This window comes from Myotis daubentonii, chromosome 12 (genome assembly GCF_963259705.1).
Source record: "Myotis daubentonii chromosome 12, mMyoDau2.1, whole genome shotgun sequence".
Lineage (NCBI taxonomy): Eukaryota > Metazoa > Chordata > Mammalia > Chiroptera > Vespertilionidae > Myotis > Myotis daubentonii.
In genome coordinates this window covers 79,423,641-79,545,861 of record NC_081851.1, presented here as the reverse complement: position 1 = coordinate 79,545,861, position 122,221 = coordinate 79,423,641, and the positions used below count along the sequence as shown (strand labels likewise).

At 60.9% G+C, this 122,221-nt stretch overlaps 7 protein-coding genes across 15 annotated transcripts; 4 read left to right on the top strand and 3 right to left on the bottom strand.

Annotated features, from left to right (window-relative positions):
- Positions 1-555: 555 nt before the first annotated feature.
- EIPR1 (EARP complex and GARP complex interacting protein 1) lies at positions 556-54,678 on the bottom strand. 3 transcript variants are annotated; one of them, XM_059660616.1, is made up of 9 exons: positions 54,504-54,677; positions 50,358-50,441; positions 42,518-42,650; positions 13,127-13,286; positions 7,761-7,860; positions 4,865-5,001; positions 2,749-2,916; positions 1,538-1,705; positions 556-1,004 (listed from the first exon to the last, which is right to left on the bottom strand). In XM_059660616.1, exons 1-9 carry the CDS (start codon positions 54,543-54,545, stop codon positions 830-832), a joined length of 1,167 nt encoding a protein of 388 aa, XP_059516599.1. In that variant the 5' UTR covers positions 54,546-54,677; the 3' UTR covers positions 556-829. The 3 variants fall into 3 exon arrangements, with proteins under 3 accessions (XP_059516599.1, XP_059516600.1, XP_059516601.1); XM_059660617.1 differs by lacking the exon at positions 50,358-50,441 and having other exon boundaries at positions 54,504-54,678; XM_059660618.1 differs by lacking the exon at positions 42,518-42,650 and having other exon boundaries at positions 54,504-54,530.
- A 2,663-nt stretch (positions 54,679-57,341) lies between these two features.
- TRAPPC12 (trafficking protein particle complex subunit 12) lies at positions 57,342-72,665 on the top strand. Its single transcript, XM_059660613.1, has 12 exons — positions 57,342-57,467; positions 59,182-60,347; positions 62,050-62,166; positions 63,033-63,146; positions 63,680-63,818; positions 65,895-66,007; positions 67,092-67,164; positions 67,771-67,844; positions 70,322-70,420; positions 70,942-71,042; positions 71,643-71,730; positions 72,052-72,665. Exons 2-12 carry the CDS (start codon positions 59,187-59,189, stop codon positions 72,292-72,294), a joined length of 2,322 nt encoding a protein of 773 aa, XP_059516596.1. The 5' UTR covers positions 57,342-57,467; positions 59,182-59,186; the 3' UTR covers positions 72,295-72,665.
- Positions 72,633-76,544, bottom strand: ADI1 (acireductone dioxygenase 1). The gene is made up of 4 exons (XM_059660614.1): positions 76,343-76,544; positions 74,261-74,380; positions 73,408-73,587; positions 72,633-73,300 (listed from the first exon to the last, which is right to left on the bottom strand). The coding sequence occupies exons 1-4, from the start codon at positions 76,460-76,462 to the stop codon at positions 73,181-73,183; spliced, it is 540 nt and encodes a 179-aa protein (XP_059516597.1). The 5' UTR covers positions 76,463-76,544; the 3' UTR covers positions 72,633-73,180.
- A 4,954-nt stretch (positions 76,545-81,498) lies between these two features.
- Positions 81,499-86,092, bottom strand: RNASEH1 (ribonuclease H1). Of its 6 annotated transcripts, none has more exons than XR_009448047.1 (8): positions 85,869-86,091; positions 85,543-85,655; positions 84,655-84,816; positions 84,124-84,223; positions 83,899-83,953; positions 83,490-83,574; positions 82,871-83,015; positions 81,499-81,842 (listed from the first exon to the last, which is right to left on the bottom strand). XR_009448047.1 is itself a non-coding variant. In XM_059660620.1 (8 exons), the coding sequence occupies exons 1-8, from the start codon at positions 85,988-85,990 to the stop codon at positions 81,772-81,774; spliced, it is 849 nt and encodes a 282-aa protein (XP_059516603.1). In that variant the 5' UTR covers positions 85,991-86,092; the 3' UTR covers positions 81,499-81,771. The 6 variants fall into 6 exon arrangements, 4 of the variants coding, with proteins under 4 accessions (XP_059516603.1, XP_059516602.1, XP_059516604.1 ...); XR_009448048.1 differs by having other exon boundaries at positions 82,871-82,995; positions 83,490-83,570; positions 85,869-86,090; XM_059660620.1 differs by having other exon boundaries at positions 83,490-83,570; positions 85,869-86,092.
- A 1,358-nt stretch (positions 86,093-87,450) lies between these two features.
- On the top strand, positions 87,451-93,165 carry RPS7 (ribosomal protein S7). 2 transcript variants are annotated; one of them, XM_059660626.1, is made up of 7 exons: positions 87,451-87,513; positions 87,707-87,786; positions 87,879-87,950; positions 88,995-89,138; positions 89,636-89,700; positions 92,631-92,781; positions 93,049-93,165. In XM_059660626.1, exons 2-7 carry the CDS (start codon positions 87,712-87,714, stop codon positions 93,124-93,126), a joined length of 585 nt encoding a protein of 194 aa, XP_059516609.1. In that variant the 5' UTR covers positions 87,451-87,513; positions 87,707-87,711; the 3' UTR covers positions 93,127-93,165. The 2 variants fall into 2 exon arrangements, with proteins under 2 accessions (XP_059516609.1, XP_059516608.1); XM_059660625.1 differs by having other exon boundaries at positions 87,453-87,519; positions 87,710-87,786.
- A 2,276-nt stretch (positions 93,166-95,441) lies between these two features.
- On the top strand, positions 95,442-103,598 carry COLEC11 (collectin subfamily member 11). Its single transcript, XM_059660623.1, has 7 exons — positions 95,442-95,576; positions 97,694-97,835; positions 100,044-100,115; positions 101,525-101,596; positions 101,865-101,918; positions 102,755-102,850; positions 103,161-103,598. Exons 2-7 carry the CDS (start codon positions 97,718-97,720, stop codon positions 103,550-103,552), a joined length of 804 nt encoding a protein of 267 aa, XP_059516606.1. The 5' UTR covers positions 95,442-95,576; positions 97,694-97,717; the 3' UTR covers positions 103,553-103,598.
- Positions 103,599-106,705: 3,107 nt separating this feature from the next.
- ALLC (allantoicase) lies at positions 106,706-119,892 on the top strand. Its single transcript, XM_059660754.1, has 11 exons — positions 106,706-106,795; positions 107,759-107,809; positions 108,185-108,272; positions 108,907-109,032; positions 110,154-110,233; positions 111,563-111,695; positions 114,072-114,227; positions 114,551-114,624; positions 115,088-115,196; positions 118,212-118,336; positions 119,613-119,892. Exons 1-11 carry the CDS (start codon positions 106,706-106,708, stop codon positions 119,817-119,819), a joined length of 1,239 nt encoding a protein of 412 aa, XP_059516737.1. The 3' UTR covers positions 119,820-119,892.
- The last annotated feature ends 2,329 nt before the right edge of the window (positions 119,893-122,221 follow it).

Genomic DNA, 122,221 nt, shown 5'->3' with positions numbered 1-122,221 from the left:
GTGCCATTATTCCCACAGGCGTTGAGGGAGTGTCTTCCTGGGTTGCTGAGATGGGTCTCGTCTCTGAAGTCCCTCTCCATCTCCCACACCCCCTTCCTCTCCGATTTCCTGAAATCCTGCAGAATCCACACGGCCTGGACCCTCCCGGGAGGAGCCCAGAGACTGCAGGCTGTCGCCTTTCTCCCAGCAACCTGGACGGGTCGCATTGTCCCTCTCACCTGTGCTCCTGCACTGGGCGCACAGACCCCTCGCGCCTCCCTGGGGGTCAGGGACACACCCCAGCTTGCAGCTCACCCGCCCAACACCCCTCGCTGTGCGCCTCCACTTTCACGGTGCCTCACTGGCCTCCCTGCCACCCCCATCTGGTCTCAGGCCGCTGAGTGTCAGCAGGAGCTGGAGTAACGGCTGTGAATGGAGCCCGTGGACACCGGGGCCACGTCCGCAGTGGCTCGGGGCCCCCGCGGCACAGCCGGCACACTCGGAGGCAGCAGGCGCCAGGCGCCAGGCCCACGGGCAGCGATCCGAGAGAGCCAGCCAGGAGCCTGTCCGCCCGCGTGCGGCCTCGTGGGTTTACTTCATTTTTAATCTCAAGAGAAAGACGAGTTAACATCATGGAAATGAAGGTTATTTTTGAAGTGAAACAAGCCCCACCGTCCCTGAAGGAGAGAAGGGGCAGAGAGACGGGGGGCAGGCAGGCCCGGGGTGGAGGCCGAGGTCTCCGCTCGGCGAGGGGACTGGGTGCCCGGAGGGCCGTGCGTGGCGCCCTCGCTGTTTACAAACGCTGCGTCGCGGGCGGGTCCCCAGGGGGGGCTGCGGCCTGCCCCGGACGTCAGAGCAGAATGTGGTACTTTAGCGCCCGGGGGACCCTGTTGATCACGAGCCTCCCGTCGTAACTCAGGGACGCAAAGAGCCAGGGGTCAGCTGAAGACCAGTCCACGGCGTACACGCTGTCCTCGTGCTCCTCGTACGTGGCGATGACGCCGTCCTGCGGGGGCTCCTGGCTCCTGGGGGGACCAGAGACACGTGTGAGCGAGCCACGGCCCCAGCTTCTCATCTGCGCGACGGGAGGGAGGAGCGCGGGGACTGCGGGAGCATGTGGAGCCCTCTCAGCCCGACAGCGCCTTGTCCCTGCGGCCTGGACGGTAGGTGCTGGCGTGATCAGCGAGGGGCCCCTGGTTCGGGGGTAACAGGGAACCGTCCCCGGGGGATGGAAACGACACCATCAAAATGAGGAGGAGATGCTGCCTGTGACGCTGAGCAGAGGGACCTGGGCTGGGCCAGCGCAGCGCGGTCCTGGCCGGGCAGGGCGGTGCCCGTTCGGGGTCTCCTCCCTTTACGCTCTCCTTCCCAGGAAGCCTGCCCGGATGGCGCAGGGCGCCATGAGTGTGAGCCCGCCTGCCCGGATGGCGCAGGGCGCCATGAGTGTGAGCCCGCGTCCCGGGGCTGACCACCCCGGCCGCAGCGGGGCTCCCCAGCACGTGCCGGAGGCCGCAGCCTGGCCCAGCCCAGCGGTGCCGGTCGGAAAGGCAGCTCCTACTTGTCCTCCGGGCGGCGCTCCTCCTGGTCGCTCAGGTCGTCGTCGTCCACCAGGTGGCCGAAGGGCTCGGAGGAGATGGACACCATGTTGGAGAGGATGACCCGGCTGTCGCTGCTGCCCGTGAGGACCAGCTGGTCATGCGAGTGGTTATAGCGGACGTTCCACACCCTGGGGGCAGGGAGACGGCGCTCACAGGGCTGGGACCCCTGGACAGGGAGCAGGGGTCGCCCGGCACCCACCCCGAGCTGGCCGGGCTGACGCTGGGCAGCGTCCCCCAGTGGGCAGGCTTAGCGTGTTTCTCTGAAACCGCCTCGTCTCGACTCCCAGCAACAGAGACGGGGGCAGTGGCGGCACGAGCCTCCGTGGGCGAGGCTGGCTGCCGGAGCTGCAGACAGAAGCCGCGCCCGGGCGCCCCGAGCAGCAGCCTAGAGGGGGAGCGCGGGGCCTGGGGCACACACCCAGGGAGCACAGAGGCCTGAGCGCCCGCCGGCAGAGTGGCAGTGGAGAGGGCCCGCCCGCACACATGCCCGCATGCCCGCCGCAGGGCCAGCGCTCCTGCCCGCACAGCGGTGATTACTGAACCTGTTAAAACTGTGCAGAGCATCTGGGCTTTTAAGTTCTGGCTGCAGGACAATAGCTTCTGGTAAGTAATTCCAAGAACTCGGGGAGACCACAGCGAGCCCCCTCGGCGACACGGGCCAGCCTGGGTGAGGCCCCCGACAGCACTGGGCTCTCACTATCCCACACACTCCCACCGTGCACACATATGCATGCATGCACACACGTGCACAAGCGTGCACACACACGCTTTAATAAAAACCGCTCCTCCTATGCACTGTGCTGCAGCTGATTTCACCTACTCAGCCGAAGCATCATGGCCCACATTCCCACCGCGTTTCCGAGGCAGGACGCTGGGCACGGTGTGCCGTGCCCACAGCCGTGCCCTGTCCAGGGGCACTGACCAGCCTGGCCCGCTGCCAGCACTGAGCACCTGAGCACACTCCTCTCTGACGTCTGAGCCAGCGCCTCCCTCCTTCCCAGCGTTCCCACCTCACAGACACTCCGGCCGGAGTGAGTGTTATTCAGGAAAAATAAGCCGGCCTGACTGGCTGACACAGCAGCACACGCTGAGCTGTGAGCCTCTCCGAGCGGCGAGGCCGTCGGCACAACAAACTACACCCACCACCCCACCACCCTGCCCGCGGCCCTACCAGTGCGAGTGCTCCTCCAGGGTCCGCACGGGCTCCGCGACGTTGCGCGTGTCCCAGAACTTGACCTTGCAGTCGTCCCCGCAGGTCGCCAGGTAGTACTGCTTGTTGGGGTTGAAGTCCAGGTCCCGCACCAGCTGCCCATGGGCGTTCTCCATGCAGTAGATCTGCCTGGGGGGGGGGGGGGGGGCCGCTCGAGCGTGAGGCGGGGCGGCCTGGCGCCAGACCCGCGGCACCCAGCGCCCAGGCCCCGGGCACCCAGCGGGGCTCCGCTCCAGGAGGCCAGGGAGCCGGCGCCCACCTCAGCGCCCCCACCGCGGCGACGCGGCTGCGGCCTCTCCAGCAGCCCCCGGGGAAGGGATGCTGGTCTGGCTGTCAGATGTGACAGGTCCCTGGGGAACTAGAGGGGCAGAGGGCCTGCGTCTGCCATGGAGGACACGGGGACGTGTCGGGGAAGCATGAGGCGAGAAGGACACAAGGGCAGGACGGGGGGACGCAGAGCACTGCTGGCTCCGGGAGAGTCGGGGAAGGGGAGCGAGAGGGAAGAGCTGCCGCAGACGGGAGCAGCGCTGGCTGTGGCCGGGATGCTGCCACCAGGGCTGGGGTCAGACTCACACCACGCGGGCCGACACCACAGGCACCTTCGCCGGGTCCCTGCAGCCCCTCCCCACCCCCCCATCCCCGCCCCCCCACCCCGGCCCTGCACCCGGCAGCCAAGAGCGGAGACGTGCAAATGTGCACACGCCTGGCGCCGCCCTCAGCTGCTCTTCACAGGGTCTGAAACCACCGTCCCATCCAGCCCCGCCTGTGCGTCCTTCCTGCCCACACTGCCCGCTCCGCTCTCGGCCGCAGCTGTGACCTGTCCCACCATCAGGCCTATCACCCGTGGCCTCCGGGGGGCGGCGAACACCACGCAGAAGCCAACCACCAGGGCGCCACGTGTCTGTGCTCCAGGGCAGCCCTCGGTCCCTGTCACCTCGTCCTGTCCTCCGTCCGGGTGGATCCCCGGCCCTGAGCCACGTTTAAGTCTGGAGCCGTGTTTATATCCTGCGCCCTCCCCGGCTGCCAGTATGTTTTCCTAAAATACCACGTCCTACGCCCGAGGCTCTTCCCGTGAGAGAGGGGACGTGGGAAACAGGAACGGGGACTGGGGGCCGTCGCGCGTGCGCGGGCACGGCCTGGCTTCCGCACGCTGCGGGGAACCGGCTCAGGACAAAGCACAGCACAGCGGACAGCAAGCACCGAAGGCGCCAGCGCGACAGAAGCTGGAGCATCTGCAGAGAGCGACGCGAGCGGAGCCCTCAGCCACTCAGGGGCCCGCAGAGCCGACCTGCGGAGGCGGGAGCTGCAGGGTGGCACCCCCAAACCACAGCCGCCAGGTCTGCGTGGGGTCTGCCGTCACTCCGCGGGCCTCCTGCCTCCAGACACTGCAGCCCTGCACCCCTTTCCAGAACGGTGACCGAGGAGGAGGCAGTGTGGGGCCTGGGGTGGGGTCAGGGCACCGGCCCTGTGGACAGAGGGCACAGGCCGCAGCGGCAGCCGCCTCCTTGCCGGGTCTGCAGGGGCCTCGGGACTCAGCTTGAAGCCGTGCCCCGGAAGGCAAGCCCAGGCACTTGGTGACACCGTCCTCACAGCTCAGTGATAAACGACGTGTGCTGAGGGGACAGGCTGCATCTCACAGAGGCTGGCAGGGCTCCGTTGCCATGACAACAGACAAGGCTCCATCGCTCGCTGGCCTATCGGACCCCACCTGGAACAGAAACCGTTCCTCCCTGTCCCCCCAGCACCGCAGGCTGCTGCACCTCACGAGGGAGACGACAATCTGTCACCGACAGCACAGAGACGGTGGCAACTAACCCGCCACCAGGGGCCACGCCTGTCCCTCGTGGTCCCCACCCCGGGGGACAGGAGCCCATCTCCATCTCATCAACAGCCAGGCTGAGGGGCCCACGCGGAGCCCTGAACAGCCACGGAGCCCCCGCGGCCACGACACACCAGCTCACGATGGGAGGAGACAAAACGCCACGCAGACAGACTAGCCACGTGCCCCACACCCATCTGCTGCGGGCGGCCTCGTGGGGGAAGGGGCGGCGGGCCGAGGCACCCGCGTGTCACTGACCTCATGCTGCGCGTGTCCCAGCCTCGGACGGCAGTGTCGTTGGCCGTGGCCACCTGGGTGCAGTTGTGATGCGGGCTCCAGCGCCCCGAGGTGAACCTCAGCTGCCCCTTGCCTTCCAGCGACGCCGAGCTGGCCAGCTGCGAGGGAGGGAGAGAAGGAAGTGCACCCGCAGGACAGGGCGGGCGTCACTGAGACCGTAGGGAGGGCGGCTGGGTTTCCGCCCTGAGAATGTGTGAGCCTTCACTGAGGAAAACTGCAAGCCCAGCACAGCAAAGACAGGCAGCGCATTAGTAACCGCCAGGAACAGGCTGCAAGGGTGTGGTGAGAGGTCATCTGCTCCCACGTGAGAGAACCACAGGAAATAAACACCTGGCTGCCCCCAAAGAGCAAGTGGGTCCACAGGGTCCCCTCCAGGCAGAGGACACAGCTGGGCCTCACCACGTGTCTGAGCCCCCCGCCCCCCAAGTCTGTCACACGGAGGTGAATACACCTCAGCAGGTAATGAGCTGCTCCTCAGACACCCACCTCCCGGGAGGGAGGGGCAGGCTGGAGTCTGGGGAACGGCTCCTCCTCATCTCACTTCCGCCCGCCCGCCCGCCCGCCCGCCAAGGATTCTGTGCCCAAACCCATCACACTGGCCACATCCTCTTCCCATCGGGGGTGAGGGCCTGTCCACTCAGCGACGGCTGCAGGCGGGGAGAGCGTGTGGCCAGCGTCTCTGCCCGGTCCCCCCGCACACAGCCCTGTCGCTGCATCCTTGGGCACAGGCCTCGCAGAGGAGCACGCTGAGGGGGCGCCCAGGGCCGGCCGCAGACCCGACAGAGGCCGAAGGAGGCTGACGCTGTCGCCAGGGCCGTGTGTGTCCTGTGACTCCCGGGTCACAGCCCCTCCTAGTGGTCATCGGGGGCTCATAGCTCAGTGCAGGGCAAGCGTCCAGACGGGAGACAGACAGGCCTGCGACGCCCCAAGGAGCTAGGGGCAGTGCAGGGGACTGGACTAGAAACAGGGAGACCCCGTCTCCTCCCTAGGGCAGTGGCGACACATTCGGACAGGACGTCAGGACGACTCCCTCACTCTGTGACCGCTTGGTGGCCGCCTGCCCATACCCACTGCCCGCCCAGCAGAGCCTGGCCTCTCCTGTGGGCCTGTCCAAGCTCCCCTCCCAGCTGGCACTCAGCACCCCAGGCAGACGCCCTGGGCTCCTGCTGAGGGCGGCCCAGCCTCCAGCCACACGCCCAGCACAGCGCCTGGCCAGGCCGGGCCGGCGTCAGCTGCAGGTGACGGGCTCCTGAACCCCAGCCCCCCACCCCCCGGGGTATGGTTTCAACTGGGAAACGTCTAAAAGCACTCGTGCCCTTGGCACCCACTCTCCTCCCCCAAAGAGGCGTTCCTGCAGGTGCTGTGGCTCAGTGGTCAGCTTTGACCTATGAACCAGGAGGTCACAGTTCGATTCCCGGTCAGGGCACATGCCCTTCCTCTCTGAAATCAATGAAAATCCTTTTCTAAAAAGCGTTCCTGCCTCAGGTCCTAGCACCGAGCGGGGTTCCTCTGCGGGAGCTCCAGGTGGCTGTGCGGCTGGAGGGCGCCGAGGCTCACGGCACCTTGTGCCCTGGGCTCTGCCGTTCGCTGCACCCTGCAAGCAGCTATTTATCTCTAGAGCCAGTGGCTGCTGAGCCCAGAGATGAACGAGCACAGATCACAATGGGGGGCACCCCTCTGCCTTCGCCGGCCAGGACCCCGCGGCCCCGCCCCCAGGCCTCCCCTGGGCTCTCGCTAATGATTATACATGGCAGGGACCTCCCGTCTAATTGCAAAGGGTGATGATGCAGCCAGCCTGAGAGGAGACTCACCACGCAGGGCAAGATCCTCCAACAGTAAAAAGCGGAGGAGCTGGCGGGGAGACGCGGATCGATCGGGGCTCAGTATTAAATGCCACGGCCCAGGTTCACAAAGAGGGACTGACAGAGTGCTGACGCCGACAAAGAGGGGCCGGAGGGCTAACTCGGTCTCTGCAGGAAGTAAGCGACAGGCTAATCGCCCACCGCAGAGCGCGCTGCGAGGACGGGCCGGAGCTGTGTGCAGGGGGCCACGGCCGCGGCAGGACTGGGGGCCTGAGCCCTAGAGCGTGCAACTCCGCCACTGGCCCCTGGGCTCCTCCTGCCGGGGGGCTCCTCTCAGGGGCTGCACCCACACCTGCCAGACCAGCAGCGAGCTTGGCACCCACCGCCCCACGCCTCCCACCAGGAGACCCCCCCTGCCCGTCCCCCAGCCTACAGGCCCCGACCTCCCGTCCCCCAGTCTACAGGCCCCGGACCTCCCTTCTCGAGTCTGCAGGTCCGGAGACACGGCGAGGCCTGGGGGCCCCACACCCACGTGCACGGGAACAGCCCACGTGTCTGATGACCCAGCCCTGAGCTCTGTGCATGACGGAGCGAGAGGAGGTGAGCTGAAGGGTCCAGGTCTCGTCCAGCGTCATTTCCACACTCGGGGGACTTGGGAAGGGATGCGTGCACCATATCGTCAGCACCTGAGAGGTGACCTAGCCCAGCCTAGGGACAGGCTCCTGAAACAGAGGGGACGCGGGTGGGCATCTCCCCGCCTCGCGCGCACAGATGTGACGAAGGGGCAGTTTGTCCATTCTCGGGGTCCATGTCCATCTGTGCTCGGCCCGAGGCCCAACACCGAGCTGCTTTCACCTGACAGAGGCAATCGCTCAATACTCTGATCGATAACTCAATTCGTTCACTAACCACTTCATCATTAATGTAAAATCCTCAAGACATGAATCGAGAAGTATATCTAAGTTTAGTCAAATCTCTCTCTCTCTCTAAATATCAATAACCTTTAAAAAATCCCGTTAAGAGATTAAAAGCGGGAAACGGCGCTTGTTACCTACCAGGGCCCGGCTGGAGCTCGCCTGCAGGTCCCACAGCAGAAGGTGGTTGTCCGCCAGGGAGATGACTCGCGTCCCGTCGCCCGTGGGCTCCCACACGACGCTGACGGGGAGGAGCACGCGTGAGCACAGAGGACCCCGAACCCAGCCCGCCTCCTGCCTGCGCCAGACAGGCCGCGGCCCGGCCCTTGTGGACGGGCGGATCGGGAACACGGGCGGCTCAGGGCGGCACCCCCACCTCCGCGCTGGGGGCGGACATGTGTCCTCCCCATCCACCTGCTGTGAGGACGCGGGGCTCTGGGGGATGAGGTGAGAGGAGGTGGTGAGGTGGGGCCCTCGATGGGATGGGTGTCCGAGTAAGGACTGACCCCGAGCAGACAGTCCTGGCCCCACCCTGCCACGGCAGATCCTCCCACAGAGGCCAGCACCCCATACGCAGCCTGCCACCCAGCCCTCAGGGGCCTCACAGGCCCCAGGCCCCGCCCAGGAGAGCAGGCCCCGCCCAGAGCTGGCCCCAGCAGAGGCGAGACACCCCTCTACCCCTGGTGGGGCGGTTATGTCCGCCCCTGAGCAACACCTGACACTCTAGGGCAGTGGTCGGCAAACTGTGGCTTGCGAGCCACACGTGGCTCTTTGGCCCCTTGAGTGTGGCTCTTCCACAAAATACCACGTGCGGGCGCGCACGTACAGTGCGATTGAAACTTCGTGGCCCATGGGCAGAAGTCGGTATTTTGTGGAAGAGCCACATTCACGGGGCCACAGAGCCGCGTGTGGCTCGCGAGCCGCGGTTTGCCGACCACGGCCCTAGGGCACTAGGAGCACACGCCGGCCGGTCTGTTCCAGGTCCCCAGAGCCAGGTGCACACGCACACGCGGCCCCGGCACCTCTCGGACTGGCCTGGGAGCTGCAGTCAATGCCAGGTGCCGTGACAACTCGACCCCCCTCCCTCACTGCCCTTGGCCGGGAAGAGGCCGGCAGGCACACGTGCATAAGCATCGACTCCACGCCCAGCCACGCTCCTCCAGAAACCAAAGCCCACAGCTACGGGAGCCACCGGAAGCAGCGAGCCGCCCAGCGAGCTTCCCCAGACGCCGGCCAGCGCACCCTCTCCTGGCTCAACCAAGCGGCCACCTCGGCCTCGTCCGGGCCCAGGAGTGGAGGGGTGGCGGGTTCCTTCAGGAAAGTGCTCACTGTGCCTCGCTCCCTCCTCATTCAGCCCTTCTCCTGCCTCCGCGGGCCAGGGAGGCATTTCTCTCAGAGAAGCTTACGTTTCCCAGTGAAACTACCAGAGGAAACAAGCACATGCATTTCAAGTGGCCGCAGAAGTAACACTTTACATCTAAAAAGGGGAATTATGTAATAATTTAAAAGAAGCAGAAGCCCGAGGACACAGGCGAGAACCTGCGCTGCTTCAGACACCACGTGGCGCCGAGCTCCTGGAGGGAACGCCGCCCACTGTCCCCTGGGGCGTCCGTGCCTCTGTCACCTACGCGTCCGCGGCGACGACTGCGAGACGCCCTGGAGAACGGGGAGGCGCGGGTCCCGCAGCGGCGCAGACGCAGAGGCCCCGGTCACTCGGACTGGACCCTGCGTGTTGTGGGTCAGCCTCACTGTGGTCTGAGACCAGCTGCCCAGGACGAGGCTGAGTGCGGGAGAGGCCACAGTCCCCTCTCCTGCTGGCGTCCCTGTGCTGAGTCTCACACACGCACACACACACACACACACACACACGCACACGCCTGCGCACGGATACCGGGTAAGGGAGCTGACGCCTTCATGGGGAACTTGCTGTGAGGACCGCGGCGCCAGCTGCACCAAAGCTCCCCACGCTCACTTCCTGCCTGAAGGGGGGCCTCGAGGAGCCGCCCGATGAAGCCAGTGACCGTCCCGCGGTGCACAGCCACGAAGAAGGTGATAGGGGTCCCGCCCATCCAGCCCTCTGAACTCGGGCGGCAACCTGCAGACCCCCGTTCCCACGGCGCCGGGCGGGCGTGGTCGCACCGGGAAGCTCCCGGCGGCCGGGGCACAGGCACTTGTAGGGACAGAACCGGGGCTCGCCCTGCTGCGCGGCTGACAGGCAGGCCTGAGATCGGCCACTGGTGACTTCGCTGCTAAAGTCCGACGCCTCCACCTGCTCGAGCTGACAGCCCCCTCCCCGATGACCCATCCCCGTCCGATGAAGGCACCAGGGTTTCCAGTCAGCCGCACAGGAGGGCGGGAGACGGAGAGAGGCAGAGGCATCAGCGATGAGAGAGGACTGGACCGGCTGCCTCCTGCACGCCCCACGCTGGGGATCGAGCCCGCACCCTGTCCTGTGCCCTGACCGGGAATCGGCCCGTGACCTCCTGGTTCCTAGGTCGACCCCCACCCCGAGCCAGGCCGGCCGGGCTTCAGGTTTCTTTTCGGAGGGGGCTCCGCCCAGGCAACGGCGGTGCCTGCGGGTCAGCAGGAGTAAGCACTGACCCTGACCACGGGACAGGAAGGGGCCGTGGGCTGGGTGAGGGGTAGACCTGCAGGACCTGCGTCCCCAAGCCTCCCTCTGGTGGCCGTGGTCCAGGGCCCGCACGCAGCACCGGGAGGGGCAGATGTGGGTGAGGACGGACACAGCGGCGCTGGCCCCTCCGGGAGCGCGGCTCCTGGCCGAGTCCCGCCATCCTGTCCTCTCCCAGAGCGAGCCCGGCAGCGCCGGGGCTGGCACGTCCTCTGAGGGATGCATCCGGCCGGCCCTCAAGTCCACAGTCCGCAGGCCTCTCCAGTCAAGGCCGATCCTCAGGCCCAGGGGGCCCGCTGCCTCGCCAGGTCCCTCCTGGGTGGGAGGACGCAGCCCAGCGATGCCAGGAATGCGGCACCCACAGGGCGGCTCGCTCAGCCAGCCCAGCCTCTCCCTGGTGCTCCTGCAAGCCCAGAGTCAGCTGAAACCACACTTTAAAGCAGATTCTTGATCTAAATGCCAAACAGCAGTCTGGCTTCTCCTCACCTTTCCTCCTTCTCTCTCCGCCGCCATGTTTTAAAAGCAGGCGGGGAAACACCAAGCAGAGCTGAAAACTCTCACACCCAGAGCCAGCACACCTCCAGGCTTCCCCACGGCCCCTCTGCCGGTGTAGCTGGGCCTGCCGGAGGCGGGTGGGGAGCCAGCCCCCCGGCCCTTTGGCTCCCGGTGCCCGGAGCAAGCGCCCTCCCCTGAACCCACCCCCCTGCACTGGCCAAGGGCCCGGAGGCATCTGTACACAGCGACCGCCCCAAGTGGCTGCAGCCTGCAGCCTGTCTCACGGCACTGCCCCCCAGTGCTGGTACCTCCCAGAACACGCACACGTGCACACACACACACACACACACACACGCACGCACGCACGCACACGCAGAGAGGCGCACACGTACTGACACAAAGGCCTGCAGGGAGCAAGGTGCTGTTTGAAATGTGAACTAACAGCCTGTCATTCACACAGATGCGCTCTGCCCTCGACCATCCAGGCGATTCCTCCAGCGCCAGGGGCCTCCCCCGCCCCCCACCCGCCACGGCGTCCCCTCGCTCTGTAGGCCCGCCCTGCCCTCAGTCAGGACCCTGCTCAGGCGCACCTGCGAGAACCACCGGACCTGCCACTCTGCTCCCTTCCCAGCTTCCAGACCCGCCACTGGCGGGACCGACTGGGCCCAGCTCCAAGTGTCCCTCCTCAGCACTCCCTCTGCAACCATCCTCCGGGGGCCCACGGCACACAGGCCCTCCCACTGCCCCCGGGGCCATGGCCCACAGGCCCTCCCACTGCCCCCGGGGCCACGGCCCACAGGCCCTCCCACTCCTCCCGGGGCCACGGACCACAGGCCCTTCCACTGCCCCCGGGGCCACGGCCCACAGGCCCTCCCACTGCCCCCGGGGCCATGGCCCACAGGCCCTCCCACTGCCCCCGGGGCCACGGCACACAGGCCCTCCCACTGCCCCCGGGGCCACGACCCACAGGCCCTCCCACTCCTCCCGGGGCCACGGCCCACAGGCCCTCCCACTGCCCCCGGGCCCACGGCCCACAGGCCCTCCCACTGCCCCCGGGCCCACAGCCCACAGGCCCTCCCACTGCCCCCGGGGCCACGGCCCACAGGCCCTCCCACTCCTCCCGGGCCACGGCCCACAGGCCCTCCCACTGCCCCCGGGCCCACGGCCCACAGGCCCTCCCACTCCTCCCGGGCCCACGGCACACAGGCCCTCCCACTGCCCCCGGGGCCACGACCCACAGGCCCTCCCACTCCTCCCGGGCCCACGGCCCACAGGCCCTCCCACTCCTCCCGGGGCCACGGCACACAGGCCCTCCCACTGCCCCCGGGGCCACGGCCCACAGGCCCTTCCACTCCTCCCGGGCCCACGGCACACAGGCCCTCCCACTGCCCCCGGGGCCACGGCCCACAGGCCCTCCCACTGCCCCCAGGGCCACGGCCCACAGGCCCTCCCACTGCCCCCGGGGCCACGGCACACAGGCCCACCCACTCCTCCCGGGCCCACGGCACACAGGCCCTAGTCACCTCAACGGAGGCCACAGCCGGCCTGCGTCCCAGTTACATGTTCACAGCGTGTCCTCCAGGGGGGCTGTGGCTCCTGGAGGCTCCCCCAGCCCATCGCCACCGTGGCCTCCGGAGCTGGCAGCACGTGCAGCCGGTGCCTCCCAGGCGTCTGCTGGGTGGAGCCTCTAGTTGGCAGCGTCGGCTAAGACAGAGCTGACCACACAGAGGAGGCGGCGCGCGCTCTCTCTCTCACACACACACACGCGCGCGCGCGCGCGCGCGCGCGCGCACGCACGGGAGTGGTGCTGTATAAGGAAGACAACAATTACCGTGTAATGTGGACGCCCATGACCACATGCACCCACAGTCCCCTCTAGAAAGCCCAGCTCCTTGAGCCTGCCCCGGCTTCACGAGCTGGTTCTGAGGAGCCCGAGACCACGCGGGGGCCCGAGGGCAGGGAGCCCCAGGAACGGCTCCTGGTCCTGCAGCTGACACGAGGGACACACACAGGAGGGCGCCCACGGGAGGGCGCGGGGCTCCGACGGCGCGCACAGTGCACCCAGGTCCGGTCCCAGAATCACAGGCTCCACCTGAAGCGACAGCCGCTCCAGAGGCTGCAGATCGGTCGGAGTGCACGTGCGGCGACGGAGCCCTCGGCCCAGGGCCGCGCACAGCCCGGCGGCACCCCTGGCAGCCCCCGCGGGGCAGCCCATCACGTGTGGGCGGCAGGGTTTCTGTAACGTGTCCAACCTGGAAAACAACTGGCACGAAAACAAAAAGAGAGCGAGCAGCGTGCAGCCAGGCTTCAGGGGGGAGGCCAGCGCCTGCCGCTCACCCCGCAGGTGGACCCCGGGCTGCACGGGGATGGGCCCCGGACCTACCAGGCCACGCTGCCGTGCGCCGCCGCGCCGTCCAGGTCACACAGCAGCTCCAGGGCGTGCGCCATGCTCGACGACTCGTCGGGGGACTCGTGGCTGCCCGGCTCCGACTCCTCCGGCATCCTCCACACCGCGGCGCACGTCAGCACTCTGCTGTCTGCGACTGGGGACAGGGGTGTCAGAGGCGTGGGCGGCCCGTCCGCAGACCCCCGGGTGGCCCAGCGCCCGCAGGCCAGGCGGCACAGCCGAGCAGCAAGCAGAAGGCCCTGCTCCCGCTTAACCGCCTCTTCCCGGCTTGAAAAGCACGTTCTGTTTCAGAACAAATTTAATTTCCTCAAAATCGATGTCCTCTGTTCTTCCTCAACAGTTCTCCAAACAATAGAGCCAACGGGGCCGGGGGCGGGCATGTAACTGGGGGGCATGAAACTGCTGGGAACCACCCGCACCGGGTGCTGAGGCTCCTGGCCCTGAAGATGCTCCCGGGATCTGCGTGTCCTCAGGCACCTGGGCGGCCGCTCGGTGGTGAGAGACTCAACTTGGGTCAGAAAGACGGCCGCTTGGTTTCTGCCAGAAAGTGTCTCAGTGAGACAAAGGGATGGGACTTAACATTATGTGATAAAAGTTAGTCGTGAACTCCTGAACACGAGTCCTTTCACACCCGCTTCCCTTTTAGCGCTAACGTACACGCGCACACACACCTCCCCGTTCAGAGGAGAGAGCTGTGGGGTGAGGAAGAACGCTCCTCGGGCGTATTTCCTGTGCAAACATACGAAGGAAACAAAGGCCTGGCATCGCCTTCGAAACGCTCACTTCCTAGCGGCCACAACGGCCCTTCGACCCAAATGCCAACGAATCGGCCAAGAAATAGGGCCGGGAACAGGCGAGCAAGCTGCCTGCCGTCCAGGAAGGACCAGCGTCGCCGTGATCGTCAGTCAGCAGGTGGATCCGATTCCAACAGGCCTTCTGACCCCCATCCCAGCGCGCTCGTCACAGACCTCGCTGGGTCTGACCGCGATGGAGCCGAGGCTGAGAGAGGAGGAGTCCGGGTGTCACACAGACACTTAACGCCCACACGTCCATTTCAACCACGAAACGCACAATGGCTCCGTCCACAGAAGAAATTAATTGTTGCTGAAACTTTCCATTAGTCTTTCTATAGAGCCTAGGAGACCGGCAATGGCGCTCCTGAGTACGAGCATCGCCGCAGAGAGAGCTGGCAACTGCGAGCTGGAGAGACCTGAACCTGAAGCCTTCACCGACAGCGGCCCCGACGGTACTCGTCCTCCTCAGCGACAGGAAAACGTCTCGTCTGACGTGAGGGGACAAACAGCGTGAGAACCAGATCGTGGCACCGCACAAAACGAATGGAGTGCACAGGACGACAAAAGGTGCGGGGCAGTAAAAACAGCTCTTACTGGGAGGTGGCTGGGCCAGGGTCTCACTGCACAGACTCCTTCCGGAGCATTCTGCTCAGGCGTCAGGACATCGTCCTTTCCTATACCTCCTGCTCACCAGGCCCACGTCATAGTGGGGGTGAAACATTAAACACCTTCCCCTCGAGGAGTCAGGCTGCATAATCCCACCCCCCACTTAGCACTACCCGAGAGCTACATATGAACACGCCCCATTAGCACTACCCTAGAGCTACATATGAACACGTCCCCGTTAGCACTACCCTAGAGCTACATATGAACACGCCCCGTTAGCACTACCCGAGAGCTACATATGAACACGCCCAGTTGGCACTACCCTAGAGCTACATATGAACACGCCCCACTTAGCACTACCCGAGAGCTACATATGAACACGCCCAGTTAGCACTACCCGAGAGCTACATATGAACACGCCCCGTTAGCACTACCCTAGAGCTACATATAACACGCCCCGTTGGCACTACCCGAGAGCTACATATAACACGCCCCGTTGGCACTACCCTAGAGCTACATATAACACGCCCAGTTAGCACTACCCTAGAGCTACATATGAACACGCCCAGTTAGCACTACCCGAGAGCTACATATGAACACGCCCAGTTAGCACTACCCGAGAGCTACATATGAACACGCCCCGTTAGCACTACCCTAGAGCTGCATATAACACGCCCCGTTAGCACTACCCTAGAGCTACATATAACACGTCCCGTTAGCACTACCCTAGAGCTACATATAACACGCCCAGTTAGCACTACCCTAGAGCTACATATGAACACGCCCAGTTGGCACTACCCTAGAGCTACATATGAACACGCCCAGTTAGCACTACCCTAGAGCTGCATATGAACACGCCCAGTTAGCACTACCCTAGGGCTGCATATGAACACGCCCAGTTGGCACTGCCCTAGAGCTACATATGAACACGCCCAGTTGGCACTACCCTAGAGCTACATATGAACACGCCCAGTTAGCACTACCCTAGAGCTGCATATGAACACGCCCAGTTGGCACTACCCTAGAGCTACATATGAACACGCCCCGTTAGCACTACCCTAGAGCTGCATATGAACACGCCCTGTTAGCACTACCCTAGAGCTGCATATGAACACGCCCCGTTAGCACTACCCTAGAGCTGCATATGAACACGCCTAGTTGGCACTACCCTAGAGCTGCATATGAACACGCCCCGTTAGCACTACCCTAGAGCTGCATATGAACACACCCAGTTGGCACTACCCTAGAGCTACATATGAACACGCCCAGTTGGCACTACCCTAGAGCTGCATATGAACACGCCCCGTTAGCACTACCCTAGAGCTGCATATGAACACGCCCAGTTGGCACTACCCTAGAGCTGCATATGAACACGCCCAGTTAGCACTACCCTAGAGCTACATATGAACACGCCCAGTTCAGTTAGCACTACCCTAGAGCTACATATGAACACGCCCAGTTGGCACTACCCTAGAGCTACATATGAACACGTCCAGTTAGCAGTAGCCTAGAGCCATCTACAGATTAGCAAAAATTTGCAACCCAAAATTTGAATAAGTACTAACAATCACATTAAAAATCAAACATCCAATAATGTCTGAAGCCAGAGGCGTGAGGCCCGCGCGTGGCCAGGGAGGAACGTGTGGTGAGAAAGCGGCCTGCAGAGGCGGGCGGACAGCTCGGCCGGAAGCTGCTCCCAGGCAGAGTCCCGGCCGCCCTCGAGCTCCAGCATCTTCCGAGAATCCAGCGACCTGCTTCCGGAATTCTAGTTTCCATGGGGACGTGACCGCCAGACGGGCAAGACCGTCACGAAGGGGGCCCAAGTGGGTGGCTCCCACTCTAGCACCAGTCGGCATGACAGGAGGGCGAGAGCCACAGGCCTCAGGGCGACGGCCACCTGGCGGCCAGAGGGCTGCACGTCCGCGGGAAATGAGCTCGCCCCTGCCTCACAGCACACTCCCAGGCCAGCTCCAGGCACACTGAAGACCAGACAGGAAAGAAAATAGGCCAGGCTTTTCGAGAACGCATGGCGGACGGTCCTCTCAGCCTTGGCATCAGCACAGACTTCGCCACCAGGAAGGAAAAGCACCAATCAGAGGGGGAGACTGACAACGCGGCCACGTTAATGCAGAACCTCGGTCACCAGGACTCTGGACCTCATCAAAACTAAAAGCTGCTTCTCTCAGAAACACTGTTAAAAATGAAGCAAAGCTGGGAGAACATACGCATGATACGTATGCCTGACAAAGGGCTTGCATCCAGAATATATATTTTTTAAAAAACCTCTTATAATTTAAGACAAATGAGCCAATTTTTAAAAATGGGCCGAAGACTACCTGGCCGGCGTTGTTCGATGGTTGAGCATCGACCTATGAACCAGGAGGTCATGGCTCGATTCCTGGTCAGGACCCGTGCCTGGGCTGTGGGCTCGATCCCCAGCAGGGGACGTTCAGGAGGCAGCCGACCCATCATTCTCATCACTGATGTTTCTCTCTCTCCCTTCCTCTCTGAAGTCACTAAAGAGATTCTAATGGGCAGGAGTCTGAATCCGGCGGTCCTCAAAGGAAAACACAGGAATGGCCAGCGAGCAGCGGGAAAGATGCTCCACAGCCACAGTGACTGGAGAAACGCCAGGTAACACAGCGAGCCACCCCCTGCGGGGCTGGGTCTCCTCGAAAAAGACCGGCCATGCCGAGTTCTGGCAGCCACGCAGAGCAGCGGCCCTCCCGGCTCCGGGCGCGTGTACCCGCACAGGCGCGGCGGCACCCACTGACCCGACGCCCATCGCTCTCAGGAGAGCAGGCGTGGACTGGCGACGGTAAGCAGCTGCCAGAGTCGGGGCGGCAAGGATCACAGTGACCAACCAGGACAGGCGCCAGCCAGGGAGGCCAACTGGCCGAGGGCTGCGGAGCCGGTACCCCGGGTGCAGGCAGAGGGCCCGGCACGGAGCGCTGCTGCTGGCCTAACATGCATGACAAACACACAGACAATCGCAGAGGGAAACTAGCGTGAGGGCGCAGGAGGCTGAGGGGAGCCGCCCTGGGAGGTGGGGTGCTTCCTGTCGGAGCCAGCCAATGGGGACACGGCAGACCCGCCCCAAGCCAGGAGGCCCTCCGCGGGCCGAGGCTTGGCCCTGCTGCACTGGGTCGGAGGCTCTCCCTGCCCCCTGCCCCCTGCCTCCATCCTTCCACCCATTACAGGCCCCACCTGCCAGCCAGCCCGCCGCACCCCCTGCTCAGCGCGGCTCCCAGGAGGCGACCTGGCAAGTGTGCCACCTGCACTGTGCCTGGCACCTCACATTTTACTTACATTCTCCCCAAAAATCTCTTTTACTTTCAATAAATCCCCTCAGTCTCAAAACTCAGAAACCAGGCACTTGGAAAGCGGCGCTCGTGTCCTGCCGGCTGCCGCCTGCCTGGGTCTGTGCCCTTGACGGCGCGGCAGCCCATCCCACCGGAGGCGGATGCCTGCTCCTGCTCTTGGCTCTGCCTTGGGCCATGGCACTTGCTTTGCCAACGGGGTGTTAGCAGCTGTGAAACAGGCAGAGACTTGAATCGCCCTTGCCCAGTCGAGCAGACTAGTGCCGTTGCCATGGGAGCAGGGATGGAGAGCCACTGTTCCTGGGAGGATGGACCCAGCTGGCGGCTGGCACTGAGCCAGACACGCCCACAGCCGGCCAGCCAACCCCCAGCCAACAGGAGACAGAGCGGACAGAAGGCTCTAGGACAGCGGTTCTCAACCTGTGGGTCACGACCCCTTTGGCGGTCACACGGCCCTTTCACAGGGGTCGCCTAAGACCATCCTGCAGATCAGATATTTACATGACGATTCATCACAGTAGCAACATGACAGTTAGGAAGTAGCAACGAAAATAATGTTGTGGTTGGGTCACCACATGAGGAGCTGTAAAGGGCCAGAAGGTTGAGAACCACTGCTCTAGGAGCTCCGAGCGTTTGTTAGGCAGCAGTACGCTGACTTATAGCATCATGTGGCCACTAACGAAAGTCATACGTGTGTGCAGGCTACTAACTATCGTGTAGCCACTAGTTAGAGTCATACATGTGTGCTACTAACTATCATATGGCCACTAACTAAAGCCATACATGTGTGCTACTATCATGTAGCCACTAGCTAGTCATACATGTGTGCTACTGACTATCATGCAGCCACTAGCTAAAGTCATACATGTGTGCTACTATCATGTAGCCACTACCTATAACATGTGTGCTGCTATCATGTAGTCACTGCCTGCAATCACACGTGTGTGCTGCCATCGTGTAGTCACTGCCTGTAATCACACGTGTGCTGCCATCATGTAGTCACTGCCTGCAATCACACATGCGTACTGTCATCATGTAGTCACTGCCTATAATCACACGTGTGCTGCCATCATGTAGTCACTGCCTGTAATCACACGTGTGTGCTAGCCTCCGTCTGGTATGACAGCACACAGATGAGTGGGTCCCTCCCCACAGGCTGTAACCATAACCACGTGGTGACACAGCACACGGCCGAGGGGCAGATGCCTCCGGGCCCCCAGGGCCCCACGGAGAGCGCCTTCCCGGGAGAACATGAGGGCGCGGGTCGGGAATGTCAGGGTTAAGGGGTCCTTTCCATCAAAGTTACAGTCCCCGCGGCACCTGGCAGGTCTGAACAATCGAGGAAGCAGCCGGGCCTGCCAGCGTTCCTGAAGAAGAGGAGCCAGGCCCTAACGGAAGCCATACATGCAGGCTGCTGACAAGGCCTGGCCGGCCATCTCCTTCCTCACTGCAGACATTCGCGCCCACCTGAGGCCGCGCCCGGCCAGTCCGCGTGGGCAGGACGTCCGGGAGCAGGCGGAGGGGAGCGAACCCTCGCTGTGCGTGCTCCCCCCACGGTGCTGGGCGCTGCGCCCTCCTGCGCAGAAGGAGACCTGCCTTGCCGGCCACCTTCCAGTGTCTGTCATTCCCGACACCGCTGAGGAGCTTTCTGACAAGACCGGGCCATGCCCCGCGCAGAGGCACCCCAGAGGCTGGGTCAGCCCCACGGGAGGAGGAGAGAGTGGCCAGTGGTTCACCCTGGGGTGCGACAAGGGCATTAAAGCCCTAAGAACGGAGGTGTGCGCCTCCGAGGCCAGGCCGGCAGGGTCTTGTGTGTGGAGGTCTGCTCTGCACACGGCGTGGAGGCTGGCAATTTCCAACGAGGACCAAGTGCCTACAGAGAATCCGGATTCAATCAACACAGAGATGATGAAAGGCGGGTGCTGGGCTTTAGGACGGACGGCCTGGAATCACCCGTAAGGTGGCTGAGCAGGGCAAGAGGCTACAGCAGGGACGCGTCAGGGTCACGCGACACTTATCGTCAGAGCGCGCCTAGCACAGGGAAGAAATGGCAGTGCCTGGGAACCGCAGGCAGACTGAGCAGACCCCTCCCTCCTCATTCCGAGCCCAGCGCACGCACCTGCTGTGCGGTCCCCGGGACACGTCCGTCCCTGCTTGCTCTGCAGGGCCACCCGCAGGGAAAAGGGCCGCCCAGGGGCCTGCAGGACTGAGTGACGACCGCCCAGGGCCAGCACACAAGGAGCTCCCGGGCCCGACAGGCCTCCACGAGGACGAGAGGCCACAGGGGCTCCATGAGCAGGTGGGATCCGGACAAAACCACCGCCACAGCACCCGAAACATCTGCTCCGTGAGCAAGAGAGGAGCTCGCGTCACATAAGAGGAAACGAGGTTCCTTCCGAGAATGTGGGGAACCAAAGCAGTTTTTAAATATATATTTTTATTGATTTCAGAGAGGAAGGGGGAGGGAAAGAGAGAGAAAAACATCAATGATGAGAGAGAATCATTGATTCACTGCCTCCTGCACGCCCCCCACTGGGGATCGAGCCCACAACCCAGGCTATGCCCTGACTGGGAATCGAACTGCAACCTCCTGATTCATAAGTTGACGCTCAACCCCTTAGCCACACTGGCTGACCAAACCAAATATTTTTTCTAAAAATTGGAAATAAAAGGAAAAAGTTCAAGGAAATGTCTAGCGTATGGAAAGCTGAACTGGATTTTCTAAAAGATGCTAACATTCCTTCCCAGACCCGAACCTGAACATGTGGTGCAGAAGCTGAGTCCAAGTCCCTTCCTGAGAACCTCGCGAGGAGCAGACACCCGAGGGAGACAGTGACGGGCACGCAGGAGCGCCGCCCCGCCCACCATGTGCACCTGCAGAGCTGGCGGAGGACCGTGCGGGGCAGGCCCGCCATGGGCACCTGCAGAGCTGGCGGAGGACCGTGCGGGGCAGGTCCGCCATGGGCACCTGCAGAGCTGGCGGAGGACCGTGCGGGGCAGGTCCGGGGAACACGGCAGGCGCTGCCAAGGCTCCGGCCTCAGAGCAGAGGAGGCTGAGGAGAGCAGCCTGGGTCAGAGGCCGCCCGCACACCCACCCGACGTGCAAATCGGGCTCCACTCCCCGGACCCCGTGTCCGTGGGTCTCGGCAGGGCCTCCACGCCCACAGCAAGCACAGGGACCAAGGTGCTTTCAAGGAGGGAACGTTCTCTTTAGCAGGAACCCGCTCAACAACCAGAGAGGCTTCTCCTTCCACGCCTCCTTCACAGCTCCCTGGGGCCGGGTCCTGAATTCCCGCTGAAATGACAGGAGCCAGAGGGCAGGGCCCTGCTCCCTGCGCCCCAGCCACGGCCACGGCCGAACCGCGACGTCGCCCCGCACGCCACCCCAAGGCCACGGAGCCCCGGGGCAGGGCTGGCTCGCACGGTCGGAGGGAACGCACTCTCCTGCTAAGGAGCAGCACGGCTGACAGAAAGAGGCGCCGCTCCACTGAGTCTTTACGGCCGGGCGACTGGAAGCCACTGTCTGTTTCCCACACAGCACGTGAGCTACAGGCACTTAATGAGACCAGGAGATGGGGCGCAGGGGGGCCTCGGGGCTGAGGCCCGCAGTGGGATCACCCCTCGAGGCTTACAGGCCTGCGAAGGGGATTAGCGCCTCGGTGAGCCTGCACAGCCACTCCAATCCCAGCTAAAGGGCTAGCAGTGCCGGCACGGGCAGGGGCAGAGACAGGAACAGGGGCAGGGACTGGGGCAGGGGCAGAGACAGGAACAGGGGCAGGGACTGGGGCAGGGGCAGGGGCAGGGACAGGAACAGGGGCAGGGACTGGGGCAGGGGCAGGGACAGGGGCAGGGATGAGGCAGGTTAGGCCGAGGGGAGGGGCGGCTGCAGGCCTGAGGCAGGCGGCTGAATCCAGGATCTGAGGGCTATTTTTAGAGACCTCTGCCGTCTGCGTCTGCTGCAAGCTCAGCGGGAAGACGGGCAGAATCCAGCTCAGAAGCCGCCCCCGTCCAGCTGAGCATGGCAGCCCACGGGAAGCAGAGCGCTGGGCCTGCGCTGGGTTTAAGAGGCGTTAGTGTCTGACAGGAAGTCCGAGTTCAAATACCAGAATGCTTTAAAAGATGAACTGCTCGAAAATTCAAATTTTATATCTACATTGAAAAAAAAAATAACCAGCACACGCCAGTCAGTACAACTGCGTGGGAACGGGAACCCCGGCCAAATCAGCTCAGTTCCCGGAACTGCAGGGCAGCCCCCAACACTGTGGTCCTGGCCCTGCTGGACCACGGGCATATCCTCCCCCCGCCCCCCCCCCCCGCCCGCTCGGCCCACTGGCCCCGCCCCTCACCCTCCTCCGCGTGGCCCTGGGGGGTGGCCCGGTGCCTGCCCTGCTGCTCACAGCGCTGGACCTGCTAAGGCAGCGGTTCTCAACCTGTGGGTCGCCACCCCTTTGGCGGTCGAACAGCCCTTTCACAGGGGTCGCCTAAGACCATCCTGCAGATCAGATATTTACATGACGATTCATCACAGTAGCAACATGACAGTGAGGAAGTAGCAACGAAAATCATGTTGTGGTTGGGTCACCACATGAGGAACTGCATTGAAAGGGCCAGAAGGTTGAGAACCGCTGCGCTAAGGGCTGCTCTGGACCAAGGGGTCAGGAAGGTCGACCTTTTGTCTGGAGCCAACACGAAGCCCCACAGGCTCCCACTGGCTATGCGTTTCCAATCCTCCTCCCGGCACCTGGCCCGGGGCTACACCCGATGGTGGTCCCTGTCTGCCGGCCGTCTCGCTCAGTCCCCCGGTTTCACCTGGAAACGCCGCGACTGCGAGTGCTCCCACAGCCGAGCCACAGGGGCCGTGGGCCCAGGACGCGGCAGCAGCGCCTAGCGGGCGTGCGCCTTGATGGGCTGGGGGCAGAGCCAGCTGGCTGCGTGGTGCCGTTGCCTAGGGAAAGGGCGCTGAAGTGTGTGCGGAGCCCACAGGAGGCGCCCTGCCGCCCGCCAGGCCAGAGTGCGCAGGGAGGCCCAGCTGGTGCCCATTAATGCTCTGGGGTGGGGGGGGGGGGGCAAGGAGCCACTTCCAGGAGCCTCCCTCTTCCCACTGACAAGCAGGCTCACCTCGCCGCCTCCTAATGAGCCCCGCATCCTCACCCACCCAGCAGCACCGCCTGCGAGAGGCGTCTCAGGACGCTCTCATTAAGCAGCGCGGCGGCCGGGCCTGTGGAATAGCCCTCCGCGTGCTCTGAGCTCTTCTCCATCCTCTGCTTCTCTTAAAATGGCTGAAAATGCAGGAAGTGGGGTGAGGGTCAAGGTGGGTTCTGAATACGCAAAAGGCAAAAGACTCATGTGAAAGACACCTATTTGCTCATCAACGCTTTTTACTATTTTTTACCGTTTTTAATATGTTTTTGTTGATTTCGAGAGCAGACGGAGCCAGACCGGGCTCCTCACCAAACTGGGGCCAGGCCTCCTCGCTGGGCGCTGCAGTGCGGGTTGGGGGAGCGGAGAGCAGCTGCGGGAAGACACCCTGAGCTGCTCCCACTGAACTAGGCTCCGTGCGGGCAGGGGTCTCGGTCAGTCCTGGGCTCCAGCCTCCAGACCCACCAGACATGTGGCATGTGCCCAGTGGTAGCTGCCGGCGGTGGAGGGACAATGGGCACAGGCTCTCCTTTCCTAAGCCTGCAGCTCGGGGAGCGGGAGGCGGCCTCCCCTCGGGACTCTGCTCACTGTGTGCCCTTCCCCAGGCGCCGGCACCTCTGCGCGGTCACGGCCACGCCTCGCCCCCTCTCCTTCTCTCCAGGAACCGCACTGTGGCCGCCCTGGACGGCGTCTGCGTGGCTAAGGACAGGGGGACCCAGGGCGGTCCCCTGCCGCCCTCCTGCCGTGTGCGTGGCTAAGGACAGGGGGACCCAGGGCGGTCCCCTGCCGCCCTCCTGCCGTGTGCATGGCTAAGGGCAGGGGGACCCGAGGCGGTCCCCTGCCGCCCTCCTGCTGTGTGATGCTCCCCCAGCCTGTCTCAGGTTTAACGGGATGAGGGAACCTGGGGCGGGGGGGGGAGGGAGGCAGGGAGGCGGCCGGGACCGTGAGGCGCTGCTTCCTCTCTGTCCTCCAGGCTCCTCTGGAGCACGAGGTGCTTTCTCCCCACTCCCCTCTAACCGACGGCTGGTCCTCTCCCACACAGACCCCGTCTCAGCGCAAAGCAAGCACATGCCAACTCTGCATCGGAAAGGCATCTGGGAGCCATTGGCCAGTTTCAGAAATTTTGATTAAAATTATCTAAGTCCGGCCCCAGCCGGTTTGGCTCAGTGGAGAGAGCGTTGGCCTGTGGACTGAAGGGTCCCGGGTTTGATTCAGGTCAGGGCACAGGCCCGGGTTGTGGGCTCCATCCCCAGTGTGGGGCGTGGAGGCAGCCGATCCATGATTCTGTCATCATTGATGTTTCTCTCTCTCTTTCCCTCTCCCTTCCTCTCTGCAATCAGCAAAAGTCTATTTAAAATAAATGAATGAAATGACCCAAGCCCTCTGACAGCCAGCCCGGGGCAGACCGACGCTGTGGCCGCCAGTGTCCCCGCGGGGAGTGCCCTCGGCCCTGCCTGCAGGTGCGGAAGCCCCTCCTGCTCTCTGGCCGGATCCAGGCAGTGACCGTCCTCAGTGACGGAGGAACACATCGTGACCACAAACGCCGCCATCCTGAGGTCCTGGGAAGAATGGATGCAGGCTGCAACTGGTTGCTTAGCAACAGGGCCAGCCGCCCTTCCCGCTCCAAGGGTCCCTCCTGCAGATGCCGCTGGGGGGCCTGTCAGCCAGTGGGAGGCGGCAGCCACTGGACCGGAGTCCAGCTGCGCAGATCCCCGGGGACAGGACCAACCCTTCATGCCTCAGAGTGGCGTCGGCCCCAAAGCCCGGCCAGACCCGCGGCTCCGAGAGGCACACCTCCACCCGGCAGGACACGCGCGCGCGGCCTCTGAGACAGACGGGTCCTATTCGAAGCACGCCGGCAGGGACGTGAGCTTCCCAAGGTCCCCAGGGAGGGGCCTGAAGGCGCGAGTCCACTCTGCCAGTCACTGTTGCCAGACAGGGTGTCCACAACACCCCCACCCTCAACTGAGCCCCACCCCCGCCTGAGCGCCCCTCCGAGCCGCGTGCCGTCCGTGCACCGGTCCCAGGGCCTCCACTCCCTTACCCCCTTGACTGGCAGGCAGCCTTTCGGAGCCAGCACGCCCGGCACCACGCAGCTCTGGGGTTTAGCTGCCCACTCTGCTTCCTGCCCAGGCAACAGCGCTGCCTGTTCATGTCTCCACTGGTCTCGGCGAGGGGACGGGCCTCCATCGCCGTGCTAACCGGCAGGCCCCTGGCCACCGCTGGGCCTGGCCGCCTCTGTCCGCCCTGCCACTCTCTTCCTCCACCCACGCTGCCCCCTGAACTCCAGTGGGAAACAAAGACCTCAGCCCAGAATGCTCTCTGTTTGTGCAGACCGGGGGGGGGGGGGGGGGGGTTGATGTGCCCCAGACGCCAGAAAGGGGGTCGAGGGACCACAGGTCCGCCCCTCCCTCAGCCACCACCCCGAAGGGTGAGATGCAAAAACCACTATATTTCTTGCTGTTACTCCTCATCCGAGGGTATTTTTCCGTTGATGTTTAGGGCGAGTGGAAGGGAGAAGAAAAGACAGAGAGAAACAGCGATGGGATGGGTTGCCTCCTGCACACCCTGACCAGGACCAGGGCCTGGGCCGGGGAGGAGCCTACTGCCAAGGTAGGTGCCCTTGACCGGGATCGACCCCGGGAGGGACCCTTTGGTCCGCAGGCCAACACTCTCTTCTGAGCCAAAACGGCTGGGGCCAAAACCCTTTTTAAATGACCCTCATGCAACTGTCTGCCCACCAACGTGTGGGGTGGGCAGAGAAGGGTGTCGTGTCCCCAGGACCCAAAGCCACAGTCAGGAGGAAATCCTTCCCCGAGACACGGCGCAGCCATCAGCCACGGTCCACGCTGCCCCGGGAACTGCTCCTCAAGGTCACGTATCCAACTCCGTCTTCTCGGCGGCTTCCCATCTGGGCCTCCGCACTGAACGCCCGACACCCCCGGCTCCCCGGAGGAGGCCCAGGGACGGGGGTGGAACGGGCAGACGACGGGGAAGGTGGGCGTGGAACGAGACAAATGTCCTCAACGTGCGGGGCAGGTGTGCTTGGGCTCAGAGCAGACGCCCCCGAGGGGCAGGGACAGACCAGGTAATCGTGGGCCACGGGGTCCTCTCCACCGACCAGGCTCACTGCCGTCCAGGCCACAGGTGTGCCAAGCACAGGCGGGCTCGCCCCCCTCTGCACCCGAGGACACGGGGCACCGCCCTACCTCCTCCTGCTCCAGCGGGCGAGCCCCGCCCCAGCTGGGAGCCACCGCAGGCTCTGCTCAGGGGGCAGAGCAGCCGAGTCCCTGCGGCCTCCGCCGCGTCACTGACGGGGACACCGGGCGGCCGGGAGCCCGGTCTCAGAGGAGGAGCTCCTCTTCCACCAGGTCTGAGCGCCAGCGCCCACGGGAGGGGTGGGGAGAGCAGGGGGGCAGCTCAGAGCCGAGTGACAGTCACACCCTGCGTTGCCACACAGATATTTGGAGGTCAAGAATTCAATTTATTTGTAATTAGGATGCACAGGGATGCAGAATGGGGCGCCGTCTTACATGAATAGTACACAGTTCATTACACACCCGAGTGCCTTCTCCGCATCAGATTCTGCTAGGCACAGAGTGTTTATAATTTATAACCTACCTACTTCCAAAGGATCTAGGAGACAGGGCTATGCTAATGCACTACGCTGTAGGTCAAAGTTATATGATAGAAAATAAGATATGTCATACCTTTAAAAGCCCTTTTACCTAAATGCTCCCCTGCTAAGACGCTTGCTTTCCGAGTGACCAGCAGGCAAGCCCGTTAGCCGGTGGCATGTACAACGTGTGGGGTGACCCCAGAGGAGAGGGGAGAGGCGCTGCACCTGGTACCTCCTCGCACCCTCTCCTCCCATCCTTTACATCCTGGTACCTTCTACATCCTTCTTAAACAGCAAAACCAAAGTTCTTACATACTAACCACCCTGCCAGCTCCAGACTGTCTTGGGGAGCGAGCGTGCGATCGGATGTTACGCAGGCCCGCAGCCAGCATCCCAACTGGTGGGTGACCCAGTCAGGATGCGGCTCTCAGCCCGGCTCCTGAGCCTGTCTGCGCGCTGGGACTGCGGCCACCCCAGGGCACCATCCCAGGCATCACTAACGGACAAAGGTCTTACGTCAAGTTCAATCCTGGCAACCTGCTCCGCCCACTCGGGGAAGGCTGGAAACTCCTAATGCCAAGGCCCTTTTGCAAATGCTCTGTTTCTAGGGGCGGCCCAGGGACGGGGCCTCTACGAGGAGCTCAGGGTCGCTACCGTGCTGCCCGGTTGAGAGTTGTCGTTTATCTCACATGAAGGGTGTGCCATGCCCAAGCATTCGCCATCCACTACGCATCCAGGGAAGGCCACGTGCCTAGCGATGGGGATGATGGTCTACAGCCGGCCGGCCACGGGAACCTCTGACGAACCTGTCCCCATGACAACCTTCCCAGTAGGTGCTGTTATCCCTGAGGCTCAGAGCCTGGGAACCCTCGCGGGAGCTGGGACCTATGCCAGGTGTGTCTGGCTCTCAGTCGGTGCCTCCTGGGACCCACCCGCCTCCTTGGAGAACAGACAAGCCCCCCACAGCCGCAGCTGCGTCGCGGCAGCTCTCGCCAAGGTGAGGAGTTACAGCTGTGGGTAGAAGATTAAAATAACGCCTGTGTCTCTGTAACAGATTTCACAGACGAAACGTGTGGCCCCCCTTGCAAATTCCTAGGCTGAACTCCTGCCCCCACGGGCTGGTGTTAGGAGGTGGGCGCCGGGGCGTGGGCGGACAGGCAGGCGGATCTGTGCGGTCAGCACCTGGTCCCGGGGCCCACGTGCTCCCCACCGCCCCCCGTGCGGACAGTGAGGGACGGTCGTCCGGGAACCTGGAGGAGGGGCCTTGCCAGACTCCGGATGTGCCTCAGTTTGGACCCCCAGCCTCCGGAACCTGAGCCATCACCGTCGGTGGTTAATGGCCTGGCCTGCGGCGTTCCGTTACTGCAGCCCAAACGGAGTGAGACATGGATCTGACTGACCAAAAATAAAACGGGAGGCAGAGGGGAAATGTTTTGCCAAAAAAACTAAAATTAAAAATAAACTTAGTGGTTAGATCTAGAAACAAAAATGCCATCAAAACAAAAACAAATGAACAGGAGTCTCCTTTTCACATGAAACAAGATGAGCTGGGCTAGGGCTGCAGAACAAGCCTTTCCGGGCAAACACGGCTTCCAGGCCAGCAAACGCCCCTCAGCTGTGCGCCCTAGTGCCCCCTCAGTCCCGCCTCCGCTCAGCGCTGCGTTCGCCCCTCTCCCCCCATCGCAGAAACAGTCGAGAGGCCGGCATCGCAGATGGACTGATGATCGCAGCCGACAGTGTGCTGAGGACTCTAGCTCAGAACCCTCTAGCACACGCGAGCCTCCACTTGCCCACTGTCACGGGAACTCCAGGCCGGCTTGGCGGGCACCCGGGAAGGGAGTGGAGACCTGGTGGGTGGGTCCACTACAGCGAGACCTCGGACGGCTGTCAGAGGCGCCCGGCCGTGGCGGGCGATGTCCTGCCGCCTGGGCTGGGTCTGGGGAAGGGACCTGGCTCTGTCTCATGACAAGGCTGCACGCTCAAGGGGGCCGCTGCCTCCACGGGTCCTGACGCCCGGAGACCCACGTGGACTCGGAGAAGGGCAGGCAGCCATGGGACTGGCTACCGCCTCACCTCCGCTATCACCTCCTCTCGGGCCGTCTCACCCCCAGATGCACTAGGACATCCTCCTGGGCTTGCAGGTGAGCAGCAGGCCTCACAGGTGTGAGGCAGATGTCCTTTTTCTTTTTAAAAAAAATACATTTTTATTGATTTCAGAGAGGAAGGAAGAGGGAGATAGAAACATCATGATGAGAGAGAACTACTGTCAGCTGCCTCCTGCCCGCCCCACACTGGGGATCAAGCCAACAACCTGGACGTGTGCCCTGACCAGGATTCAAACCAGTGACCTCCTGGTTCATAGGTCGATGCTCAACCACTGAGCCATGAGGCCAGGCTGAACATTGCAGACTCTGAGCAAATATTAACCTTCATGATTCTTTGTTGATATCCAATGTGCAAATGATGTTTTCACTCTTCCACTTTAAAAAATCAAAGAACAATCATTAAACATAATAAACATTCAACAAATATTTTTAAGGCATAAATAAAAGTGAATTGTACTGTACAGCAGTGGTTGTTTTCATGTCTAGTGCCAACTACAAGAGGCGTCACAGAACCACGTGACTGCCTTCAACCAGCTCAGCGGGCCTGAGGGCCTGGGTTTGGAGAGACCTTGACTTGACCTGTGCCCTCTCCCCTGCAGGCGCCCTCCAAAGCCCTCCCTCTGGGCCCAGGGCCTGTCTCTGACTTCCTCCCTGGGGCTTGCCGTGTGGCGTGGCTCCGTCTCCTCCCCGCACCCTGGGGTGCAGGTGGGCAGACACCGTGCAGGGCAGTCGCCTCTCTGCCTGTGACCCTCACTCGCCCCTGTGGCCCCAGCACCTGGGTCAAGGTGGCAGCCAGGAGCTCAGCATGTGCTGGTGACAGGCAGGGAGAACGGCTCTGTGAACTTGGTAACGGGATGGAGGGGTGGGTGTCAGGACGGGCGGTGGCAGGCAGGCAGGGAGTGGGGCCGCAGGAGCGCCCTGGGCTTGAGGCAGATGCGCTCGGATGCAGGCCCTGGACCACAGCCACGGAGCGGCCTGAGCACCTCACCTCACTGTCCCCCCCACAGACGGGCCTCACACTCACTGCGCACGCACTGTGACCGGCAAGCAGTGTTCCGTGAGCAGCAGTGTCTGCCCCCCAACAAAGGAAGGGTGCAGACTCGCTGATTCTGACGTCCCTCCTGTCCCTGACAGCCCTGGACGGGCTGAGTCACTGGAACTGACCTCCGAGCCCAGCGTGTGCTCAGGGCCACCACACTCCTGCTCTCTGGCCCAGGCGGCCGACCTTCCGGAAGGGCCACACAGCCACCGTTTCTGACTCTGCGGGCCATCCGGTCCCTGTCCTTGTAGCCTGAAAGCAGCCATGATGCTACATAAATGAGTGTGGCTCTTCCACAAAATACTGACTTCTGCACGTGGGCCGCTAAGTTTCAATCGCACTGTACATGCGCACCCACACGTGGTATTTTGTGGAAGAGCCACACTCAAGGGGCCACAGAGCCGCATGTGGCTCGCAAGCCGCAGTTTGCTGACCACTGTTCTAGGGTGAAAGGCCTGTCCCGAGTTAGGCCTGGGCGTGGTCAGGCCCCTGGTCCCTCCTCCTGGCCTTAGCGGCGCTCTCTCTCTCCCTCTCTGTTCTCTCTCTGTTCTCTCTCTCTCTCTCTCTCTCTCTCTCTCGGTTTTCTGTGTGGACGTCTCTCTTGCGCTGCCTGGCGTGAGGAAGCTGGTGCTGGGGAAGCCTGTGCCATGGCCAACGCTCCGTGACAGAACCGGGATGCCACCGGGAGGCGCTGACGCACAGAGGGCTGAGCCGCGTCCAAGAGGCGTTGCCAGGGGAGCTCAGTGCGGGACTGGCCCCCCCAGACCACCTGCCACGGCGTCATCCCACCCACGTGTGAGTTCGGGGGTCAGGTGGGCCTCTCGGGGTCAGGAACTCGCCCCCACTGCCTCCACGACCCGCCCCTCCCAATGCTGAGGGCAGCAAGGCGCCCACACTGCCCACAGTGGGAGTCCCCGCCCTCTCACGGGCCACCTCTGACCAGCAGAGCCTAGGTCACCTGCTGGGTCCCCAGGAAACAGGAGACGTGGTTTCTTATTTCCCTCATGGAAAATGGGACTAACGGCCAGGAGTTCCTCCCAAACACAGGAAGGCTGCTCAACAGGCACGAGCACCCCCAAAGATCACAGAGGCGGCCGAGGACTTGACTGCCAAGTGTCCCCTCGGGCCCAGTGAGCGCACGGGAGACAGAACCGGAGGAACGGCGCCCTCTGCTGGCTAGTCCTGCCGTCAGACGGCCCGGCGGGAGCTCGAGTCTGTTTCAGAGCCTGACAGGCAGGACAGGCACAGACCAGCCGTCACGGCAGGAACAGCACCCACGGCTGCTGCTTGTTCTCAACATGCAAGCGTCTACGAACCGCACGTAATCACGCTGGACTGAATAACGGAGGTTAATTATCCTAAAACCCCATCATCCCAAACTCCTTAGCAGAGAGGGTTTCATGGCTTAGAACGAAGGCTGGGTGAACAGCACCTCCCACCGGGAGCTCTACCTCTGCCGAGTGCCCTGTCCTGTCCCCGAGGATGTGCACAGGCAAGGACATCACGTGGCAGAGCCAGGCCCCAAGGAGCCCACCTGGGGTCAAGGCTAAAGGCCTGGCTCACACCTCCCTTCTCTTCCAGCACCTTTACCAGGAGGTGAGTCTGGAGGCAGAGGTGGAAGCAAGGAGAGGCCCGGAGGCCGGGGAGGCTCAGCGCACGTCCCGCAGCCTGCTCCTGGGCCTGGGCCGTGCGGCTGCAGCACCAGCGGTCGGGGCAGCTCCTGGATCCTTCCCACTGGCACCTGCAGCCCTCAGCACCGCTTCCCTGGGGACGGGGCACCTGCAGCCCTCTGCGAGCCGGGCCACTGAGGTGGCGGTCAGGCAGAGGTCACCGCTCTGGGAGAGCGGGCGCGGCGCTGCGGGGTGCGGGGAGCACTCTCAGCCAGAGCTGCGGGCAGAGCAGCCTCGCAGGGTCACCGAGGCGGCCCGCAGCCTCAGTGTTTGCTACGTTCTCCCCGAGAGCCCCCAGAGCGCAGTGGTTTCTGGAGAACGTTTAGGAGACCATGGGAGCCTTCCCTCCAATCCTTTGTCAGGAAGAGGAGAAGCACCAGCGCATCCTCCAAGGCTGTACGTGTGGATAATTTATAAATAATAAGTTAGTCTGAACTTTAGAGCAGGCTCGCATTATATCACACAGAACATAAGAAATCCACAGGGCACACTTGTATTTGGATCTGACATCTCTCACGGGCACACGATGCCTAAAGTTGTTTTTATCTATTAAATTTGGTACAGTATTAAATTTTTATGATTCTTTCCTCCCAAAGCATCTGATTTTTTTCAAGTAAACAGATCGGCCTAGTTTTCCATACATTAGGGGACATATCGCTAGAGGAGAAAACCAGATTTATTTTGGAAACTTGATTCTGGCACATCACCCGAGTCCCTGAGCACATGCACTCTCTGAACCTGCACGTCCTTATCCGTAAAGCAGGCGTGGAAGATGCCTGCGCTCAAAGGACGACCAGAAACACCAACGGACGCTGGCCAGCAGCCCTACCGCTGCCCAGCACGTCAGCGCAACCAGGCCCGTCTGTGCGGGTCCAAGCGCCTCTCCCCTTCCACGCGCTCCTGATGAGACCAGGAAGGACACAGGCCTGTATCCTCCTCGGCCTCCTATCATCCACTCTCCAGTTAACCTGATTTTCAAAAACAATAGAGAATTTCCCAAACCACACTAATGTGCTGCCCTGTGGCTCTGGGGGGCGGGTGGGAGGCAGGGGGAGGGCTGATTAAGACCCGAGGGTGAGGGGAGGGTGTGCGGAGATACAACCGATGACTAATTCCGCATCTTTTAGTAACTCCTCCCCACACACAGCTGACAGTCTGGATGAATGATCTGGGCCCTGCAGTTTCTATGGGTTTTTAGCGGTAACTTACAGTTTGGGGAATCTAGGTAAAGCTTGTCCCGGTGCCAGCCCATCAAAGGTCAGGCCCTGTCCACAGTCAGGTGTCTGTTATAACTGCGATGATAAAGCACGATTCTTTCTCGATTCTTCTTTCAACATCAAATGGAGAACTTGTGCGGAGACCCCAAGTCCTAAATTCTGCAGCGCCGTCCATGTCACAGGGGAGCAACACGGGGAGCTGACAGTCAGCAGCCAAAGGCACGAGGCAGTGAATGGGCCACCTCAACACACTCGCAGCAGCTTGGGGTTCTGGAAACGATCTGTTTTCCCATTTTAAAAAGGGTTTTCAGGAACTAATTATAAACCACGTGGGTTTGGGGTGAACTACACACAAGGCCCATGAGGTTGAGGACCGGGATTTGGTCACATGCCATTCTCTTCCTTCCCGTCACTTCGTTCAGCAGGCCCGAGGCGTAGGACGGCTCCCCGTCACCATCTGTCACGTGTGCGAGCAGCCCGGCAGGAGTTTGCAGGAACACAGGCTGCACGGTCACCCGACAGACACGGAGGCCCAGCAGCCTCGGAGGAGAGGGTCACAGCGTCGGCGGGTCGCCTCGACCAGGGCTGAGACCGGCTTCTTCAGGGGTGGCCGTCCCCTCGGGCTGACAGGCAGCGGGGACTCTGAAGACAGTCTCCGGGCGGCCCCCCAGCTCGGCCATCCCCCCTCTGTAACATGAACTGAGGCCGCTCGTCCCCTCTCGTCGGCCCTGCGTGTGGAGGGCGAGGGCTCGGGTGCTGGCCAGCAGGCATGAACTTTCACCCACATCCCAGCAACGTCTGGGCGACGGGGCAGACGGCACGGGATCAGGTGGCTGCGGCGTGGAATCGATTTTGCTGGAGAAGGAAAACCCCCATCGGGCCGTGCTCCCAAGGACCCACCCACCACTCCCCACTGTCTGTCGCTGGAGACACACACTGAGCTGTGATGCCGCCATCAGGCCCTCCTGGGAGAGGACCGACAGGCAGCTGACCGCCAAGTCCAAGCCGAGTGACAGGCGGTAAAAGGCCCAATTAAAGGGTGCAGACGAGAGAAGCACCAGCCGAGCACGGAGAGGCTTCCCCGGGAGGTGGCATCTGGCTGAGCGGGAGGGGACAGGGCTGGCATGGGCGCTGGGAGTGCGGGCAGCAGGAAGAGCTTCCTGGTGGTTCAGCTCCGTCCGGTGCCGGGGGAAGAAAGTTCCTCGCGGCGACAGCCGGTCGGCAGGAGCGGGCCACGCAGGCCAGCTCTCCACAGTGGGCGGCACTAAGCCTTCTGGGCGTGCCCTCTGACTAGGGCTGCCAGATTGGAAAACAAAAATGTTTTGAACAGCACCGGCTTACACTAGAAGCTATTCCTTGTGTATCTGATTTCAAGTTTAATGGGGTAGCCGGTGTTTTTTAGGGCAACCCTTCTGATGCACACGCCCATCTCAGCTCTGCCAGGAATTGGTAAGAAAGGCAATGAATATATTACCTGTCCACCCAGTTGGGGACCCGGCGACCCAGTGAGGCTGAGCGACCAGCCTGTGATTACAGAGAACAGTAGCCCCCCCCCCCTCGCCCCCAGAGTCTCGTACATGCTGTAGGGGGGAGAAGGGGTGACAACAAGGCGGGTGATAGACTGACCCCTGAAGGGAGCGGGAGACTGTGACAGGCAGAGACAGAGGAAGCACGGTTAAGGCAGAGATCAGCCAGGGCAGCAGCAGAATTCCAGAAGCGTGTGGGGTACGTGGGGCCCAGGACGCGGGGTTAGGCAGCAGATGAGGGTGAAGGACGCAGTGCCAGCATGCACGTTAGAGCATCTAACGTCACCACATCCCATAATGATCCTCCCGGGTTCACAGACACAACCAAGGCTCACGGAGGGTCTGGCATTGCCCAAAGCTGCGGAGATGATGAGCGTCAGGGCCAGGACAAGACCCCATTGCTCGGGCTTCGCCACGCAGCCACGGGGAGCAGTGCCAGCTTCCGAGACGCAGGGCAGAGAGCCTGGGTTTATGCTTTAGGAAAATTAGTTGTAGCCCTGGCTGGTGTGGCTCAGTGGATAGGGCGTCAGCCTGCAGACTGAAGGGTCCCAGGTTCGATTCTGGTCAAGGGCACATGCCTGGGTTGTGGAATTGATCCCCTGTGGAGGACGTGCAGGAGGCAGCCAATCAATGATTTTCTCTCATCATTGATGTTTCTATCTCTCTTTCCCTCTCCCTTCCTCTCCGAAATCAATAAAGATATATTAAAAAAAAAAAAAGAAAATTAGTTGTAGGAGTCAAATTCTAATCGTTGAGGTGAGAAATGGAGGCGCAGGCAGGAGCGTGGGCAGAAAAGGGAGGAGAGAATGGGCTCCCTGTGGGAGGGGGGAGGGGGGCGAGCCTGACCCCCACCTCACCCTGGGGTCTTAATCAGCCCCTCCCACACCCGCCCCCCAGAGTCACAGCAACAGCACGGCTGTCCCCACACTGCGGGCCTGGGTCAATGACCAATCTGTCCTCTGCTCTGTCCCAGGGAGCAGAGCGGGCCGGGCTGCCTGCCAGCCGGGGACACGCCAGCCGTATTTCACAGGCCCGCGGCTCCGTCAGCCCTCATTGTTCTCATTTCCCAAGGACCCTGCGCCGGCATGATCTACAGCCTTCCTGACATTTCACCTTCCTCTGCTGAAAAATTCATCCCGGCCGAGTGTGGGAAGCTCCCTCCCAACGCGGGGGACGAGATTGATTCCGGTGCCGGTAATACCAGCTGCCACTCAGCCCCTTCCGCGGGGCCACAGGATGAGTTAAGCCAGCGCCAAGTCTAGGGAAGACTTCTGGAATCTTAATTGAGAAGCCATTTTGCCACATATTTTACCTTTATTCTCCGTTTGCCTTTATTTATTTTTATTTTTTCATTTTTAAAGGCCCTCTTGCCTCCCCGAGGTTACATTTCCCAGCACGCTGAGAGGTGTTTCTCATTCCCAGAGCCCCTGTCCTCTTCACAGACAGTCGCAAGGCCAGCGTGAGGCAAGTGACACTGACAGCGCCCTCGGTCCGTGCGGGGCGAGCTGCCACCTCCCCCCACCCTCCCGTCCCCAGGGACCTTCTGAGAATGCGGGTCTGAGGCCCAAGCCCCCTGCTCTGGGGCGTGATGCCCTGAGGGACACTGACATGCCCTCCGCCTCATAGTCCTGCGTGGGGAGGACCCCGGGCCCAGCGTGGTCACGGCTGCGCGGCGGGGCCACGGCTCGCAGGCGCCTGCCCTGTGCTGCGCCGGCCCCTCGCCCCGGGCACCCCCGCACCCGCCCTGCGGTGTGTTTATCCTGGAGCCCCGCCGCCCGGCACCCGGCAGCGCACAGGCACAGGGCAGAGGCTGGTCTTCTGCTCCAGCTTCGGCCACACCCCCTCCGGCCACGCCCCCGGCCACACGCCACACAAAGTCTCAAAGGCAGCAGCTCCGGCCTCGCAAGTGGACGGCGGGGCAGGTCTCCCCTAGAGCTAAACACAGAAGCAGCGCGTGCAGCTGACCGCCTAGGCCTCACCCCGGGGAGCACGGGGCCCACGGCCACGGCAGGCTGGTCTGGGAAACTAATCCAGATGGAACCCGCCCCAGCCGCTGGCACGATGAACAAGTAGAGAATCCACGGTTCATATGGCGGAACTGTGTCCCCCAGATCCACGGTGGCGTCCTGACCCCAGCACCTCAGGATGAGCCCTGTGAAGAGGTGACGAGGTTAAAACGGAGTCACTAGGGAGAGGCTCTGTGTCCTCTAAGGAGAGAGAGGACACACAGAGGGAAGACCCCGTGAGGACACGGAGAAGCCGCTGTCTACACGCCAAGGAGAGGGGCTCAGAGAAACCAGTGCTGCCGCACCCCATCCCTGACTCCCGGCCCAGGACTGAGAAAACACCTCTCAGCGTCACTCCCACCCGGGGCATTTTCCATGCGACTGGAGCCGACCAAGACCGTGGGAGGCACCTCTGTGCCAGGTGCACAGCGCCGCAGCCAGGAATCGCCGCGAGACGGGTCCTGGCCTTCCCGTGCGGGAGCAAAGTGCTCCCCTTGGGCCTCTCCAACACAGGACTTCTGGGCCTGGGGCGGGAGCCAGTCACTGGGCCGGGGAGGAGCAAGCCAGGAGCACATCTGGGGTGCGGGAAGAATTCGGCAGTGTTTCCCAGGCTTCCTGGAAAACTGGCTCAAACTGAGCTTTGTCTGGGCACCCCCTCGTGGCCGGAGCCTGGAGGAAGGGCGCAAGCCCGGGCACAGCTAAACGACAGAATGTTAAGCTGTGAGGCGTCCAGTGGGGTGCCCTGGGGAACAGGTCTTAGTTAACATCTTCATTAGTGATCTGGAAGGAGCAGTAAACAGCACATTAATTAAATTTCCAGATGACACTAAATTTGGAGGTGCCACAGAAAGTCAATGAGGACAGAGAAATGGTGCAGATGGGATCCAACGAGGTCAGTTAGGAGAGTATCCAAAAAAAAAAAAAAAAGCTAATTAAGAACGTCCCTGTATCTGGAACCCCGTCTGCTCTCTGCCCGACGACTGGAAGAACAACGCAGGTGTCCCTTGTTGTCTCGGCTCTCACGGGGAGCCGTCTCCACAGCCAGGAATGGGCGGATTCAGCAGGGCTCCGACAGCCCCCTGGCACTCAGAATTCTCCTTCCGCTGGTCAAAGCCCAAAGCCACACAGACTGGCAGCACGTGCACCTGGGCCCGCTAGGAGTCCACACTCGGGAGGGCCTGTGCAGACACACACGTCTGAGTGCACCTGCAGCCCCTGCACCCAGCTGGGAGCGGAGCAAGTCCTGGCGCCATATGTTCACAGAGACAGTCACGGAACTCTGTGCCCAGAGGGTGATGCCAACGCTCGGGACGCACCTGAGCGACAAAATATCTGGGTCCAAAGGTCCTAGATAATTTGCTGCACTCCCACGTTCACTGCAGCGTTTACAGCAGACAAGACACATCCCAAGTGTCCATCGATGGATGAATGGATATAAAAAACACATGTAGCACGCACCCTCCACATGCACAGCACACACCCCCCACACGCACAGCACGCACAGCACACGCACAGCACACACCCTCCACACGCACAGCACACACCCCACACACACCCTCCACGCGCACAGCACACACCCCCCACACACACAGCATGCACAGCGCACGCACAGCACACACCCTCCACATGCACAGCACGCACAGCACACACCCTCCACACGCACAGCACACACCCCACACACATCCTCCACGCGCACAGCACACCCCCCACACACGCACAGCACACCCACACACACAAAGCACGCACAGCACACACCCTCCACACGCACAGCACACCCCCCATACACTCGGCACACACACCCCACACGCACAGCACACCCCCACACACGCACAGCACGCACGGCACACCCCCCCACACGCACAGCACACTCCACACACAAAGCACGCAGAGCACACACCCTCCACGCGCACAGCACACACCTCCACACACAGAGCACATCCCCCATACGCACAGCACACCCCCCCCCACATGCACAGCACGCACAGCACACCCCCCCCACATGCACAGCACGCACAGCACACCCCACACCTCCACACACAGAGCACATCCCCCATACGCACAGCACGCACAGCACACCCCACACACGCACAGCACACCCCCCACATGCACAGCACTCACAGCACACCCCACACACGCACAGCACACCCTCCACACACACAGCACACACACCCCATATGCATAGCACACGCCCTCCACACACAGCACAGCACACACACCCCACACGCATAGCACACACCCTCCACACACACACAGCACACACACCCCACACGCATAGCACACACCCTCCATACACACAGCACACACCCCACACACACCCTCCACACGCACGACACACAGGCAGTGGGTGAGCCTCCAAGAGGCCTCCAAGGGGCGGTTCTCTTGCCATCACTTCCCAACTCCTCCTTTTCAAGGTGCAATTTCTTGGCCCGGATGATAAGAAAGCCCACCTCTCTCCTGGCTGAGCACCGTCCACCCTCCGTGCCTGCAGAGCACACGGGGGGTTCACCAGACGGCAGCGTGTGCCTCCGAGACAGCGGCTGTGCGTGCAGCCGGCTCCCTCCTGTCGTCCGCAGACCAGGGGGCAGAGTCTCCATGGATTCCAACTCTCTCCCTGCCGCTCCGGCCTCCGTTCGCCAAAGGAATCCCAATCATTCTATCTCCCGACTGTGGTTGTCGAGAGAGGCCCTCAGAGAGAACTGCTGTGCTCCGACCGCTCTGGGGGCTCTAGGGCGTCGCAGGAACCGGGGTCAGAACCTCCCCCAGGTGACACGCAATCTGCGAGCGTGAAGGTGCAGCTGGAGCTGGTGGGGCTCAGAGCATCCCCACAGCTTCCTGGTGGTGGCAGCGCGGCCAGACCCTCCCTCACCCCTCAGGGCGGAGATCCCGGTGAAGCCCACAGGCCCCCCTGGCCCAGGCTCCGTGTCATCACACAAGCCCCGAGGCACCGGCTCCTCGCATCAGCATGTGCTCACCACAGCCATCCACCGACCCGAGCCCCAGCGGGCAGAGGCGAATCCACCCTCATGTGGGAGACGCCCGGAGACCACCCACCGCCTGGGGGTCCAGCTGCTGCCCCACAGGGGGCCGGGGGCTGAGCAGGTCCCCGGGGCCTGGGAGTGGGGTAGGGAACGGGCACCCAGACCGTGAGGTAGGCACCCCATGCCCGTGCCACGTCAGCGAGAGGCCAGCAGTGCGCCTTATCCTGCAGTGTGCGTTCCAGCACCGTCTGCGAGTCCGTGGCAACATTTAGAGAAATGCCTGGGAAGAGCCAGAAAGCTTGGCAAACGGATCAGGCCAAGGGCACAGCCCACGGGCGGAGGGAGGGCGGTGGGAAGGACCAGCGTGCCAGGCACAGAGAGGACGCTGGCGCCCCCTGCTGCCCAAGAGGCGCCATGGGTACAGCCAGCCACCACATGTGCACCCACACCACACACAGACACCACACACACCACACACACCACACACACCACACGCATAACAGACACACGACACATAACAAACACACAACATGCACAACATGACAGACACACGGCACACCCCGCAGACAGGTACACACACAGCATACATATGACAGACACAAAGGACACGTAGGTAAGACAGGCACACACAAAACACATGCAACAGATACACATGACACACACATGACCCATGTGACAGGCAAATACAACAGATGCTCACACATAACAGACATACAGCACACAACAGAGCAACGGTGTGAACCATTTCTAATGCAGAAAAAGAGGAAATGCTAATGACGCCGAGACTCTAGGTCAGCGGTTCTCAACCTGGGGGTCGAACGACCCTTTCACAGGGGTCGCCTAAGACCATCGGAAAACACATATATAATTACATATTGTTCTTGTGATTAATCACTACGCTTTAATTATGTTCAATTTCTAACAATGAAATTAGGGGTCACCACAACACGAGGAACTCTATTAAAGGGCCGCGGCGTTAGGGAGGCTGAGAACCACTGCTCTAGGTGGTCTGCTCAAGTTCCATTGGCAGGAAGGCAGTGAGGATCGGGCACAGAGATGTAGCTCTGCTTTGCCACTTAGAAGCTGTGTGACACCAGGCAAGTAGCTTAGCCTCTCTGAGCCTCCGCCACCTCATCTGTAAACTGGACAGACTAATTCCTATGTCAAAGGGTCATTGAAACGATTATACAAAATCATAAAGAAAAAAAGGAAATGAAGGTAGTAAAGCCATAGTTTTTGAACAGAATCCATTAAAGATTATCTGAAACGCTAGAGGCCCAGTGCACGAAATCTGTGCGAGGGGTTCGGACCTCGCAGCCCAGCTGCCTCAGCCCTCACAGCCCCGGCTTCGTCCACAAGGTCGTCCGGACGTGGCTCTGCTGTTCGGTCTAATTAGCATATTAGCTCTTTATTACCTAGGATGCTTTTTTCCCAAAGCACCGTCGGAGACCTGTGAGGACCTGAGCCTGGGAGTCCGAGTGCCCATGCAGATCTCACAGATCTGAGGTGGACGTGGGAGGGGCAGGTGTCAGGACCCACAGTGTGACTTCCCTGAGTGACAGCATGTTCCTGGGCTCAGAGGCCTGGCCCCCCGGGGGACGTCGGCAACGATGAGGGTGTGCTCCTGTCTGCAGGGAGCGCGGCCCATCGCCCGGGGGCCGCTCCCTGTCGCCGCCCTGCGCAGACTGCAGGCTGCAGGCGACCGTGGTGTAGCCTCGCCCTCCCTCCTCTCCTGCCCTCCTCTTGCTTCCACACTGAGGCAGGCGTTCTTCTTGTAAAGTTATCAGGAAGAAAACCTAGAGGGTTTTTAAAACCTTCACCCATGCAGAAGTTCCGGGAGAATGTACAAAGCCCGCCACCGCCCTGACGCCGAGACCCGATTTCTCACACTCGTCAGAGCGGTGGTTAAGCTCAGACGACGACAGTGACCGCCCTGTCAGTGAGCCAGGACAGAGGTAAGCGAGGCTGCGCACGGTGTGGCTGGACGGACGGGGGGGATTCGAGGTCACTCACCTCCTGCAACGCGCTGCCACTCCTAGGCAGCGTGAGGGGAGCAGAGCTCGGAAAGCAGGAGCTGCTCAGGCCGTGCAGGGCGACCGACGGCTGCCTCTGTCCACCTCCCTCCCACGGGGACCAGAGAAGGGCTGGAGGGAGGTGGACGGTGAATGTCACACGGAGGATGGGGCACATGGCTGTCAGGGCCACAGACCCGCAAACCATCACACCAAGCGGGGGAAGGGCACTTACGTGATAAACTAGTTAAAGCTACTCCCACACAAGTACAGAGGACGCTTCCATCCCAAACAGGCCGGGGACGGTGGGGGTGGCGCCCCAGCCGCCAGAGACCACAGCACAGGAAGTGACTTTCCTCAAAGGCGACAAAGGAGGAAGAAGGGCCTCCCTGGAGAAGCTCCACCGACAGGGACGACGGAGGAAGAAAGGGCCTTAGCGTGGGTCCCGGGACGCTGCGCCCCATCAGCCAGTGACACAGAGAAAAGCTAAGGAAAGAGACAGAGACTCAGGGCGGAAAGGCCGTTCAGAAACCATCCTCCTGCCCTGAGAGACGTGTTTTTAGACCGGGGGGTGGGATAGAGGAGGCGCACACGGGGTTCTATGACGGCAGAAGGGCAGCCCTCAGGTTCCAGAGCGGCGCCTGGAGCCCACAGAAACAGGGAGGCGCCCCACTGTCACATTCCGGAGCCCACGGGAAGGTGGGTGAGCGTGTGACGCCGTCTAAGGTGACAGATGCTAACGAGCGTCCTGCTCCCTGAACAAAGAAAGAAAACATTTTAGAAACTTCTCGCAAAACCCACAAGGTTCTACGTGGGCCCACATACAAAAAAGGAAAAGCAGGCGATTTCCCCGAAGGCAGAATCTGAGCGCTGGTTGCTGGCGATGACCGAGAGGGGAGGATGAAGGGAGCGTGTCACAGACGCTTGGGCTGGCACCGTGGGCACGGTCCCCGGACAAACACCCCGCGCGTGCGAAGAGAGGTGAGCAGCGCACTGACAGGCATGTCCGAGCCGCTATCACACACACAGGCAGCAGGGAGGACGCCGCCCCGCGCCCTCCTGGGCGGTGCCGCTGACTGCCATCCTGTACCCCAGGACCTCCAGCCCCCCTGCCCGCCCCGAGGGATCAGGTCCAGGAACAGCTGCTTCCAGGCCCGAGTCTTGACTTGGGGCTCCATCACCCCTGCACCATCGGCCCACAGGAAGGAGCACGGCCTCTCTGTGGACACAGCGCCCTCCCTGACCACAGACCCTATAAATCGTGCACCATCCACAAGTGACACAGAGCCACCCCACGAGGGCGCCTCGCGGCGTGGACTAAAGGCTGGGTACTCACTCTTGTTGTAGCAGGTGGCCAGCACGCCTTTGTCCGCGGGGCTGGCACTAATGTGCCAGATTTCACCCACTTGGTGGAGGAGGACATTTTTGTTGATGATGTTGTTTTCGTCGTCAAAATCTATGATGTGGATCTACAGACACAAAGAGAGCAAGCAGGTCAGGACCTCACGTGGTGTAGCAGCGACAGAAGCGAAGGCATCTGGAGTGTCGTCAGTGGTGTTCCTGCTCCGCTAACAGTGCACAGTCCGCACAACCAGCTTACTACGCTCCTCTCAGAGACAGGCGTGATGTCCCCGTGTTGTTAAGATGGCAACCACATCACACGGCCCGCCATTCCTGGTCCTAACGAGACGAGACCCCCCCACCCCCAAGCTCTGTGCCAGGTGGCTCACTGAGGCCGCAGCTCATGCCAGGGTGTCATCCAGGGCAGTGCAAATCGGCCCAGAGCCTCTGGAACCTGCTGGACGGCTGTGGGGAAAGGAGGGGGGCCTGGACGGACCAGCTCTACCCACTCCTCGGTGGGCATGGCACATCACCCCTCCCCCACAGTTGAGGACTGGGATGGGACTGTACACCAGTACACCTTGAACTTCTTTTAAAAAACCAGTCCAACAGCTGTCAACCCTCTGGTGCTAAAACATCTACATATATAAAAGGCTAATATGCTAAGTGTCTGACCATCTGACATGTCACTATGATGCACACTGACCACCAGGGGGCAGACGCTCAATGCAGGAGCTGCTGAGCTGCAGTGACTTGGCTGCAGTGGTTCTCGGGTGACACACCACGAAACCAGAGAGGAGGGAGCTCGATTCCTCGCGGGGCCGCGTGATTCCACCTTCAGCCGTGGGTTATGTTGTTGCTGGGGCACCGTCAGTCCTGAATCTGGTCACTGCACACTTGAGTCTGCATTCCACACCCTGTACAGCAGCAACTTTGCAGAGCGCCCTCTCGCACTCAGGGACCCCTCGGGGGAAGTCGGTTTCGGCCCGATCCCCACAGGCCAGATCAAGACACCCCACCTGCCGGAGGGACCCCGCTCACTCTGCAGGCGCCACGGAGGGACCGCGGGAGGTTGGCTCCAGGGCGTGTCTGGCCTGTCTCCCCCAGTCCCACCCCACCAGCCACGTTCTAATTAATTTCCTTTCAATGTGCACAAATCCGTGCACTGGGTGACTAGTTAATAATAATAATCACTAGAGGCCCAGTGCACGGACCCATGCACCAGTGGGGTCCCTCGGCCTGGCTTGTGGGGATCGGGCAGAAACCAGCAGTCTGACAACCCCGAAGGGTCCCAGATTGCGAGAGGGCGCAGGCCAGGCTGAGGGACCCCACCGGTGCATGAATCCATGCACCAGGCCGGTTTCAGCCTGATCCCTGCAGGCGAGGCCGAGGGACCTCACCAGTGCATGGCACCAGTGCTCCAGTCTATAATAATAAAAGCATAATATGCTAATTAGACCAGACGTCCTTCCGAACGACCTTCTGGACGAAGCTGGTGCTGGCAGCCAGGGGAAGGAAGGCCTACTCTTGCACGAATTTCACGCACGGGCCTCTAGTGTGCATGTAAGACCTTTGGTTAATCTCTGCCCGCCCCCCACCTCCCCCTTCCCTCTGAGACTCATCAGTCTGCTCCATGTTTCCCTGCCTGTGTGTTGAGCATCTGCCCCCTGGTGGTCAGTGAGCATCACAGTTACGGGTCGCTTAGGTTTTTATGTATATTAGTGTAGATACTGCATTTTACCTACTAAATGCAAAGTTAAACATGCTGTCTCCATGCTTTTCTGGATAAATTTTCGAGGAATTAAAATTATTTCCACTTTCACTCTCTTATCAATACTCCAAGCCAATGAGAAAGATAAAACATTAACTTCAAAAATAAACTTATACTAAGAAAACAATCGTGGGCCTGCACAGATTTCAATCAGAGAATGTTCGCCGCGGCGCTGATCACAGCAATGAAAACCCAGAAGTCCCCCAATGACCCGGGTAAGGAGGCTCAGCTAAGCTGCAGACCCGACGGGACGCAACGCATGCGCCACTCTGCGCGGTGAGAGACTGCGGTGCCGGACGGGCCATCGTCACTGAGGCATGAAGATAGGCTGGGCGAGCGGCCTGCATTCTGTGGACAGCAGGCACGTCCCCGTGACAGAGGACCTGGAAGTGACTGGTTCTCTCCTGATGGTGAGAGGACAGACGGACTCTCTCCTTCTTTGTGGTTTGTGCTGTTAACATTTAGCTCAACACAGACGTGCGTCACAGGCACAGGCTAACATGCGTTGCTCTGCCGTCAGGACAAGCGTTAAGTGCTATTTTTAGCAACATGCCCTTGACCCCGGAAGCCTCTGCACTCCATGCCTGCTACACGAGCCCGTGCTGCCCCGACACGTCCCCTCCCCTCACAGGGCCTGCATGGGATAGTAACCCCCAGGCCCCGTAGGGGTGGCTCTGGACTCAGAGCAGAATTCAAACTCCGCACTGCCGCTTATCGCCGTGTGACCCTGAAGACGAGCTGTGTGCTCCTGGGCCCCCGGCCCGCACTAGAACCACAGAGAACTGTCCTGTTGGAAAGGATATGCAGTCACAGAAACAAGCAACGCGACGAGAAGGCACCGGAATAAAGGCGAGTGGGGAAGATTGGGGCACAAAGGAAAGACCCATTCATGTCGGCCCAGAGGGCAGGGAGCACCTGTGCCGGCTGGGCAGTGCTCAAGCCGCGTCTGAGTTCTTTAACAACAGCTTATAACGCAGACCACGCTCACAGGCTGAGTCGGCACTGTCAGGGTTGTCAAAGTCAGTTCACCAGGCAGGGCGATGGACATCTAGGAGTGAGAGCGCTAGGATTCATGAGGAAGCAGGGCCCAGACCACAGCTGGGCATGGGAGTCCAGCCAGTCTTTCTGCTTCCTCTCTTATTGAACAAAGATAAAATCTTGAAAAAAAAGTGTTTAAAATTGAATATGAGAAGTCAAAAGCTTCCCTCTGCGGGACAGGTAAGGTCACCTCTGAGCAAGATGCTGCCTGGCATGGCCCTGCCCCCGGCTGGAAGGCTGGCTCACCCCCACAGCAGGTACCCCCTGGCCTCCCCCACCCCACCCCACCCCACCCCAGCTTTGGCCTCACCATTAACGCCCCTGCCTTGTCGTTCCTAACAAAACACCCCGCTGGCCTGGCCTTTCCTGAAGAAGACACGACAGTGCAGGCCGCAGGTCGCCAGCACCAGCCTCCTCACTCGGTCCCACGGCGGCGGCGGCCTCGGCACCACAGGCCATCGGGCCAGGAGGCCATCGGGGCCAGGAGGCCATCGGGCCAGGAGGCCATCGGGGCCAGGAGGCCATCGGGCCAGGAGGCCATCGGGGCCAGGAGGCCATCGGGCCAGGAGGCCATCGGGGCCAGGAGGCCATCGGGCCAGGAGGCCATCGGGCCCAGGAGGCCATCGGGCCAGGAGGCCATCGGGCCCAGGAGGCCATCGGGCCAGGAGGCCATCGGGCCAGGAGGCCATCGGGGCCAGGAGGCCATCGGGCCAGGAGGCCATCGGGGCCAGGAGGCCATCGGGGCCAGGAGGCCATCGGGCCAGGAGGCCATCGGGCCAGGAGGCTGGGTCCCGCGCTGATCCCGCCACGTCCTGGCTGAGTGACGCTGGGCGAGCCCTCACAATCTGGGCTCCTGCTGCAGCATTTGTAAATTCGGGGAACTGAGTCCTAAGATCCCTGTGACACAGAAACCGGTCCTTCAGCTGAGCCTTTAATGAGCGGTGACGGTTACATATGATCGAGCCCCTCGTCAGGCCACAGGAGGGCTACCACCCACCGTCCGGATCACAGGCTCTGCTGGAGCAAAGGCCCGCACGCCCACATCCCGTCCCTGACCCAGGACGCGCCCCCCCATTCCAGCCTCACCGTGCCGGCAAGGGCGGTTCTGGGAGCAGAAGGGGTGCAGTCCATCCGGGCCAGCCCCAGACAGCGTCTCGGGCAGTGCGTCCTGGCCACTGAGCGTGAGGGACGGAGAGAAATGTCAGAGCCCCTAAATCAGCAGGCCGTCCAGAAAAGTACAGGCGAGAGCGCCATGGGGTCTCAGCCGCGCTGCGGAGCCCTGGGTCCAGGCTCGCCGAGATCAGCCTCCTGGCGATGCTTCCATGACACAGGGCAATACATTCCGTCTCGTTAAGGGAGGGGGGGGGGGGGCGCGGGAGAAATGGAGGTCAGTGAGCCCGGCCGGGGGCCCCGGGCTCCGCTTCCCAGCAAGGGTGGCCAAGGACAGAACCTGCGGCAGAGGGGCGCCGTGGGGCAAAGCCGCCCTTCATCAAAATGCAAGCACAGGGCACCAGAGCTCACAAATCGGAGGGAAAGATTTACAGGCGGAGCTGCAGCGGGAGCCAGCTGTGCTGTCTTCCCTTGAGGGCCGTCAGCCTTTCCACAGCCGGGGCTCGTCAGGGCTGGGTGGAGAGGACAAGTCACACCTCCTGTGGCCAGCCTGGCCCTCCTCCCCCACCGGCATAGGAAACGGGTTTGCAACAGGCAGTGAAACCCGGGGGAAAGGACAGCGCAGAGGCCGACCCCTCCCACCTGAACCCCTGGTTCCCAGCCTCTGCTGAGCTTCCCCCACGGCCACGTGCACCCCCCCTCACGAAGGAGAGCCCAGGGACAGGCTCAGAAGTGCGCGTCCGCCCACCGGGAGCCTGTGCAAAACCAAGGGCACAGAAACAAAGGCTTCCCGCCACAAGGAGAGGCAGCCACTGTGACAGCGCCAACATTCTTCAGAAAACCGGGGCTGAGCTGAGTAGCAGCCCTTTCTAGGGAACTGATGGCTGCGGAGGAGCTGAGGCCCGAGGCACAGCCAGGGGCATCAGCCAGCACAGCCACCCTCCCCCGGAAGCCTGGAGAGCAGGAAAGAGGGGGCGGGGGTGGGGGGCGGAGATCCATGGTCACAGCTCCTGCAGCACAGCCAGACCTGAGCTGTCACCACCTGGCAGGGCCGGGCCTGGGCCTGGGCCAGCTGTCTGACCTTGGGACGTGTGGCTCCCGCACAGGCCCTGTCTGCGTGGGGGCTGCACAGACAAGCACAGCAAGTGCTCAGGGCACACGTGCTCAGGGCACACGCTCTAGGAAGTGCAGACTGAGGAGGGCAGGGTGTCTGAGTCACGGTCTGCCCCAGTCCGCTGGATCTCCTTGTGACTGCTCAGGGTCACCTTCCTCATCGGATTAGAAACGGGGTCAACGCCGCCGGTTCTGTCCACTGAGGCAGCAGGTGTGGGAATGGCCTGACCCGGCCCCAACCCTGACCTTGACCCCAGGGTCAGAGGCTCCTGCAGCTGCTTTCAGCTCTCACCTGTGTCCTGGAAGCCTGTGTTTACCTTCTGGCCTCAGTCAAGAGGGCCCCTGAGGGCCAGCACCCGGCTGTGCCCCCCACCACCCGCCACCAGCACCCGGGCACGTCCCCCCACCAGCACCCAGCTGTGCCCCCCTCACCAGCACCCGGCCATCCTCCTCCGCTCCACCAGCACCCAGCCACGTCCCCACTCCACCAGCACCCGGCCGTGCCCCCCTCACCAGCACCCGGCCGCCCCCCCCCAGCACCCGGCTGTGCCCCCCACCACCCGGGCACGTCCCCCCCCACCAGCACCCGGCCACATCCCCCCCCGAATCAGCACCTGGCCGTGCCCCCCCCACCAGCACCCGGCTGCCCCCCCCACCAGCACCCGGCTGTGCCTGCTCCAGGTGCGCCCCCAGTGCATCCTCAACACCAGCAGCTGGAGGACGACACGAATGAGGCTCCGGTGACCGCCCAGGAGCAGTGCAGCTCGTCCCCGCACAGGAGGGAACAGCCCAGGGAGCGGGTGCGGAGACGAGGCTGGTGACAACCTCTCCGCCATCACCATGCACTTGACAACCACAGACGACATCGCTGGGAAGCCCCTCTGCAGAGAGAAGCGGGGCTGCGAGGCTGTGCTCCCCCCACGGCTCCTCTCCCAGCCGCAGGCCGTTCCCGCCCAGCACAGGACACAGCGGCGCCTGCGGGAGCCCCTGCAAACAACATCTCGTGGGGGCGGAAAACACACTCACATACGCCGAAACCGGTTTGGCTCAGTGGATAGAGCGTCGGCCTGCAGACTGAAAGGTCCCGGGTTCGATTCCGGTCAAGGGCATGTACCTGGGTTGTGGGCACATCCCCTGTAGGAGATGCGCAGGAGGCAGCTGATCGATGTTTCTCTCTCATCGATGTTTCTGACTCTCTATCTCTCTCCCTTCCTCTCTGTAAAAAATCAATAAAACATATATTTAAAAAAACACACGTGAGAGGAAGAGGCACAGGAGAATAGCACAGGCCGTCCACAAGAGAAACACGCACGCTGCGTGTGGGGGGAAACCAGCCCCATGTGGGAAGGAGAACTGTGCTGTGTGCACCGGATGTGTCACATGTGAGAACTGGGTGTCGGGTGGTAGGAACCCATGTGTCACATGGGGAAACACACGTCTCATTGAGAGGGAGGCCCGTGTTGTGTGAGGCGTGAGGCTGTTTCCGGCAGCGCAGGGGAGCAGAGCAGGCGTGTGTGGCCACCCTACCCACCCCCCGCCCCGCTCCTGGCCAGGCTCCGCCCGGGAATGACCCCACCCTGAGGAAACAAGGCCACGGCCGGTGAACGCATTCCATCCTGGCCCAAGGCCTCGGCCAAAGAGCCACCTTCCCCTGATGCTGGGGCCAACGCCAACAGACCGAAGCGAGGGCGCTTCCCCTGGGTCCCGCGCCCCCTTGCACGTGCTGTCACCACGGCCACAGTGTCCGCATTCCCGCCGCCATCGCCCTGAGAGCGCAGCCCTGAGCAGGACGCATCTGCTCACGTTCCGAGGACCCGGCACACCCACCGCGAGGGGAGCCACCCAGCGCTTGCTGAGCGAACCGATGGAGCCCGTCCCAGCCATGCCCAGCGCCTTTCCTGGGGCAGCACGGGGACACGCAGGTCAGACGCTCTCGATACCTGTCCTTGGAACCCGTGTGCAGTCGTGAGACCATCCTTCCCGCCACCCTCGCGGGAAACGGACCAGGAGCTGGAGCACAGGCTGAGTTAGCGGCTCAGTGAGGACGCCTGAGGGACCGAGACAGGAGCAGTGGTCCCGCCAGCAAACAGCAGCACCGCCTGCTGGAGGGCAGGGGAGCGGCTTCCCCACAGGTACGTCCCTCTGACCCTCACACCGCGGCTGCACAGAGCGCTGACACCGGAGCCCATTTCCCGTGTGACCGTGATGGCGGGGCGAGGCCCATGTGTGTCACGTGTCCCCGTCAAGGACAGCGTCATCCCCACGTCACGGCGCCTGCGAGGTGCCGACCGTCCAGTGAGGAAGCGAAGTCCAGCAGGGGCAGTCCACCTGCTCAAGGCCACAGCCAGTGTCAAGCTGGGCCCTGAGCCCTGACCTCAGGAGTATCCAGCACGCTTTCTTCTAAAGTGGACAGTCCAGCCAACGCGCCCCTCCTGCAAGCCCATGGGGTCAGCTGGCCCGAGGCCTCCTCCAGGCCCAGAGGAGAGCGTGCTATGAGCAACGAGAGGTCGTCACTGGCCAGGGGAAGGGCTGATGGCTGATGCTGACCACAGGCCCCAGGCTGCTTCCCAGTCACTCACACAGTACGTCCTACGCAGCCACAAGAACGACCACAGCGGTGCCCACGGGAGGCATTTGAGTCACTAAACTCAACCCGCACCTACAGCAGGATGTTAACATCCCAATGAAAGTTTTCTTTTGTTCGTGTGGCATTGATTTCCTCAAATGTTGCTTGAAAAATCAAGAGCAAAATGGTCACCAAGTCAGAATAGGTTTAATGGACGCATCTGCCAGAAACAGTTACCTGATTGTCGTATTTCAGAGACTGTGTCCCGACCAGAAACCGGATGGCGTCCGTCTCTGCCGTCTGCGGGGTCAGCGCACGTGCCTGCGGGAGGAGCGCACACCATTACCACCCTGGGCTTCGGACGGCAGCTACCACCCGCTCACCGCCGCCCACTCCCACTGTGTGCATGGGAGGACTGTGAGTGGGCACAGCAGTTAGGCAGCGAAGATGTGAGTGTGTGTCAATAAAGCCGTAACTGTCAACAGCGACAGATTGGTTGAGCAGGTTTTTCTGCAACAGAACAGCAGACAGTGGCTCCAGCACGGCAGAGCAGGCGTGGTCAACCGAGGCAGAACGGCGACAGCCACAGAGCCCAGGGCGGCAGGGTCCTGCTCCGAACCTCGCATGGAGCGGGCTGTGCCAGCATCGGGAAACGAGCACTGTTCACGGAGTGGGCCCTGCCCGCGCCCTTCCTCCCACCGCAGCTGGAACAGGCCTGACCCCACCTCCTCCGGCCCATGGAGTCCTACAGGCTCTCAGTGCCTTGATCCATCCTCTTCAAGGCGGAAATGAGCGAAGCTGACAGCTGTCCTGACCACCGAGTCCGGGGCAAACCACAAGTCTCTACCGGAAAAGGTCCGGAGACGACAGGACACACACGGACCCGTGTTCCCACCTTCCTCCGAAGCGCCAATGGCGCAAAACCATCGACGGCTGAGATACCTCAGTGCCCCCAGGCAGACACGGCGGCGGCGCACCAAGGCCAGACGCCGGAGGACAAGCCCCTTCCTCCCCTCCGATGACCTAAAGGCGCTCAGGCCCCACAGCGGAGCTGCCCTCCTCGGCAGACGTGGCTGGACAAGTCCTGGAGTCTGAGATTTCTTTGCAAAGCTCATGATTCTTTATGCATCTATAGATCTGCCAAAAATGTGCATTCACATACACAGAATTTCATGTGTATCAGCAAATTCACTCTCTGAACCCTACCCGACCTAAACAAGCCGGCTTAGAGAAAGCGAGTCATGACGGAGGGTCCAGGCCGTTCCTGAGAGACACGCCCCAGCTCACTAGAGGCAGAAGCAGGACAGGCGCCCCCGTGTGGAGGAGACGATGACCGTGCTCGGGGCGTCAGACGCCGCCGAGGGGCAGGCCAGGGCGCAGGGCCCACGCGTGGGCGAGGAGGAACCAGGACACAGTGGGCTTCCTCCTAAGCCAGTGACGGCGAACCTTCTGAGCCCGGCGTGTCAGCGTTTTGAAAAACCCTAACGTAACTCTGGTGCCGTGTCACACAGAAACTTTTTGATATTTCCAACCATAGTAAAACAAAGACTTATATTTTTGATATTTATTTTACATACTTAAATGCCATTTAACAAAGAAAAATCAACCAAAACAATGCGCTCGCGTGTCACCTCTGACACGCGTGTGATAGGATCGCCATCACTGTCCCAGGCGCTGACGGAGCCGAGCACCACCTGAGCAGCAGCCGTAAGGCGCAAAACGCAGGTCTGCGCAGACCACGTGTTCAGGGGAAGCCGCCTTTGAGAAAACACCACAAGCCCAAACCACCTTGTCCTTCTCACACAGGAGACACCTTTTTAATCGAAGAGGAAAACCGTTCTTCTCCAGAATCTAAGCTGCATCTTTAAAATACAGTGAAACTCACAAAAGTGTAACTGAAGACCTTTCTAGTACATTATTGGGTAAAATTACAAAAATAACTTCACTCTGGCCATGTTGGTGACAGAGCGATACCCGCGTCTGTGATTCTGCTTCTTTGACTGAAAAATAAAATGGCCTTCCCACGTGCAGTCGTAGCGACGGTCTGAGGGGTTCCAATGACCCTAATTCAGTAAGACGGAAGTTTCACCGTGTAATAGGTCACCAAAATGTCCCTGACTTATCTTGGCTCATCCTCACAATCCAACGAAGCAGACAGGAAGGCAGGATGGACGTACCTCCACACAGAAGACACTGAGGACCAGGGAGGGTGACCGACCACCAGTCACACAGCTGAGAGACCAGAACCCAGACCCCCAGCCTAAGGCCAGTTCTCTCTGTTACAGAAAGCAGGGAGCTGGTAGCACAGGGAGGCATCTGTCTATCTGGTTACGTTGGACCACAGGTTCCCTTGTTAGAATTCCTCTAGACCAGGGATGGCAATCCTATCACACGCGTGTCAGAGGTGACACGCAAACTCATCTTTTTGGTTGATTTTTCTTTGTTAAATGGCATTTAAATATATAAAATAAATATCAAAAATATAAGTCTTTGTTTTACTATGGTTGCAAATATCAAAACATTTCTATATGTGACACAGCACCAGAGTTAAGTTAGGGCTTTTCAAAATGCTGACACGCCGAGCTCAGAAGGTTTGCCATCACTGACCTAGACGCCTGGTGCACGAAATTCGTGCCCTCAGGAGGGGTCCCTCAGCTCGGCCTGTGCCCTCTCGCAGTCTGGGAGCCCTCGGGGGATACCTGACTGATGGCTTAGGCCCACGCACAGGGAACGGGCCTAAGCCGGCAGTGGGACATCCTTAGTGCTGCCACGGAGACGGGAGAGGCTCCACCCCCACGGCTGCGCTCACCAGCTGTGAGCCCAGCTTCTGGCTGAGCGGCATGCCCCCTGTGGGAGCGCACTGACCACCAAGGGGCAGCTCCTGCATCAAGCATCTGCCCCCTGGTGGTCAGTGCAAGTCATAGCGACCAGTCGTTCTGCTATCAGGCCGAAACCAGCTCTCTGACATCCCCCGAGGGGTCCTGGATTGTGAGAGGGCACAGGCCAGGCTAGGGACCCCAGTGGTGCATGATCGGGGCCAGGGAGTGACGTAGGAGGGCTCCAGAGCGTGTCCAGCCCATCTCACTCAGTCCCAATCTGCTAGACCCCAGCAGCAAACTAACCTACCAGTTGGAGCGTCTGCCCCCTGGTGGTCAGTGCAGGCCATAGCGACCGGTCGACTGTCTGCCCCCTGGTGGTCAGTGCACGTCACTGCAAGGGGTTGAGCAGCCTTAGCATATCATTGGCATATTATGCTTTGATTGGCTGAACGGCCAACCGAATGACAGGACACTTAGCATACTAGGCTTTTGTTCTATAGGCTTATATAGGATAGGCTGTGTCTTGCCCAGTTTTCCAAAGGAAAGCCATGGCCTTCGTCCCAGAGCTGTCTCCTCGCCTGCCATCACCACTGAGTGAGCCCAACCAGTAAGAGGCGACGGAGACGCCGAGTCCAGAGCCCAGCAGGGACGAGCTGTGGGAACTGCCGACCAGGTCTCCTCGGCCGCAGGAGGCCCCAAACCGGGGCCTGAGTCTGAACTGAGTGCACAGATGCTTCACCACGAGGCCCCTCTCTGCCCGTCCCTTCCTCCTTCTACTCTCTAGGGACTAATGGGAAAGCGTCCTTGTGAGGATTAACAAACACACACAGCCCAGCTGGTGCGGCGCAGTGGTTGTGTCTGCCATGGACCAGGCAAACACGGGAGGATGGGAACCCTTTGGGGAGGACACGGGACAATGGGACCCTTTGGGGGGGGGACACAGGACGATGGGACCCTTTGGGGGGACACGGGAGGATGGGACCCTTTGGGGGGACACGGGACGATGGGAATCCTTTGGGGAGGACACGGGACGATGGGAACCCTTTGGGGGGACACGGGCGATGGGACCCTTTGGGGAGACACGGGATGATGGGAACCCTGTGGGGGAACACGGGACGAAAATGAAACAGGGCGTCCGTGGGACGCAGGCGACCTCCGAGCAGCCCGTGCTTCGTCCCCACGCGTATCTGAGCTTCCCACGCGCCGGGTCACGCAGGACGTCAGCCCGGGAGCTGGTGCGGGTCCGCGGGGACGCCCGTCCGTCCTCCCGACTCGGGGAGACGTGGCTGCCGGGACTGAACGACGGGAGGAGCCAGAGCTCCGCCGCCGGAGCCCGGGCGCCGCAGGAACAGGGACCGGGCGAGTGCGCGGGGTCGCGGGGGAGCATGAGGCCGCGCCAGCGCCGGGACCGCGGAGTGAGGTGGCGAGGCTGTCGCGCTTCCCGGCCGGTCCCCAGGCGACCAGGTCCTTCGGCCCCGCATCCCCGGCCCCTTGGCTGCCAGGGAGGCGGGGACCGCGCCGGCCTCGCTCCGCACACCCGGACGCGCCGGCCGCGGGGACCCACCTGGAATTCCAGCCCGTAGATCACCGGCGCGTCGTCCTCCATGCTGCCGCCCCCCGCGGGTCCCGAGAGCCGGCGCGCCCCCTGCGCTGCGCTAATAGGTTCCCTGCCGCGCGCCGCGCGCCGCAACCAGACCCTTTCTGATCCGCCGCGGCCTCCGTAGGGCTCACTTCCTGTGTTTTTCTGTCGCGTCATCGAGACGCTCCTCGCCGGCGGCCAATGGCGGCAGGACCCGTGTGGTGCGCGTGCGCACCGGAACCCATCCGGGCTCTCCTCTCTGCTGGCCCCGAGAGGCCGGGTTGGTGGGCGGGGCGTCGGCTGGGGGCGGGGCCTCGCCTGGACGGTGCTACCCCCATCTCGCCATTAGGGGCCGCCAGAGCGTCTCCTGCGGGAAGGCCCATGCTCCCTCATCCCAGCACTGAGCACCTGGGGCAGGGGCACTGTGCTTTGTTATCATTAGTACTTTCCCGAGCGAGAGGGCAAGTGCATCCCATCCACTGCCGTGAACTTCTTGGCTCCAACCTTAAGAGTAAGGAATCATACTTCCAAAAAAAAAAAAATCATACTTCCATTTACCGATGAGCTGCGGCCGCGCGGGCAGCCAGGATTCCTGGGGCAGCTAGGATGCGTGGAGCAGCTAAAGGAAGAAAAAGAAGAAAGAAATGGCGGGGTCTGGTTTGGTGTTTGGCTCAGCTGTATTCCAGCACCTAATGAGTGACATGACGTGCCTGGTGAAGTTAAGCCTAGATCAGTGGTTCTCAACCTTGGCTGCACATTCGAAGCACCTGGGAATCTTTTTAAAATCCTGATTTCTGCCGAACCGGTTTGGCTCAGTGGATAGAGCGTCTGCCTGCGGACTGAAGGGTCCCAGGTTTGATTCCGGTCAAGGGCATGTACCTTCGTTTCGGGCACAGCCCAGTAGGGGGCCTGCAGGAGGCAGCTGATCGATCTCTCTCCATTGATGTTTCTAACTCTCCCTCTCCCTTCTCTGTAAAAAAATCAATAAAATATATATAAAAATGAAAAAAAATAAAATAAAATCCTGATTTCTGGGCCTCATCCTCCGGAAATTCTGTTTCTTTGTTACTAATGTTGTGGCCCCACCCCATCACAAAGAAACAGACTTTCCGGGGGATGAGGCCCAGAAATCAGGATTTTAAAAAGATTCCCAGGTGCTTCTAATGTGTAGCCAAGGTTGAGAACCACTGGCCTAGATGGATATTTGCTGGGTGAATGAGGGGATCTGGGTACCACTGTGTTATTAGTACTGACTAGAGCAGTGATGGCGAACCTTCTGAGCTCGGCGTGTCAGCATTTTGAAAAACCCTAACTTAACTCTGGTGCCGTGTCACATATAGAAATTTTTTGATATTTGCAACCATAGTAAAACAAAGACTTATAATTTTGATATTTATTTTATATATTTTAATGCCATTTCACAAAGAAAAATCAACCAAAAAAATGAGTTTGCGTGTCACCTCTGACATGCGTGTCATAGGTTCGCCATCACTGGACTAGAGGCTCGGTGCACGAAATTCGTACATTGGGGGGGGGGCGGCCCCTCAGCCCAGCCTGGTCATCTCACAGTCCAGGACCCCTCGGGGGATGTCTGACTGCTGGCTTAGGCAGGGATTGGGCCTAAGCCGGCAGTCAGACATCCCTCTCACAGTCTGGGGCTCTTGCACTCCAGGACCCCTTGCTCCTTACCACCCGCCTACAGCAGAGGTGGCAGGAGGGGCTTCCGCCACCACCGCAGCACTCGCTAGGTGAGCCCGGCTTCTGGCTGAGCAGAGCTCCCCCTGTGGGAGCGCACTGACCACCAGGGGGCAGCTCCTGCATTGAGCGTCTGCCCCCTGGTGGTCAGTGCAAATCATAGCGACTGGTCGTTCCACCGTTCGGTCGATTTGCATATTACGGTTTTATTATATAAGATAGGATAGGATGTTGTAGGTAGATAGATGGGAGCAGAGCAAGGACGATGGGCCAGGTACAGGTCACCAGGGCGGAACTCCTGGACACCTAGTGATGAGAAAGAACTGGTAGCACAGATATTGGAGATAATCAATTCAAGACCATGCCCCTAGGACTGCTCTCCACCCTAGAGAGCCTCGGGTCATGCAGGCGGGATTTCCCCGGCCTTCTGTCCTCTTGCACTCGGTTAGTCAGGTGGTAGACCCCCACCCATAGATGACAACAGGGAGAGGGGCTGGAGGAAAGCCCCACCTAACTTCCGTGCAAGGACAGGTCAGTCTGAAGAAAGCAGTGAACCCCCCCCCCCCCCCCGCCCCAGGCTTTAAAAGGAATCCTAGCCATTCCCCAGGGCAGCTCTTTGAGCAGCCGCTCGAGATTTCTCTTCGAGTGTCCTTTCTCTTCGCTCAAATGGTTCGTCTCTAGCGAGTTTGGTTCTTGGCTCTGAATTCTTCTCTTAGCCGGAACCCAAGCAGGAGGTTGCTGAGCCCCGTTTGGTCTGACCCCGCCGGTGAGACGCCTGGTGCGGTTCCCACGGCCGACAACGGACACTTATCATTAATGTGATTACGCAAATAGTGCCGATGTGCAGCAGGAAGAGTCGAAGGCACAGGAAGGCGCGAAGACAAACCCTGAAGATAGTCTCCAGGGCGCTTTGGCCCCGATGAAAGAAGCCTAACTGTGTCCCTTCCGGCTGCGCCCCCCGCCGGCGAGGTTTAGAGTAACTCCCGCTCCAGCCCCAAGACCGCCCCGCCCACCCCGCCGCGTTCACGCCCCCAGGCTCAGGCCCCGCCCCGCGGCCCGCCTCACACCTCCGGGCCCCGCCCCCGCTGCGTGAACCGGAAACGGAATGCGCTTCCGGCCGCCGCCATGGAGAGGTCGGGGAGGAGGCTGCACTGGGCATGCGCGCAGGAGAGGCGGCGCGGGCGGCGCAGTAGGCGCTGCGTTCACGCCCCCCTTCCCGCTTCCTCCACATTCTCGCCGACCCCGCGGGCGCAGGTGAGGCCCGCCGGCTCCAGGGAGGGCTCCCGCCGCCTCAAGCTCTCCCCGCTCCTCCCCGGGCCCCGCCGGCCGCGTCTGCCGCGGGGACTTTGGCGCGTCGCGGCGGGAGGCGTCGGCGGCTCAGGTAGGGGGACCGGGGCGCAGGCAGAGGGCGGACCGGGGCGCAGGCAGAGGCATCAGGGCGCAGGCAGGGGGTCTGGGGTGCAGGCAGAGGGGTTTCATTTATGATGTTATCTGAAACAAGGTTTCCGAGGAGAATCTAAACATCGTTACACACTTAAGCTGTGACTTGAAAGATTGTTGCTTTTTGCCTCGCTTTGTAATTTTCAGATGATTTCTTTTAAAATGTCCTAGGTAGCCCTGGCCTGTGCGCTCAGTGGTTAGAGCATCAGCCCGTGGGCCGAAGGGTCTCAGATTCGATTCCCGTTCAAGGGCACACCCCTGGGATGCGGGCTCACTCCCAGCCCCGGTGGGGCCCGTGTGGGAGGCAGCAGTCAATGTGTCTCTCTCATGTCTATGTTTCTTCCTCCCTCGCTCCCTCCCTCCTCTAAAAAGCATTTGGAAAATCTCTTCGGTTGAGGATTTAAAAAAAACGTTTAAGGAAATTCTGATCTTTGGTACAACATGGCCTCCTAAGCCTTGAGGACGTGCTCCGTGGAGTGAGGCAGCCACAGAAAGACAGCACTGCTGGTTCCATTTCCGTGAGGCCCCCCCAGCGTCTGGTTCCTAGGAAGGCGGGTGTGGGTGCCCGGCTGGGAGAGGCGTCAGCTTACCGAGCGCACAGTCGGTTTTACAAGGTGAGAGGAGTTCTGGGACGGATGGCGGTGATGGTTGCACAACCTGAGCGTGCTTAATACCCTGAACTGTACATTAGAAATGACTACGGCGGTGAGTTTTACGCTGCCTGTCTTTTACTACAGTAACATGTAAGGCTGGAGAAATGGAGTCTTTTGAATATGGATGTGAACATGTAACTGATAAACGCTGTTCAGTGCAGTTGTAGGTTCACTGCAAGACTGAGCAGCAGGTGCAGGGGACGCACGGTTTCTCAGTCTCCCCGTGATCAATGTCCACAGCGGCCGGGACAGGTTGCAGCCTGAGGAGAAGTCCTTATCGCCCAAGATCCACAGTTGGACATTAGGGGTCGCTCTGGCTGTTGCACTTTCCATGGGTCTCTAGAGCCAGCGGTTCTCAGCCTGTGGGTCGCCAACAATGAAAATCCATCCTGCATATCAGATGTTTACATGACGATTCGTAACAGTAGCAACATGACAGTGATGACGTAGCAACGGAAATACTTTTATGGTTGGGGGTCACCACAACATGAGGAACTGTATGAAAGGGTCGCGGCGTCAGGAAGGTTGAGAACCACTGGTAGACAATTGTAAGATGACGTGTTTACCATTTTTATAAAGTAGCCCAGCCGGCGTGGCTCAGTGGCTGAGCATCGACCTATGACCCAGGAGGTCAGGGTTCAATTCCCGGTCAGGGCACAGGCCCGGGTTGTGGGCTCCATCCCCAGTGTGGGGCGTGCAGGAGGCAGCTGATGATTCTCTCTCATCATGGATGTTTCTGTCTCTCTCCCTCTCCCCTCCTCTCTGACATCAATAAAAATATATTTAAAAAAAAGAGAGAAAAAGGTAGGATAAAACGAGCTTCATAGTAATGGGAGGAAAAGCTGCTGAGGTTGGTGTATTTGCCTTTGTTTCAGGGACCATGGGGGACGCTCCGGGCGCTGAGGAGAGCCTGACCGCGGAGCCCCAGCTGGCCGAGAGGGGAGCAGGAAGCATCGCCCCGGAGGCACCCCAGCAAGAACCCGGGCTGCTCTACCAGGAGGAAACCATTGATCTCGGGGGCGACGAGTTCGGGTCAGAGGAGAATGAGGCCGTCTCGGATGATTCCAATAACTTCGCAGACAAGCTCAGCGAGCACATGATGGAGAGCGTCCTCATTTCGGATTCCCCGAACAACAGCGAAGACGACACAGGCGACCTGGGCGGTGACCTTGGTGGGGCGCAGGATGTCCGGGAGCCTGCAGGAGGCAGTGCTGATCGCAGCCCGGACAGTGTCCCGGGCCAAGGCAAAGGCGCCACGGACACGCCCAGTCCTGACAGTGAGAGCGACGGAGACAAGGCACCGAAGGGCATCTCAGAAGGCACTCCTGGCGCCAGGGTGGCCTTGACGGCAGACCCAGAGCCGGAAGGGAAAGGCTTGCCCGCCTGTGAGCATGACGATGCCGGGGAGCCGGGCCCCAGGCACCAGGGCCCGCCGCCTCCCAAGGACGCGCCCGTGCCCGTGTGCACCATCTTCAGCCAGGCCCCGGCCGCGGCCGCCCAGCCCAGCCCCTTCCTGCAGGACGGCTTCGAGTCCCAGATGGTGAAGTCGCCCAGCTTCAGCGGCCCCAGCCGGCCGGCCTCCAGGACGCCTCCCCCGGCGGTCCAGCCCAGCCCCAGCCTGAGCACGTTCTTCGGGGAGACCGCCAGCGCCAGCTCCCTGGCCTCGGACTTCTTTGATTCCTTCACTACCTCCGCGTTCATTTCCGTCAGTAACCCCCACGCCGGCACGGCGGTTCCCGGGCCGCTGTCTCCACTCGCCTCCCCGCGGACGGAGAGCTCAGAGCCAGCTGTGCCCACGGCCTCGCTGGAAACCCCTCCGTCCCCGAAGCCCTTCTCCCAGATCCAGGCCGTGTTCGCAGGGAGCGAGGACCCCTTCGCCACCGCCCTGAGCATGAGCGAGATGGACCGCAGGAGCGACGCCTGGCTGCCCGGGGAGGCGACCAGGGACGTCCTGGTCTCAGTGGCCACGCAGCAGTACCGCACCGTGTTCGTGGACAAGGAGAACCTCACCATGCCGGGCCTCAAGTTCGACAACATCCAGGTGAGGCCGGGCACCTCCTGGGAAGAGGCAGCGCTCGCAGGTGATCTCCCCCACAAAGTAGGTCATTCTGTCCACACCTCAGTCCCCGGCTGCTTGTCGCTTGTGTTACCTCTTGTACATTCACTACATACGCGCGTATAACACTTCCCGTACACGTAGCTGCTATGTACAAGTAGCATGTGCCATATAGAAGCGAATACCTTTCAGGCACTGGAAAGTCCTGTTTTTAGGAGTCCTAAGGTTCTGATTGTCAGGGTCCGTGTTATGTCACCGGGTGATTTCGGGCCCTGTTGATGCCCCTGATGTAATTTAAGGAAATAGTCCTGGTCTTAGGGTGACTTCAGCAAGGGAGCTGGTGACCTCGCAGTTCTCAGACGTGGCCCGAGACGTGGTGCGGTCGCTTCTTGGTGACACCTGGGCTGCAGCACAGGATAAGTCTCCCACCCCCTTTGTTTTTAGACAGGCTCCATTCCCTTCGTTTTTCTTGAATCAGTTGTGCTGGCCACAGCTGGAGCCGGGGTTCTCTGCTCAGAGACGCTGGGCCTTCACGAGATGGTCGGGTGTTTGTGTGGTGTCTGATGTGCTCGAGTGGACAAAGCTCTCGCAGACTCAACAAGGAGATAGGAGTGCCCCAGTAATCACCATAAAAACAGAAAGGTCATGTGTGCGAGTAGCAGTGTCAGCTCAGTCCACTGGAGGATAAAGCCATCCCCTTCCCTGACCTACTTCCTTCCCGTGCTGTGCTGTTCGAGGGGGAGCAGCCTGTCTCGGGCAGCCCTGATGGGACCATAACTTGGTACAAACGTTTTAAAATAAAGTTTTAAAAACTGCCCCGGAATCCCGCTCTTGGGAATTTGTCATCAGGAAGAGGTCTCACCCTGTGCCCTGGGAGGCTGCGGGCCGACCGTCAGGGCACGTGCGGGAGGCACCCACCGATGAATCTCTGGCTCATCAACGTCTTCTCTCTCATCCATCTTCTTAAAAAAGGAGGAGGTAGTCTCACTAGTTGCAGATGCCCAGCGTTGGGATGTCCGCAGAGAACCGAGCACCCACAGTCGGGAGGCAGCTGAGAGCACTGGCTCCCCTCTCTACCCTGGGGCGTCTCGCACACAAGCGATGTCACAGTAGATGTTTACTGAGCGGCGCGTTTAATTGGTAGATTGGAAAACCGGATAGGAGATAGCGCAGTGAGCACCTCCTCCCTGCTCCGCGGTGGCCCGTGACCTGCGCCCTGTCTCTCCCCTCCCGCCCTCCTGGGGAGTTCCCCTCACAGCCGGGGGCCTGGCCTCCAGCACCTGCTTTCCAAGGCGCTGCCGTTTGCAGGTCTCCCCTCCCCCCCTGTAATTCTGGGAAATGGAAGGTTGCCATGGAAGTGACTTGACCCTTAACCCGGGAGCTGGGACCAGAGGTCCTCGGGTGTTTGGAAATGTGCCAAAGGGACTGGGGCCGGCACGTGGCGTTAGGTCGGGCCCAGAAGCTCACTCCCGGCCGCGGCACCGCACAGCGCTCACTCGGCACTCGCGTTGAGAAAGGGCTGCTGTGCGGTTTAACCGAGGCCGGGCAGGGGCAGGGGCAGGGGCAGGGGCAGGGTCGGGGAAGCTATGGATCCTAACCGCACGGTGACCTGGGGTTCCGGGTGACGTCTGGTTAGCTGAGTTAGGGAACGCCGTGCTGCCCTGACTGCCTCGCACGTCCTTCCCAGGGAGATGCCGTCAAGGACCTGCTGCTGCGCTTCCTGGGGGAGAAGGCGGCGGCGCGGAGGACGGTGGCGGACGCCAGCGCGGTGGAGCAGTCCTTCGTCGGCTTGAAGCAGCTCATTGTAAGGAGCAGAGTGTTTGGTTCCAGGTTGTGGGTTTTCTGGATGAGTCCTGCCTTCCTTCATGATGTTGTCCTGGGAGTCATTACCTTGCATATATTATCCAAAGCCCTTGCGCGTAAATAGAAGTTTGTTAGACTCGGTACCAGGCCTGTGTAGCAAAAAGCGTCATATCAACACGCTTTCAGTGTGCAGTCCAATTAGTCTAAAGGCCATTGTTTTAAGTGATTGGGTTACTCGAAGCAGCGTGTATGTGGATTAAATAAGCTTCATCAAATAGAATGTCTAGAGGGAAATAATTTTATGTTATTTTTCAAAATGTTCTGTCTTCTCCACTTCATATAGAAGGCTCGTTAGTGCACGGGTGTCCCTGTGGTTCAAGTCCCAGCAGGAAATAGCGCGGAAGTGCATTGTGTTGATGGCCTGTGACGGGCCGCAGCAGTGCAGTTCATCGAGGCTTTCATGTTAATAATGGGAGCATGTAAACATACAGCCCTCCTCACCACATGCAGACCTCACAGGCACACGCACACGTGGCCAGCACAGCCTCCCGTTAGAGTGCTGATCTTAAACTGGAAGGTGAAGCAGGAAGAGCCCACAGAAGGTTGTCTTGGGAGAAAGGCGGGCAGCTGGATGTGGGCTGCGGCCAGCTTTCCCCAGGTTCTCGCCGTGGCCGTCGGCAGAGACGTGCTGGCGTCCTGCGCGTTCTCCTGGGCTGCGTCGCGTGCTTGGCCCCTTCCTGGCTGATGGATGTGTGGCGAGGACCTCGGCCTCGCCCGGTGGCCTCCGCTGGGCGGGCTACCTGGGGCTGCCGCTGCCTCCAGCACACGGCCCAGGGCTCGAGGGCCCGTCTTGCCTCTGCCTTTCAGAGCAGCAGAAACTGGAGGGCGGCGGTGGACCTGTGCGGGCGCCTCCTCACAGCCCACGGCCAAGGCTACGGCAAGAGCGGGCTGCCCACCAGCCACACGGCAGACTCGCTGCAGGTACAGCCGGGCGGGCGGGCACTGGGTTGTTGTTTATTGTAATTGGGGTGGGGGTGGGGGAGCATGGGAGGGGCCGGGACCTTTTGTTCCAATAAGAACAGTGGGAACAAAGCGGATTTCGAACCCCGAATTCAGTCCCAGGGTGAGAATGCTCTGGTCCCGCTTTGTGACAACACAGGTGTGACCTGGACTTGTCTCTCTGGAGGCTGGGCACCCAGTGTCCTTGCAGAGTTGCTGGGGGCCGGGCTGGGACCGGCTGGGATGGGGCCCACAGGGCGGGGCCGGCCTCCTCAGGGCTGCTCTCCCTGGTCACAGCAGTTCTCCGATAAGGATGCAGAACTAGTGTGAGGAGGAAGAGCCGTCTGGGGGATGGGGCGGGGGGACACGCCGCGGAGGCCCTGGGGTCCTGCCTCTTGCAGCTCTCCGTGTGGGCACAGGTCCCCGGAGCATTTAAGGGGGTGCCTGGGGGAGGGGGATCAGGCCGGCCCGTCCCCAGGTCCACCCTGGGGTGACCTGTGCCTCCACGTGCGCAGCTGTGGTTCGTGCGGCTGGCGCTGCTGGTGAAGCTGGGCCTGTTCCAGAACGCGGAGCTGGAGTTCGAGCCCTTCGGCAGCCTGGACCAGCCCGACCTCTACTACGAGTACTACCCGCACGTGTACCCGGGGCGCAGGGGTAAGGGCCCTGCTTTGCACTCAGCTGGTGTCCTCGTTCCCTTCTTTTCCCGGTTCTGGGAGAGCAGGCACCTGGCAGTGGGCCTGAGAGCCTCACCTGCTTGTCATACCCCCACCTGGACGCGCTCACGGGGCCGAGGGTCCATCCCCCATTTCCCAGGCAGCTCCCGTGAGAGTCCAGTGAGGACGCTGGGGGCCCGCAGGCTGCCTGGCCTTGCTCCAGAGTGAAAAGTGCTTTGCATCGTAACCGGTTCAGACGTGCGCAGGGAAGGGACGCACACACGTCCGCGCGCCGTGCTTGTTCTGTGCGTCTCAGCCTCCGCTGTCGTTTAATTTATTGAAAAACGTGGGCGACGTGAGACAGAGCGGCAGGAAATGAGAACTAGGCGGGGGCGGGGGGGGGGCAGTTTGGAGGTGTTTTGTCGAGCGAAAGGCTGTCCAGACCTCCATGGTCTGCAGGGCCAGCTCACTGAACCGCCGTGTCTGGTCTCCTGTCCTGTTGAGTCCATGAGCCGGGCACTCATAACAGCAAGTCACATACCCGCGGGTTAAGAGGAAGGGACCGCCTCGTTGTTCTGCCCTCCGCCCTGGGCGCTGGCGCCCGCTGGTCCTGTCTGGAATCCCTGCTGGGGAGGAGGCCGCGCCCTGCGCTGCCCTGGCCAGGACGGTGTGGTGGCGCCCCCGGGACCCTGCAGCTTCGGGAGTGGAGTCCGGGTTCAGGGTGCGCTGCCTCCTCCTTCCCCGAGGACGAGGGACCAGGGGGCACGCTGCTGAAGCCGCGGAAATTAAACCGCGTCGGAACTCGGATGGAGAGCCGACGGTGGCCACGCGCCATCAGGCAGTTACCGCAAACCGTGAGGGCGTAGGCCTCCTGAGTGTGCGGCACCGGCCACAGTGGCGTCTGGGATGTGGACTGATTTTTCTCCTCGCTCTGCGGTGTGACCGCATCAGTGTCCGACTGACTCGTTTCCTTTAGCTGCAGGATGTGAGCAAACACATGACGCGTATGACTAAGCTTCAGGGCCTTCTGTTAAACACGGCGCAGTGTACCCGCTCAGCACATTCACCCCAGAGGCGGAGGGGCCGGACCCAGGAGCTCCTCTGTTGTTGCTCTGAACTGTTCCTGGGGGGATGTCAAATTTTCTTCTTTTAAAAAACACCTGTTAGAGTTGAATTCTGAAAGAGTTTTGCTACATTCATACCGGCTCTGTGACTGTTCACCATGTCCCCCCATTCAAGAGAGAAACGTGTAAATTGTTTTACTCCGGAATAGCAGTGGTGCTCATTCCCCCTCGGCACTGACCGATGGAGCTGGGGGCGCGGGGTCCCCGTGTCTGGGCAGCCCTGATGCTGCCATGCCTGCTGGGACTGTTCTGAGGCACAACTTTGGCTCCAAAGGCACACGCATGTGCACACATGCACACGCATACCTACATAGACTCTGGCTGAAGCGGCATCCTCAGGACCTGGGCCCGACGCACGCTGGCTCCGCCCGTCCTGGCTCTGGGTCCCCCACGCCCTCATCTGTGGCCGATCCTCCCTGCAGGTCCCAGGGACCTCGCCAAGCACTTCTAGGCGAGCTTGCCGTGGACGGTGCTGAGCCCAGTGTGCTGTGTGGTCCTGTGTTGGAGGAGGGCCCAGCTGTCTCGTCAGTGTGACAGTCTACACGGCTGCGGGAGACACCCCGGCTCTCTGATGCCTGGAGCATGCTTACTAGGACACGCTAACAGTGGTTCTCAACCTTCCTCACGCTGCGACCCGTTAATACAGTTCCTCATGTTGTGGTGACCCCCAACCATGAAAGTATTTGCGTTGCTACTTCATCACTGTCATGTTGCTGCTGTTATGAATTGTCATGTAAAAATCTGATATGCAGGATGTATTTTCATTGTTGGCGACCCACATGTTGAGAACCGCTGCTAGAACATGCTTACACTCTGCAGTGGGCACCATGGGGAACTTGACAGTGCCAGGCGGACCTGTGGTGCCCGCTGTGGGGGGTCTGCACAGCTCGCATGCACGCGCGGGGCGGGGCGCGCTCTTCACGGCACCGCTGACGCTCTGGCCTTGGCCTCAGGCTCCATGGTCCCCTTCTCCATGCGCATCCTGCACGCGGAGCTGCAGCAGTACCTGGGGAACCCGCAGGAGTCACTGGACCGGCTGCACCGGGTGAAGGCTGTCTGCAGCCAGGTAGGCTCCCGTCCCCCGGTCCCTCCCCCGTGCCCGCTGTCGCCCCTGCCGCCTCAGGAAGGCAGGCCTGGCCTGCTGGGACCCTGTGCTGTCTGCTCGCTGACATCATGGCGGGCAGGGGGCAGGCTTGGGGAGCTGGAGTCCTGAAGTCCTCGGTCTTTAGTGGCATTGTGGGGGAAGCAGGAGAGCTCCGTCGTAGAAGTCGCCTGCGAGTTGTGCCCAGGCAGCGGGGAAGCTCGGACGCGTACCAGCCCCCCGGCTCCTGCAGTGCCCTGAGTGCCTGCTGCTGCCAAGCAGGCCCTGGGCAGCGTTAGACAGGGGTCTGAGGTCCCAGAGCCCAGGCACATCGCCCTGACCCTGCCACCTGCACCCCTGACTCAGGACAGTCGGGCCGGAGTGCCCCCTGATTCGCCCCCCGAATCGCCCTGGGTTGGGAAGTAACACTGTGTGGCCATGAGATCGTTCCACTGGTGACGTTAGGAAGACCTGGGGGCCAGGGCTCCGTTCCCAGGCCGCCGCCTGCCTCCCAGCGCTGGTCCTCAGTCCTCGCAGGGCATGTGGTTCGAGGGAGCAGTGCACGCGGTTGGGGTGGAGCTCGTGTGCGGAGCTGCCCTCACACTAGACAGCACGCCAGCGGGAGCAGCAGCTTCCGGCGGTTAGAGAAATGAGGTTGCATCTCAGGGGCCTTCTCAGCCCCAGCTGCTCTGGGGGAACTGGTATGGGGTTCCTGGAGGGTGCAGCCCCACAGCCACAGGTGGGGGGCGGTGATGTAACCCTAACTTGCAGCCGCCAACAGCTCGACCCCAGACGGTCTCAGCGCAGGTGGCAGACCCTCTGAAGGAAAGACACCACCGTGTGCTGGTGGAGTGGGGGCGGTTCAAGGTCATCTTGTCCTTTTACTTCCGAGCCTTCCGCGCTGCAGGTGGCCGCCACCTGGGTGCTGGGCAGCGAGTGGGACGGGGTGTGCGGGAAAGGTCCTGGGGCCCGGCTCTCGGGAGAAAGCGGCTCCCGGGCAGGTGTGACGGCCCAGGCCCAGGCCCAGGCCCAGGCCCGCCTGCGGGGCTTTGTTCTCCTTTGACTGCAGATCCTGGCCCACCTGGAGCAAGGCCTGGCCGAGGACGGCAGCATGAGCAGCATCTCGCCCGAGAACAGGCAAGGTCCGTGCGCTTCCCTCCTGCGCAGCTCCCGGGGCTCTCGGCGCGCAGCCCGCTGGTTCTGTGGTCTCACCCCCTTTTCCTTGTCCCTCAATCAGCCCTCCCCTCATCCCAGGGCAGCTCCTAGGGACCTTCGGCCTGGGACTCCGTGAAGAGATGGGAGAAAGGGCAGGCCCACGCCGGTCTGGACCCAAGGCGGGTGGGCGGGTGGGCGGGCGGGGGCGGTGGGAGGAGGGGGGGCAGGCTGTGGAGGTTTGAAGATGCCCTGTGGGGAGTCGGCTTCAGGTGGCCTCACTTGGCGGGCGTGTGACCTTCCAGCAGCACCTCTGCCCGTGCCGCGTGAGGTGACAAACCCCCCCCCCCGTCCCCTCCCCCAGTGGAGCCGGAGGAGGTAGGAAACAGGCGCAGCAGGCCTTCCCCCCTTTCACGGTGAGGAGTTCTCGGGGTGCCGACGCTGGCCCTGGCCCTGTGGTCTGTCCCCCGAGGCGGAGCCCTGCCTCTGCTGCTGTGTCCCTTCCAGGGGTGGCCTCCTCCCGGAGCCCAGCACGCCGGCCTCGGGAGTGCGGGCCCCACTCCGGCGCCGCGTTCACTCACCGCCCTCTCTTGCAGCCTCCGTGCAGCTGTGGCGGTCCCGCCTGGGCCGGGTGACCTGCTCCATGGCCAACTGCCTGCTGCTGATGAAGGTGCGTGGGGCTGGGCACGCGGAGGGTCCGCACAGCAGGCACACACTCCACCTGTGCCGTGACTTCTGTGCGGGAAATTCCGCAGAACGGAGAGTTTTCCTCGTCCCGAGTAATTGTTAAACGTGGGTCTGGTGATTCAGTTTAAATCATGGTGCACACTCGTGCCCCCCTCGGTCCCCGTGCTCTCCTTGCGCTCCGCCCGGAAGGCGGCTCTGTGCTCCTGTGGGAGAGGGCCTTCTCCACCAGGGGTGATGGGCTGGGTGCCAGGACAGGACACTGCGCCCCGGTCCAGGGGACAGCCTACCAACCACAGGGCACGGCCAGGCACCTGGGATGGGGGGGCCTTGACTCCTCCAGTCCCCTCCTTGGGCAGGCCCTGCAGCTCACAGCCTGTCCTGGGGCCTCTCCCTGTGTGGGGACCTGCAGCCCCTTCCCCATCCCCCTCCCACCCCCGCCCAGCCCACACCTGCCCCAGGGTGACCTGCTCTGGGGCTGAGGAAGCTGCTGCAGGAACCCATCGGCCACAAGGCAGCAGCCTCGCTGTCCACGCCTGGGCCCCGATGAGCGGTGGGGGCTCCCCCACGTCCCCCAAGGTCATTCCGAGCTGCAGTGCAGGCAGGCAGGCAGTTTACGGAGTGGAGGAGCGTGACCGCGGCGCTCCATGCCTGCGGGCCGCCGCGATGTAGCCATGGATCCATGTGGGCGCGGGGAGGGCTGGGAGCAGGGGTAAGTTCAGAGCTACAGCCGCTCATCCGCTGTCACAGAGGTGTGGCCGGGACCGCTGGAGGAGCCAGCCCCAGCGTGGTGGTGAGGACGGGTGGGGGTGGGGGTGGGGGTGAGGAGCGCTATCGCTCGCAGCAGTTTCCCTTCAGGCTCACGTGTCCTCAGAGGCCGGCCGGCCTTGCTGGTCCTGTCCCTGTCCCCTCGCACCTCAGCCACACCTGCCCTGGGCCGTGTGGGCGGGAGGGGGGTGGCCCCGAGCCCACAGCTCTGCAGTGACCAGCTGCTCCCCGAGGCTGCGGTCCTGCCCCTCTGCCCTCCACAGGCCACTCCCCACCCGTCCCGGCAGCCAGCTCTGACCCTGCCGCCCCGCCCTGCGCCCTGTCAGCTCCCCAGGAAGTCCCAGCACAGAGAAACCAGCACAGCCCTGAGGCCACAGGCACACGCTGCGCTCACCGGGGGGCCAAACCCACAGGAGGGAGGCACTGTTCCCAAACTCGCGGCTTTTCTGCATTTTAAGACACGAACAGACAATTATGGGACGAAAACGCGTTTCTTTGTTGTATCGTCATAATACCTCGGCACAAACGGCCTCCTGCCCGCCCGCCCGCAGGTGGGATGTGGGCGGTGGGCGGTGTCGGCCTTTCAGGGTGCCGTCGGGCGGAGGTGGGACTGGAACTGCAGCTTAGCCTTTCCTGTCCGGGTTTAAACGGGGACCCTTGTTGCGGTCAGGGCCGCTCAGGCTCCTGCTTTCTGAGTCCATCTGGTGGCCGGGCCGGCAGCGCAGGCCGGGGGTCTGCCGCGTGGTGTCACGTGAACCTGGTGATTGTGTGGGCTAACGGGTTGTGTCCTCAGCACTTAATGATTTTGAATAACATTTCTGTGACAGAGAATAAGCATTAATTCAACGTTTCAACGATGAGAAATGTGTTCGTGTGCTCCCGCCCGAGTGTGTGCATACGCCCTCCCGCACAGCCAGGTGGCACGGGGCTGGGAGAGTCCTCCTCTCACTTTATTTTATTTATTATCGTTTTATCCTCACCTGAGGATATGTTTGTTGATTTGAGGGAGAGAAATATCAGTGTGAGACAGAGGAATCGATCAGTTGCCTCCCAGGGATGAAACCCACAGCCTGTTGGCGCTCAGGACGACACTCCCACCTACTGAGCCACCGGCCAGGGCTCACCTCACTTTGTTGTTTGTTAATCCTCATCTGAAGGTATTTCTCCATTGCTTTAGATCACTGGTTCTCAACCTTGGCTGCACATTAGAAGCACCTGGGAATCTTTTTAAAATCCTGATTTCTGGGCCTCATCCTCTGGAAATTCTGTTTCTTTGTTACTAATGTTGTGGCCCCACCCCATACAAAGAAACACTGCTTTAGATGGAGGGGGGAGGGAGAGAGAGAGATACCTCTGTGTGCAAGAGGCACATTAATTGGTTGCCTCCCGACCAGGACGGGGAATGAACCTGCAACCCAGGTGCATGCTTGACAAGGAATCTAACCTGGGAGCTTCTGTGTGCAGGCCAGCGCTCTAACCACTGAGCACCAGCCAGGGCTCACCTCTTTAAATGTCACTGCCTCCCCTTAGGTTCACAGAGGCCTGCAGGCGGGCAAGGCAGGCACCCTGGGTGGGCAGGGGTTCCTGCTGGGCCTCCTGCTTCCTGCCACGCATGTGTCCTCGTGTCCTCCACACGGGGTCCACGGGGCCTTGTGCAGAGCCCCGTCCTCACCTGACAGCCGCCTCTCCTCGCAGGACTACGTGCTGGCCGTGGACGCCTACCGCTCCGTCATCCAGTTCCACCCCGAGCAGGAGCCGCAGCTGCTCAGCGGCATCGGCCGCATCTTCCTTCAGGTGGGCACTGCCCGCGAAGGCGCGTGGGGAAGGCCGGGGTCACTGCCCATCCCCAGGGACTCTGGCAGCTAAGGCACAACCGAGAAGTTAGCTCGTGGGACAAAGAACTCGAGGGCCCAGGCGCACGGGAGTGAGTGTCTGTCATTTCACTGGTCACAGACATCCAGAAAAATCGATGGGGCTGCCTCCGTTCAAACTGTCCCTGTGATACTTTTAATTTTAGTCTTTAGTTTTATTTTTATTCTGTGTAACTGCTGCTATGCCAAGATTCTTTCAGAAAGTATAGACTGCAGACCGTGCGTCTAGCGTGGCCCGCGTGTTAGGTTCGACTCGGCCGCAGGGAGTCCACCCACTGCATCCCACCGTCTCCGGCAGCTGTAGTATCATTTCCTAATGACACTCAGCGAGTGGTTCGAGTCCCCCTGCTCGACACGAACGTCTTCATGACGTGACGCCGGGCGCTGAGCTGTGCGTGGCTGCAGACTTGCCACCTGAACTGACTGGTGACTCTGTCAGAGCAGATTGGAGACATAAAAACGGCCGAGAAGTATTTTCAGGACGTGGAGAAAGTGACACAGAAGCTGGACGGGCCGCAGGGGAAGATGATGGTGCTGATGAACAGGTATGGAGTTCACACTGTTTCCCGCTCCCGGCGCACAGCCCTCAGGACACGGCCCGTCCGGGTCTCAGAATCGGAACAAGTCACAGCCCCAGGAGTGGACGGGTTTTCTTGAATCACAGTCATTCTTTTAGCCACAAGAATTGACTTCAAGCGTTTTTCTTTGTTTTTCAGAGTATTCACATTGCCCCCATTTTTCACGTAAATTAGCGTCTGTATGTACTCCTCCCAGTCCCCGCCGTGCCCCGGGGTGGCTCTTACGGGCCAACACCCACAGCACCGTGAGGCCGGAGATGCTCCCTCGGGAGCAGAGAGAAGCAGAGGCAGGAAGTGTAGGCAGAGCCGTGTCGGGATTAAGATCGGTTAGACCGCTTTTTTTTTAAGTGAAAGTTTATTTAGAAAGTTACAGAGACCAAAGGAGGCCTTGGAGCTTAGGAGAGAAGGTAAGGTAATGCCTGCGCCAGGGAGAGGCGGGGAGGGCCCGGCGGGGCGCCCGCTGTCCGGCTGGAGGCCACCGTCCCAGGCGGCTCAGGGTCACACGAGGGCGACCGTCGCCCGTGCCCCTGCCCTGGGAGGTGAGGCTTTACTGTCCTCCTGTCGCAGAGCTTTCCTTCACCTCGGCCAGAACAACTTCGCAGAAGCCCACAGGTTCTTCACAGAGATCTTAAGGACTGACCCCACAAATGCAGTGGTAAGGCGCTTCGGCAGATGTGGGCTCACACCTGGCGCCCCTGTCCAGCCCGCTGGCCTGGGCGGTGTCCATGGGGGGTGGGGACCCCGGCCCTGCACGCCCCGGTGTGCCCCAGGCACATCCCCAGTCCTGACGCCCGTCCTCTGAGGGGGTGAGGGTCCCGGCCGCCCACCCGGGCACAGCAGTCCTGACGCCCGTCCTCTGAGGGGGTGGGGGTCCCGGCCGCCCACCCGGGCACAGCAGTCCTGACGCCCGTCCTCTGAGGGGGTGGGGGTCCCGGCCGCCCACCCGGGCACAGCAGTCCTGACGCCCGTCCTCCAGGCCAACAACAACGCGGCCGTGTGCCTGCTGTACCTGGGCCGGCTCAAGGACTCGCTGCGGCAGCTGGAGGCGCTGGTGCAGCAGGAGCCCGGGCACTGCCTGCACGAGAGTGTGCTCTTCAACCTGACCACCATGTACGAGCTCGAGTCCTCCCGCAGCGCGCAGAAGAAGCAGGCGCTGCTCGAGGCGGTCGCCGGCCGCGAGGGCGACAGCTTCAACACGCAGTGCCTCAAGCTGGCCTAGCCCCGCCGGCTGGGGCTCTGGCTCCTGGGAACTGCGCACGGGAGCCACCGGGCGGGGCTGGCCGTCCCGGTCCTGTGAGGCCTCGCTAACCCTCCCGACTGGGGTGTCGGGGCCTCGTGCTGCTGATTCCTGGAGGCGGGGCTGCTTGGTTTGTCAGTGCTGAATGTCCTCAGAGGAGAGTGGGAAGATGGACTATAATCTGTTCCCATGCGCCTGGGCGTTGGGGCGTTTGTAACTGCAGGGGACACCACGGGACGACACCCCTCCTCCCAGCCCCAGAGGGACCCATCGTCTAGCCATCGGCGCTTTCCAGCCCAGGCATGAAAGGAGACGGCTGCTTACTTATTTCTAAAGTTTATTGATGAGAGAGACCCATTGGCTGGTCCACTTATTTATGAGCTCGTTGGCGCCGTCTTGTCTGAACCCACAGCCTCGGTGCATTGGGACGGTGCTCTAACCAGCTGAGCTACTGGCCAGGCAAGGCAGCTGCTTTGTTTTCAACAAGAAAGTGGGTGAGTCCCCCTAACGTGAGGGCTGCTCCCCACGCCCCTGGCGGTGGGAAAAGAGTCCTGTCACCTGCTTACACCTGCGCACAGGCGGCGTGGCCTTGATGGCAAGGCATCAGGTCCCAGCGGGGCGGCCCGGCAGGGACACGGCACACGCGGCTCGAGTGCAGCGCCGGTGCCGGCACAGGGCCACGGGGGTGGAGATGAGGCTGCCCACAGTGGCTTCTACGTAAAAATCAGATCAGGCTACGGCTCCTTCCACTAAAACAGACTGATCAGACAACCTCCCAGAGGGACAGAAAAGTGAGGAAGACACGGTAGGTTTCCTGCCGCTGTCACGCCAGGACCGTCCGGGCCAGGGGTGTGCTGGCTCAGCACCACTATGCCCTCTGCGCCAGGAACGCCATGTACTGCCCCCGCGCCTCCACGTGGTCCGCTGGCCGGTTGTGTGGGGTCCACACGGGTTCTCCCACGAACAGCCGCATGGCCTTCACGTAGTTCTGGGGACAGCACACAGCCCCGGTGAGCCCGGCCAGCGAGGCCTTTACCTCCCGCGCTGTCTGTCAGTCACATCCTACCCTCCCCCCTCCGAGCCACCCGGGCCCACCTGCTCGTCCAGCGTGAAGCGGTGATAGATCCCCGCGGGGAGGGTGATCATGTCTCCCTTCTCCACGGCGATGCGGATCCACCTGTCCTCCGCGTCCCTCACGTCGAAGTACCCGCTGCCGTCCAAGACATAGCGGATCTCCTCGTCCAGGTGCAGGTGCTCCGTGTAGAACATTTTGATCTAGGCCGTGAGGGACACGGTGAGTCGCCTGCAGACCAGCCTCAGGGACAGCTAAGTGGGCAGAACTCTCCCAGGAAAGTCGGGGCATGACAGCAAGTGTAGGGGGACCTGGGGTGTTACGAGTCCTCCCGGCCAGCCAGCACCTGAAGGATTCACACCGACAGCACCACCCGTGCCAGGCAGAGCTCCCACAGCTCCCTGTGCGGCGCCTGGTGCTCTGGTCCCCACTAACAGACAGGCCCTGTGGCAGAGGCGAGGTCGCTGGCCCGACAACAGCCTGCGTGTGCAGAGCCGACACTCCAGATACCCTGGCTCCTGCTCATAACCCACCCCACACGGCAGTCACACGATCACATGCAGTCATGCCAGTCACAGGATCACACGTGCAGTTACATGATTACAGGCACACAGTCATGCTCACACTGGAAGGTCAGAAGCCACATGAAAATGTGTTGAAGGTAGTCACCTTAAAGAATTTCTATTTCAAATCTACTTTTCCCCCTAATATCTTATTAATAAAAAGTTCAAATATGCATTACTCTGATATAAAACCCAAATGGAAATAGTAAAAGAAAAAGTCTAAAAATTTTAAAAACTAAAGAAATAAAAATGTAAAAACTGTACTGGGAGCGAGTCTCACGACTCCCCCTCCAAACCGTCCGGAGCCCCTGACCTTCTCCTCGTAGTCGGGCAGCTTCTCTCTGCTGATGGTGACGATGTCCATCCAGGAGTAGTTTCGCTCCTTCCGGATCTTCTCCAGCTCTGGGTCGTTCTCGTACTTGTCAGCGTCCAACTAAAGGATTGAACCACGGAAAGGAGGCCCCGTGTGCAGGAGGCACAGCCTGTCTGGGCCTCCCATGTGCTTGTCTCCAGACAGATCACCAGGCCCCTCCGTTCCCGCCTCTGCGAGTGATTCTCCCTAACAGCTGTATTAATTCCTGCTCCCCAAGTCCTTCCTGGGGTTCCTCTTCACCCCTCGGGTCCCGGTGCCAGGGGCTTCGATGGAACGCACATGGCCTCAGGTCTGTCCACACACCCCTCCGTCCCCATGCGGGTCCTCTGCCAGCCTCCACTCTGAAGCCCAACTGAGCTCCCGTGGCCAGTCCGTTTCCCTGGTCAGAATGCCTGCCGCCCAGCCCACCGCTGAAGTCCAAGCACCAGGCTGCTGCGCCCGACAGGGCCTTCTGCCGTCGACCCAGTGCCTCTTCTCTGTTCCTATTCCCTGCCAGCCCATGTGCTCAGTGGCCGAGCATCAACCTATGAACCAGGAGGGCGAGTCGAATGCGGGTCAGGGCACAGGCCCGGGTTTGGGGTTCGATTCCAGTGGGGGAGGGGGTGCAGGAGGCAGGCAATCAATGATTCTCATCATTGATGTTTCTGTCTCTCCCTCTCTGAAATCGATTTTTAAAAAAGAAGAAAACTACATTGTAAACCTAAGGAGTATTTGCTACTCTTCAATTCTTGATGCTTCACCTGGCAGCCCAGGCACCTGACCGCCTCCCCCGCCCACCTGGCACACTCTCGTTCGCACCCTCTGTTCTTTAGGGTCCGATTTTAATGTCGCTCCCCAGGGAGGGAGCCCGATTTCGTCTGAACTAACTGAAGCCATGGGCAGTGCGTTCAGCATATGCTGGCCTTGCCCTGGAATGAAACACACCTGGTACATGAGACCTGCACAGCAAACTCGAGTATCTCCGAGTACTAGCCATCACACGTTCAATTCTACAAAGATGGCCCCAGGTCAGCAGATCCGCCTGGCGATGTGCGCAAGTCTAACCTCACACTGCGAGCTCTAGGCTCCGCCGTGGGACCACGAGCAGACTGCACGCCTGCTCCCTGTTCCCCGACCAAGAACGGGTGCTGGGAGGAACACACGACACACACGGGGCGCTCGGAGCACCCAGCAAACGGCACTGAGTTCGGGGCCTTGGGACCCGCCGTCCGGGGAGAGTAGGGGTAACCCGTTAGCTCATCCCCTGCGCACATCTGCAGGTTGACAGTATCTGCTTCCTCTTAAATGCCGAGCACGGACCACGTCACGGGCCCCTCAGGATGCTGCAGGTTGTGGATGCATTAACCTTCCATTGCTCTGCAGTGTCATCTCAGCCCAGAAAAGATAAACCCGTGTAAAAATTAACACACAAAAGACAGTTTGAATTCCAGAACACGGACCTCACAGCTATGGGGCAGCCTGGGCCCATCCCCATCCCCGCTGACCCCTAGCCTTGCCAGCGCAGAGCCACCAGCCCGTCCGGGCCGGCACGCCCCGACCCAGCGGGGTCCCGTCTGCAACAGGGACACCGAGGGGCGTGGGACAGCTCCCTGGACCCGCCTGCTGCTGCTTCTGCGCATGCGCGGCGCCCCTGGCCGCCCACCACCCGGCCCCCAGCTGAGCGTGCGCAGTGCGCTCGGTGGCGGACCACCAGGACTCGCTGCGGAGCGTGCGCAGTGCGCTCGGTGGCCGACCACCAGGGCTCGCTACTGAGCGTGCGCAGTGCGCTCAGCGGCGGACCACCAGGACTCGCTGCGGAGCGTGCGCAGTGCGCCCGATGGCCGACCACCAGGGCTCGCTACTGAGCGTGCGCAGTGCGCCCGGTGGCCGACCACCAGGGCTCGCTACTGAGCGTGCGCAGTGCGCCCGGTGGCCGACCACCAGGGCTCGATACTGAGCGTGCGCAGAGCCGGGTCCTGCCCCGGCCGCGGGGTCCGGGGCTGAGAGGCACCCCGCCCTTCCCCCGGCCGCGCGCCCGCGTACCTTCCAGTACAGGACCCCGAGCCGGCGCAGCTGCTCCAGGCCGACCGGGCGGGCGGGCTCGGCGCGGTGGGGCCGGCGGGGGTCGTCGGCGGAGGCGTCCATGTACCAGGCCTGCACCATGGTGGCTGCGAGGAGCGAGCGGCGTGCGACCTGGGCCGGGGCGGCGGGCGGGGCGGGGCCTGCGCTCCGGGAGGCCCGCGGCGGGCGGGGCGGGCGGTTCCGGGCCTCCTGGCGGCCGCAGCCCGTGCACGGCCGAGCCTGGAGGCTGAGATCTCCGATTGTCGCCGCCGGCCCGAGGCCAAGCCGATGGTTTTGGTGGGTCCGCTCAGCCGGAACCGGCCCGCGGGGAGGAGGGTGCGCCCGTCTGCGCCCGGCTCACCCCTTTCCAGTGGTTCCTGCAGCGGGACGGGCTGCCTTGGACCCCATGGTTTTAAATAGAACGTGTCCCCAAAAATAACAAAATATCCCGCCCGGCGACCTATGAACAGGAGGTCACGTTTCATAACCGGCGCGTGCAGGAGGCAGCCGGTCAATGGTTCTCATCATTGATGTTTTTTTTTTTTAATATATTTTATCGATTCTTTACAGAGAGGAAGGGAGAGGGAGAGAGAGTTAGAAACATCGATGAGAGAGAAACATCCATCAGCCGCCTCCTGCACCCCCCCCCCACACTGGGGATGTGCCCGCAACCAAGGTACATGCCCTTGACTGGGATCGAACCTGGGACCCTTCAGTCTGCAGGCCGACGCTCTATCCACTGAGCACACCGGCCAGGGCTCTTTTCTTTTTAAAAAATATATTTTTAGCCCTAGCCGGTGTGGCTCAGTGGATAGAGCTTCGGCCTGTGGACTGCAGGGTCCTGGGATCGATTCCGGTCAGGGCACGTGTTGGGGTTGTGGGCTCGATCCCCAGTAGGGAGCTTGCAGGAGGCAGCTGATCCATGATTCTCTCTCATCATGAATGTTTCTCTCTCTCCCTTCCTCTCTGAAATCAATAAAAAATATACAGTATATATATTTACAAAACAGAAGAAACAAAAAAACACAAAAAGATGAGCGTTCTGAAGGTCAAAGAGACGGGACCACCTGAGAGAGTGGATTGGATGTGGAGGGTGGAGGCTGGAGGGGAGAGAAAACAGGACACCCGGCCTCCGGCTCAGCCCCCAGGTCGTGAGCGCCGCTGAGGTGGGTGCTGCTGCTGAGGCGCGTGGTAGGTGTGAGGCCAAGGGGAGCTCAGGCCAGGTCCGGGAGGGCGTCCGGCTGGAGGCACAGGTGTGGGCCATCAGCCTACCTGGGCTGTAAGGTCACCGAGGGTGTGTGGACAAAGCACAGGGCAAGGAGGGGCCCTGGGACACCCCAATGTGTGTCACCGGGAGATGAGCCAGAAGAGGCGCTGGGCAGGGGTCCCCAACGAGCTGAAGGAAAAAATGTAAAAATAAAATGCTCCTGAAACATCACTTTTTATCCAGGTGCCTCCGTGTGGCATCCAGGGACCAGTGAGTGCGGCCGGAGGTGGGGACCTGCAGACGGAGCTGGGAGCAGACTGGTGGGTCTTCTGTTCTATTCGTTGGGAACACTCAGAGCATAGGGCCCCCCGGCCGTGCAGTGTTTGTGGGGAGCACCTGCTGTGTCCCCCTCGCTCTGTGCCTTCTCCCCCAGCCGGTCAGGCTCAGTGCCTCCCCAGTGGCCACCCGAGGACCTCGCTCCCAGAGACCCAGCGGGTGGCGGGAGCTCTGGCTGGCCGCCTGGACGCCCCTGGGGCTGGCTTTCCAGAATTTGTATTCACTGGTTGTAGAGAGAGGAAGGGAGAGAGACACGTCAGTTTGTTGTTCCACTTCTTTATGGTTCATTGCCTCCTCTCCGTGTGCCCTGACCGAGATCCAACCCGCAGCCTTGGCCGATGGGGATGACTAACCCTCAGAGCTCCCGGCCAGGGCCTTGGGAGCATTTCACAAGAGCTGACAGGTCTTTGTTTGCTTAAGCCGCTCGGATTCCTGTCGCCTCCCACTAAAGTGCCGGGTTAATAACGCTGAGGGCAGGGTGAACTGTCACCCTCTGGTTCGGCGCCTGGCGCCTGTGCGAGGCCTGTGGTGTGGGACCTGCGGCGGGTGCACACCCTGCAGTGTCCCTGGGAGGAAGGGAGAGGGAGAGAGAGAGGGAGAGGGAGAGAGACATCGAGGAGAAAGAGCCATCGCTGGTGGCCTCCTGCACAGCCCCTGCTGGGGATGGAGCCCGAAGCCTGGGCCTGAGCTCTGACGGGAGGGGTCGCTGTGAAGCACAGGCCCAGCTGTCGGGACGCAGGGTCAGCAGTGAGGGCCGCGGGTGACCACCCGGGGCAGTCCCGACCCTCCCGCCCGGCACAGCTGGCCAGCTCCCCGTGGGCACACAGACTGCAGGAGACTGGCACGGTGACACTGTGCGGAGATGGCTGAGCGTCCCTGAGGCCGTTCCTTTTCTGTCTGAAAATTCCAGTAGTACCACTCTTCTTAGGAAAAGCCGCGCATTTCGAAGGAAGAAACACCGCCCTGGCCGGTGCGGCTCAGTGGGTGAACCCCTGGTTTGCTCCCCGGTCAGGGCACATGCCCAGGGCTGTGGGCCCAGCCAAGGGAGAGGGAGAGAGATCGGGGGGTGGGGGGGGCGGGGAGCATATCAGTCTTCGCAAACAGCTGAAGTTTTGCTCTAGATTTCCAGAGGCATAAACAAGAATTGGGTCTTCAGCTTTGTTTGAGACCAAACTGGTTCTGGCTGCTGAGCAGTCCCAGGGGTTTCTCTGTGTGTAACACCTGTGCTGGGCGGGAAGCAGAAACACGAACCCCAGCAACCGAAACGTGTGAGGGCGAAATCTTCTTAGTAACAAAACCCCACAAGGATATGTAAGTAAGACCCTGAAATCTGAGCTGTAAGATCGCTTTTCAGAAAGCAAATCTCACTCTGATGAAAAGCAAACTTGTACCGACATGACAAGCCCCACCAGTCGGGCACCTGCCAGAGGTCAGAGGAGGGCACATTCGGGTCCTTCTCATCCTGGCCAGCGCCTGTGGAGGGCTGGGTCGGACCTGGCTGGCACCCGGGCACCGGGCAGACCACATATGTAGCCCTGGCAAGTCACCGTTACGTAGGAACAGTTACAACTTAAAAAAATTTTTTTAATGTGTTTTTATTGACTTTAGAGAGAGGAAGGGTGAGTGAGAGAGAAACATCACTTGCTTGTCTGCCATACACACCCCAACCGGGGATGGAACCCGTCACCTGGGTATGTGCCCTGACTGGGAATTGAACCTGCGACCTTTCGGTTATGGGGCGACGCTCCGACCCCCTGAGCCACATGGGCCAGGGTGGAACAGTTACAGCTTTTAAAGACCAAGATGTGCAAATCTTTAAAATTTTCTTTGGCACTTCTTGATAAAAGCACTATGCAAGTTTCAAAAAATCTTTGACATAATCATTTATTTCTGTCTTTTCTAATTATCCTTTTACCATAGAAACATACGGAAAATGACACAAAACAAACATATAACTCACTGAATTATATGGTGGATACCCCTGTACCCCCAACCGGGTCAAGGATCGGAACTGGCAGATGCCCCCCCAGGGCTCCCCAGGCGGAAGGAACCCTGGCTTCACAGGAATGACTGCTCGTGAGTCTGCGGCACTCGACTCGGCTCCTTTTCCTAAACGTGGTCTCTCTGGTCTCTGACTCACAGCCCCTCCTGCTCTCTGTACAGGCGGGCCGATGTCCTAGTGCAGCGGTTCTCAACCTGTGGGTCGCGACCCCTTTGGGGGTGGAATGACCCTTTCACAGGGGTCGCCTAAGACCATCGGAAAACACATATATAATTACATATTGTTTTTGTGATTAATCACTATGCTTTCATTATGTTCAATTTGTAACAATGAAAATACATCCCGCATATCAGACATTTACATGACGATTCATGACAGTAGCAACATTACAGTTATGAAGTAGCAACGAAAACAATGTTATGGTTGGGGGTCAGCACAACATGAGGGGCTGTGTGAAAGGGTCGCGGTGTTAGGAAGGTTGAGAACCGCTGTCCTAGTGTGTCCTGAGTCGGAGCTAGCGGTCGGGTGCTCACGGTGCCGCCTAGCGCTCTCCTCCGCCCTCGTGTGCCCTGCAGGTAGCAGCAGGATCCAGAGGCCAGATGATCTAACCACGACCCTTCAGTTCGAGGGCCGACGCTCTAACCACTGGGCGACCGGCCAGGCGGCTGGAGCGGTTTTAGAAGTTGCCTCCACTCCTGCTTGGTTTCCCCGTGATGGAGTTCATGCGGGAAAGGCAGGCTCAGTGCCAGGATCATTAACTCGGAAGGGGACCGATTAGGGTGTTGTACTTATTGTATAGCACGTGTGTGTGTGTGTCTCCTTGGCCTTCATGCAGACTGACCACTCCCACCAGCCCACGCTGGGTCCTGGCCCAGAGCCCACCTCTGTCTGTTCCCTGGACATCCCAGGGGTCTCCAGCGGGTTGCCTTGCCTCCATCCTGCCCCCTGCAGGCCGTTCTCGGTGCAGAAGCCCAGCTCCCATCACAGCCTGTGGCTCCCAGTGCCTACCCTCCACCTCCTACACCCCACCCCCAGCCCAGGACCCTGCCTCCGGCTCCCTGTGCCTCTGCTCCGCACACTTTTCCTGCAGGTGGGCTTGTGGGTCCCTCCCCTCCTCCCCGTGTCAGCCCAAATGCCATTCAACATCCAGCTTTCCCGGCCACACCAGCAGGTGCAATTCTGCTTCCTGTCCCCTCCCGGCCCCCCCCCCCCCCCCCCCAACACACACGCTGGCCCTTCTCATTCCTCTTTATCTGTTATAGTCCCACCTAGCACTTGCCTCCACGTGGCTTGTCTCCCGTAAGAACTCGAGCTCTGAAGGGGTTTTTCCTCCCCGTTTGCTCACTGTCCTGCACCCAGAGCAGGCAGCCAGGACGTACTCGCCACGGGAGCAGATATCCAGCATCCATCGGGGCGGCTGAGATGGCGGAACCAGGCGTGGGCTCCGCGGGGAGAGGCTGGGCTTGCCGAGGAGCCCGGCCCACCCCATCCCTTCAGGAGTGACGTCAGGCAGCCCAGCCCGTGTGGACACCCACTGCCTTTCTCTGATCTGCACGCGGCCCCCCTGCCAAGACACGTGAGAAGACTCTGCACTGCTTGGCCAAGGTTTATTAGCGCCTCCTCAGGAGTCCAGTCCCAGCACTGTGTCCAGGCTGCAGCGAGAGCAGTGGGAGCGCAGACGCCCAATCAAGCTGGCTCTCCAGGAAGTTTTACACCTCGGACCCATGACTGTGCAGGTCATCACGGGAGTCAGGACACCAGCTGCTCCTGAGTGGGCGTGGGAGGGCCTCTCCCCTCGTGCGCTCTCACTGCTCCCGCGGGAAGTGACCGATGTCCCGGGCGCTGGCCGCTCAGCCCTCCGCCTGCTTAGCTCCTTCTCTCGCCAGCCTGTCGGCCTCCTCGTTGCCTGCAAACCCCGAGTGACCAGGAACGTGCATCTGTGAAACGAATTTCCCTTTTACTCCTGCATCCTCGTGGCAGCTCAGCCTCTGGGAGCTGAGGAGGCGGCGCCCCGCCCGCCCCTCCCCTGCGGGCCACACCGCAGGGCTGATTCCTGCTGCACGTCCTGGACACACGGACACAGCCCCATCCTGACGCTCCCAGCCTGGACCTGCCTGTGCGTACTGCTCTTTCCCATGTACGACGGGTGTGTAAGCTTTCCAGGCAGAGCACGTGTGCACCAGGCGTGTGCAGCAGGGTGTGTGCGCCAGGGCGGGTGCCCCGACACTCACAGCCCTGAACCCGTGGGAAGGCTGCCGTGTGTGAACACGGTTCACGCGCGACAGCGAGCTTCCCGCAGCGCAGGGGAGGGAGACGGGCGCTGTCTAACTTGCTCCCGGTTGTTTGAAAAAGTAATTTTAACAAAACTCATCTCTTATAAAAAATACTTCCCTTCCGGAAAGATAGTCTTCTTACTAAGGTCTCGTCACACAGTCTAACACGATTATTTTTTAAAATTATTAAAGTTATTTTTTATTTTTATTTTTTTATTTTCTTAAAAATATATTTTATTGATCTTTTACAGAGAGGAAAGGAGAGAGATAGAGAGTCAGAAACATCGATGAGAGAGAAACATCGATCAGCCGCCTCCTGCACATCTCCCACTGGGGATATGCCCGCAACCCAGGTACATGCCCTTGACCGGAATCGAACCTGGGACCCTTCAGTCCACAGGCCGACACTCTATCCACCGAGCCAAACCGGTTACGGCTATTTTTTATTTTTTTAATATATTTTTATTGATTTCAGAGAGGAAGGAAGAGGGAGAAAGAGACAGAAACATCAATGATGAGAGAGAATCATTGATTGGCTGCCTCCTGCACGCCCCCCACTGGGGATGGAGCCCGCACCCCGGGCCTGTGCCCTGACCGGGAATCGTACCGGGGACCCTTCAGTCCGCAGGCTGACGCTCTATCCACCAAGCCAAGCCGCCAGAGCTTAACAAAATTATTACGAAGACACTCACCCACTGGATGTCCACGCCCTGGACAAGCCTGTCCAGCTCCATGAAGTCCTCCTTGTTGGTCACCGCCTTCCCGGCGCTCGTCCTCCATCCGTTCTCCTTCCAGCCCGGGACCCAGCTGGTGATGCCTGGAAGACACGCCTCCAGACTCGAGCCTCGGATGAACCGCCTCTCCCCGCCCACCTGTATTCCGGGCAGCACCCTGGCCCGCGGGCCTGAAGCCCTCCCTCTCCTCCGATTCTAACCGCACTCGGCCTACAGCTCTCAGCCGGGATGTCACCTCCTCCAGGAAGCGCCCCAACCTCAGCATTGCCCCCTGTGCTCCCACAGTTTCCCAAGAAGCCGCCAGCACGCCATCCTGTCACTCACACGGGGAGCCTCCAGGGCCCCGAGCAGGGCCTCACCTGCGTCCTGCCCTGGCTCTAGTCCCAGACCCTGTGGCAAACCCTGGAGCAGCAGACCTGGGTCCCAGACCCGCACCCTTCCCTTCAGATCTGAAAAACCTAATGCAGCCCCACTGACATGAGGGTCCCCCCGATACAGTGCCCCCCAAAAGGGAAGGAAATACCTATTTCCCGGCAAATTTACTAGAAAAACCCAGAAGGCAGGCGTGAAAGCTCACCGTTGATGGTAAACATGCTGTCTGTGTACAGGACCAGCTTCGTGATGTTCTGAGCCCTGGCTTGCTCGATGGCTTTGCAGGCTGCCTTGAAGAGAGAGGTCGGTCGTCACCACGGAGCCTGCTCAGCTCCCGACAGACAGACGCTCAGGGACTTCAGACGCAGCGTCCCTTTCCTGTGCGGACTGCGATGCTGACATTCCCACGTGAGATAATGCTACGTACACAATGCCGCTCACACACCTATTGGGCGTGTTCCATCCTTTTTCTAGAAAAGCCCTATCCTTCATCACTGTCACCAGCCCACACAGCTCCTCTGGACTCGGACTGTCTCACACAGAGAGCAGAAAGTGCGTTACGTTCACAGTCGAACACGCCCGTACACGTTACGGAAAATTATCTGGTAACTTACATGAATCTCTGCTCTTTGGTTTGTCTGTCGCCCAGGAAGTCTAACGCCCACATTTCTGGTTTCAAAATAGTAGAGAAAAAATAACGTTATAAGCACAGATGTTCTAATTTGACCTACGAGAGGCTCGCACGAAAGCAGCCCTTAGGAATCAGGCCGAGCCGCGGACGGTGCAGAACGTGGCCTGGCGAAGCCTGCAGCCCAGCCCCCGCTGCGCGGTTCACTCACAAAGGGTGGCCGGGCCCCCAGTACACGCCGATGCCCGCGCGCGCCCGCCGGCGCCCATTGCAGCTGCAGCAGCCGTCCGTGTAGACGATGACGTACTCGCCTGGAGATGGAAGCTCAGTGAGTGCCCGCCTCCCGGGAAACCGAGACTCACCCACAGGTTTACTACGGGGGAGCTCGAGTTTCCATGTAAAATGCCCTTTCGGCTAAGAATGAGGACGTTACCCATCAGCTCCAACTTCCCCCATTCAAAAGGGGGAAGAGTGTTTATACATACAGTTTCATTATACATTAAAAATAAGAAATCTGCCCTGACCGGTTTGGCTCAGTGGATAGAGCCTCGGCCTGGGGACTCAACGGTCCCAGGTTAGATTCCGGCCAAGGGCAGGTGCCCAGGTTGCAGGCTTGATCCCCAGTGTGGGGCCTGCCGGAGGCAGCTGATCAAGGATTCTCTCTCATCACTGATGTTTCCATCTCTCCCTCCCTTCCTCTCCGAAACCAACACAAACATATTAAACAAACACAAAGACCCACCCATGTAAGAGAACGTGTCCTTGCCCACCGGCGGGGCTGCCTCCCCGGCCTGCTTCACATGCTTTGCCTGCGGCTCCCCGTTCTCCTCCCCCGCGGCCAGGGGCTCCCGGCATCGCTTGCTGGCTCTCACTTGTGATTCTTGCACGAGCTTATCTTCCTGCCCTGAAAGACGGGGTCGGCTCAGAAGCCAGAAACAAGGAACCCGACACACAGTGACTAAGAATCCGCAAGTTCAGCGAGTCCTCCAGTGTCGCGAACACCGAGTCAGACCTAAGTGCCCACTGTATGTGGCCCCGTGAAGAGGAAAGGACTCTGATGTCCTGTGAAATTATTCTAAACCCAGGACAAGCTGACCAGGACCACGTGAAGGTGAGAGCAAAGCTTCTGTTAAACATGAACCTGGTTTGGATGGATCGGCAGAGACACAACGGGTTACGAACCCGCTGGGATCACAGAGTGAAAATCTCAGGGGCTCTTCCCCAGAAAAAACAAAGTCCAAAATTTTGTATGGAAACTAGAGAACTAGGCTGTGACACCTGGGAGGGGAGAGGCCGGGCACAGGGGCACCTGGGAGGGGAGAGGCCGGGCATAGGGGCACCTGGGAGGGGAGAGGCCGGGCACAGTTACAGGGGCACCTGGGAGGGGAGAGGCCGGGCATAGGGGCACCTGGGAGGGGAGAGGCCGGGCACAGGGGCACCTGGGAGGGGAGAGGCCGGGCATAGGGGCACCTGGGAGGGGAGAGGCCGGGCACAGTTACAGGGGCACCTGGGAGGGGAGAGGCTGTGCAGTTACAGGGGCACCTGGGAGGGGAGAGGCCGGGCACAGGGGCACCTGGGAGGGGAGAGGCCGGGCACAGGCGAAGGTGACAGTGATGTGCGTGGGGACTACCTGTCGATCCAGGGCTCCCCGAGCTCCTGACGAAGGCCCAGGCTTCCTCTTCGGTGGCAAACTTCTTGAACCGGGCGGCGGGGAAGCGGTCCACCTGCGCTCTGCACTCGTTCCTGGAACAGAGGCGACGTCACCCCCCCACGCCCGGCATCGCTGTGCCCCTAGGACCTAGATGGTGCTTCCCGGGGCGGGCAGCGGGCAGCCACGCCTGTCTGCAGGGTCACCGAGCGCACACAGCACGTGCCTCCCCGACGCCCAGCACCACTCAGCCCTGGGGTCTCCGACCACCAGCCCGGTAACCACTTCCGGGGCGGCGGCGCTCTCACCAGGTCAGGAAGACCCCGGCCTTGCGGCCCCTCCTCACGGCGTAGAACATGCCGAGCCCGCGGCTGCCGCAGCGCACGGCGGCCAGAGCGACTCTGTGCACCGCGCCCAGGAGCCGGGTCATCGCTCGCTCCCGGGCCCGGGCCGGACCCCTGGCCCTCGGCTCCGCGCCGCCATCGCGCGGAACAAACTCCCGGCGGCGGCGCGGGGAGATGACGTCAACCCGAGTGGCGAGCTCGGTGGGCGGGGCCTGGACCCGTGCGCTCCTCTGGTTCGTCGATTTCCGGGATGTCACTGAGAAAGTGAGGTCGGGGGGCAGGTCCCGGGGCGGGGCGGAGCCTGGATCTAGGGCGGTGGGGGGGCGGGGCCACACGGGGGCGGAGCCTACGGAGGGGCGCGGTCTAGGGCGGTTGGTTTGCGCGGGGGTGTGGGCGGGGCCTTGTGTGGGCGGGACCCGGGAGTGGTGGGCGGGGCCTGGCGTCCTCCGGGCTGGGAAGCCGATGGGGTTGTAAATGAGAGGGTGTACCGGAGGGGCCCAGCGAAGGTGCTGGGTGACAGCTGCCCCCCGCCCCACAACGTGATCGCGGGGTCACACCTACTTAGGCGCCGCTTCTCCAAGTGAATTGCTGGCTACGCGCCTTTATCACAGAGACCACTTGTATTTAAAACGTAAAACAGGGGAACGGGGCGGTGAGAACTTCCCGTGAAATATGTTCGTTAAAGTGCAGATTTTAGTCTGCACATTACATGTTTTATTAAATTTGAATAATGTCTTTGAAATGGACATTTATGCTTTTTAACTGCTAATTATTGGTTCTAAAATAATGAATTACAAGGATCATGGTAGGGGTATCGCTAAGAAAACTCTTTGGCGGGAGAAGGGTGTTAACAGCTCTGGGTGTCCAATGCGCTGGGAGCGCCCCGCCTCCCGCCCCCGCCCCATCCTTCCATCCGCACTCCCAGGTTTCAGCTAGTCACCTGGGTGGCCTGACCAGTCGGCCCTTCAGCCTAAGTAGCGGTAGAAAATGCCCCCCTGGTAGCCCATGGGACGTGGGGAAATTACTGAGCTAAGGGCATTTTAACTGCAATCTTCCAGGGGCAGTGTTCTTTTGTTATCTATTTAACCGATGACCCTACAGGTGGTCAGCAATGGTACCCCTACAGGGACCTGTTAACAAGAACGATGCCAGCACAAGTGTGACGCCTGAGGATGCCGCACCCAGGCTTGTCAAGTAACTCTGCCGACCTCGGTCCACACGTGCGAGCGGGGCTGAGCTTCTGGGTGCAAGGACACTTGCATTGTCCTGGAGGCCTAAAGAGAACTCGCTGTGGACACACTGGAGGGCCAAGCAGTAGCCGTGCAGAAGCGTGTGTGGGAGTCGCCTCCCCACTGCTCTCCTGTCCTCCGGTCCCTGAGCCGGGAATCCACACACACCGATTGCAGGTCCCAGCGGAACTTACCAACCCTGCGAATTTGGTGCGTGTTACTGGCGCACCGGCCCCGGGAGCCTTTTCCCGGACTCTCTAGGCTCCCGCCCTGTCTCAGTGGTTCTTCCGGTCCTTTAGCTCCGCCTCTTCCTTTCCGCCGCCGAGATTTGACGAGCTCTCGCGAGACTCAGGCCTCTTCTCAGGCCGGCGCTCACCCAAGTAAGTGTGGGGCCTCCCGTGCGCGCGAGCTTTTCTGCCGATTTCGAGGGGGACACGCTCTGGAGGCAGCTCCGGAGCGGCGGGCCCTGCTCGCCGGGTGGGGATACGGCGGATAACGCGGCGTGGGCCCCCGGATGGCGCGCGCGGGGACCCGGGGACCCGCTCCGCCTCGAGCGCTCTCTGTTTCCAACAGGAGCCATGTTCAGTTCCAGCGCCAAGATCGTGAAGCCCAATGGCGAGAAGCCAGACGAGTTCGAGTCCGGCATCTCCCAGGTGAGACGCGGAGCGCGCCGGCGCGGCCCGGCGGGCGGTGGGGACGGAGACCCGGCGGCGGGTCGCTGAGGTCGCCCCCTCTCCCTCCCTAGGCTTTGCTGGAGCTGGAGATGAACTCGGACCTCAAGGCCCAGCTGCGGGAGCTGAACATCACCGCGGCCAAGGTGAGGCCTCGCGGCGTGCGTTTCGCCGGTGTCGGCCCCGGCGCAGGGGCGGGAGCCCGGGGTCCCCGGAGGGCTGTACCCCAGGGCGGTGTGCGGCCGGCGGCCTGTCCCACCCCGTCTGTCCCCGCACGAGGGGACGTGGCGGGGCTGATCCTTGCGGGGGTGGGTGTGCGATTCACCCCCTTGGCTCAGGTTTACCCCGGGCTCCCTACCCGACGGCAGCGTTTCCGCTTTTACTCGCAAAGCCGTTGTCCTCGGCGCGCGTGCTCCGCGTGCCGGCGATGGGGGGCTTTCGGACGCGTGTCTCGCATGGTTTCGAGTCTGCAGAGCAGAGCCAGCCCGTGGTTGTTGGGAGCAAGTGAAACGTAGTTGCCCGCCGTGGACTGTGGTTAGCTGCGCTGCGCTCATAGGCTGGCGGTCCCTGCACGTGTGAGGCAGGAGGAGTGACAGCCGAGGGCTGGCGGCCATGGGACGGCTGCAAAGTGGCCGGAGAAGGGCCTCAGGAGTCAGGACTCCGGTCTGACAGTGCACGCCGCACCTGAGCGTGCACCGTGGAGGCTCTCAACTGTCTGTCTTTTTTTAAAATTTAAATTCTTTGTTGTTTAAAGTATTGCACATGTCTCCTTTTCCCCCATTGACCTCTCTCTCCCCGGCCGCTCCCGCCCCCCAGCACATGCTTCGCCCCCCTAGTGTCTGTGTCCATGGTCACGCTCATGTGCATGCACAGGTCCTTTGGTGGAGCTCTTACTCCCACGCCCCCTTCCCTCTGAGGTTGGACGGTCTGTTGGATGCTTCTAAGTCTCTGGATCTGCTGTGTTCATGTTGGTCATTATATTCCACAAACGGGTGGGATCATGTGATGTTTATCTTTCTCCGACTGGCCTATTACCTTAGCATAACGCTCTCCGTGTCCACCCTGCTGTTGCGAATGGTGAGAGCTCCTTTTTTCAGCAGCGTAGTAATCCATTGTGTGGACGGACCACAGTTTTTAACCCACTCATCTGTTGATGGCACTTCGGCTGATTCCGGGTTTGTCTTTTTTAGGAAATTGAAGTTGGTGGCGGTCGGAAAGCTATTATCATCTTCGTCCCAGTTCCTCAACTCAAGTCTTTCCAGAAAATCCAGGTCCGGCTGGTACGCGAGCTGGAGAAGAAGTTCAGTGGGAAGCACGTGGTCTTCATCGCTCAGGTACCTGTGTGCCCTGGAAGGTTCTGTGACGTGAGCTCCGCTAAGAGCATACGTGTTTGGGCTGTGTGGGCACTTGGAGTGATTCAAGTAACCCTGTGGTGAATGTAGAGAAACCAGTGCAGATGGTAGAGAGCCGGGGGAGCTGTGCTGTGGCGGGTTAACGGGGTGAAGTACACTTGCTGTTACTGTTCAAATGGCGGAAACATAGTTGCTTAAAGAGGTGATCAGAGGAAGGCACCTGAGCCAGGATTTCTCTGCCTGAGAATCACTTAGCTGAAGCTCACGCTGTGCAGGTGAGGCAGGTGGTGGGGGGCGGGACGCTAAGGACCGGCTGTAGGACAGGGGATGGGAGGGTTTCTCAGGAATTGCTGGTCTGGGTGGTTTGGCTTTCGCAGAGTTTGGGTTCTGTCCTGTGTCTGTTTTGAAGCCGTTTGACAGTTTCTCTGACAACGTGAGGGCCTGTTGCTGCCGCTGCCCGATAACCTCTTCCCTTGCAGAGGAGGATCCTGCCCAAGCCAACCCGGAAAAGCCGAACAAAGAATAAGCAGAAGCGTCCCAGGAGGTGAGTCTGGTGTCGGCCTCGCGGGGCTGTTGCAGGAAGAGCTGGGGAGGCTTCTGAAGTCAGTCACCTGGGCTTGGTAGTGAGTGACTGGTTTCCTCGGCAACGGGAGGTGCAGAGTTTGTGGTTTGGAGGAATGACAGGTGCGTGGTTGGGACCGTGGTCACGGCTGTCACACAAGATGGAGGTGGTGTCCTTGGCTCTTGGGCAAAGGAGGGACAGGGAAGGGACCCTTGGTTCAGGGCGCCCCCCACAGCGGGGGTGGCCCGGCCCTGTCGCCTTTGCTTTCTGTCTTTGCTGTGAATTAAGGTAAATTCGCCTTTTCTGGTGACATGCTCATGAGCTTGATTGCCTGGGTTCTCTGTGACTCAGGACAGTGGGCGCGCCTTTGGTCGAAGTCTCTGGTTTCACGGGCTGGAGGGCTGGCCCGCAGCCTGCTCTGCCGGGTGGGCCTTCAGTGTGTAGTTTGTATTATTCCATCCCTGCTCACAGGGTGGGGAGGAAGGGTTTGTTTAATTGTTAAAGTAAGTAGTTAAAAAATACCTGGGAAAATAATAACAAGTAAGTACGAAAGTCAAGGTGGGGAGACGGGCACGGCCTGGAGAGCCGGCCCCTGGCGGCTGTCACAGTGCGGGGGCCTGGGGGTGGTGAAGCCACTTCCTTGTGCCTGGAGGTAGGACCAGGTGGGACTCCAGGGCGTGGGCTGATGCACTTACTGCCCCACCTCGGGTGGGTGCGCTGGGAAGGCAGGTGTGGGTTTTCTGGGGCTTGAATTATACAGTTCGGTCCTTTGAGCTTGTCCTTGGGCAGCTTTAGTGTCGTAAGAATTCAGGAATTTGCATGCTCTCCCTCCTGGGAGCCTGCCACCTCCCCTCTCAGGTGTGCGTTTCCTAGGGTCCTGAGACCTGCAGCCGGGGGGTGACGGGCAGCGGCAGCTCCCCCCGGGCTCCCCCCGTGAAACTGTCTCCAAGGCCCCTTTTCTCTGGCTTTTCTGAGCCAAAGCCGCCCCGCCTGGGCTCCCCTGTCGCTCCTCCTCAGCCTTCCTCGTTCCCTGCCCCAGCTTTCATCAGCACACGCTCAGAGTAAAAACAAAAGTCCAGGAATGGTTCCTGTGTCCTAGCTAGTTTGTAAGAGGTCAAATAGAGGAGATTATCAAGAGCATTTAGTTTGTTAATCATGACACCTTAGTGGTTTGTGATCTCAGTTCTGAGCACAAGAACAGACCCTTGGCTTTGTGCCCAGCTGAGGACCTGGCTCCTGGACCTGCCGCCTTCACTCTCCTCTTCGCAGACCTGCGGTCCCACGGCCTCGGGTGGCCACTGTCCTCCTGACAGACCCAGTTCTCGGGCACCGCGGGGGCCCCCTGACCAGCTGGCCCCCCTGCTTTCAGATGTGCTTCCTGCTTCAGGGGTCCTCTTTCTCTTACAGATTCAGTGTGAGGGTTACATGTTGTTTGGCTTTTAATCTGTAGCAAAGTCTCAAACATTTCTTGCTGATGCAGCTCAGTCTCTGGTTGGTGGTTATCAAAGTTGTGTTGCTATGGCCGCCCCTTTGAAGAGAAATTAGACAGTGTTGGAGTCTGAGATGCCTTTTTAAAAACGTTTATTGCCGAAACCGGTTTGGCTCAGTGGATAGAGCATCGGCCTGCGGACTGAAAGGTCCCAGGTTCGATTCCGGTCAAGGGCATGTACCTCGGTTGCGGGCACATCCCCAGTAGCGGGTGTGCAGGAGGCAGCTGCTCGATGTTTCTCTCTCATCGATGTTTCTAACTCTCTATCTCTCTCCCTTCCTCTCTGTAAAAAATCAATAAAATATAAAAAACAACAAACGTTGGTTGATTTTAGAGAGCAAAACACTGATTTGTTGCGCTATTTCATGCATTCAGTGGTTGATTCGCATGTGCCGTGACCGCGATGGAACCCCATGGTGTATGGGGGCGACGCTCTAACCGGCACCGGCCAGGGTTTGATTCCATCTGATTTGTCTGAAAGGGAATAATGACAGGTTTCCATGTTTGAGTGCCTGCCCCGCCCTGTGAGAACAATGTGCTCTTAGGGGCAGCGGTGGTTAGTGAAGCCGACTGTCTTGTCTGTCCCTGAAGGTGATGGAGGCCGTGGAGGGTGCTCTGTGGCCGTGTCACAGTGAGACCCTGGCAGTCCCTGGGAGCTACTGGAAAGCCTTCCCTGCGTGTGGGGCCTCCAGGCGGGCACCAGGTTGGTGCCGTACGCACCGGCTGATCCAGGGACAGGGCCCTAGACACCCCCGGGGGCACAGGTGCTCTGTCAGCCGGAGGAGAAATGTCCGTCCCGCCACCTGCGCTGCCTGGTGGTGCCTCCAAGGGTGGGAGTCATTGACCTTCTGTTGTCAGCAGCCCATGGGCTGCAAAGGTGACGCGATGTCAGGGGTAGCAGGGTCCATGGCGGTTTGGGGTGAGGGGTGACGGGTTGGAAGTTGGGGGGCCTCAGGGGCCGCTGTCTTAGAGCTGGTAGAAGTCTCTGGGGGGTGGGATGTGGCCTCGAGTGATTGTTGAGAACGAGGGTTAGGTGGTGAGAAGCCGCGGGGCTCCTGCAGGGCCTTTGGTGGGTAAACGTGATCACGTGGGCCCCACAGCTGAGGAAGCATACGGGTGGACGTGCGCCTGCAGTGGGTGTGAGTCCTCGCCCCTTCCCTGGAGCTTCACTTGCCGAGGTTTGGTGACTCGTTTACCAGGTGGCCTCTCACACCGACCTTGTAGATGCATTAGTAGGCGGTTGTCACCCTCCTGGTTTGGCTGCGGCCCTGGTCGCTGTATTTGGTGTCGGGAGCGTGTTTGGAAACGGGTGCAGGTGTGGTTTGGGGACCTGGCACCTGCCCTTCAGGCTGTGACGTGCAGAGGTGCCCTCGGCCTAGCGGAGCGCCGCCGCCCCTGGACCCTCACCGCCCCTGTCCTTTAGCCGCACGCTGACCGCTGTGCACGACGCCATCCTGGAGGACCTGGTCTTCCCGAGCGAGATCGTGGGCAAGAGGATCCGCGTGAAGCTGGACGGCAGCCGGCTCATCAAGGTGCATCTGGACAAGGCGCAGCAGAACAACGTGGAGCACAAGGTGCGGCCGCTGGGGGCGGGGCGGGTGGGTGCGGGCACCGCGGGCGGCGGCCTGGGGCTCTCCTGGCACCAGGACGGGCGGGAGCTCAGCAGGCCCTGCCCTGGGCGGCATTGTGTGCCGGGTCTGCCTCGTTCTAACGGGGCTGTTCGGGGTGTCAGGAAACGGGACCTGACTGCTTCCAGGGTTCGGCTTCAGTGAGGTGGTGCATGGGGGACAAGGGGGGCAGTAGGAGAGTTTGTTGTTTTTGACGAGTTTTTTTTCTTGAAGGTTGAAACTTTTTCCGGTGTCTATAAGAAGCTCACGGGCAAGGACGTTAACTTTGAATTCCCAGAGTTCCAGCTGTAAAGAAAAATGACTAAATAAAATACATTCTTATGTTGTTTAGAGGCCGTGTCGCTCCCTCCTCGGCGCGGTTTCAGGCCCGGCGGGAGGCGGGCGGCGACCAGCAGTGCTGACCACGCACAGTCAGGGGCGGCCGGGCTTGAATGGCTCCTGTGAGAGGCGGGCAGTGACAGGAGCTGAGCTGCGTGACGGAGACGGGCTTTTCCATGCAGAGTCTGATGAGAAAGTGTGTTTGCTAATTTTCTTCGGCACTGTCACATGTACAGCTCAGTAGCATGGAGCCCATTTCGGTGTCCTGGCCAGACCTCCAGCCCTGTTGGTCGTGTAGAACCGAACCAGACTCATTGAGCCCTCCCCTCCCCCAGGGCCGCGTGTGTCCATGTGGCCTTCACGTTGGGTCTCACATGGTCTTGGAAAGGTCAAGTGTGAGGGTGAGATTGGGTGTTCCTCTAAGGTGGGAACAGGCCAGGGAGCTACCGGGTTCCCTGGTTTTCTCCAGGCCTCCGGGGCAGGCGGAGGTGAAGCAGGGCTGGTCCTGTTCGCCAGGGGCTTCTGGGGTCTGGGCCAAGGGCCGAGGGCCAGTGAGGCCAGGCTTCTCGGGACGAGCATCCGCTGCGCCATCGTCATCGCCTGGCATGGCACCCAGGCCGCCTGGTCCTGTGTCCAGAGAGACCAGCTGAGCAGGTCCACAGGCTGGGACTCTAGTCCGCACTGGGGAGGGAGCGGCCTCTGTTGCTCTGCGCTTGCAGGAGCTGGAGGAAGGAAGCCCCCCTCCTGTTGGAGGGGAGCCGTGGGGAATGTCCTAAGGGGCAGTGTCCCAGGGATAGGACTACAGGCCGAATCTCCAGTGAAATGCCATCCAGAGCCCGGCCTGCTCTGTCCAGACGTCTCCCTTATCCCTGAGGAATGTAAACAGTGACCGGGAGGCTCAGATTCTCCTCCCACTGGAAGTGGCCTCGGAGGGTCAGAGGTCACGAGGGGAAAGGCCTTCACCAATGGCCAGGACTGGAGAGCTAGGAATGAGCCGAGAAGGAGAGAGGAAGACGCCTGGAAGGAGAAGCACCAGGATTCCTGATGACTGGTGTGTTTTTAAAGAATTTTGCACCTGTAGATGGAATCTCAGTGGGAGGGTGGGTGGTGGGAGGTGAGCAGCCCATGGACACAGACAATAGGGTGGTGAGTGGGGGGCGGGGCGGGCTGGACGGGGTCAGTGGGGAAAGGGACATGTAATACCTTCACCAATAAAGATCTTGCATCTCTACCCTGTGGGTTACGGTCCATGGTTGGGTTTGCACTGCCTTCGTGCGGCTTTAGTTTCGGGGTAACACCAACCTGGGTGAATGGCTGAGTGCTCTCCCATGTGCTGGGAGAGGAAGCAGAGTTGGTGTTAATTTTCCTTAAGCGGTTGGTGGGATTCTGAAACCACCTGCCTGTCGCTCCGGGGAGTCCTGAATCCAGTTCCCTGGGGGCGGGGGGGGGGGGGGCGTGACGCCTCCCCCCACGTCGGGCCCGTGGTGGCTCCGTTTCCTCTGCGTTGTCCCGTGTGCGGGTGCTGCCGACGGTTTAATAAAGAGCCCCCTCTCCCGGGTCCTGTGAGGTGCGTGGAACTTGTCAGGCTTCCCGTCTGTGATTTGTTATGACTTCCCTTTCCAGTCGAATAAACAACTTTGAGGCCAGCTCTCCGTGACCATCTCCTACGAATCTTCCTTAAAGAAGCCTCGCCCCCTTGTGTAAGGGGGGCCGCCCAGCCCCCCAGAACACGCGTCGGGGGCAAGGGTTGCCTTCTCGTGGATGCACGAGGAGTGAGCTGGGGCCACCTCGGGTGGGTCTGGGCCAGCCCTCAGGCTTTGTTGTGAAGCCCCACGGGGAACAAAGGAAACGTCCACGTTAGTTTTCGTCTGAGGGACACCAGGTGGCTGTGGCCACTCGCCTGTGCTTCCCTGACTTCCAAAAGGCGTTTTATTCTATTATTATTGTTAGGTGTGTTTGCATGGATTTCAGAGAGAGACGGAGTGAGGGATAGAAACCAATGACGAGAGAATCGTGGATCCGCTGCCTGCTGCACGTCTCCCCGGGGATCGAGCCCACAGCCCTGGCTGTGCCTGGCCTGGTTGGCGACTTGATGCCGGGCACTCACACTTCCCAAAAGGAAAGAACGAGAAGAGCAGACGCTGGGCGTTGGGGAGAGTCGGCTCGGCCTCTGCCAGCCGCCCCGGAGCCTGACTCCCGTCTGCCTCTGTCTGCGTTCCCACACTGTTCCGCCCCAGCAGGTCAGGGATGTTTCAAACAGGAAGCTGTTTGCAGATAACACGGGGGCCCGGCCTGGGGTGCTGGGCGGTGGGACAGCCCGGGCCGCTCCCCTCCTGTGGGGCTGCACCGCCCGCCCGCCCGCCTGCAGAGTCCTGCTGGGTCCCCGGCGGTCAGGACGCCCCTTCGCCTCGCCTGCGCCTCAGGTAGGGCGGCCCTGGTCCGGGACTTGCCACCTTGGGGAGCAGGCGGAGGGTGAGCCGCAGGGGGGAGGCTGAGCTGGAAGGCGGGTTCCAGACAGTCAGCGCAGGAGCTGGTGGAGGGACGCGGTCTCTGCTGAGCTCCAGGCAAAGGTGCGGCCAGGACCCTGGCATGGTGCTCACCAGGTGGTGTGGGAGTCATGACAGGGCCTGGGTGCGGGCGAGGGGACCGCGTGAAGGGATTGTGCCTGCAGCCAGCACAGGCCCAGGGCGGCTCGACCCTCTGCGGTGGGGTCTCGTGGACGCCCAGTCACCTGCACTCAATGGCCAGTGGCTCAGGAACGGGGACCCTGGGTGTGGGGCAAGCAGGGCACCTTCCACAGCGGGCCACCTGGTCTCCCAAATGGGGTGAGACGAGAGTCGGGGGCTCTTCCGGCCGGATGCCTGGTGTGGCGCTGGCTGAGGTGCCAGTGGGTCGGGGGCTCTGGATGGACACGTGATGTGGCCGCCTCACGTGTGTGACGACTCCCCGTGCAGTGGGGAGCGCTCTGCGGACCACAGGCAGGGCAGGGCCCGACTTGCCCAGCTCTTCCATTCATTTACAATTTTGAAAAGTTTCCCTAAGAAGGGAACAGACAGGATATGTGTCAATCTAAGAAAATAATAGGGAATGGCCTCTGCTTGGCCTGTGATTTTGGTTAAAAGATAAGAAAAATGTGCCATTGGGTGGCGGCCTGTCCTGGCTGCAGCCCCTGGGGGCCTGGTCCCTGGGTGGGGGCGGGGTGGCAGGGGCAGAGGGTGGCGGGCCTGTGCTCCCCGGGCTGGTCCCGGGCGTGTTCTCCGCGCTTTGGAAGGTGACAAAGGGTGGGCCCTGCGCAGGCGTTTGCTAAGTGGACATTGTACGTTTGGCAAATTCAGCCCTTTCTTGTCACTGTGGGTGTCACCTTGTCCTGTGCTCCCTGGGAGTTCCAGTGGAATCTCTCCCTCTGGAGAGCCGCCTCCTTTGCTGACGGAGGGTCCGAGCCTCCTGGGCCCGGGAGATGAGGTTCTCACAGGGGCCTCGGGGCTGCGGCTTCCCCGTTGATCGAAGGAAATCCCTCTTCCTGGAGGGCAGGAGGGTGAGGGTGAGGGTGTGGGTGCGGGTGGGGATCTCGGAGGCCGGGGACAGGGCCTCCCCTGCGCCCCCCACCTCTGCCGGCAGGACCTAGGGGCTGACCAGGATCAGGGAGGCCTGGGGTGGCCACGGATGCATAAGTGGCAGCGGGTCAGTGAGTCCCACATGGGGGGGAGGGTCGGCAGGTGCTCCCCGAGTGACACAGGGACAGCTGTGTCCTGTCCCTTCAACTCCCCGTCCCTCCCCGTAGTCAGGAGCTTGGGCTGCCAGAGCCACACGGCGGGCAGCCCGGTGCGTGGGGGGCAGAGGGCCAGTCCCCGGGACTCCCCACGGTGACCTGTCTTATGACACTCAAACCGAGCACAGCCACGCAGCCTCCTGTACGGACACGTAGCCGAGAAGTGTGGCTGTTTCAGAACCAGCCGGACAGCGGCGAGCTCACGCACTGTCGGAGAGCCGTGCCTGTGCCAGGGGACCCGGTGGGACGGGGCAGGGCTGGCAGCGCGAGGCAGAGCTGGCGTATGTGGCGGGCGCGGGCCTCAAGGCCTCGTGGACTATGCACACCCTTCGCGTGTGTGAAGTGTTCGCCGCAAAGAACTAGAAGAGAGCCCAGCCGGCGTGGCTCCGTGGTTGAGTGTTGTCCCAGGAACCAAGAGGTCACGGTTCGATTCCCGTCAGGGCACAGGCCCGGGTTGCAGGCTCGATCCCCAGTGGGGGCCGTGCAGGAGGCAGCCCAGCAATGTTTCTCTCTCATCCATGTTTCTCTCTCTCTCTCTCCCCTCCCTTCCTCTCTCTAAAAAAATGAATAAAAACGTGTGTTTTTTTTTAAAAAAAAGAACTAGAAGGGCATGTTGGGTAACACCTCAGGACGGTCACAAGCGCGAGAGAGACCAAAGCCACGCGGGCCTCTCTCAGCAGCGCCGCGCCCTTGGCCCGCGGGGTGGCCTGCACGCTGTCTTCGCTGTCCTGCCTTCGGAATTCCCGGCACTGTTTCCCCTGCTTCCTCCAGGAGCCAGTGCCGCCCACACTCAGGATGGGGGGGGAGCTGGCCCTCATCAGCCTGGCCTTGCTGTCGCTGGTCCTGCCTGCTGACTCTCAGCAGACGGCGGACGACGCCTGCTCTGTGCAGATCCTGGTCCCTGGCCTCAAAGGTAAGGCTCCCTTCCCAGGTGCTCCCCCTCCCCACGGAGCTCCTGTGAGCTGACAGTCCCCAGTCCCGAGTCCCAGGTCCCGTGCCGGCGCAGGGCTGACCTCGGTGGGCCTCAGTTTCCCCCTCTGAAAAAGCAAGGGTGGAAGACACAATGCCCACGGCCTGTTGGGCCAGGAACTCGGTGATGGGGAAGTCATTTCTGTGCAGCTGGGCGTCTGCAGGATGTGAAGGCCGCTGACCTTTGTCCCAGGCTCTGCACTCACTGTGCGAGGCCCCGCCGGTCGCACAGCTCCGCAGCCTGAATCTCATGCTTCCTGGGAGCTCTTCTTCCTTCTCTTAGAAATGCAAATGCTCTTGCTCCTGTCGCTTTGTCTGCGGCCTCCTTCCTGACAGAGAAAGCCCTACGGACCCGCGGGGTGGGCGCCAGCCGGGGGAAAGCCACCGTTTCTACAAAACACGCGATTCCAAACCTGTGACCCCGGCGGGACCAGCTCCATGTCCCAGGGCCCAGCGGGTCCAGCAGTGAGTCCCATGTGGCCCTGCTCCCCAGGGCTGCAGCCGGAGCCCTCGCCCAATCCCTGGGTTTACATGGCAACATTGTCTCATTAGGTCGATATGGGACTTTGTCTCAGTGGGTCCGTACGGGACATGGTCTCACTGTGTCTATATGGGACATTGTCTCAGTGGGTCCGTACGGGACATTGTCTCAGTGGGTTTATATGGGACATTGTCTCAGTGGGTCCGTACGGGACATTGTCTCAGTGGGTTTATATGGGACATTGTCTCAGTGGGTCCGTACGGGACATTGTCTCAGTGGGTTTATATGGGACATTGTCTCAGTGGGTCCGTACGGGACATTGTCTCAGTGGGTTTATATGGGACATTGTCTCAGTGGGTCCGTACGGGACATTGTCTCAGTGGGTTTATATGGGACATTGTCTCAGTGGGTCCGTACGGGACATTGTCTCAGTGGGTTTATATGGGACATTGTCTCAGTGGGTCCGTACGGGACATTGTCTCAGTGGGTTTATATGGGACATTGTCTCAGTGGGTCCGTACGGGACATTGTCTCAGTGGGTTTATATGGGACATTGTCTCAGTGGGTCCGTACGGGACATTGTCTCAGTGGGTTTATATGGGACATTGTCTCAGTGGGTCCGTACGGGACATGGTCTCAGTGGGTCCGTACGGGACATTGTCTCAGTGGGTCCGTACGGGACATTGTCTCAGTGGGTCCGTACGGGACATGGTCTCAGTGGATCCGTACGGGACATTGTCTCAGTGGGTCCGTACGGGACATGGTCTCAGTGGGTCCGTACGGGACATTGTCTCAGTGGGTCTACTCTCACAGCCTGTCAGTACCATGGGCTCGAAGAGGCGTCGTGGGCTCCCCGACATCCTTGTTCACTGCAGAGGAGGTGTCCTGAGATCTGGGAACGCCCACGGCCCTCCCGCCTGTTCCATGCATCCAGGTGCCTCACCGTCTGCCTAGCAGCTGCCCTGCGCCGGCGGCTGGGCCCAGAACTGCCGGGCAGCCGAGACGGACGCTCTTTGCTCATGGGTGTTTGTGTGGTTTGCAGGAGGCAAGCGCCTAGTAAATGCCGAAGGCACTTCCTTTATTTCTTTGGGAGGAGAGAGCAGTTTGTGGATGATGCGGGGAGCGAGCCGGTCGGCCGAAGTGTGCGCCTCTGCTGCCAGAGAAGCAGCTCCTCGCGGAGAACTCCAGTGCAGCGGCCCGATCGATGCCTGGCAGAGGGGGGCGCGGAAGGGCTGCCTGCTCCCGGGGGCAGGGCGGAGTGCATGGGAGTTCTGAGCGGAGAGGTTTATGGAAATGCTGGCTGGGGTATCACCCCTGGGGCTTGGCTCTCTGCTGCCCCTGAGAGAAGCAGATGGTGAACATTTCAAACCCTGAGGCTCAGCACGGAGCAGAGCTGGGCACCAGCCTTTGTTCTCAAGAAGCACGTCCAGCCCTGGCTGGTGTGCCTCAATGGATAGAGCGTCAGCCTAAGGACCAAAGGGTCCCAGGTTCGATTCTGGTCAAGGGCACATGCCCAGGGTTGTGGGCTCGGTCCCCAGTAGGGGGCGTGCAGGAGGCAGCCGATCCATGATTCTCTGTCATCATTGATGTTTCTCTCTCTCCTTCTCCCTTCCTCTCTGAAATCAATAACAATATACTTAAAAATAAATAAGTATGTGGCTTCTCCTGCAGGGGACGCTGGAGAGAAGGGCGACAAAGGCGCGCCCGGACGGCCTGGGAGAGTGGGCCCCACAGGAGAGAAAGGTACCGCCTCGGCCCCTCAGACTCCGCACAGGGCGGCGGGGGGAGCTGGTGCACATGGGCGTGTGTATGGTGTGTGTGTGTGTGCATTTGTGAATGTATATGCTTGAATATGTTGTTTGGATTGATGTGTGTATGTATGTGTGTATACTAGATATGTGTGTGTGTAGGCATGTGTGTATATGTGTGTGCACGCATTTATGTGTAAAGAATGTATGTACAGCATGTGAATGTGTATAAATTAATGTGTGTGAGTGTGTGAATGAATGTGAGTATGAGCACATGAGAGTGAGTGTGTGTGTGTGTGAGTGCATGAGAGTGTATGAATGTGTGCGTGTGGTTGCGACTGTGTGAGTTTGTATGAATGAGTGCATGAGAGTGTGAGTGTGTGAGTGTGTGTGAGTGCATGATAGTGAGTGTGTGAATGTGTGTGTGTGAGTGCATGAGAGTGTATAAATGTATGTGAGTGTGTTTGCAACTGTGTGTGTATATGAATGAGTGCATGAGAGTGTGAGTGAGTGTGTGTGTGAGTGCATGAGTGAGTGTGTGTGTGTGTATGTGTGCATGAGAGTGAGTGTGAGTGTGAATATGTATATGAATGTGTGTGTGAGTGCATGAGAGTGTGTGCGAGTGTGTGTGTGCATGAGAGTGTGTGTGTGTGAATATGTATATGAATATGTGTGTGTGTGAGTGTGTGTGTGAGTGCATGAGAGTGTGTGTGTGTATGAGAGTGAGTGTGAATATGTATATGAATGTGTGTGTGAGTGCATGAGAGTGTGTGTGAGTGTGTGTGCATGAGAGTGTGTGAGTGTGAATATGTATATGAATGTGTGTGTGTGAGTGTGTGTGTGAGTGCATGAGAGTGTGTGTGAGTGCATGAGAGTGAGTGTGTGAGTGTGTGTGTGAGTGCATGAGAGTGTGTCTGAGTGTGAATATGTATATGAATGTGTGTTATGTATGTGAGTGTGTGTGAGTGTGTGTGTGCATGAGAGTGTGTGAGTGTGAATATGTATATGAATGTGTGTGTGTGAGTGCATGAGAGTGTGTGTGAGTGTGTGAGTGCATGAGAGTGTGTGAGTGTGTGAGTGCATGAGAGTGTGTGTGAGTGTGTGAGTGCATGAGAGTGTGAGTGCATGAGAGTGAGTGTGTGAGTGTGTGTGAGTGCATGAGAGTGAGTGTGTCTGAATATGTATATGAATGTGTGTGTTATGTGTGTGAGTGTGTGTGAGTGCGTGAGTGTGAGTGTGTGTGAGTGCATGAGAGTGAGTGCATGAGTGTGTGTGTGAGTGCATGAGAGTGAGTGTGTGAGTGTATGAGAGTGAGTGAGTGTGTGTGAGCAGGTGAGTGTGATGCTAACGGGAGGGACTTGGCGCCACCTGTGCATCACCGACCGATCTCCTTGCTTCCTGCAGGGGGCGCGGGCGACAAGGGGCAGAAGGGCAGCGTCGGCCGCCACGGGAAGATTGGTCCCATCGGCTCTAAAGGTACCTCCCCGCGCTGCCTCGTGTCCCGCCAGGCCCGCGCCCGCCCGCTGCTCTGAGGACGATCGCAGACCGTCCGGGCCGCCGGAGGTCATGCCTGTCCCTGTGCGCTGGGCACGTGACACGTTCTATCCCCCGTGTGCGCCCGGGGGTCGGAGTCACTGCTGGCCGGCCCCGTGGCAGGACGGTCTCTGGTGACGCGTCACACGTGGAGAACACACGTGTTCACTCGTGGCTCACGTCCCGCCTCTGCCTTGCTTTTCCTTTTCAGGTGAAAAGGGGGATTCGGGCGACATGGGGCCCCCGGGCCCCAGTGGAGAACCAGGTACGGCAGGGCCCCGGCTGATCAACTTGCATAAAAAGGCGATTCTGACAGCAGCTCCCGACCCGGAGCTGCAGGCGGCGGGGCACCGTCTCCCGCGCCCGGACTCGCGCACGTCCTCCTGGGACTGCGGTCTGCTCTCCCCGGATCCCCCACAGTCTGCTCAGACACCCCGACCAGAACCACGTGGCCTCTCCCTACAGCCCGCTCGGGGTGCCCCGGGCCCCCCTTCCTCTGGCCACCAAGCTTCTGAGAAAAGCTCGTCTGCGCTTTCGGGGTCCTTTCTCCATTCCCATGTCCTTGCCCCCCTCCGTGGCCCCTCCCTCGCGCCACGGCTCGCGACAGTTCCGGAGTCCACCCTGGCCAGGCGCCCCCTTCACCCCAGTCCCTCTTCACCCCAGTACTCCCCCCTGCAACCTGGTTCCGCCACCACCATTGTTCTCAGACGCTCCAGCGCCTCCGGGGTCCCTGCCCTGAGCCAGGCCCCGCTGTCCTCTCGCCTGGGCCTCAAGGGCTGCGGGGACTGTCCAGTAACATTTGTGTTTTGGGACTGACTGTGGCTACTTCCTTCTTTTCTTTTTTAAAATGCATATTTCTATTGATTTCAGAGAGAGAGGGAGGGGTAGAGAGACAGAAACATCGATGAGAGAGAAACATGGACCGGCTGCCTCCTGCACGCCCCCCACTGGAGATGGAGCCCGCCACCCGGGCCTGTGCCCTGACGGGGAATCGAACTCCGACCTCCTGGTTCCTAGGTCGATGCTCAACCCCTGAGCCAGGCCTGCCTTCTTTTCCGAGCCCCACCCTTGGCTCAGCTCCCTAACAGCCCGGTCCCGCAGGCGTCCCCTGTGAGTGCAGCCAGCTGAGGAAGGCCATCGGGGAGATGGACAACCAGGTCACCCAGCTGACCTCGGAGCTGAAGTTCATCAAAAACGGTAGGTGCTTCTCGGCGTCCTCTCTGTCCCCTGCCGTCCGCCTGCCCCCCTCGGCCCCCAACCCCCGGGGACCCAAGGCTCACGTGGCTCCGTGGCGTGTGGGAGAGCCGCCCGCCGTCTGTGCGCGTGCCTGCACTGAGTGTGCCCGCACCGAGCGTGCCCGCCCCGAGAGTGCCCGCACTGAGCGTGCCCGCCCCGAGCGTGCCCGCACCGAGAGTGCCCGCACCGAGCGTGCCCGCACCGAGCGTGCCCGCCCCGAGTGTGTTACAGAGAGCCAGTGCTCACTTTCCAGCCCTGCCCTCCCCCGCAGCTGTCGCCGGCGTGCGTGAGACGGAGGGCAAGCTCTACCTGCTGGTGAAGGAGGAGCGGGCCTACCTGGACGCCCAGCGGGCCTGCCAGGGGCGCGGGGGCGCGCTGGCCATGCCCAGGGACGAGGCCACCAACGGGCTCCTGGCCGCCTACGTGGCGCAGGCCGGCCTGGCCCGCGTCTTCATCGGCATCAGCGACCTGGACCGCGAGGGCACCTTTGTGTACGCCGACCGCTCGCCCATGCAGACCTTCCACAAGTGGCGTGGCGGCGAGCCCAACAACGCCTACGACGAGGAGGACTGCGTGGAGATGGAGGCCTCGGGCGGCTGGAACGACGTGGCCTGCCACCTCCCCATGCACTTCCTGTGCGAGTTCGACAAGGAGCACGTGTGAGGCGGCCGGGGCGGGGGGGGGGGGGGGGACCGTCTCCAGGCGGGTCCGGGCGCAGCTCGCGGGTGACGGGCTGCCTGTGCTGAGCCCGTCCGTGCCGTGTGCGGGGGGCGCAGCGTCTCCCTGTCATGTCCCAGCGCCAGGGCTCGCCCTGTAGCCAGGGGTCCCCGTGCGAGTGCCGCTCAGCAGGGCTCGCTCGCTCTAAGCTGTAAAGTACACCTCCCGATGTCCCCGCCGAGCCCGGCCCGCGTGCGGGTCTCCCGTGACGGCTGCTTCCGGTCCCGGGGGAGCCCCTCCCTGGCCCGTGTCTCTGTAAATGACCAGCACACCGCCGCCTTTAGCCCAGTAGGGACGCCTGTGCTTTGCTGCGAACCCGGGTTCAGGAACGAGGAATAAACTTTCTGCACCAACAGCTGAGTGTGTGTGTTCTGACCTCACCCAGGAGCGAGGGCATTGCCCACTGGTTTGGGGTGGGGTGGGGAGGGGTGCAGGGAGGAGAGAGCAACATCGATGCGAGAAAGTACACCTGCTGCTGGCCTCCCACACACGCCCGACGGGGCCAGGGATTGAACCTGCAGCCCGGGTGCGTGCCCTTGGCCAGGACTTGAACCCGAGACCCTCGCATCTGCAGGCTGACGCCCTGTCCCCTGATGGACACGGGCCAGGCCAGGGCCGTTCTCTGAATTTCTCCAACGGCCGGATTCGTGACCTGTGGCCGGGTCACGGGTTACCCAAGACTTAGCGGCTTTGGGACAAAAATATCCGTGTCCCTTCCCTCGTTCCGGGCCTGACTGGGCCCTCGTGTGGCGCCGGCAGGACTCAGGTCCTCTGGCTGCTGGACAGACGGACAGACGGACAGACGGACGCCTCACCCCTGGCCCGTGGCCTCCCCTCCCGGCAGCAGCGCAGTGAGCCTGGCCCAGACCCCGCTTGGCGACCTCAGGGCAGCCTGGCCACACTGCCTCCCAGTGGCGGGAGGGCGACACTGCAGTGACTAAACCTCCAAGCAGCAGGCTGCATGGATGCTGGGGGTGGGGGTGGCGTGTTCAGAGAGAGAAAGAGAGAGAGAGAGAGAGAGAGAGAGAGAGGAGGGAGAGGGGGAGGGAGATAAGGGGGAGGGGGAGGGAGAGGGAGGAGGGAGGTGCAGGGAGAACCAGGGCAGGCAGGGGAGGGGTCCCCAGTTCAGAGCATCCTCGGGCCTCAGAACAGCGTGTCCCCAGGGGCAGCACCCACAGGGCACACAGAGGACTCAGCAGGAAAAGGACTGATGTGGGAAGATGAGCTCCAGGCGTGGTCCTGCGTCTGGGTCCCGATGCCCTGCCGCCCTGGGCACAGCTCTGTCGCGGTGGAGGTGAGGGCAGGTGACGGGAGGTGAGGGCGGCTCGGGCCGGTGGGTGCCGTGTGGCTCTCTAGCGTCTGGTCCCTGCTGCACCGGGACTCAGACATGGCTCTCCCAGCTGTCCCCTCCGTGTGGGTGCCCCCTCCGTGACTGTCTAGGACAGCGCACCCACCATGCTTCCTGCGGGGGAGGGTGGCAGGTGAGGGCCACCAGGTGTGACCCAATTCAGGTCAGCAGATGGGAGCCAAGGACTGGGGCGGTTTTTTAAAAAAATATTTTATTGATTTTTTACAGAGAAGAAGGGAGAGGGTTAGAGAGCCAGAAACGTCAATGAGAGAGAAACATCGATCAGCTGCCTCTTGCACACCCCCCACTGGGGATGTGCCCGCAACCAAGGTATATGCCCTTGACCGGAATCAAACCTGGGACCCTTCAGTCTGCAGGCCGACGCTCTATCCACTGAGCCACACCAGTTCGGCTGGGGCGTTTCTTAGCTGCAGACAGGAGAATCCAAATCCAGCAGAAAGGGGCCGGCCAGCGTGGCTCAGTGGTTGAGCCTCGACCTATGAACCAGGTCAGGGTTCAATTCCCGTCAGGGCACAGGCCCGGGTTGTGGGCTCCATCCCCAGTGTAGGGCGTGCAGGAGGCAGCCGATCCATGATCCTCTCTCATCATTGGTGTTTCTCCCTCTCTCCCTCTCCCTTCCTCTCGGAAATAAAAAATAAAAATGACAACAGCCAACGCAAACCAGCCGTCAGACACGAATGCTCTGACTGGAGCCGTCCATCCAGGCGTAGGTTCTGTGATAGACTCGCATCTCATTGGTCACATTGCATAATAGGGTTGCATCGGATTGGTTAGTTCTTGGGAACAAAAATCCTTGTGTCCAAGTACAGGCATCCGATTGCTTAGAAGTCACTTTGGAGCAAAGAGGTAATTCTTATTACATGTTTTTGTAAATCGATCAAAATTAGAGCGATTTCTGGTCAGATTGGCCGCAGGCTTTTCGACCTTAATGTGTGCCATGAGCCAAAGGAGGCGGCGCTTGCTGCCCGCGGAGCTGTCTCCTGTGGCAGGTGAGCCTTCCGGACTGGACGCCAGGCTCCCCCGAGGGACAGGACGCCCCGGGCAGGGGCAAAGCGCAGCGGGGAGGGGCCGCCATCAGGGCCTGGTGCCCGCGGCCCCAGGTCATGTTTGTGACAGACGGGCCAGCCACGCCCTCCACAGGAGCCTCTGGCAGGGACTGGGGGGGTGGGGGGGGGCTCTCCAGGGGGGGCTGCCCCTCCCCAGCCCTTGTGACATCAGTGGCCCAGCCAGGCCCCCAGGCTGCCAGGCCTGCATTCTCTCCTGCTGCCCCGAGTGAGCCAATGAGACCTTGGCTGGTGTCTGCAGAGCTCGGAATCCGACCCTAGAGCCTGGGCTCCCGGCTGCTGGTGAGGATGCGCTGCTGGTTTATTCACTTATTATTATTTTTAACCTTTATTTTTACTGATGTCAGAGGGGAGGGGAGAGGGAGAGGGAGAGAAACATCCATGATGACAGAGTCATGGACAGCTGCCTCCTGCACGCCCCACACTGGGATGGAGCCCACACCCTGGGCCTGGGCCCCAACCGGGAATTGAGCCGTGACCTCCTGGTTCACTGAGCGGTGCCTTCTGGGCTGAAGTCGCCTTTAATCCACCTGGAGGGTCACTGGGCGGAGGCAGTGCCCGTCCACCCGACAGCATGCGTGTTGTTTGAACCCTTCTGACCCGGCCGGAGCCCACACAGCCGCGCTGACCGAGCCCCCCGCCCCCCCCCCCCGCCCCCCAGGAAGCATGGTGGACTCTCCCAGGGAGGGGAAGCTGGCCCGGTCTCCGGACTTCGTCCAGCTGATAGACATGGCGTCCGAGTCCGTGGGAGGCAAGGTGAGCAGGTGTCCCTCGGGAGGCCGCGTGGGGACCACCCGCTGCGAGAAACTAGTTCCAGCTGCAGGGCCCCCTCCCGAGGGCGCCCCCCCCCCCGCCCCCAGGCCCCGTGGAAGGGAACGCCAGGGGCGGCCTTGCCTGACGTCTGACAAAGGGCATCCTGCATCTTGAAGAGAACGCACTGTCCCATGGGCTGCGGGCAGCCCAGGGCAGGGCCTCCGTGCGGGAGCCCTGGAGGCCTGGTCACCACACCCTGCAGGGAGCCAGGTCCCCGTGGCCACGGCAGGAAGGCCCAGCCATGGGCGGACTCGCTGAGGTCTCAGGAGCGCGCAGGGTGCTTTCTTAGTGTAAGTTAAAGCACCCCGGCCCCCACCCCCACCCCCTCAAAATGCCCTGCTTTGCCTGCCAGCCTGGCTCAGTGGGTGAGCATCGACCTATGAACCAGGAGGTCACGGTTCGATTCCCGGTCAGGGCACAGGCCCGGCTTTCTTTCTTTCTTTTTTAAAAATATTTTTATTGATTTCAGAGAGGAAGGGAGAGGGGGAGAGAGAGAAACATCCATGATGAGAGGGAATCATTGACGGGGCTGCCTCCTGCACGCCCCTCTGGGGATCGAGCCTGCAACCCGGGCCTGTGCCCTCACCGGGAGTCCAACCAGGGACCTCTGGGTTCATGGGTCGATGCTCAACCCCTGAGCCGCGCTGGCCGGGCAGCTGCCTATTTTGTGGGAAGTTAGTGCCCTGGTGTCCAGATGGTGAAGGGGACGCAGAAAAGGGGGGGAGGGGAGGCGGAGGGGGCGGCAGGGGTGACATTGAGACACTTCCCAAGCGCCGAGGCCGTCATCTCTCTTCCCCGGGGCCCTTTCACGCGCTCCTTGTACTGCGGCTCCTAGAGCTTCACAGGGCGCGGAACGAAGTGGTTTTTGATGTACGGTTCTTTCATCTTCTTCCTTTATTTGCCTAGATTTTGTTTGCAACAGATGACTTTTTTGCTCCTGCAGAAAACCTGATAAAGGTACGGTGCACGGGAGCGCGGTGCTGACGGGCAGTGGGCCGCGGGCCCACGAGAACACACACCCTCCCGGACAGGGGGCGGGGTCACGGGCTGCCCGCCGGGAGCTGGCGTGAGGACAGCACACGCGTGTAGAAGTCAGCGCAGACTCGGGATGCGACCGGAGCTTGGGGGCCGCGGGGCGTGAGGGGAAGTTACTGAGTTGCTCACCCACTGCCCCTCGCGCGTGGAGGTCGGCATCCGCGCTGGGGAGAAAAGTGGAACGCAGCTTGCATTTTTGGGAAAATGTTTACCTGCTTCATAAGCAGAGGGCAGGACATGTTTCTTTAAAACAAAGCGCGGATGTTAGTTACTGACCCGTCGGACCTCTTGGCTTAGAGTGACAGCCCGCGGTTTGAAGAGCACAGATACACTGAGTTTGGCAGATGGATGGACGGATGGGAGACCAGACGCAAGAGGACTCCAGGTGAGCGGACTCTCCCAGGGAGGGGAAGGCCGCAGGGGGACCACCGTTGTCTTCCGCCAACACCCAGAGGTTACGCACGGCTGTCGGGGCGCCGGGCACATGTTGGGTCTGATTTTTGTTGTGTGTTTGTTTGTTTGCTTTTGTTAATCCGCACCTGAGGGTGATGTTCCATTGATTTTCAGAGAGAGTGGAAGGGAGGGGGAGAGACAGAGAGAGACAGCGATGTGAGAGACACACGTGGATGGATTGCCTCCTACACAAGCCCTGACCAGGGCCGGGACTGAGCCTGCAACTGAGGTACACGCCCTTGATTGGACTCGAACCCGGGACTCTTCAGAGAGTCAACGCTGTATCCACTGAGCCACACTAGCTAGGGCTGTTGTTGTTTTATTGATTTTAGAGAGAGGAATGGAGAGAGGGAGAGAGAGAGAGAATCATGGATCGGCTGCCTCCTGCACACCCCCTACTGGGGATCGAGCCCACAACCCGGGCCTGCGCCCTGACCGGGAATCGAACCCTGTTCAACCATGAGCCACACGGGCTGGGCCAGTCATTGGCGTTTTAGTTTCCTTCTGTCACCTGCCTCCCCTGCTGACTTGGACGTGACGGCCGCTCTGTCCTGTGCGCCCCGCAGGTCACGACTGGTGCATCGTCAGGCTGGGGGTCCAGGGCCTGATCCGGGGCCTGGACGTGGACATTTCCTACTTCATGGGAGGCTACGCCCCTCGGATTTCAATCCAAGCAGCAAACCTGGAAGAAGGTGCCGTGGGGACCTCTGACCCGGGCCGGCTCCGTGGGGCCGGGAGGCTCAGCCGTCCCCCTGACCATGCGTTTCCAACCGGACGGGCTCAGCAGCCGGTCAAGGCCACTGGGCGGCCACGGCCTTCGAGCTCCGTGATTTCCGACTGTGAACTGAGCAGTGTCCTTGGACCCGGCCTTACCCCCACACTCTCCAGCGGGCTTTCGGGGCGCCCTCCTGCGGGGGGGGGGGCGGGGGGGATTAGGCTGGCCCCGGAGGCACGGGCTCCTCAGGTAGACCCGCCTTTCCGGCCCTTCCCGGCAGCATCTGATGTGGGTCCTGGAAGTAACTTTGGGAAATAAGTGCCATCATGCGTGTGGACAGACACGTATGTAGGAACATAAGTCATGTCCGCTGGCGAGTTGATGCTAAAAGATGGTGGCGTCCGAGGCTCCACTCGGAAAGGCAGGGGGAGGGGCTGGACGTTTAGTGATGATGGGAGGGGTCCCTCTGGGAGCAGGAAGTGCCTAAGGCCAGACGGGCGCTCTGGGCCTGGTGCCTCTGCTTCTATTTCTCACGCCCTGGTCGGGTGGTCAGTCGGCGAGGATGCCCTGAGAGGGAACGGCCCTCGCGGAGGGGGCGGGGGGGGGGGTGCCCTGTGAAAGCTCTGGTTCTGGCAGATTCCTGAGTGTGGCTTCACCTGGAAACAGTACCAGCAGGTGCGTCGGTCGCACTGCTTTAGAAATGGCTGCTGGTGTCTCACAGAGAGCGGCTTCCACCGGGCGACACTGACTCAAGAGATGCCATTTGTGTTATTTGGCAAAATGACAGTTTTCATACCCCCCCTACGAGCGCAGGGTTATCTATTTACTTAAACATATATTTTTATTGATTTTAGAGAGGAAGGGAGAGGGACAGAGAGAAGCGTCATTGATGAGAGGGAATCACGGATCGGCCGCCTCCTGCACGCCCCGCACTGGGGGCCGAGCCCACAAACCAGGCCCGTGTCCCGACCGGGGATCGAACCGTGACCCCTGGTTCCTAGGCTGACGGTCACCCCTGAGCCCCACCGGCCGGGCGAGCGCAGATTCTTTTTGATTTTGAACGTGAGCCCTGAACCCTAACGGTCGCTCTCCCTTCAGATAAAGAGCCAGCGATGCCCCCGAGAGGAGTCAGGATGGGAGTGGCTGCCACCACCGAGGAGCTGGAGGCCGTCGCTAAGGTACGTGGCCGGACCGGGGGTCTGTCCGAGGCTGAGGACCGCGAGGAAGGGCCGCAGGCCTCGCTGCCCGGGGGGGACGCGCACTGGCAGGCCGCACCTCAGGCACCTGCCCGGCCGCCTCGCGCCGGTCGGCCGGTGCCTGCGTGGCTGGTGCAGCGGCGCCCGGGGAAGGCCGTGGCCGTGGGCATGGGGGCCGCGCTGCTCACAGGTGCCGCCCTCGGAGCCAAACGCAGAAACTGACGCGTAAAGTACTTTTACGGGAATTTGACACGGGAACTTGCTGCCTGATGACTTTAACAAAACGAATAGTTTGGGACTTTGTTTTGGTACATTCTTGGTTTTTTAAAATTTTTTAAATTGATTTCAGAGAGGAAGGGAGAGGGAGAGAGAGAGAAACATCAATGATAAGAGGGAATCATGGACTCGCTGCCTCCTGCGCGCCCCCCACTGGGGATGGGCCCGCACCGGGCCTGAGCCCCGACCGGAACCGTGACCTCTTTTTGTTCATCCTCACACGAGGGTATTTTCCCATTGATTTTTAGAGAGAATGGAGGGAGGGGAGACACAGAGAGAGAGAAACATGGATGTGAGAGACTCATCCATTGGTTGCCTCCCACACTTGCCCCGACCAGGACAGGGGATCGAGCCTGCAACCGAGGTACCCATCCTTGACCGGAATCGAACCCGGGACCCTTCAGTCTGCTGGCCGGCGCTCTATCCACTGAGCCACACCAGCCAGGGCGAACCCGTGATCTCTTGGTTCATAGGTCAATGCTCAACCACGGAGCCACGCTGGCCAGCAAGGGCCCAGGATTGCACTCGAACATCCGCATCCCCATTCCGGCGGCTCCTTCCTGAGAATCATCTAGATCAGTGGTTCTCCACCTTGGCTGCACCTTAGAATCCCCTGGGAATCTTTAAAATCCTGATTCCTGGGCCTCATCCTCTGGAATTTCTGTTTCTTTGTTACTAATGTTGTGGCCCCACCCCATACAAAGAAACAGAAATTCCGAAGGATGAGGCCCAGGAATCAGGATTTTAAAAGATTCCCGGGTGATTCTAAGGTGCAGCCAAGGGTGAGAACCGCTGGTCTAGGGAGGGCATCAGGCCTCAGACCTGGGCCTTCACCCCAGCCCTGCCTGCCCAGCCCGCTGCCGCCCGGGGCTGTGGCGGGGGTTTATTACCCTGGCCCGGACCTTCGTTACTATTTTTATTAAAGAGCTCAGGAGCCTCCATCATTAGGGACCCGCCTCTACCTGCCCAAACACCCAGCCCCGGGAGGGGCCCGCGCTCCCTGCGCCACGGCTAACGCTGCCCGTCTTCCCGCAGCTGCAGTCCAGCGACTGGGACTACTTGGTTCCCAGGACAGAGCTGAGACCCGGGAAGCCTGCTTCCAGCCACAACTACTTCCTGGTTAATTCCCAGCAGAAATGGACCCACGTCAGACTCAACATTTTCCCAGGTGAACGGGGCGGCCATCTCCACGGCCTGGCCTGTGCTTCCGCGTCTTAACGTCGCAGGTTCAAAACCATCAATGCAGTCCCCCTTTCTTTAAAAAAATATTCTTACTGATTTTAGGCAGCGCCTCCCTCCCTCCTCCCCAGCGGCACTCCCCCTCCTCTTCTCTCTCTCTCTCTCTCTCTCTCTCTCTCTCTCTCTCTCTCTCGTTCTTGGCTGCATTCGAACCTCAGGCCCTTCAATCCCCGGACCGAAGCTCTATCCACTGAGCCAAACCAACCTGCATTCTTCTCCTCTTTTTTTTAGGGCCTAAGCAGAGGGTTCCAATCACCTTTTTTCCTGCTACATTCATCTAGGACCCCTTGTTGAGGTTCTTGAGGCTAAAGCACTCACATTTGCCTCTTGTTGATCCCTGAGAGACAAAGAATTCTACAGGCGCCCCTGTAGTTACATTGTGAAATCCCTGCATGAGAGAGAGAAAAAGAATATGTCATTTTTTTTTCCATGTCTCTAATATTCAGAAATATTCCCCGGAGAAAATTGGGGAGAAGAGACAGGGAATGAGGTTGTGTGTGCCCAGCTCCTGAGAAGCCTTCTCAGACTCTGAAAGAATCGCAGGGGAACTCCCTGTGGACTGAAAGGCGTCCGGTCGGCCTCGGTCTTGAAGAAAGTCTTGGCTCAATAGTCCTTTTCCAGAGAGCGGGTTGCCTCACTTAGTGAGGAAGTGGCACCGTGTGTCTGTTTTCCACCCCATTGCTCTGACCTCGTCCTCTTAGGTTTCTTCTCCGCGCAGCCAATGGGACAGTCGTATCTCAGACTCGGGCTCAAAAACCAGGTTCCTCTAGTTGCTTTGACAGAACCCCTCCATTGAAAACTGAAAACAATTCAGGAAGGAAGACTTGCACCATAAATGGCACCTGTGAATGCTCTGGAAATTAGTCCGTTAGACACATCATTCTCTTCTGAGGTTGTTTTATCTTCCTTCTAGAGAACTCAGAAACTCCATGGCAACTGGAAACAGAACCCAATGTAGTCCTGTCATTGGACCAAGAGGGTCTTCTTCTCCCTGGGCCTCTGTCAGGTTCTAAATGGATGTGGTTTATTCCCCTTCGCATCTCATGCTGGAACGTATCCATCTACAGCAAGGTCTCACTTTTAAATGAGGTTCTTGTATTTCAGGAGACCTTTACAGGGGAAAAATCATAGCTCCCCTCCAGACAGAGCTCATGGCGGGAAAGTGAGTCTATTTCTCTCCAAAGATTCAACAAATTCCTACAAAGTGTTGGGCCCAAGCTCTTGGTGGCTAGAGGAGGAGATGGGGTTCTGAAGGGGCCATGACTTGCTCAGAGCCACTTAGCTGGGTTGGTGTGTCACCCGTGCACTGTCTTTCTTCTCATAGCTATTGGGTGCTTTCCCTCAAAGTGAGACCCAGACTCTGGTTGGAACAAGAATTCCTGTCCTGTGCTCCTCTGAGATACAGCACCCAAGACAATTACAACGTTCAGCTGTTAAAAAGAAACATCAGTGATGAGAGAGCGTGACTGACCGGCTGCCTCCCGCACGCCCCACACTGGGGAACCAGCCTGTGCCCCGACCGGGAATTGAGCCGTGACCGGCTGGTTCCTCGGTGGACGCTCACCCCCTGAGCCGGGCCGGCCGGGCGTCACCTTTCCTCTTGGTCGCTGGGACCTCAGCACGTTAGGGTTAGCGTTTGCCCTTCGTGTTCTCTGGGAAATTCTCCTGTTAGGCCTCATCCACAGGGACTGGTCAGACGTGATCAGGTCACGTCGGATGTGAGGGAACGCAGCTGTGTGAGGCCGGGCCTCTAGGATCGATGGCACAGGCGTGTGCGCGCTGAGGAGGGGGTACAAAACCCTATTTATTTCACTGCATAACAGCGGCACTGTCAGTCACACACCGAGCAATTCGCCCATCAAACCGGGCACCGCAGTGCTCGTCGCGTGTGGTGTGAACGTATGGTACACGTGTCGCCCGCACCAGAGGCAGCGGCAGCACATCTTTGTCGTCTCAGAGAGAAACCCCATGCCCGTCCCTGCCCCCCTCCCGCCCCAGCCCCAGCAGCCAGGCACCGCGCTCTGTCTGCAGGGATCTGACGAATCCGACCCTTCGTAGGAGGCTCTGGAGTCACCGGGTGGGGTGGGTGGGGGGCGGCGACACCTCACCTGGGAGGCAGGCTGGAGCGTGAGGGGCCCCTCTGAGGCTGTGCCAGGCCAGGGGAGACCGCAGGGCACCGAGGCCTTGGAGAGGGGGCGGGGCCTCCGGCCAAGGGCAGCCGGGGGGTGTGAGGGCTTGTGTGGTCTCTGAGCCTCGAACGGCTGCTTTTCCAACGATGAGCTGACGGGCGCCCCTTCCCTTCCAGACGGTGGGGTCGCGCGCCTCCGGGTGTACGGCGTCGGACACAAGGACTGGGCGTCCGCCGACCCCAAAGAGCCGGTGGACCTGGTGGCCATGGCCAGCGGGGGCGCCTGCGTGGGGTTCAGTAACGCCCATTTTGGGCACCCCAACAAGATGATAGGTGAGAAGACGCCCCAGGGCTGGCGTTTATCCGGGTGTCCGGGCACCAGGGGAGACCCCCAGTGTGGTGTGAGGGGCCGCCTGCCGTGGATGAGGTGTGTGGGGCCTGGTGCCCTTACAACGGGAGGTCAGCTGGCTCCGGCTTAAGCAGCTGGTCTGAAAGGCAACGTGCAACTCCTCACCCCGGGGCGCTTGCGACTTGGCTGAAACACGAGCTGAAGGGGAGGGAGATGGCAGCAGCGAGGCCGGGCTGGCTCCCTCCCCCGGGGGCGGTCCTCGCGGTGCAGATCAGGCCCGCGCCCCTCACTGCGCTCTTTCCCGCAGGCGTCGGGCAGCCTGAGTCCGTGGCCGACGGCTGGGTGACGGCGAGGAGGCCCGACCGGCCGCCCGTGCTGCAGGTGAGGCGCCCGGCCGCTCGCAGCTTCACAGCAAGGAAACCGCCTCGGCCGCGGACCGAAGGGTCTCGGGTTCGATTCCGCTCAGGGCACACCGGCCGGGGCACCCTGGTGGGGGCGCATGCGGGAGGCAGCCAGTCGCTGTGTGTCTCACGCTGTTTCTCTGTCCCCTCCCTTACACTCCCTCTAAAAATCAGCGGAAACATATCCTTAGGGGAGGATTAGCCAAAATGAAAAAGGGAAGAAGAGCATGCTGGGGATTTATAGACATTACCGGCTCCCAGGGATCTCGTGCCGCGGAGGCCTTTAATAGCCAGGAGGCAGCTGACACACCGGGCCCTAGAGCCCGTGTTCACGGTGGGAAGTGAAGGCGGTAACACGGGTTCCCGCCCACACGGTTCCCGCCGGCTTCGGGGCGGGTTCTGCCTGGCACCTGCGGGCTCACGCGTGTCCCCTTGAATTCCAGAGCGACGAGACCGGCGCCCTCCTCGTCCTCGGCGGCGAGTGGGCTGTTTTCCGCCTCTCACACCCTGGAGTGGTGACCCAAGTGGAAATCGACACGACGCATTTTGAAGGTAAATGTAAAGTCACGAGGAAATGCGTTTAGTCGGCCTGGCCCAGGGCCCTAGCCAGTGTGGCTCAGTGGATAGAGCGTCGGCCTGCGACTGAAGGGTCCCGAGTTCGATTCCGGTCAAGGGCTCAATCCCCTGTGTAGGGCGTGCAGGAGGCAGCTGATGAGTGATGCTCTCTCATCGTTGATGTTTCCATCTCTCTCCCTCTCCCTTCCTCTCTGAAAGAAAATATCCCATATCATGAAGGGCTAATATGCAAATCGACCGAACGGTGGAACGTCCCGTCGCTGTGACATGCGCTGATCACCAGGGGGCAGACGCTCAACACAGGAGCTGCCCCCTGGTGGTCAGTGCATTCCCACAGGGGGAGCGCCGCTCAGCCAGAAGCCGGGCTGACGGTTGGCGAGTGCAGTGGCGGTGGCCGGAGCCTCTCCCGCTCCGCAGCAGCGCTAAGGATGTCTGACTGTGGCTGAGGCCGCTCCTCGCGGGGAACAGGCCTAAGCCATCAGTCGGACATCCCCCGAGGGCTCCCGGACTGCTAAAGGGTGCAGGCCGGCTGAGGGGGACCCCCCCCCCCCCCCGAGTGCACAGATGTCGTGCACCAGCCTCTAGTACACACACATATATTAAAAAAGGCCATGCGAGCGGTGGAGGGGGCGGGGGCCCAGGACCGGGGGCCTGGCTTCCACTCTCCTGCTGTGTGACCTCGAGTGAGTTGCTGTGATGGTTTGTGTTCTAGTTTCCGTTTATAAAATGTCAGGATTGAATGATGACCCCAAACCTCACAGGAGACTCTTCAACGCTGTGAGCTTTTGACATGGGCCCGGGTCCCACTCAGAAAGGGCCCATGAGGTGCTCCGTGGTTTGGCCCCAGGATGGAGGCCCGGGATGGAGGCCCGGGATGGAGGCCCGGGATGGAGGCCTGGGATGGAGGCCCGGAATGGAGGCCCGGAATGGAGGCCCGGGATGGAGGCCCAGAATGGAGGCCCGGGATGGAGGCCCGGGATGGAGGCCCGGAATGGAGGCCCGGGATGGAGGCCCGGGATGGAGGCCCGGGATGGAGGCCCAGAATGGAGGCCCGGGATGGAGGCCCGGGATGGAGGCCCCTGGATGGAGGCCCGGGATGGAGGCCCGGAATGGAGGCCCGGGATGGAGGCCCGGGATGGAGGCTCGGGATGGAGGCCCCTGGATGGAGGCCCCTGGATGGAGGCCCGGGATGGAGGCCGGAGATGGAGGCCCCTGGATGGAGGCTCGGGATGGAGGCCCCGGGATGGAGGCTCGGGATGGAGGCCCCTGGATGGAGGCCCGGGATGGAGGCCCGGGATGGAGGCCGGAGATGGAGGCCCCTGGATGGAGGCTCGGGATGGAGGCCCCGGGATGGAGGCTCGGGATGGAGGCCCCTGGATGGAGGCCCGGGATGGAGGCTCGGGATGGAGGCCCCGGGATGGAGGCCCCGGGATGGAGGCCCGGGATGGAGGCCCCGGGATGGAGGCTCAGGATGGAGGCCCCGGGATGGAGGCCCGGGATGGAGGCCCGGGATGGAGGCCCCTGGATGGAGGCTCGGGATGGAGGCCCCGGGATGGAGGCCCGGGATGGAGGCCCCGGGATGGAGGCTCCGGGATGGAGGCCCCGGGATGGAGGCCCGGGATGGAGGCCCGGGATGGAGGCCCCGGTATGGAGGCTCGGGATGGAGGCCCCAGGATGGAGGCCCCGGTATGGAGGCCCGGGATGGAGGCCCGGTATGGAGGCCCGGGATGGAGGTGCCCTCTGATAGGGAGGTGTCCTGGCAGATAAGGAGGGGAGGGGTGACCATTTCTTCTCGAGGCTGACTGTTAGGACAAAGGAGCTACAGTTTTTAAAATTTGTCCACTTCCATAGTAAAAAAAATATTTGGACCAGCACCCCTGATGTTCTATGTATTCACATGTCAATATTTAAGAAAGTTCAGAAGAGGTTACTCAGCCTGTTATTTGTTGGTAAATATATTTTTTCAATCCTCACCCGAGGACACGTTTTTATTGGTTTTAGAGAGAGAGGGAGAGAGAGAAACACAGGTCAGCTGCCTCCCGTATGCACCCGACTGGGAATCGAACCCACAGGCGGGCATGTGCCCTGACGGGAATCGAACCCGAGACCTGCGGTGCACAGGACAGCGCCCGGCTGATGGCGCCTCGCCCGCCAGGGCTGTCAGGTGGCAGTTCGGTCAGTGCTGTCTCGCCATCGTCTCGTCGTCTGAGTAATTGGTGGCGGTTCATGTCCTCACTGTGGCTGCCTGGCCTTAAAGGGCCGGCTCACGTATTAGCAGCACGTCACGGCCGGCGCAGCTGAGGGGGCATCGCCGTCCACGGCAGAGAGGAGGCCGGTCAGCCGGGAAGTCCGACGCGACCGCGTTCTGGGGGACGGAGGGGTGTCCTGCGGCCTCTGGACAGAAGCCTTTTTAGAAAATGTGTTTTTATTTAAGAGCGGTTGGCGTACCGTCTTCTCCTGGTTATTTAGCTCAGGGCAGACGGCGCAGATTTGACACTCCCATGGCTTTGCCGCGTGACCGCCCCGCCAGTGTCTTGTGTAAACTTATCACAATGTTGTTGGCGATGTCCCCCTCCCCCTCCCCTCTCCCCTCCCCTCCCCCTCCCCCTTCCCTCTTCCCCCTCCCCCCTCTCCCTCCCCCCTTCCCCCCTCCCCCTCCCCCCTCCCCCCTCCCTCCTGGTCCCGTTTCTCTGGGCTTTGTCTGTCTGAGTCTGTTTGTTTTGTGTTTAAATGTTTTTCAAATCGATTTTGGAGACAGAGGAAGGGAGAGGGAGGGAGAGATAGAAACATCCTTGATGAGAGAGAATCATCCACCGGCTGCCTCCTGCCCGCCCCCCACTGGGGACCGAGCCCGCAGCCCCGGCACGTGCCCGACGGGAACCGCACCGCGACCTCCGGGTGCAGGGCCCATGCTCAGCCCCTGGGCCGCGGCCGGCTGCCCGTGTCAGTGGAGCGGTGCCGAGCGGGAAAGCCCCTCTCCTGTCCCCACAGGCAGCGCTCCCGCCAGCTGCCGCCTGGACGGCTGCATCCTCACGGCCCAGGAGGAGGAGGACATGGTCCGGCTGCAGTGGGACCTGCCGGGCCACCGGTGGAAGGCGCTGCTCCCGGCCACGAAGGTGAGGCCCCAGGCTGTGGCCGCCTCGGCCCGGCCCCCGCACCGCGTCCCCAGCCCGTCCGGCCCAGGCCTCCCGCCCCCTTTAGCCGTCACGCACGAGCCTTTCAAACCGCAGCTGCGCGTTTATGTGATAAGAAGCAGGGCTCCAGCCCTGGCCAGTGCGGCTCAGTGGAGAGGGTCCCAGGGTCGACTCCAGTCAAGGGCACGGACTCCTGCAGGCCCCTCCCTGGCCCGGGCCCTGGTCAGGCGCGTGCAGGAGGCACCCAATCGGTGTTCTCTCTCACGTCGATGTTTCTCTCTGTCTTTCCCTCTTCCTTCCACTCTCCCTGAAAAGAATAGCCATTCTTCATAGCTTTGCGCATCTAACAGTCACGTTTTGTAAATCGTGTACAAAGAACCTCCCTCCCTCGCTCCCCCCCGCCCGCCCCCCCCGTCTGCAGAGCCGTGTTTCTCACTACATGACCCTTAGGGGTAACTAGCCGTAACGGGGTGCACCCAGGGCTGGGCCTGAGATGCCGGCACCTCCTTTGACCGAGGAGGAGGGGTCCCTGTGGGCAGGGCTGAGGGTGAGGGCGGCTCCAGGCAAGGCTTGGGGGCAGCACTGGGCACCACGGCCACTCCTTCTTATCAGTTTGTCCACTTAATGAAATATTTTTTTAAATATATTTTATTGATTTTTTACAGAGAGGAAGGGAGAGGGACAGAGAGTTAGAAACATCGATGAGAGAGAAACATCGACCAGCTGCCTCCTGCACACTCCCCACTGGAGATGTGCCCACAACCAAGGCACATGCCCTTGACCGGAATCGAACCCGGGACCCTTCAGTCCGCAGGCCGACGCTCTATCCACTGAGCCACACCAGTTAGGGTTAACAAAATATTTTAAAATTTTCTTTACTGACTTCAGAGAGGAAGGGAGAGGGAGAGAGAGATGGAAACACCAGTGATGAGAGAGAGTCCTGGATCAGCTGCCTCCTGCACACCCCCGACTGGGGATCGCACCCCGGGCCTGTGCCCCGATGGCGAATGGAACCTGTGACCTCCTGGTTCATAGGTCGACGCTCAGCCCCTGAGCCATGCCGGCCGGGCCAGTGGGTTAACCGTGAACGCCACGTCCTGGGGGCGGGAGTCATGGTGTCGCCTGGCTCCCTCCCCTCCCCGCAGACCTCTGGGAGCCGCGTGGTCTCCGTGGAGGCCTTTCATTTTCCGAGGCCCCCACGCCCCCCCGGGCTGCGCTGGGCCGTCTGCCCTGGGTCTCAGGGCCTGGCCGTCCCCAGCTCTCTCCCAACACAGCCCAGGCGTTCGACAGCCTGACGCCGGAGCTGCAGGACGTGGTCACCCACGCGCGGCTCACCATCTGCCCGGACGGGGGCATCGGCCGCCTGCGGCTCAGGGGCTTCCCCAGCTCCATCTGCCTCCTGCGGCCGCGGGACAAGCCCATGATGAGGTTCTCGGTGAAGGCGGGGTTCCGGTCCAGCCTGTAGCCCCGCGGCTGCCGGCCGCACGCAGGGACCGTCGCCGTCTTCGGAGCGTTTTCGGCCCCTGCACCTTCAGAAGCTCCGGGCAGTTAATCTCAGATCGGCGGCGTCCGGGCGGTTGAATAAAGTGGTCGGTCACTCACACAGGCTGTCGGGTGATGCTGCGGGAACAGTGGGCAGGGAGGCCTGGCCGGAGGGCGGTGGGCCGGTCTGCAAGGACGACGTCCCCGTTGGGCGCCGCGGACGCTGACGGTGTCCGCACGCCGTCGGTTCTGTGCGGGCCCAGCGGCAGGACAGCCCGGCACGGCCGTCGGCTTCTGTTGCTAAACTGTTTCTACAAACGGAACCGGACACCAGGTCTCCTGGATACTTTGTTTCAGATGCTCAGTTTCATTGTTGCTAATTGATGACTCGTGGCGTCTGTGGACACCAGTGGCCGGGTGCCCCCGCGACGTGGCTGGAGCGTGGAGCCAGCCCTGCAGAGTGAGGGGCAGATGACAGACAGTTCCCTAGGAACTGCCCCACCGGGGGGCCTTAGGGGCAGGGGGAGGGGGAGGAGGGGGAGGAAAAGCAGGAGGGGGAGGGGAGGGGAGGGGAAAGAAGAGAGGAAGGGAGCAGAGAGGATGAAAATTCTGCAAACAGAGAAGTCTGGGCCACGGACCTTACTTACCCAAAGCCATGCGTGTGGGAGGTGGGTCACTCAGGGCGGGTGCCTTGACCCTTGACCCGGGAGCGGTACCCAGATGCGCCAGTACCTCGAAGCGCCAGCACCAGGTGCAGCCCAATCCGAGGCCCTCCGTCCACTCAGAGCAGCCAGGAGCTGGTGGCCCTGCCCGTCCCAGGCTCGGCTCTGTGCGTCAGGCTGCGGGCGCCACGAGTGATGAAAGCGGGGGTGACACCCAGACAGGCGGCCGGGTCTCAGGGCCGATCCGCGGATAAATGAGGAGCCGAGGACAGGGCCCTCCCCGCCAGGGGCTGCGGCAGGAGGGTCACTCCGTCTCCCGCGGCAGCTGTGTCGTGTCCTGTTCCCTTCCCTCCCATGGGCTCTTCGCAGCTGCCTCAACACGAGGAGCTGTGTTCCTGTCAGTTCCATCCCCACCTTTTCTGCGTGGGAACCACTCCTCAGCGACGTCCACGTTTTAAAAATACTTTTATCGACATCAGAGAGGAAGGGAGAGGGAGGGAGACATGGCAACATCAGTGAAGAGAGAATCACCGACCGGCTGCCTCCCGCACACGCCCCACTGGGGGTCGAGCCCGAAACCACAGGAGCGCCGGCTGGACCGGAACCGACCTCCGGGTTCACAGGTCGCCGCTCGGTCGCTGAGCCGCGCCCTTTGACCGCACGATGGGCTGCTGATTCTATTTCCGACGCCTGTCAGATTTCTTTTCTGGACTAAAAAGGACAACTGTGCAATAAAGAGGGACAGCGCGAAACCCAGGGAAACCCGTCTGGGTGAACAGAGACCGGGGTGCACTGCTCCCCTTGGGGGTGTGAGCTGCAGCGTGGAGGCAGGTTCGGGGATGCCTTTCGTTCTCCGACGCCCCTGCCGCCCTGTCTGCCTGAGCGAAGGTCACAGCCACACCAGGCACAGCGGGCGTTGCCTGCGGCTCTTGCTATTCCCGAAGCGCGTGGAGGATTAAAGTTTAAAGCCCGCGTGCAGCTGACCCCCGGGGAGAGCGCGTTTCTCCGTTAAACGGCCCCGGAGGAGCCTGGTCCCGGGAAGGGGCTGCCGCCTGGGAGAGGTTCTCGGTCACTCGGTGACTTTGGAGAAACGTATCAACAAAAGACGGAGACGCAGAAGGGCGCACGTGAGGTGACAATCCATTTTTAGAATCTTGGGTTTTCATCTGGGTTCGCAGCCTGGGCATGGAGCACGCTGTGGCGAGCTCACACGGCTTCGGAAGATTGATCTTCTAAGGCACAAATGGCGGGCACATCCGAGAGGACAAAGACGTGGACACCGTCCTCGGTGTTTAACGGTGACTTCCGCAGGCCTCGGGGTTTAGTCCCAGGTGCTGGAGGGACTTCCCTGTGCCGATTCCTCACACGGACGGGGGTGGTGGTTCCTGTCTGTGAACGAGGGCCTCGCCCCCCCCCCCCCCCCGCCCTTAGCTTTCCAGCGGGCCCAGCGGATGATCGAGGGTCTGACCTCGCCCAGACCGGTCTGACCTCCGTCCGTCCAAGCGTGACGACACTGGACACAGACCGAGTGCCGGCGTGCTGGGCCACCCGGGGCTCAGCCGGTCCCTTCCCAACAGGGCGAGTAGAGAGGGAGATGCCCTCTGGACCCCGGGCAGGAGGGATCTGCTGTGTTTTTAAAAAATATATATTTTTATTGATTTCAGCAAGGAAGGAAGAGAGCAGGAGAAACATCAATGATGAGAGAGAACCATGGATCGGCTGC

Coding starts and splice junctions, on each gene's coding strand:
- EIPR1 (XM_059660616.1), bottom strand. CDS start 54,545: ATGGAGGACGACGCGCCGGTGATCTACGGGCTGGAATTCCAG. Junction 13,287..42,517: donor GGCCACCTGCTACAACAAGA/GTGAGTACCCAG, acceptor CCCTGTCCCCAG/TCGCAGACAGCAGAGTGCTG. Junction 7,861..13,126: donor GCGCACGGCAGCGTGGCCTG/GTAGGTCCGGGG, acceptor CCTCCCCGTCAG/CGTCGTGTGGGAGCCCACGG.
- TRAPPC12 (XM_059660613.1), top strand. CDS start 59,187: ATGGGGGACGCTCCGGGCGCTGAGGAGAGCCTGACCGCGGAGCCCCAG. Junction 67,845..70,321: donor ACTGCCTGCTGCTGATGAAG/GTGCGTGGGGCT, acceptor CTCTCCTCGCAG/GACTACGTGCTGGCCGTGGA. Junction 71,043..71,642: donor ATGATGGTGCTGATGAACAG/GTATGGAGTTCA, acceptor CTCCTGTCGCAG/AGCTTTCCTTCACCTCGGCC.
- ADI1 (XM_059660614.1), bottom strand. CDS start 76,462: ATGGTGCAGGCCTGGTACATGGACGCCTCCGCCGACGACCCCCGCCGG. Junction 74,381..76,342: donor TCGGGGTCCTGTACTGGAAG/GTACGCGGGCGC, acceptor TCAATCCTTTAG/TTGGACGCTGACAAGTACGA. Junction 73,588..74,260: donor TGCCCGACTACGAGGAGAAG/GTCAGGGGCTCC, acceptor CTCACGGCCTAG/ATCAAAATGTTCTACACGGA.
- RNASEH1 (XM_059660620.1), bottom strand. CDS start 85,990: ATGACCCGGCTCCTGGGCGCGGTGCACAGAGTCGCTCTGGCCGCCGTG. Junction 84,817..85,542: donor GGGGAGCCCTGGATCGACAG/GTAGTCCCCACG, acceptor CCCGTCTTTCAG/GGCAGGAAGATAAGCTCGTG. Junction 83,016..83,489: donor CAGCATGTTTACCATCAACG/GTGAGCTTTCAC, acceptor CCGAGGCTCGAG/TCTGGAGGCGTGTCTTCCAG.
- RPS7 (XM_059660626.1), top strand. CDS start 87,712: ATGTTCAGTTCCAGCGCCAAGATCGTGAAGCCCAATGGCGAGAAGCCA. Junction 89,701..92,630: donor AAGCAGAAGCGTCCCAGGAG/GTGAGTCTGGTG, acceptor CCTGTCCTTTAG/CCGCACGCTGACCGCTGTGC. Junction 92,782..93,048: donor AGAACAACGTGGAGCACAAG/GTGCGGCCGCTG, acceptor TTTTTCTTGAAG/GTTGAAACTTTTTCCGGTGT.
- COLEC11 (XM_059660623.1), top strand. CDS start 97,718: ATGGGGGGGGAGCTGGCCCTCATCAGCCTGGCCTTGCTGTCGCTGGTC. Junction 97,836..100,043: donor CCTGGTCCCTGGCCTCAAAG/GTAAGGCTCCCT, acceptor CTTCTCCTGCAG/GGGACGCTGGAGAGAAGGGC. Junction 102,851..103,160: donor GCTGAAGTTCATCAAAAACG/GTAGGTGCTTCT, acceptor CCTCCCCCGCAG/CTGTCGCCGGCGTGCGTGAG.
- ALLC (XM_059660754.1), top strand. CDS start 106,706: ATGGTGGACTCTCCCAGGGAGGGGAAGCTGGCCCGGTCTCCGGACTTC. Junction 109,033..110,153: donor AGCAGCAAACCTGGAAGAAG/GTGCCGTGGGGA, acceptor CTCTCCCTTCAG/ATAAAGAGCCAGCGATGCCC. Junction 114,625..115,087: donor ACCGGCCGCCCGTGCTGCAG/GTGAGGCGCCCG, acceptor CTTGAATTCCAG/AGCGACGAGACCGGCGCCCT.